Genomic DNA, 121,896 nt, shown 5'->3' on the forward strand with positions numbered 1-121,896 from the left:
CAGTACCAACACTGGAACTGTGAATCATGGCCAGTACCAACACTGGAACTGTGTGTCATGGTCAGTACCACCACTGGAACTGTGTGTCATGGCCAGTACCACCACTGGAACTGTGTCTCATGGCCAGTACCACGACTGGAACTGTGTGTCATGGCCAGTACCACCCCTGGACCTGTATCATGGTCATTACCACCACTGTAACATGGCCAGTACCACCACTGTAACTATGTGTCATGGCCTGTACCACCACTGGAACTGTGTATCATGGCCAGTACCACCACTGGAACTATGTGTCATGGCCTGTACCACCACCGGAACTGTGTATCATGGCCAGTACCACCACTGGAACTGTGTGTCATGGCCAGTACCACCCCTGGAACTGTTTATCATGGCCAGTACCACCACTGGAACTGTGTATCATGGCCAGTACCACCACTGGAACTGTGTGTCATGGCCAGTACCAACACTGTAATATGGCCAGTACCACCACTGGAACTGTGTGTCATGGCCAGTACCACCACTGGAACTGTGTCATGTCCAACTGTGTGTCACCCCTGGAACTGTGTATCATGGCCAGTACCACCACTGGAACTATGTGTCATGGCCTGTACCACCACTGGAACTGTGTATCATGGCCAGTACCACCACTGGAACTGTGTGTCTTGGCCAGTACCACCACTGGAACTGTGTATCATGGCCAGTACCACCACTGGAACTGTGTGTCATGGCCAGTACCACCACTGGAACTGTGTGTCATGGGCAGTACCACCCCTGGAACTGTGTCATGGCCAGTAACACCCCTGGAACTGTGTGTCATGGCCATTACCAACACTGGAACTGTGTGTCATGGCCAGTACCACCACTGGAACTGTGTCTCATGGCCAGTACCACCCCTGGAACTCTGTATCATGGCCAGTACCACCCCTGGAACTGTGTGTCATGGCCAGTACCAACACTGGAACTGTGTGTCATGGCCAGTACCACCACTGGAACTGTGTATCATGACCAGTACCAACACTGGAACTGTGAATCATGGCCAGTACCAACACTGGAACTGTGTGTCATGGTCAGTACCACCACTGGAACTGTGTGTCATGGCCAGTACCACCACTGGAACTGTGTCTCATGGCCAGTACCACGACTGGAACTGTGTGTCATGGCCAGTACCACCCCTGGACCTGTATCATGGTCATTACCACCACTGTAACATGGCCAGTACCACCACTGTAACTATGTTTCATGGCCTGTACCACCACTGGAACTGTGTATCATGGCCAGTACCACCACTGGAACTATGTGTCATGGCCTGTACCACCACTGGAACTGTGTATCATGGCCAGTACCACCACTGTAACATGGCCAGTACCACCACTGTAACTATGTGTCATGGCCTGTACCACCACTGGAACTGTGTGTCATGGCCAGTACCACCACTGGAACTGTGTCATGTCCAACTGTGTGTCACCCCTGGAACTGTGTATCATGGCCAGTACCACCACTGGAACTATGTGTCATGGCCTGTACCACCACTGGAACTGTGTATCATGGCCAGTACCACCACTGAAACTGTGTGTCTTGGCCAGTACCACCACTGGAACTGTGTATCATGGCCAGTACCACCACTGAAACTGTGTGTCTTGGCCAGTACCACCACTGGAACTGTGTATCATGGCCAGTACCACCACTGGAACTGTGTGTCAAGGCCAGTACCACCCCTGGAACTGTGTGTCATGGCCAGTACCACAATTGGAACTGTGTGTCATGGCCAGTACCACAACTGGAACTGTGTCTCATGGCCAGTACCAACACTGGAACTGTGAATCATGGCCAGTACCAACACTGGAACTGTGTGTCATGGTCAGTACCACCACTGGAACTGTGTGTCAAGGCCAGTACCACCCCTGGAACTGTGTGTTATGGCCAGTACCACAACTGGAACTGTGTGTCATGGCCAGTACCACCACTGGAACTGTGTATCATGGCCAGTACCACCACTGGAACTGTGTGTTATGGCCAGTACCACAACTGGAACTGTGTGTCATGGCCAGTACCACCACTGGAACTGTGTCATGTCCAACTGTGTGTCACCCCTGGAACTGTGTATCATGGCCAGTACCACCACTGGAACTATGTGTCATGGCCTGTACCACCACTGGAACTGTGTATCATGGCCAGTACCACCACTGGAACTGTGTGTTATGGCCAGTAACACCACTGGAAATGTGTATCATGGCCAGTACCACCACTGGAACTGTGTGTCATGGCCAGTATCAACACTGTAATATGGCCAGTACCACCACTGGAACTGTGTATCATGGCCAGTACCAACACTGGATCTGTGTGTCATGGCCAGTACCACCCTTGGAACTGTGTATCATGGCCAGTACCACCACTGGAACTGTGTATCATGGCCAGTACCACCACTGGAACTGTGTGTCATGGCCAGTACCAACACTGTAACATGGCCAGTTCCACCACTGTAACATGGCCATTTCCACCACTGTAACTGTATCATGGCCAGTACCAACACTGTAACATGGCCAGTACCAACACCGTAACATGCCACTGGAACTGTGTCATGGCCAGTACCACCACTGGAACTGTGTATCATGGCCAGTACCACCACTGGAACTGTGTCATGTCCAGTACCACCCCTGGAACTGTGTGTCATGGTAATTACCAAAACTGGAACTGTATCCTGGCCAGTACCACCACTGTAACATGGCCAGTACCACCACTGTAACTGTATCATGGTAATTACCACCACTGGAACTGTATCATGGTCATTACCACCACTGTAACTGTATCATGGTCATTACCACCACTGTAACATTGCCAGTACCACCACTGTAACTGTATCATGGCCAATACCACCACTGGAACTGTGTCATGGCCAGTACCACCACTGGAACTGTGTATCATGGCCAATACCACCACTGGAACTGTGTATCATGTCCAATACCACCCTGGAACTGTGTGTCATGGCCAGTACCACGCCTGGAACTGTGTGTCATGGCCATTACCAACACTGGAACTGTGTGTCATGGCCAGTACCACCACTGGAACTGTGTCTCATGGCCAGTACCACCCCTGGAACTCTGTATCATGGCCAGTACCACCCCTGGAACTGTGTGTCATGGCCAGTACCAACACTGGAACTGTATGTCATGGCCAGTACCACCACTGGAACTGTGTATCATGACCAGTACCAACACTGGAACTATGTGTCATGGCCTGTACCACCACTGGAACTGTGTATCATGGCCAGTACCACCACTGGAACTGTGTGTTATGGCCAGTACCACCACTGGAAATGTGTATCATGGCCAGTACCACCACTGGAACTGTGTGTCATGGCCAGTATCAACACTGTAATATGGCCAGTACCACCACTGGAACTGTGTATCATGGCCAGTTCCAACACTGGATCTGTGTGTCATGGCCAGTACCACCCTTGGAACTGTGTATCATGGCCAGTACCACCACTGGAACTGTGTATCATGGCCAGTACCACCACTGGAACTGTGTGTCATGGCCAGTACCAACACTGTAACATGGCCAGTACCACCACTGTAACATGGCCATTTCCACCACTGTAACTGTATCATGGCCAGTACCAACACTGTAACATGGCCAGTACCAACACCGTAACATGCCACTGGAACTGTGTCATGGCCAGTACCACCACTGGAACTGTGTATCATGGCCAGTACCACCACTGGAACTGTGTCATGTCCAGTACCACCCCTGGAACTGTGTGTCATGGTAATTACCAAAACTGGATCTGTATCCTGGCCAGTACCACCACTGTAACATGGCCAGTACCACCACTGTAACTGTATCATGGTAATTACCACCACTGGAACTGTATCATGGTCATTACCACCACTGTAACTGTATCATGGTCATTACCACCACTGTAACATTGCCAGTACCACCACTGTAACTGTATCATGGTCATTACCACCACTGTAACTGTATCATGGCCAATACCACCACTGGAACTGTGTCATGGCCAGTACCACCACTGGAACTGTGTATCATGTCCAATACCACCCTGGAACTGTGTGTCATGGCCAGTACCACGCCTGGAACTGTGTGTCATGGCCATTACCAACACTGGAACTGTGTGTCATGGCCAGTACCACCACTGGAACTGTGTCTCATGGCCAGTACCACCCCTGGAACTCTGTATCATGGCCAGTACCACCCCTGGAACTGTGTGTCATGGCCAGTACCAACACTGGAACTGTGTGTCATGGCCAATACCACCACTGGAACTGTGTATCATGACCAGTACCAACACTGGAACTGTGAATCATGGCCAGTACCAACACTGGAACTGTGTGTCATGGTCAGTACCACCACTGGAACTGTGTGTCATGGCCAGTACCACCACTGGAACTGTGTCTCATGGCCAGTACCACGACTGGAACTGTGTGTCATGGCCAGTACCACCCCTGGACCTGTATCATGGTCATTACCACCACTGTAACATGGCCAGTACCACCACTGTAACTATGTGTCATGGCCTGTACCACCACTGGAACTGTGTATCATGGCCAGTACCACCACTGGAACTATGTGTCATGGCCTGTACCACCACTGGAACTGTGTATCATGGCCAGTACCACCACTGGAACTGTGTGTCATGGCCAGTACCACCACTGGAACTGTGTATCATGGCCAGTACCACCACTGGAACTGTGTGTCATGGCCAGTACCACCCCTGGAACTGTGTATCATGGCCAGTACCACCACTGGAACTATGTGTCATGGCCTGTACCACCACTGGAACTGTGTATCATGGCCAGTACCACCACTGAAACTGTGTGTCTTGGCCAGTACCACCACTGGAACTGTGTATCATGGCCAGTACCACCACTGGAACTGTGTGTCATGGCCAGTACCACCCCTGGAACTGTGTGTCATGGCCAGTACCACAACTGGAACTGTGTGTCATGGCCAGTACCACAACTGGAACTGTGTCTCATGGCCAGTACCACCACTGGAACTGTGTGTCATGGCCAGTACCACCCCTGGAACTGTGTGTTATGGCCAGTACCACAACTGGAACTGTGTGTCATGGCCAGTACCACCACTGGAACTGTGTATCATGGCCAGTACCACCACTGGAACTGTGTGTCATGGCCAGTGCCAACACTGGAACTGTGTGTCATGGCCAGTACCACCACTGGAACTGTGTATCATGACCAGTACCAACACTAGAACTATGTGTCATGGCCTGTACCACCACTGTAACTGTGTATCATGGCCAGTACCACCACTGGAACTGTGTGTTATGGCCAGTACCACCACTGGAAATGTGTATCATGGCCAGTACCACCACTGGAACTGTGTGTCATGGCCAGTATCAACACTGTAATATGGCCAGTACCACCACTGGAACTGTGTATCATGGCCAGTACCAACACTGGATCTGTGTGTCATGGCCAGTACCACCCTTGGAACTGTGTATCATGGCCAGTACCACCACTGGAACTGTGTATCATGGCCAGTACCACCACTGGAACTGTGTGTCATGGCCAGTACCAACACTGTAACATGGCCAGTACCACCACTGTAACATGGCCATTTCCACCACTGTAACTGTATCATGGTCAGTACCAACACTGTAACATGGCCAGTACCAACACCGTAACATGCCACTGGAACTGTGTCATGGCCAGTACCACCACTGGAACTGTGTATCATGGCCAGTACCACCACTGGAACTGTGTCATGTCCAGTACCACCCCTGGAACTGTGTGTCATGGTAATTACCAAAACTGGAACTGTATCCTGGCCAGTACCACCACTGTAAAATGGCCAGTACCACCACTGTAACTGTATCATGGTAATTACCACCACTGGAACTGTATCATGGTCATTACCACCACTGTAACTGTATCATGGTCATTACCACCACTGTAACATTGCCAGTACCACCACTGTAACTGTATCATGGTCATTACCACCACTGTAACTGTATCATGGCCAATACCACCACTGGAACTGTGTCATGGCCAGTACCACCACTGGAACTGTGTATCATGGCCAATACCACCACTGGAACTGTGTATCATGTCCAATACCACCCTGGAACTGTGTGTCATGGCCAGTACCAACACTGGAACTGTGTGTCATGGCCAGTACCACCACTGGAACTGTGTCTCATGGCCAGTACCACCCCTGGAACTCTGTATCATGGCCAGTACCACCCCTGGAACTGTGTGTCATGGCCAGTACCAACACTGGAACTGTGTGTCATGGCCAGTACCACCACTGGAACTGTGTATCATGACCAGTACCAACACTGGAACTGTGAATCATGGCCAGTACCAACACTGGAACTGTGTGTCATGGTCAGTACCACCACTGGAACTGTGTGTCATGGCCAGTACCACCACTGGAACTGTGTCTCATGGCCAGTACCACGACTGGAACTGTGTGTCATGGCCAGTACCACCCCTGGACCTGTATCATGGTCATTACCACCACTGTAACATGGCCAGTACCACCACTGTAACTATGTGTCATGGCCTGTACCACCACTGGAACTGTGTATCATGGCCAGTACCACCACTGGAACTATGTGTCATGGCCTGTACCACCACTGGAACTGTGTATCATGGCCAGTACCACCACTGGAACTGTGTGTCATGGCCAGTACCACCACTGGAACTGTGTATCATGGCCAGTACCACCACTGGAACTGTGTGTCATGGCCAGTACCACCCCTGGAACTGTGTATCATGGCCAGTACCACCACTGTAACATGGCCAGTACCACCACTGTAACTGTATCATGGTAATTACCACCACTGGAACTGTATCATGGTCATTACCACCACTGTAACTGTATCATGGTCATTACCACCACTGTAACATTGCCAGTACCACCACTGTAACTGTATCATGGTCATTACCACCACTGGAACTGTATCATGGCCAATACCACCACTGGAACTGTGTCATGGCCAGTACCACCACTGGAACTGTGTATCATGTCCAATACCACCCTGGAACTGTGTGTCATGGCCAGTACCACGCCTGGAACTGTGTGTCATGGCCATTACCAACACTGGAACTGTGTGTCATGGCCAGTACCACCACTGGAACTGTGTCTCATGGCCAGTACCACCCCTGGAACTCTGTATCATGGCCAGTACCACCCCTGGAACTGTGTGTCATGGCCAGTACCAACACTGGAACTGTGTGTCATGGCCAGTACCACCACTGGAACTGTGTATCATGACCAGTACCAACACTGGAACTGTGAATCATGGCCAGTACCAACACTGGAACTGTGTGTCATGGTCAGTACCACCACTGGAACTGTGTGTCATGGCCAGTACCACCACTGGAACTGTGTCTCATGGCCAGTACCACGACTGGAACTGTGTGTCATGGCCAGTACCACCCCTGGACCTGTATCATGGTCATTACCACCACTGTAACATGGCCAGTACCACCACTGTAACTATGTGTCATGGCCTGTACCACCACTGGAACTGTGTATCATGGCCAGTACCACCACTGGAACTATGTGTCATGGCCTGTACCACCACTGGAACTGTGTATCATGGCCAGTACCACCACTGGAACTGTGTGTCATGGCCAGTACCACCACTGGAACTGTGTATCATGGCCAGTACCACCACTGGAACTGTGTGTCATGGCCAGTACCACCCCTGGAACTGTGTATCATGGTCAGTACCACCACTGGAACTATGTGTCATGGCCTGTACCACCACTGGAACTGTGTATCATGGCCAGTACCACCACTGAAACTGTGTGTCTTGGCCAGTACCACCACTGGAACTGTGTATCATGGCCAGTACCACCACTGGAACTGTGTGTCATGGCCAGTACCACCCCTGGAACTGTGTGTCATGGCCAGTACCACAACTGGAACTGTGTGTCATGGCCAGTACCACAACTGGAACTGTGTCTCATGGCCAGTACCACCACTGGAACTGTGTGTCATGGCCAGTACCACCCCTGGAACTGTGTGTTATGGCCAGTACCACAACTGGAACTGTGTGTCATGGCCAGTACCACCACTGGAACTGTGTATCATGGCCAGTACCACCACTGGAACTGTGTGTCATGGCCAGTGCCAACACTGGAACTGTGTGTCATGGCCAGTACCACCACTGGAACTGTGTATCATGACCAGTACCAACACTAGAACTATGTGTCATGGCCTGTACCACCACTGTAACTGTGTATCATGGCCAGTACCACCACTGGAACTGTGTGTTATGGCCAGTACCACCACTGGAAATGTGTATCATGGCCAGTACCACCACTGGAACTGTGTGTCATGGCCAGTATCAACACTGTAATATGGCCAGTACCACCACTGGAACTGTGTATCATGGCCAGTACCAACACTGGATCTGTGTGTCATGGCCAGTACCACCCTTGGAACTGTGTATCATGGCCAGTACCACCACTGGAACTGTGTATCATGGCCAGTACCACCACTGGAACTGTGTGTCATGGCCAGTACCAACACTGTAACATGGCCAGTACCACCACTGTAACATGGCCATTTCCACCACTGTAACTGTATCATGGTCAGTACCAACACTGTAACATGGCCAGTACCAACACCGTAACATGCCACTGGAACTGTGTCATGGCCAGTACCACCACTGGAACTGTGTATCATGGCCAGTACCACCACTGGAACTGTGTCATGTCCAGTACCACCCCTGGAACTGTGTGTCATGGTAATTACCAAAACTGGAACTGTATCCTGGCCAGTACCACCACTGTAACATGGCCAGTACCACCACTGTAACTGTATCATGGTAATTACCACCACTGGAACTGTATCATGGTCATTACCACCACTGTAACTGTATCATGGTCATTACCACCACTGTAACATTGCCAGTACCACCACTGTAACTGTATCATGGTCATTACCACCACTGTAACTGTATCATGGCCAATACCACCACTGGAACTGTGTCATGGCCAGTACCACCACTGGAACTGTGTATCATGGCCAATACCACCACTGGAACTGTGTATCATGTCCAATACCACCCTGGAACTGTGTGTCATGGCCAGTACCACGCCTGGAACTGTGTGTCATGGCCATTACCAACACTGGAACTGTGTGTCATGGCCAGTACCACCACTGGAACTGTGTCTCATGGCCAGTACCACCCCTGGAACTCTGTATCATGGCCAGTACCACCCCTGGAACTGTGTGTCATGGCCAGTACCAACACTGGAACTGTGTGTCATGGCCAGTACCACCACTGGAACTGTGTATCATGACCAGTACCAACACTGGAACTGTGAATCATGGCCAGTACCAACACTGGAACTGTGTGTCATGGTCAGTACCACCACTGGAACTGTGTGTCATGGCCAGTACCACCACTGGAACTGTGTCTCATGGCCAGTACCACGACTGGAACTGTGTGTCATGGCCAGTACCACCCCTGGACCTGTATCATGGTCATTACCACCACTGTAACATGGCCAGTACCACCACTGTAACTATGTGTCATGGCCTGTACCACCACTGGAACTGTGTATCATGGCCAGTACCACCACTGGAACTATGTGTCATGGCCTGTACCACCACTGGAACTGTGTATCATGGCCAGTACCACCACTGGAACTGTGTGTCATGGCCAGTACCACCACTGGAACTGTGTATCATGGCCAGTACCACCACTGGAACTGTGTGTCATGGCCAGTACCACCCCTGGAACTGTGTATCATGGCCAGTACCACCACTGGAACTATGTGTCATGGCCTGTACCACCACTGGAACTGTGTATCATGGCCAGTACCACCACTGAAACTGTGTGTCTTGGCCAGTACCACCACTGGAACTGTGTATCATGGCCAGTACCACCACTGGAACTGTGTGTCATGGCCAGTACCACCCCTGGAACTGTGTGTCATGGCCAGTACCACAACTGGAACTGTGTGTCATGGCCAGTACCACAACTGGAACTGTGTCTCATGGCCAGTACCACCACTGGAACTGTGTGTCATGGCCAGTACCACCCCTGGAACTGTGTGTTATGGCCAGTACCACAACTGGAACTGTGTGTCATGGCCAGTACCACCACTGGAACTGTGTATCATGGCCAGTACCACCACTGGAACTGTGTGTTATGGCCAGTACCACAACTGGAACTGTGTGTCATGGCCAGTACCACCACTGGAACTGTGTCATGTCCAACTGTGTGTCACCCCTGGAACTGTGTATCATGGCCAGTACCACCACTGGAACTATGTGTCATGGCCTGTACCACCACTGGAACTGTGTATCATGGCCAGTACCACCACTGGAACTGTGTGTCATGGCCAGTATCAACACTGTAATATGGCCAGTACCACCACTGGAACTGTGTATCATGGCCAGTACCAACACTGGATCTGTGTGTCATGGCCAGTACCACCCTTGGAACTGTGTATCATGGCCAGTACCACCACTGGAACTGTGTATCATGGCCAGTACCACCACTGGAACTGTGTGTCATGGCCAGTACCAACACTGTAACATGGCCAGTACCACCACTGTAACATGGCCATTACCACCACTGTAACTGTATCATGGCCAGTACCAACACTGTAACATGGCCAGAACCAACACCGTAACATGCCACTGGAACTGTGTCATGGCCAGTACCACCACTGGAACTGTGTATCATGGCCAGTACCACCACTGGAACTGTGTCATGTCCAGTACCACCCCTGGAACTGTGTGTCATGGTAATTACCAAAACTGGAACTGTATCCTGGCCAGTACCACCACTGTAACATGGCCAGTACCACCACTGTAACTGTATCATGGTAATTACCACCACTGGAACTGTATCATGGTCATTACCACCACTGTAACTGTATCATGGTCATTACCACCACTGTAACATTGCCAGTACCACCACTGTAACTGTATCATGGTCATTACCACCACTGTAACTGTATCATGGCCAATACCAACACTGGAACTGTGTCATGGCCAGTACCACCACTGGAACTGTGTATCATGGCCAATACCACCACTGGAACTGTGTATCATGTCCAATACCACCCTGGAACTGTGTGTCATGGCCAGTACCACGCCTGGAACTGGGTGTCATGGCCAGTACCAACACTGGAACTGTGTATCATGGCCAGTACCACCACTGGAACTGTGTGTCATGGCCAGTACCAACACTGTAATATGGCCAGTACCAACACTGCATCATGGCCAGTACCAACACTGTAACATGGTCAGTACCACCACTGTAACATGGCCAGTACCACCACTGTAACTGTATCATGGTAATTACCACCACTGGAACTGTATCATGGTCATTACCACCACTGTAACTGTATCATGGCCAGTACCAACACTGTAACATGGCCAGTACCAACACCGTAACATGGCCAGTACCAACACCGTAACATGGCCACTGGAACTGTGTCATGGCCAGTACCACCACTGGAACTGTGTATCATGGCCAGTACCACCACTGGAACTGTGTCGTGTCCAGTACCACCCCTGGAACTGTGTGTCATGATAATTACCACCACTGGAACTGTATCCTGGCCAGTACCACCACTGCAACATGTCCAGTACCACCACTGTAACTGTATCATGGTAATTACCACCACTGTAACTGTATCATGGTCCTTACCACCACTGTAACATTGCCAGTACCACCACTGTAACTGTGTATCATGGCCAGTACCACCACTGGAACTGTGTGTTATGGCCAGTACCACCACTGGAACTGTGTGTCATGGCCAGTACCACCACTGGAACTGTGTCATTTCCAACTGTGTGTCACCCCTGGAACTGTGTATCATGGCCAGTACCACCCCTGGAACTGTGTATCATGGCCAGTACCACCACTGGAACTGTGTATCATGGCCAGTACCACCACTGGAACTGTGCGTCATGGCCAGTACCAACACTGTAACATGGCCAGTACCACCACTGTAACATGGCCAGTACCACCACTGTAACTGCATCATGGTAATTACCACCACTGGAACTTTATCATGGTCATTACCACCACTGTAACTGTATCATGGCCAGTACCACCACTGTAACATGGCCAGTACCAACACCGTAACATGCCACTGGAACTGTGTCATGGCCAGTACCACCACTGGAACTGTGTATCATGGCCAGTACCACCACTGGAACTGTGTCATTTCCAGTACCACCCCTGGAACTGTGTGTCATGGTAATTACCAAAACTGGAACTGTATCCTGGCCAGTACCACCACTGTAACATGGCCAGTACCACCACTGTAACTGTATCATGGTAATTACCACCACTGGAACTGTATCATGGTCATTACCACCACTGTAACTGTATCATGGTCATTACCACCACTGTAACATTGCCAGTACCACCACTGTAACTGTATCATGGTCATTACCACCACTGTAACTGTATCATGGCCAATACCACCACTGGAACTGTGTCATGGCCAGTACCACCACTGGAACTGTGTATCATGGCCAGTACCACCACTGGAACTGTGTATCATTTCCAGTACCACCCCTGGAACTGTGTGTCATGGCCAGTACCACGCCTGGAACTGGGTGTCATGGCCAGTACCAACACTGGAACTGTGTATCATGGCCAGTACCACCACTGGAACTGTGTGTCATGGCCAGTACCAACACTGTAATATGGCCAGTACCAACACTGCATCATGGCCAGTACCAACACTGTAACATGGTCACTACCACCACTGTAACATGGCCAGTACTACCACTGTAACTGTATCATGGTAATTACCACCACTGGAACTGTATCATGGTCATTACCACCACTGTAACTGTATCATGGCCAGTACCAACACTGTAACATGGCCAGTACCAACACCGTAACATGGCCAGTACCAACACCGTAACATGGCCACTGGAACTGTGTCATGGCCAGTACCACCACTGGAACTGTGTATCATGGCCAGTACCACCACTGGAACTGTGTCGTGTCCAGGACCACCCCTGGAACTGTGTGTCATGGTAATTACCACCACTGGAACTGTATCCTGGCCAGTACCACCACTGCAACATGGCCAGTACCACCACTGTAACTGTATCATGGTAATTACCACCACTGGAACTGTATCATGGTCATTACCACCACTGTAACTGTATCATGGTCCTTACCACCACTGTAACATTGCCAGTACCACCACTGTAACTGTATCATGGTCATTACCACCACTGTAACTGTTTCATGGCCAGTACCACCACTGGAACTGTGTCATGGCCAGTACCACCACTGGAACTGTGTATCATGGCCAGTACCACCACTGGAACTGTGTCATGTCCAGTACCACCCCTGGAACTGTGTATCATGGTAATTACCAACACTGGAACTGTATCATGGTCATTACCACCACTGTAACATTGCCAGTACCACCACTGGAACTGTGGCATGTCCAGTACCACCCCTGGAACTGTGTGTCATGGCCAGTACCACGCCTGGAACTGTGTGTCATGGCCAGTACCACCACTGGAACTGTGTGTCATGGCCAGTACCACCCCTGGAACTGTGTGTCATGGCCAGTACCAACACTGGAACTGTGTATCATGGCCAGTACCACCACTGGAACTGTGTGTCATGGCCAGTACCACCACTGGAACTGTGTGTCGTGGCCAGTACCACCCCTGGAACTGTGTGTCATGGCCAGTACCACCCCTGGAACTGTGTGTCATGGCCAGTACCACGCCTGGAACTGTGTGTCATGGCCAGTACCACCACTGGAACTGTGTATCATGGCCAGTACCACCACTGGAACTGTGTATCATGGCCAGTACCACCACTGGAACTGTGTGTCATGGCCAGTACCACCACTGGAACTGTGTGTCATGGCCAGTACCACCCCTGGAACTGTGTGTCATGGCCAGTACCAACACTGGAACTGTGTATCATGGCCAGTACCACCACTGGAACTGTGTGTCATGGCCAGTACCACCACTGGAACTGTGTGTCATGGCCAGTACCACCCCTGGAACTGTGTGTCATGGCCAGTACCACTCCTGGAACTGTGTGTCATGGCCAGTACCACGCCTGGAACTGTGTGTCATGGCCAGTACCACCACTGGAACTGTGTATCATGGCCAGTACCACCACTGGAACTGTGTGTCATGGCCAGTACCACCACTGGAAATGTGTGTCATGGCCAGTACCACCCCTGGAACTGTGTATCATGGCCAGTACCACCACTGGAACTGTGTATCATGGCCAGTACCACCAGTGGAACTGTGTGTCATGGCCAGTACCACCACTGGAACTGTGTGTCATGGCCAGTACCACCACTGGAACTGTGTGTCATGGCCAGTACCACCCTGGAACTGTATCATGGCCAGTACCACCAATGGAACTGTGTGTCATGGCCAGTACCACCACTGGAACTGTGTGTCATGGCCAGTACCACCCTGGAACTGTATCATGGCCAGTACCACCACTGGAACTGTGTGTCATGGCCTGTACCACCCCTGGACCAGTATCATGGTCATTACCACCACTGTAACATGGCCAGTACCACCACTGTAACTGTGTATCATGGCCAGTACCACCACTGGAACTGTGTGTTATGGCCAGTACCAACACTGCAACATGGCCAGTACTACCACTGTAACTGTATCATGGCCAAAACACTGGATTTTTTGGATAGCCTTCTTGCTTGTCTTCCGACGAGTTGGTCGGTCTGATTCAGAGTTCTCCGGTTTTGTTTTCTGATACGCCTACACGTATAAACTTAATATAAACAAGATTGACATTTGGGATGCTGACCCCATCTGTAGAGTTTCTTCAGAGAAATAGAGTTGTCTGGATGCTGAGATCAGGTACATGCTGGAGAATGAAATTGCAGGGTCTTCTTTCTCCAGCTGGGCTTCTCCCTGTATGTTGGTCAGTAAACCGGATGGGACAAATAGATTTTGTACAGACTACCATTTCTTCTTGAAAACCCTGAGCAATACAGGGCCAAAAATAACCATGTAGCAACCTTCCTCTAACCTCCCTCCCTCAACTCTCCAAACTGGGATCACTTGATCATGGACGTCACTCACTCACGCGCCCACCCGCTCCACTCTCCTTAGTTTCCTTAGTTTCCATAATCAAAATTATCTGGACTAGTCCTGTCTCTAATCTTCAAATGCAAGCTTTATGGTAAATGATTGGCAGAGTTAAAGAATTCTCACATTGAGCAATGATCGTCTCCTATGAAGAGCGAGCTCCTTTGAAATGCCTTGCATCACCCTCCCCGTTAACCAAGAACATTTTTCACTCTTCAACAGTGTCACAGAACCAGATTAATTTCCTCTTCCTCAGAAGGAGAACTGCGTTGATCAGGTCGGAGCAGTGAAGTTTGTGAGCAAGTTTGACCTGTTAAAGGGCTGTTGGCAGGGGCCACTGACATGTAGGGCACAACATCTCTGCCTTTAATACACCCTCCAGTCTGTACAGATATTCGGTTATGGGTTTCGGCCTGCATAATATACCTGCTACTTTTCAAGCTCTGTATGTGCAAGTTTGTCTCCAGTAGTGGTTTATGCAGATACTGGTGGACACGCCTTTTCTCATGTTCGTTGTACCATAAAGCTTGCAAATTACCAAAAGTCCCACAATACAGGAAGCTTCTTGTGCTGATACGGTGTTGCTGTTCCGCTGGCGACAGCCCAGCCCTGCCTAGTTGCATGGGCTCAGGAAACAGTGACTCAGTGACTCTTGAGGAAGGTCGGGGAATCTCGGGTGCTCTCGGCAACGGGACCGTCGTGGACTTCCGGGATGACTCGAGGCGAGGTGGAATCCCTGGACGTGCGAGTAAAATCGAATTTCCTCTCCATCCGACATTCCCGCAATCGCCCATTGATGCGGATGGTCAAAGCGATAAGGGAGTCAAAAATCCGTGGGTAACTCCCGAGCAGCAAGCTCGTACTTAAGGAACATATCAAACAGTGCTTCCTTGTTCCACGCACTCTCCGCTGCCAACGTACAGAAATCCACTGCATAGTCGGCCACAGTGCGGGCGTCCTGCAGGAGCTGGATTAGCTTCCGGGCAGCTTCTCTCCCGGAAAACGGGGCATCAAAAACTTTCCTCACCTCTCCCACACACATGGCCGGCTGCTGTTCCCAAACAGCGGTAGCACAGGTGAGAGCCCTTCCGGACATCAGCGTGATTAGATAGGCTATTTTGGAGCAATCCGAGGGGAAGGAGGAGGGCTGAAGCTTGATAATGAGGGCACACTGAGCTAAAAATGTCCGACAGATGCTTGGCTCTCCATTGAAGCATTCCAGAGGAGGTAACCGGGGCTCCTGGGAGGGTGGAGAGGCCGGTGGGGTGGCGCTGCTAACCGCCGAGATGCTGTGGGGCGGTGGGGTAACCACCGTGGCAGGCTGCCCCCCAAACGACCTGTGGAATTGCTCCAGCAGCATGTCCAACGCCCAGTCATGGTGCTCAGCCAACGTTTGGACCCCCTCCATCAGCCCACAATGGAATCCCTCATACCTACCAATGGAGGCTCCTTGAGAGGAGATGGCATTGCGCAGCTGGCCCGGGTTTTCTGGGTCAGTCATGGCCAGTTCATACTATCTGGTATGAAGGGAAGACCCAGATGCAGACCACGTTGAATAAACAATAGTTTAATGTTCCAAACAGGGGCAGGCAATAGTCAGGTCAAGGCAAGCATGGGTCAGGAAACCCGAGATGGGGCAATGGTACCAGATGGCAGGCAAGCTCAGGGTGAGGAAACGGCAGAGTGGTCAGCATTTATGGGAACTCCTTCAAGACTGTTGGAAAGGCATTCCAGGTGAAGCTGGTTGAGCAAATGCCAAGAGTGTGCAAAGCTGTTATCAAGGCAAAGGGAGACTACTTTGAAGAATTTAAAATCTGAAATCTATTTAGATTTGTTTAACACTTTTTTGGTTACTACATGATTCCATATGTGTTATTTCATAGTTTTGATGTTTTCACTATTATTCTACAATATTACTTGTACAAAAGACTTCACACAGTGTTTTTTTTCTCTCTGCTCTTGTTTTCCTTAACATGATGTTGGTGGGCAGAGCTGGGAGGGTCGTCAGCGAAATGGGACACACCTAGGCTCAGGTGTGTCCCAGGGATAAATACACCTTCCCTCATACATCAGACACACGTTTCTATGTGTTCATTTGTTTTGCCACCTCAACACCCCTCATTTTCACCATCTATGCACACATCCATTCACTTACACTACTGATATTCCGTTATCTCCGTGTTGTCTCCCTTTTTGTAACAGGCTACGAGCCGGTTCGTAACCGTGTGTGAATAAACGTCTTATTCTGCAGTGAAAGATTGTTGGAATCGCAGAATTCCTTGCTGACCCACACTGTGAACGCTCCACTGTCCTCGTGTGTCCCTCCCTATTCCTTCACCCATGTTTGCCTGTTGATTGACTCGTGAGTGGCCCTGTGTTATCGAGGTAGGAAGAGACTAACCAATCCTCCACCACTTCAGTGGGCAGCCAAGTAGAACCACGCTCTACTAGACCCACCAAAACCCATCTAAAGACCACTTACACCCTGCTCAGCACACTAACCTAACACTAACCTTAACATAAAGAGAGGGATGGGGAGAATGACTTTAATAGACTGAGGTAGCTGCTGTAGCGTGCCATGGAGGCTAGTAGAATCAAATCCCCTTGTTCCTTCAGGTCTGGCAGCATGGTTTAACCTTTGACTCTGGCGATATGCACTCCAATAATTACGTCTCGTAAAAATACGGTATGTAAATAAAAGACTAGCTTCGACTGGATGGAGGTGGAGAATATTCCTTCCTGTCTCATTGTCTATCTACTTCCCTCTAGTCTTCTTCCTTCCTACACTCACCTGGTGGGAGGGAAAGGCCTAGATTCTAGAAGTGTAACTGGTTTATACCTGCATGCAGCCTAAATTACTCCTATATGAAGGGAAAGTATGTATGCCTTGGTCTCCAAATCTCATTTGGCATTTGGAGGCTGAATCACACCAGGGAAGAGAGGCACAGAGGGGAAGAGGAGGAGAGGAAAAAAGGGGGGATAAGGAGAGAGCCATGGAAAGAGAGAGAAAAAGACGAATTGTGAAAATTGAGTGGAAATTGATCAAGATTAAATAGAGAGAGAGATGGAGGAAACTGGATATTGCATACTAACTGTAGATGAACTGGGGAAGAGGGGAATGGAAATAAGGTTTCAGGAAAAAGAGTTTCAGGGACAGATGCTTTGAGCAGAATGAATCCAGAGAGTAAACAGAGGGATATAGAAAAAAGATAGAGAGTAGTTGTTGGAGGGATGAAGGAAGAGAGAGAGACTAAAGGGAAAGAGCGAGGGAAGGAGAAGAGAGAGAGACCAGAGGGAAAGAGAGAGGGGAGGAGAAGAGCGAGAGACTAGAGGGAAAGAGAGAGGGAAGGAGAAGAGAGAGAGACTAGAGGGAAAGAGAGAGGGGAGGAGAAGAGAGAGAGACTAGAGGGAAAGAGAGAGGGGAGGAGGAGAGAGAGAGACTAGAGGGAAAGAGAAAGGGAAGGAGAAGAGAGAGAGACTAGAGGGAAAGCGACAGGGAAGGAGAAGAGAGAGAGAGACTAGAGGGAAAGAGAGAGGGGAAGGAGGAGAGAGAGAGACTAGAGGGAAAGAGAAAGGGAAGGAGAAGAGAGAGAGACTAGAGGGAAAGCGACAGGGAAGGAGAAGAGAGAGAGAGACTAGAGGGATAGAGACGGGGAAGGAGAAGAGAGAGAGACTAGAGGGAAAGAGAGAGGGGAGGAGAAGAGAGAGAGACTAGAGGGAAAGAGAGAGGGGAAGGAGAAGAGAGAGAGACTAGAGGGAAAGAGAAAGGGAAGGAGAAGAGAGAGAGACTAGAGGGAAAGCGACAGGGAAGGAGAAGAGAGAGAGACTAGAGGGAAAGCGACAGGGAAGGAGAGGAGAGAGAGACTAGAGGGAAAGAGAAAGGGAAGGAGAAGAGAGAGAGACTAGAGGGAAAGCGACAGGGAAGGAGAAGAGAGAGAGACTAGAGGGAAAGAGAAAGGGAAGGAGAAGAGAGAGAGACTAGAGGGAAAGCGACAGGGAAGGAGACGAGAGAGAGACTAGAGGGAAAGAGAAAGGGAAGGAGAAGAGAGAGAGACTATAGGGAAAGCGACAGGGAAGGAGAAGAGAGAGAGACTAGAGGGAAAGCAACAGGGAAGGAGAAGAGAGAGAGACTAGAGGGAAAGAGACGGGGAAGGAGAAGAGAGAGAGACTAGAGGGAAAGAGACAAAGAGGGAGAAGAGAGCGACTGATGTAGCAGAGCGAGAAGTAAAAGGTTCCTCTAATACAAGACTGAAAAGATCTGAGCACACAGCCCTGAAGGACACACTGTTAGTGGAGAGAAATTAGGAGAGATGCAGAGAGTTGAAAGAGGGGCAGAGAGGAGGAGAACAAATTCCAATGGTCCTTACTTTCTCTGTTCCTACTGTGACTGATTCAATCTGTATCGCCTCCTCTCCATTTGGTCCTGATGGAACCACAGACCACAAAAGGTTGTTGTGGTGTTTGTCGGTCCTCCTCTCCTTCCATCCCTCCTTCCCCTCCTATCCCCTCCTATATCCCTTACCCACTGCACTACCTCTTCTCTGTACATCCCTCCCTCCCGTAACAGGACAGGGCTTGGTTGGCCTGGTGCCCAGCTGGCTGCCTGGCTGAGACAAACAGCCCAGTCTGGCTGGAACTGGGGATGGAGGGAGGGATGGAGGCAGAGAGGGATAGAGGGAGGGAGGGGTCCTAGGGTGTGAGGAAGCGTGCTGGGGCATTGATTTGCTATTCCAATGATCCCTGCTTACAGTTAATTACACTTGGCCGTACTCAGGCTTAAGTGTGTATCAATAATCACCCAGATTTGCCAGATAATGTATTGTCCACATAACAAAGTTACCAAGCCTCTGTCTGCTCCCCCAAAACATCAACAATAAAACAGGAATAAAAGTGCAGTGTATTACGACTGGATGAGAAGTTCCATCGTGTAGAGCTGTTTTTGCCACTTGAGTTGAAGGCACAGTGACATACTTAACAGTTAGTTCTAGTGATGACCTTGGGGGAAGAAAATACCTGTTGATGCAGAATTTTTGTATTTTCTTTTTCTTACTTTCCAGAATTTCCCTTTTCTCCTTTGAGTGTCTCACTTTATTTTTCATTTGTATAGTTTCTCCTCCGTTTGCCAGCCCCTCAATTTAGGGTGGGCGTTCTTTCTTTACGTCTTTCACAAGTGAATGTAGAGTAAGAACTGTCAGACCAAGCACACATAGCTACAAAACATTGTAATGTTTGTGTGAATATTCAAGAGAGAAGTGAGCTGCGTTTGGCAGGTAAGCAATGGGGACTCAAGCCGTAGTGCTAATGTGAGTGTAATCTTCTCTACACAGCACTATATATCATACAGCCTGTGTGTTTGTGAATAGTCCCCTATGGAGCAAGAGGCAGAGATTAGAGCAGGAGAGGCATGTTTAACACAATGAGACACAGAGACAGCGGCCAGACACACACACACACACACACAAACAAACACACACACAAACACACACGTACACACACACACACACACATACACACACATACACAAACACAAACACAGACACACACATTAACACACACACACACAGCACTTTATCAGTCTGGATGATGCCAGCCGAGCAGCAGGGGAAAACGGCAGCAAAGGAGAGAGAGAAAAGGAGAGGAGGAGAGGAGAGGAGGAGAAGAGGAGAGGAGCAAAGGAGGAGAAGAGGAGAGAAGGAGAGCATGGGGTGCCAGGGTAATTGCTTTGGCAACTGCGCCTGTAATCGTAGTAAAAGCTGCCTCTGGATCCTCATTTGAAAATGCAGAAAGGAGCACGATCAAAAGAGGGATGAAGGGGTGAGGTAGAAGTGGAGAAGAGGACGAGGGGAGAGAGGGGACAGAAACAGGTAAGGGGTGAGGTAGAAGTGGAGAAGAGGAGGGGGAGAGAGAGGGGACAGAAACAGGTAAGGGGTGAGGTAGAAGTGGAGAAGAGGAGGGGGAGAGAGAGGGGACAGAAACAGGTCAGGGGTGAGGTAGAAGTGGAGAAGAGGAGGGGGAGAGAGAGGGGACAGAAACAGGTAAGGGGTGAGGTAGAAGTGGAGAAGAGGAGGGGGAGAGAGAGGTGACAGAAAGAGGTCAGGGGTGAGGTAGAAGTGGAGAAGAGGAGGGGGAGAGAGAGGGGACAGAAACAGGTAAGGGGTGAGGTAGAAGTGGAGAATAAGAGGAGGGGAGAGAGGGGGGACAGAAACAGGTAAGGGGTGAGGTAGAGGTGGAGAATAAGAGGAGGGGGAGAGAGAGGGGACAGAAACAGGTCAGGGGTGAGGTAGAAGTGGAGAATAAGAGGAGGGGGAGAGAGAGGGGACAGAAACAGGTAATGGGTGAGGTAGAGGGGGAGAATAAGAGGAGGGGGAGAGAGAGGGGACAGAAACAGGTAATGGGTGAGGTAGAGGTGGAGAATAAGAGGAGGGGAGATAGAGGGGACAGAAACAGGTAATGGGTGAGGTAGAGGGGGAGAATAAGAGGAGGGGGAGATAGGGGGGACAGAAACAGGGAGAAAGTGGGAAAACAAGATAGGAGAAAGATACGGATGAGAAAAGGTGCAAAAGACAACAGGAAGATGGATGAGTGAACCTAAACGACGTCAGTAGGCAATTAATTAACAGCGTGTGATGTGACATGTGTCTGTGTGTGTGTGTGTGTGTGTGTGTGTGTCTGTGTGTGTGTGTGTGTGTGTGTGTGTGTCTGTGTGTGTGTGTGTGTGTCTGTGTGTGTGTGTGTTAACAGATAGAGGTGTGTTTGTGTCTGGTGATAATCAACCTCTCCTCGTGTCAGAGACCAGCAACACTAATCACGTACAACACTAACTCATGGAAAGATACAGAGAGGAAGCTAGCGGGGGAATTCCTACAACCTGATATCCTAGTACGCTAAACAATAAACAAAGATCAAAGTAAATTGGTTCTCCTTGAGGAAATAGTTCTGTCAGCAAAGGAAGGGTTTTCATTCCCGTCTGTATTATTCCCATGTCAGAACTGTTGAGGGGATGACTATGAATGTCTTGTCCCTGTAACCTGATAATAGACCCCCCTCCTCTGACCCCATCTATTGTCTTTGACTGAGACATTAAGTCACAGTTTGATGATTAATATAATGCAGGGGCACAACTTTGGTTTTAGAGGTGTTATTATCCAGTCGGATAAACACTCCAAACAGCATACCCGACTGCTCGGAGGTGTCCACATGGTACTAAAGCACATCGTTGCCTTATTCTGTATCACATTCCCCCCATCCCCGGTGAAAGTTGTGCCCTTTATATAATGAGTCTGCAGCTCTAAATAGATTTATTAATGGCATTGATTTGATAGGAGGTCGCTCTGGGGCGCCAGGGTAGCCTAGTGGTTAGAGCGTTGGACTAGTAACCGGAAAGTTGCAAGTTCAAATCCCCAAGCTGACAAGGTACAAATCTGTCGTTAACCCACTGTCATTGAAAGGCCGTCAATGAAAATAAGAATTTGTAAAATAAATTTAAAATCTTGGGCCTCCCGGGTGGCGCTGTGCCACCAGAAATTCTGGGTTCGAGCCCATGGGGCGACTCCCATTTGGCCCAGCATCGTCCGGGTAAGGGAGGGTTTGGCCTTGTCTCTTCGCGCACTAGCGACTCCTGTGGCTAGTGCGCCCGAGTCCGTACAGGAGTTGCAGCGATGAGACTGTAACTACTACCAATTGGATACCATGAAATTGGGGAGATAAAAGGGGTAAATAAATAAAAAATCTTACAGGTTGTTCAATAGCTGCGGTAAGTGAACCCTCAGCATGGCGACACCCTACAGTTCCATGTAGGTATTTCAAGGTCGACATCGTTCTCTCAACAAAAACACAGCTAAGATTAAATAGGGAAAAACTACATTTAAAAAGTCCTAAACAGAAATTTAAACACACAATCCTAGACAGCTTTTCTCTCTGGAGGCTCACATGAGCTCCCCAAACCAAGACTGCTCTGAAGTGAGTTAGCTCAGAACACAGCCTACCACAGAGGGAACAAAATCAAGTAAATGACTGAATAATTGAATGGCCAAATGAAACTGCCTGTGCTCTAGAGCGGATCGATGGCCGCCGCTCGCCGTTTGGTATTCACAGACGCTCCCCTACCCTCCCCTACCCTCCCCTGTTCTCCCCTCCCCCGTCGAGACTGGGACTATTCTCAAGCTGATGGAGCGGGATGGCGGGAACCAACCATAACCCACGACGCACAGTCACTTCTCCCCCGTTGTTGCGTCACTTTGCTGTTCCATCACCATTCCTTACTATCTCAACCTCTCCATCCTCCCTCCCACTTCTCCCCCTCCTTCTCACTCCTCCTCCCCCTCCATCCCACTCCTTCTCCTCCTTCCTCTCTCTCACTCCTTTGCCTCCTCCTCCTCCTCCTGCCTCCCTCTCACTCCATCTCCTCTTCCCTCCACCCCTCCTCCTCCCTCTCACTCCATCTCCTCCTCCCTCTCACTCCTTCTCTTTCTCCCTCCTTCTCTTTCTCCTCCTCCTCCCTCTCACTCCATCTCCTCTTCCCTCCACCCCTCCTCCTCCCTCTCACTCCTTCTCTTTCTCCTCCTCCTCCCTCTCACTGCATCTCCTCTTCCCTCCACTCCTTCTCCTCCCTATCACTTTTCCTCCTCTCTCCCACTCCTCCTCGTCCCCCGTCCACTCCTCCTCCTCCCTCCTATTTATTCTCCTCCTCCTCCCTCTCAATAACTTGCCTCCTCCCACTCCCCCTCCTCCTTCTCCCTCCTCCCTCTCCTTCTTCTCCTTCTTCTCCTCCCCCTCCTCCCTCCTGCCTCCCACTCCTTCTCCTACTCCTCCTCCCTCCCTCCCTCTCATTCTTCTCCTCCTCCCTCCCATTCATTTGCCTTATCCTCCTCCCCCCTCCCACTCCTTCTCCTTCTCCTCCTCCCTCCCACTCCTTCTCCTCTTCCTTCTCCTTCCACTCCTTCTCCTCCTCCTCCCTCCCACTCTTCCCTCCCACTCCTCATCATTCTTCTCATCCTTCTCCTCCTCAGTTCCATTAGCCCCATCTCTATGACGTTCCGAGCTAGCGATTCCTGGGGGAATGTTAGTTTTTCCTAAATAAAGGTGGGGAGCGGCAGCGATTGATCTCTGAGAGGCTTATGGTAGCAATGGCTGGACGGGCTATGAGGTTGAACAAACCTCTGAAAGGAACTAACAGGTGAGATACTAAAGGAGGGAGTATAGGAAGAGAGGAAGAAAGGAGGAGTGGAAGAGAGGAGGAGGGGAGAATGAGAGTGAGTTTAGATTTTCCCTTGACTGTGAGTGTAAATGCTGTCAGTCTTCATAACTATTCTCATATATCTACTAGAGGCGTCTGTATGCCTGGGTCCTCTGCATAACAAGTATAATCAGTACTGTATCTCCCCAGCCTACTGCTAGGCTATCACTACATATATCTCATGCTCTGTTTTATGTTTGTCTATTGTCCACACATCACTATGATCGTGTGTGTGTGTGTGTGTGTGTGTGTGTGTGTGTGTGTGTGTGTGTGTGTGTGTGTGTGTGTGTGTGTGTGTGTGTGTGTGTGTGTGTGTGTGTGTGTGTGTGTGTGTATGTGTGTGTGTGTGTGTGTGTGTGTGCGTGTGTGTGTGTGTGTGAGTGTGCGTGCGTGCGTGCGTGCGTGCGTGTGTGTGTCAGTCAGTCAGTCAGTCAGTCATACCAGTATGTCTCCGGTTCAGTGTGTTAGGGTGTAAGGGTATTAGTGAGCATGTATCATGTGTAGTCATGTGTAGGCTTACCTGTGAGAGGGACCCTGTTTCCATGTACACTGAAAAAAATAAAGGTTCTTAAATGGTTATTCCTCGGCCCTTAAGGTTCCTTGGAGAACTATTGCCCAATAAAGAACCTTTGAGTTAAGTGTGGGGTTCTTGACGGTCTTCAGAATTCTAAAAGGTTCTTGAAATGTATGGAAGCCTGCACATGTGCCCCTTTCATAGCACACAGCAAATTGGCCAGTGTTAAATAGTGTTTATTTTTCAGTGTAAGATTTATAGTGTTGATTCAAGAGGTAAATTAACACTCAGTGGTGTAAAGCAATGGTGTCAAACTCATTCCATGGAGTCAATTGTCTTACAGTTGATGTCGGAATTTTATATACACTTAGGTTGGAGTCATTAAAACTCGTTTTTCAACCACTTTACAAATTTCTTGTTAACAAACTATAGTTTTGGAAAGTCAGTTAGGACATCTACTTTGTGCATGACACATGTCCTTTTTCCAATAATTGTTTACAGATTATTTCACTTATAATTCACTGTATCACAATTCCAGTGGGTCAGAAGTTTACATACACTTAAGTTGACTGTGCCTTTAAACAGCTTGGAAAATTCCAGAAAATGATGTCATGGCTTTAGAAGCTTCTGACATCATTTGAGTCAATTGGAGGTGTACCTGTGGATGTATTTGAGGCCTACCTTCAAACACAGTGCCTCTTTGCTTGACATCATGAGATAATCAAAAGAAATCAGCCAAGACCTCAGAAAAAAATTGAAGACCTCCACAAGTCTGGTTCTTCCTTGGGAGCAATTTACAAACACCTGAAGGTACCACGTTCACCTGTACAAACAATAGTACGCAAGTATAAACACCATGGGACCACGCAGCCATCAAACCACTCAGTAAGGAGACGCGTTCTGTCTCCTAGAGAGGAACGTACTTTGGTGTGAAAAGTGCAAATCAATCCCAGAACAACAGCAAAGGACCTTGTGAAGATGCTGGAGGAAACAGGTATCCACAATAAAACAAATCCTATATCGACATAACCTAAAAGGCCACTCAGCAAGGAAGAAGCCACTGCTCCAAAACCACCATAAAAAAGCCAGACTACGGTTTGCAACTGCACATGGGGACAAAGATCGTACTTTTTTGAGAAATGTCCTCTGGTCTGATGAAACAAAAATATAACTGTTTTTCCATAATGACCCTCGTTATGTTTGGAGGAAAAAGGGGGAGGCTTGCAAGCCGAAGAACACCATCCCAGCCGTGAAGCACGGGGGTGGCAGCATCATGTTGTGGAGGTGCTTTGCTGCAGGAGGGACTGGTGCACTTCACAAAATAGATGGCTTCATGAGGCTGGAAAATGATGTGGATATATTGATTCAACATCTCAAGACATCAGTCAGGAAGTTAAAGCTTGGTCGCAAATGGGTCTTCCAAATGGACAATGACCCCAAGCATTTTTCCAAAGTTGTGGCAAAATGGCTTAAGGACAACAAAGTCAATGTATTGGAGTGGCCATCACAAAGCCCTGACCCCATCCTATAGAAAATTTGTGGGCAGAACTGAAAAAGCGTGTGCGAGCCAGGAGGCCTACAAACCTGACTTAGTTACACCAGCTCTGTCAGGAGGCTACCCGAAATGTTTGACCCAAGTTAAAAAATGTAACTTCAATGCTACCAAACACTAGTTGAGTGTATGTAAACGTCTGACCCACTGAGAATTTGATGAATGAAATAAAAGCTGAAATAAATCAATCTCTCTACTATTATTCTGCCATTTCACATTCTTATAACGAAGTGGTGATCCTAACTGACCAAAACAGGGAATTTTCACTAGGATTAAATGTCAGGAATTGTGAAAAACTGAGTTAAAATGTATTTGTCTAAGGTGTGTGTAACTACTAACATTTTAATGACAACATATTCACTTAGGATCTCACTTGGTAAAAGCCACAGGACTGAAATTGAATGAATGCAACAACCATGTCTCTGTCACCCACAAACACAGTTATAGGTGGTACTGGTAACAAAAATGCACCCTATTTATGCAAATAAAACTTAAAACCCTACAGCAGGGCTATTCAATTCCGGTCTGGAGCGCCAAAACATTTCTGGGTTTGGAAGAACCATTTATGGTTCTTCAGAGACACTAAAATGGTTCCCGTATGGCATCGCTCTCAATAACCTTATGTGGTTCCAACTTGCACCTTTATTTTTAAGAATTATATGAAAGAGAAAGAGTTATATGTATATCAATAATGGGTAGACCCCTCTCCCTTTCTGTCTCAGCAGGATGTAAGCTATGGGCCCCTATCCCTCTCTGTGTCTTTCAGTGAGACAGAAAGTAGGCTGGGGGCCCAGGCCCCTGAGTGTCTGTGTCCTAATTGCTGTTCTGGCGATCCAGTGAGGAGGGCCAGCCAGTACCGAGGGGAGGGCTGCTCCTTTACCACACTGATTTATTGGACAATTTCACAGCAGTGTCCGCAGTAATGGGACAGGATAAATGGCTGACCCCTCTCTGACTGAGATAACTCCAGGGGAAGAGGAGAGCATGCTGGCCTGCCTCCCCGCTTGGTGTGTGTGTGTGGCAACTTTTCTTCCCTACTCTGTCTATATAACCCCCCACTAATTCTCCATCTCTCCTTTCTTTATCCCTCCCCCACTATCCTATCATGACCAATTTGCTCCCTCCCCATGTCATCCTCTCTATCTTCCTCTCTCTATCACTCCATGTGTGTCTTTCTTTCACTCTCCACAGTCCACTATCACTCGGTATTTATCTATTTTCTCCATCCTGTCGGTCCTTTCTTTCTCTCCCCCTTCTCTCCCCCCTGCTGCACACCCCTTTATTCAACCCTTCCTCCTGGGCGTGTGCGTGAGTGTGTGTGTGCATGTGTGGGGTGATCCCAAGCCTTTTATGGCTTGACCTGTATGGGGGCAGGTAGATTGCAGGTTGCACTACACATTTCCATATCTGTCTGTTCTCTGTCCATCTGTCCTATGCTCTGCTGTGAACAGGCGATGTCTGGCCGCCTCTCAACAGGTCTTTCACTCTGTGTGAACAGGCGATGTCTGGCCGCCTCTCAACGGGTCTTTCACTCTGTGTGAACAGGCGATGTCTTGCTGCCTCTCAGCAGGTCCTTCACTCTGTGTGAACAGGCGATGTCTGGCCGCCTCTCAACGGGTCCTTCACTCTGTGTGAACAGGCGATGTCTTGCTGCCTCTCAGCAGGTCCTTCACTCTGTGTGAACAGGCGATGTCTGGCCGCCTCTCAACGGGTCCTTCACTCTGTGTGAACAGGCGATGTCTGGCCGCCTCTCAACGGGTCCTTCACTCTGTGTGAACAGGCGATGTCTGGCCGCCTCTCAACGGGTCCTTCACTCTTTGTGAACAGGCGATGTCTGGCAGACTCTCAACGGCTCCTTCACTCTGTGTGAACAGGCGATGTCTGGCCACCTCTCAACGGGTCCTTCACTCTGTGTGAACAGGCAATATTTGGCCATCTCCCAACGGGCATTTACACTTGGGGTAGTGAAGTGCAGTCTGAGAGGACGGAAACATGCTCTCACTCCTTATCTCCCTCTCTTCATCCCCACCCCTCTCTCTCTCTCTCTGTTTTCATTTACCTCTCATTTTCTCCCTCCCTCCTCTCTCCTACTCTCTCTCTTTTCCTCACTTCATCTCCCTCTCTTTCTCTCCCTTTAGCCTCTCTCCCCATCTCCTCCCCTTCCCTCTCTCTGTCTTTTGGCCCAGTGGTTAATGGAAATCAAATGGCATCTCCCGTGGCGTGCGTCAGACTAGCGGGCCGTGAGTGAGGGGCGGTGGGTAGGGGAGTGCCTGTCTGCTTGTGTCTCCAACATGGGACGCCCACGGCAACAGATGACCCATCACTGCAGAGACAGAGCCATGGCAACACATCTTATTAGACCAACAGGGACCATCTGACAGAACTATTAGTGTAGGAATGACAGGGTAAGGCCCGTTCTGAGCTCTTTATCTGTTGTGACTCCAACATGGAGGACTGCTGTTCTAAGGAAGTGGTTGTCATGCTGTGGGAACTGGGATGGTTTGGCACTGACTTAACCTACTTAAACTTATTTTACAGTCAACAACCTTATTGTACTAAATTATTAGAGGCCAAATGAGATAATAGATACTGTGTTAAAGTTAGGATATATTGATATGTGTAAAGGATGTGACTTTAGAGAGGGGGGTTCAACAATGATGATAACTTGTGGTAATTTTTTGAAAAACTCCTCTGGCCTCTTCCAGTATCTAACCTTTGTCCCTCCTCCCCAGTACCCCCCAGTCCACACTGCATCTGCCAGCCTTACAAAGCCACGCAAATATCCCACACATCACGTGTCTCTGCATGGGGACCAGCAGATAGCTGCTTATCTACATCACGTGTCTCTGTATGGGGACCAGCAGATATCTGCTTATCTACATCACGTGTCTCTGTATGGGGACCAGCAGATAGCTGCTTATCTACATCACGTGTCTCTGTATGGGGACCAGCAGATAGCTGCTTATCTACATCACGTGTCTCTGTATGGGGACCAGCAGATAGCTGCTTATCTACATCACGTGTCTCTGTATGGGGACCAGCAGATAGCTGCTTATCTACATCACGTGTCTCTGCATGGGGACCAGCAGATAGCTGCTTATCTACATCACGTGTCTCTGCATGGGGACCAGCAGATAGCTGCTTATCTACATCACGTGTCTCTGTATGGGGACCAGCAGATAGCTGCTTATCTACATCACGTGTCTCTGCATGGGGACCAGCAGATAGCTGCTTATCTACATCACGTGTCTCTGCATGGGGACCAGCAGATAGCTGCTTATCTACATCACGTGTCTCTGTATGGGGACCAGCAGATATCTGCTTATCTACATCACGTGTCTCTGTATGGGGACCAGCAGATAGCTGCTTATCTACATCACGTGTCTCTGTATGGGGACCAGCAGATAGCTGCTTATCTACATCACGTGTCTCTGCATAGGGACCAGCAGATATCTGCTTATCTACATCACGTGTCTCTGTATGGGGACCAGCAGATAGCTGCTTATCTACATCACGTGTCTCTGCATGGGGACCAGCAGATAGCTGCTTATCTTCACATTTGTGTAAGGAGCTGAAGTCTCCTCTCCCAAAGTGACCAGGAAGGAAATACACTCTGGCCAGGATAAACCTTCTCCTTCTATCCTTCTCTCTATCCCTCCTTCTCTCTATCCCTCCATCTATCTATCCCTCCCTCCCTCCCGACAGCCTAATTGTTGTTAAGGACCTGCTAGTGCTCAGCAATCTGCTGGAACTAAAGGAGCTCCTCCCCAACCCACTGCCCCCTTTAACACGCCTGGAGTCTGACTACTGCTGCTGGTCATACACACACATGCTGCACACACATGCTGCACACACTAGCGCAAAATAACACATCATTAAAATGCTGATATATAAGCATGAAATCAAATATCCTGTTCTCCTGAAATCAAATCTGTTATATACATGTCTTTCATAAGGCTTGGTTTCCTCCATAGTGGACGGTAATGAGAGACAGCAGAGGAGACCCATGGTCAGGTCCCATGATGACATCACACCACTCTCTGATCTTGGCACACACCCATACGCACAACACACACACACACACACACACACACACACACACACACACACACACACACACACACACACACACACACACACACACACACACACACACACACACACACACACACACACACTCCCAGAACACACAAACACGCACCTACATGCAGACACACACAGACATCCAGACACACACGTTTGTTTTAACCTTAACCCCAAACCCTATACCCAACCCTAACCCTAACCCCTAACCCTAATTTTAACCCTAAACCTATCCCCTAAGCCTAAAATAGCCTTTTTCCTTGTGAGGACCGGTGAAATGTCCCCATTTGTTCTGAATTTTCCTTATTTTAACATCCTTGTAGGGTCCCCACAAGGATAGTAAAACCAAAAAAACACACACACAAACACACGTTTGATTACAAATACTGTATAAACAGCCATGAGGATCCCATGTTAACATTAATCAGTGTTTGATATTCGCAATACCTTAAGTCATACGGTGGGGCAAAAAAGTATTTAGTCAGCCACCAATTGTGCAAGTTCTCCCACTTAAAAAGATGAGAGAGGCCTGTAATTTTCATAATAGGTACACTTCAACTATGACAGACAAACTGAGAAAAAAAATCCAGAAAATCACATTGTAGGATTTTTTATGAATTTATTTGCAAATTATGGTGGAAAATAAGTATTTGGTCAATAACAAAAGTTTATCTCAATACTTTATTATATACCCTTTGTTGGCAATGACAGAGGTCAAATGTTTTCTGTAAGTCTTCACAAGGTTTTCACACATTGTTGCTGGTGTTTTGGCCCATTCCTCCATGCAGCAGTGATGTTTTGGGGCTGTTGCTGGGCAACACAGACTTTCAACTCCCTCCAAAGATTTTCTATGGGATTGAGATCTGGAGACTGGCTAGGCCACTCCAGGACCTTGAAATGCTTCTTACGAAGCCACTCCTTCGTTGCCCGGGCGGTGTGTTTGGGATCATTATCATGCTGAAAGACCCAGCCCCATTTCATCTTCAATGTCCTTGCTGATGGAAGGAGGTTTTCACTAAAAATCTCACGATACATGGCCCCATTCATTCTTTCCGTTACACAGATCAGTCGTCCTGGTCCCTTTGCAGAAAAACAGCCCCAAAGCATGATGTTTTCCACCCCCATGCTTCACATTACGTATGGTGTTCTTTGGATGCAACTCAGCATTCTTTGTCCTCCAAACACGACGAGTTGAGTTTTTACCAAAAAGTTATATTTTGGTTTCATCTGACTATATGACATTCTCCCAATCTTCTTCTGGATCATCCAAATGCTCTCTAGCAAACTTCAGACGGGCCTGGACATGTACTGGCTTAAGCAGGGGGACACGTCTGGCACTGCAGGATTTGAGTCCCTGGCGGCATAGTGTGTTACTGATGGTAGGCTTTGTTACTTTGGTCCCAGCTCTCTGCAGGTCATTCACTAGGTGAATGGTTCTGGGATTTTTGCTCATCGTTCTTGTGATCATTTTGACCCCACGGGGTGAGATCTTGCGTGGAGCCTCAGATCGAGGGAGATTATCAGTGGTCTTGTAGCTCCATTTTCACTCAAAGCTCCATTTTTATGGAACGGTCTGCCTACCCATGTCAGAGACGCAAACTCGGTCTCAACCTTTAAGTCTCTACTGAAGACTCATCTCTTCAGTGGGTCATATGATTGAGTGTAGTCTGGCCCAGGAGTGGGAGGGTGAACGGAAAGGCTCTGGAGCAACGAACCACCCTTGCTGTCTCTGCCTGGCCGGTTCCCCTCTTTCCACTGGGATTCTCTGCCTCTAACCCTATTACAGGGGCTGAGTCACTGGCTTTACTGGGGCTCTCTCATGCCGTCCCTGGAGGAGGTGCGTCACCTGAGTGGGTTGAGTCACTGATGTGGTCATCCTGTCTGGGTTGGCGCCCCCCCCCCCCCCCCCTTAAGTTGTGCCGTGGCGGAGGTCTTTGTGGGCTATACTCAGCCTTGTCTCAGGATGGTAAGTTGGTGGTTGAAGATATCCCTCTAGTGGTGTGGGGGCTGTGCTTTGGCAAAGTGGGTGGGGTTATATCCTTCCTGTTTGGCCCTGTCCGGGGGTGTCCTCGGAGTGGGCCACAGTGTCTCCTGACCCCTCCTGTCTCAGCCTCCAGTATTTATGCTGCAGTAGTTTATGTGTCGGGGGGCTAGGGTCAGTTTGTTATATCTGGAGTACTTCTCCTGTCCTATTCGGTGTCCTGTGTGAATCTAAGTGTGCGTTCTCTAATTCTCTCCTTCTCTCTTTCTCTCTCTCGGAGGACCTGAGCCCTAGGACCATGCCCCAGGACTACCTGACATGATGACTCCTTGCTGTCCCCAGTCCACCTGGCTGTGCTGCTGCTCCAGTTTCAACTGTTCTGCCTTATTATTATTCGACCATGCTGATCATTTATGAACATTTGAACATCTTGGCCATGTTCTGTTATAATCTCCACCCGGCACAGCCAGAAGAGGACTGGCCATCCCACATATGCTCTCTCTAATTCTCTCTTTCTTTCTCTCTCTCGGAGGACCTGAGCCCTAGGACCATGCCCCAGGAATACCTGACATGATGACTCCTTGCTGTCCCCAGTCCACCTGACTGTGCTGCTGCTCCAGTTTCAACTATTCTGCCTTATTATTATTCGACCATGCTGGTCATTTATGAACATTTGAACATCTTGACCATGTTTTGTTATAATCTCCACCCGGCACAGCCAGAAGAGGACTGGCCACCCCACATAGCCTGGTTCCTCTCTAGGTTTCTTCCTAGGTTTTGGCCTTTCTAGGGAGTTTTTCCTAGCCACCGTGCTTCTTCACCTGCATTGCTTGCTGTTTGGGGTTTTAGGCTGGGTTTCTGTACAGCACTTTGAGATATCAGCTGATGTACGAAGGGCTATATAAAATAAATTTGATTTTTTTTATTTTTTTTTTGTATGTCTTCCATTTCCTAATAATTGCTCCCACAGTTGATTTCTTCAAACCAAGCTGCTTACCTATTGCAGATTCAGTCTTCCCAGGCTGGTGCAGGTTTACAATTTTGTTTCTGGTATCCTTTGACAGCTCTTTGGTCTTGGCCATAGTGGAGTTTGGAGTGTGACTGTTTGAGGTTGTGGACAGGTGTCTTTTATACTGATAACAAGTCCAAACAGGTGCCATTAATACAGGTAACGAGTGGAGGACAGAGGAGCCTCTCAAAGAAGAAGTTACAGGCCTGTGAGAACCAGAAATCTTGCTTGTTTGTAGGTGACCAAATACTTATTTTCCACCATAATTTGCAAATAAATTCATAAAAAATCCTACAATGTGATTTTCTGGATTTTTTTTCTCATTTTGTCTGTCATAGTTGAAGTGTACCTATGATGAAAATTACAGGCCTCTCTCATATTTTTAAGTGGTAGAACTTGCACAATTGGTGGCTGACTAAATACTTTTTTGCCCCACTGTATGTGTGTGTGTTCATCTGGAGTCAATCAAGTCCATACATTCTCTCCACTGACAAACTACTACAGAAGCGATGTGAGCTTGAGTGATGTACTTACTTTAGCAGACAGCCTTTTACAGGTCTGGTTTCGTTCTACTCACACGCTCTCACGCACACACAGCAGGATGTGCGAGCTTAAACTACAGAATGGATTTCAGTGTTTCTAGTGTTTTATCTCAGCAGGAGTGGAGAGCTGAGGTAAGATGGCCTAACATGTCTCTCAGTGTTACCACCTTAAAGACCTGACCAAACCAAGGCCAGCAGCCAAATCAATTACAGACATGACCAAACCAAGGCCAGCAGCCAGATCAATTACAGACCTGACCAAACCAAGGCCAGCAGCCAAATCAATTACAGACCTGACCAAACAAAGGCCAGCAGCCAAATCAATTACAGACCTGACCAAACCAAGGCCAGCAAATCAAATCAAACCAAATCAATTACAGACAGGACCAAACCAAGTCCAACTACCAAATCAATTACAGACCTGAACAAACCAAGGCCAGCAGCCAAATCAATTACAGACCTGACCAAACCAAGGCCAGCAGCCAAATCAATTACAGACCTGACCAAACCAAGGCCAGCAAATCAAATCAAACCAAATCAATTACAGACAGGACCAAACCAAGTCCAACTACCAAATCAATTACAGACCTGAACAAACCAAGGCCAGCAGCCAAATCAATTACAGACCTGACCAAACCAAGGCCAGCAGCCAAATCAATTACAGACAGGACCAAACCAAGGCCAGCAGCCAAATCAAGTATAGTACTCTGTACAACAATACAAGTTACTGTACTCATTTCAATTCTACCGTGGACTATTGTGAAACAGTAGCATTCAGATGTTCTCAGGCTCTGAAGCCCTCTTTAATGCTTGTTAATTAATGAGAGATTGTGTGAAAGAGAGAGAGAGAGAGAGCTGCCAATGGCTTACCTAATGGCATTGATTGACATCAACACTGATTAGAGAAAAGCACCAGTAATTGTTATAACGTCATAAATTATGGATACCATTATGACATCACAAACAAGTAAGAATCCGTCATGGATACCATTATGACATCACAACGGATATCAAGATGACAACACAGATGTAGGAACAACCAGCATAGTCACCATTATCAAACTGTTGACAATCGTGACCGCTATTATCATGACATCATATTATATGACTCACACTTCACTCAGTCACACACATTGTCACAGCTGATGGCTAAGCAGAATATCAATCAACCAATTAAGGGCATGTAGCCATGATCCTAGTTCTCTAATAGAACCAAAGCCCTTCCTGCAGGTTTCAGCTTTCATCCTTTTTTACTCTGTTCTGACTTTCATTTTTCCCCTTTTCTCTCTCCTTTCTCTTCTCTCCAGACTCTGGCACAAAGCTCAAGCCAACAAATCATTTTTTATTTATGCTTTTAGCACATGCAAAAATAGGTATTGGATTCCTTTAAGACGGGGCAGGAACCAACGTTTAAAAACAGTCTTATCCTTCCAACAACCTTCACTCAATTAGATTCCCTATAAAAAACATTGCCAATGGTGCCTAAAGAGCCATCTCTCTTGTATGCACACACACTGTCTCTCTACCACTCCCATCCTCACACTCACTCACACACACACTGTCTCTCTACCACTCCCATCCTAATACTCACTCACACACACACTGTCTCTCTACCACTCCCATCCTCATACTCACTCACACACACACTGTCTCTCTACCACTCACACTCACTCACACACACATGGTCTCTCCACTACTCCCATCCTCATACTCACTCACACACACACTTTCTCTCTACCACTCCCATCCTCATACTCACTCACACACACACTGTCTCTCTACCACTCCCATCCTCACACTCACTCACACACACACTGTCTCTCTACCACTCACACTCACTCACACAAACACTGTCTCTCTACCACTCCCATCCTCACACTCACTCACACACACACTGTCTCTCTACCACTCACACTCACTCACACACACACGGTCTCTCTACCACTCCCACCCTCACACTCACTCACACACACACGGTCTCTCTACCACTCCCATCCTCACACTCACTCACACACACACTGTCTCTCTACCACTCCCATCCTCACACTCACTCACACACACACTGTCTCTCTACCACTCCCATCCTCACAGTCACTCACACACACACTGTCTCTCTACCACTCCCATCCTCACACTCACTCACACACACACTGTCTCTCTACCACTCCCATCCTCACACTCACTCACACACACATGGTCTCTCTACCACTCCCATCCTCACACTCACTCACACACACACTGTCTCTCTACCACTCCCATCCTCACACTCACTCACACACACACACACTGTCTCTCTACCACTCCCATCCTCACACTCACTCACACACACACTGTCTCTCTACCACTCACACTCACTCACACAAACACTGTCTCTCTACCACTCCCATCCTCACACTCACTCACACACACACTGTCTCTCTACCACTCACACTCACTCACACAAACACTGTCTCTCTACCACTCCCATCCTCACACTCACTCACACACACGGTCTCTCTACCACTCCCATCCTCATACTCACTCACACACACACTGTCTCTCTACCACTCCCATCCTCATACTCACTCACACACACACTGTCTCTCTACCACTCCCATCCTCACACTCACTCACACACACACACACTGTCTCTCTACCACTCCCATCCTCATACTCACTCACACACACACGGTCTCTCTACCACTCCCATCCTCACACTCACTCACACACACACACACTGTCTCTCTACCACTCCCATCCTCACATTCCCTCACACACACACACTCTCATCCTCACATTCCCTCACACTCACACACACACACACACTCCCATCCTCACACTCACTCACACACACACTGTCTCTCTACCACTCCCATCCTCACACTCACTCACACACACTGTCTCTCTACCACTCCCATCCTCATACTCACTCACACACACACTGTCTCTCTACCACTCCCATCCTCATACTCACTCACACACACACTGTCTCTCTACCACTCCCATCCTCATACTCACTCACACACACACTGTCTCTCTACCACTCACACTCACTCACACACACATGGTCTCTCCACTACTCCCATCCTCATACTCACTCACACACACACTTTCTCTCTACCACTCCCATCCTCATACTCACTCACACACACACTGTCTCTCTACCACTCCCATCCTCACACTCACTCACACACACACTGTCTCTCTACCACTACCATCCTCACATTCCCTCACACACATGCTCTCTCTTTCTCAAGCGTTCAACCACCACACCTTCAAACACACAGACACACACGCACAGAGGATATGGGCCAGATGCAAGGCTTGGATCAGAGACAATGTGATGCACTTAACACAGTGGGACCAGGCTGTCTTCTGCCCCTGATGTCAGTGGAGCTGTCCACACTTGAACACACACATCACAACTGACCTCATTGGCTAGTCCTGCACTCTCAATCAATGAAAGAGTGATTAAGAGCTGAGAGCCAACCACACAGCACAACTGGCTCCAAAGCTGCATATGTCCACCAATCACAAAATCACTTGAAAAGCAAAGTGATAAGCCCGCTGGAAAGCTTTTTACAATTGTTGAAATGTTAAGTATGCTGTAGGTTGGGCATGTGAATAATACTTTGTTGATAGTAAGGTGTTCAGTAACGAGGAACCACCTACATCATCAATCCACTAAATTCCCCTTTCTTTCTCTCTCCATCACTTACCTACTCCCCCCCACCCATTTGCTAATTTGTCCTTCTACATCTGTTTTACCCATTCCATCTTCCCTAAACCTCATGCTCCCCTCTATCTTGCTTCTTCTTGAAACCAACTCTCGTCTTCCTGTAGCCTAATAGTTTAAATGGATCGGATCTCTTTCTCTCCCTCTCTCCATCTTTCAAAGTTCCGATAGATTAACCTTCACTTCATCTATCTCCTTCTCTCTCCCTCCACTCTCTCTTCCTCTCTTTCATAGTTCAGATGGAGCTAGCTATTGTTCACTGTGGAGTCTGAGGCCGATAAATCGTGTCCATAAAACACACAAGGGAGAGAACATACTCAGTCACTTACTCACAGAAAAATACATAACACGTTGGGTAAGTCACACGCACACAAACAAAATGCCCCTATTCATGAGCGTAAGTAAGTAAGTAAGTAAGTAAGTAAGTAAGTAAGTAAGTAAGTGTGCGTGCGTGCGTGCGTGCGTGCGTGCGTGCGTGTGTGCGTGTGTGTGTGTGTGTAATAGAGATTTTAGTTTCCTCTTCGCCATGTCTGCCTTTTTATTAATCATCTATGAAGATCAGGGACAATGATTCAGTACTCTATGAATGGACTAACAAGATCAGGGACAATGATTCAGTACTCTATGAATGGACTAACAAGATCAGGGACAATGATTCAGTACTCTATGAATGGACTAACAAGATCAGGGACAATGATTCAGTACTCTTATGAATGGACTAACAAGATCAGGGACAATGATTCAGTACTCTATGAATGGACTAACAAGATCAGGGACAATGATTCAGTACTCTATGAATGGACTAATACGATCAGGGACAATGATTCAGTACTCTATGAATGGACTAACAAGATCAGGGACAATGATTCAGTACTCTATGAATGGACTAACAAGATCAGGGACAATGATTCAGTACTCTTATGAATGGACTAACAAGATCAGGGACAATGATTCAGTACTCTATGAATGGACTAACAAGATCAGGGACAATGATTCAGTACTCTATGAATGGACTAATACGATCAGGGACAATGATTCAGTACTCTATGAATGGACTAACAAGATCAGGGACAATGATTCAGTACTCTATGAATGGACTAACAAGATCAGGGACAATGATTCAGTACTCTATGAATGGACTAACAAGATCAGGGACAATGATTCAGTACTCTATGAATGGACTAACAAGATCAGGGACAATGATTCAGTACTCTATGAATGGACTAACAAGATCAGGGACAATGATTCAGTACTCTATGAATGGACTAACAAGATCAGGGACAATGATTCAGTACTCTATGAATGGACTAACAAGATCAGGGACAATGATTCAGTACTCTATGAATGGACTAACAAGATCAGGGACAATGATTCAGTACTCTATGAATGGACTAACAAGATCAGGGACAATGATTCAGTACTCTATGAATGGACTAACAAGATCAGGGACAATGATTCAGTACTCTATGAATGGACTAACAAGATCAGGGACAATGATTCAGTACTCTATGTATGGACTAACAAGATCAGGGACAATGATTCAGTACTCTATGAATGGACTAACAAGATCAGGGACAATGATTCAGTACTCTATGAATGGACTCTATGAATGCCTCTTTTCTAACTAGCTGTGATTCATTTCTCTAACATGGATGTCAGGCATCAGGCAACATTCAGACAGCATGAGACCAACTCTTCACCAGGAAACATGAGCACTGACAAACACAGCAACAGCAACATCAACAAAGACATAATCTGTAACTGCAGTAATGCTCCGGTCGTTGGATCCCTAACTGTGCTCCTATGTGTTTGTTTGTGTGTGTGGGTGTGTGTGTGCACATGTGCACTTGTACGTGAAGTGCGTGCATGTGGGTGGGTGCATGTGCTTGTACGCACACAGGGTTTTGGTGTGTGTGTGTGTGCGTACAGGGACTATGGGGGGCAGGATAAGGGAAGCGGAAGGCTGGCTGTGGGCCAGGGTACCTAGGAGGAAAACATTGGGCTTATCAGAACAAGCACATGGCCCCAGCTCTACTCCCCTCACTCACTGTCAAAGCTGCCATGCCCATACACTACCCTCTGAAAGAGAGGGTGAGGGAGAGTAGGGTGGAGGGGGAGGATGAAGGGATAAGGGGTCAGAGAGAGGAGGATGGAGGGGAGAGATAGAGGAGGAGAGCAGGAAGGGGGGGTGGAGGTAGAGCCAGAGAGATAGAGGGAGAAGGAAGAAGGATGGAGGACAGAGAAAGAGAAGAGGGGGAGGTATGGATGGATAGAGAGATGGAGAAAATAGAAAGATAGAGGGAGAAATGGAAAAGGGCATATAGAAAGGGGGGAAGGGAAACTAAATGAAAGAGAAGTTGAGTTAGAGAAAATATGAACAGCAAAAGAGAAAAACAAAAGGAGAGGAACAAAATAAAAAGTCCTTCAGTCTGTGAAAGAGTTTGTGAAAGGATGAGGTGACTACAAAGACCAAAAGCATCAAGGAGAGAAATAATAAGTGAATGAGAGAGAGAGAGAAAGTGTGAATAAGTGATGAGAGGTCAGGGTTGGTAATGTGTGGTGTAGGGAGTGTCAGCATGTTTCTGTCTAATGAGAAGCCAGGTCAGTGGAGTGTGGAGGTCAGCATGAACTTCCCTAGAGGAGCTTGGACTCTGTGTCACCATATTACCTTGCTAATCACTCAGTCTCCATCTCAACTGTCAGAGAGCGAGGGAGGGAGGGAGTATCTGTATGTGTGTGTGTGTGTGTGTATGTGCATTTGTGGATATGCGTGCATGCGTGTGTGTGCGTTCCTGTGCGTACAACCTCGCGTGTATCCTCTGAAGTGGTGTGTATAAATGAGTCAAGCCTGTTTGTTTATGTGAGCTCAGCCATTGTAAATATTCTGTCTAGATGAGAACAGCTGTCCCAGTCTAACAGATGAAGTCTAGCCAGAGCCACAAACCCAATCTCCAATATTTATACCTGTTCATTTGCAAGTCCCCACGCAGGTAGCTGCTGTTACTATAGCGACCACCGAAGAGGAGAGTTTGGATTTCTAATGTCAACTGTCAGTCGGATAAAGGTACTACAGGGAGGCTGGTGGTGTCCATATCTATAGCTGTAAAGATACAGTGACCAACACCTCACTAGGCACAGATGTCAGCTCTACATCTAGTTTTATGTACATTTGGTTGAGTAGTCAGCTAATGTGAATTCAATGTGAAATCCACAAAAAATGTTACCTTGTCATCAGATTTAGTTTAAAAGTTGGGAGAAAAAATGTTACCTTGTCATCAGATTTAGTTTAAAAGTTGGGAGAAAAAATGTTACCTTGTCATCGGATTTAGTTTAAAAGTTGGGAGAAAAAATGTTACCTTGTCATCGGATTTAGTTTAAAAGTTGGGAGAAAAAATGTTACCTTGTCATCGGATTTAGTTTAAAAGTTGGGAGAAAAAATGTTACCTTGTCATCGGATTTAGTTTAAAAGTTGAGAGAAAAAATGTTACCTTGTCATCGGATTTAGTTTAAAAGTTGAGAGAAAAAATGTTACCTTGTCATCGGATTTAGTTTAAAAGTTGAGAGAAAAAATGTTACCTTGTCATCGGATTTAGTTTAAAAGTTGGGAGAAAAAATGACGAAATGCCCTTACGTTGATGACTTTTATCAAAAACAATCATTTTTCCACATTGATTCAACGTCATCACACAGAAGTTTGGGGTTGAAATAACGTGGAAATAACATTGAGAGACACTGTCAGTCGAGGAGCACGTGCAGGTGAAACGTTTAATAAAACAACAAACACGAAACAAGACAACATAACAATGGCGAAATTGAATGAACACAGGAAAAATACGGACTGAGGAAGGAACCCAAGGGAGTGACAGATGAAGGAGAGGTAATCAGGAAGGTAATGAAGTCCAGGTGAGTATCATGATGATCTGCAGGTGTGCGTAATGATGGATCCCAGGACCGGTGGGTAGTATTCCCGGCGACGTCGAACGCCAGAGGGTTAGGGTTAGGGTTAGAGTGGGAGTACACGTGACACAGTGGGATAGTGACCCAAAATAGTTTTTTAGATGTTGTGTGGATGTTTGGGTGGTTGAAACAATGGGCTGGGATCCCTTGCAGGTCGAAGGGGAAAGGGTGGCAGAGAGGAAAAACAGAGCGGAGAGAGGGAAGAGAAGGGTCCTGAGATGGCTGCTATAAACATAAAGGTTGCTTTCATCAACATTCATTCTGTCTCCTAGACATGAACGTACTGGTGCAAAAAAGGTTTCTTTCATCAAGATGAGTTACAGCCTCATGAGGCTAGACCAACTTTAATCTTATATTCACTCACTCCATCCTCCTCTCTTCCTCTCCTCTCTCTCTTTCTAACTTCCTGCTATGTAGAAAAAACATTTTATTAACTCTTTTTACTCTCTCCCACCCACCCCCTACCTCTCTTTTTTCCCCCATCTCTCTGTTTCCCTATTTCACCTCTCTCTCCCTCTCTCCATATCCCCTCTCTCCTGCCGCCCTCTCACCCTCCCCCTACTCCCTCCCTCTCCCCAGTGTGTCTGGTTTTATGAGGCCTGGGGATATGAGGTGGGCTGATCCTTGATGGCTTCACCATGTGTGAGTGGGCTATAAATCTAGCATCACTAGCCTCTCCACTAGTCAATAGAAGCCCAGGCAAAAACATCCTCACAGGTAACCACATACGCCCTGAGGGATACAGACTGAGAGGGAGAGAGGGATGGAAGGAGGGGGAGAGGGGTAAAAAGAGAGAGGGGTTTAGGGGTACAGCTAAGGGAGTGTATGTTTCTTAAACCCCCCTCACACACAGCTCCATCCAGATCAGTCCCAGAGCAGTGATCCTGTGGTCAGTTAGGGGCTGTGGTAGTAGACGGAGTATCACCGTTCACCAGCAGGGGGCCTCGGCTGTCACTCTGACAGGACCTCAGGGGACCCCAGGAGGGACAGCCAGGCCAGAGAAAGACATAACTGAACACACACTCCAGCCCCCCCCCCCCCCCCCCCCCCCCTCACACACACACACACACACCTCTGTTTGTGATCTTTGTCAATGCCACGCCTCAACAGATTCAATCAGTGGGGAGCCTTTGTTTGTCCTCCTTTCTGCCATTTTATTTCTCTTTCCCCTGCCGGAGCCAAGTCACTTCAGTCTGAATGTTCATAATTCTGACTGTGGAAAAAAACCACGGCAACAACACACAGAGACAGGCCTGGGAGTCACGGCAACAACACAAAGAGACAGGCCTGGGACTCACGGCAACAACACAAAGAGACAGGCCTGGGAGTCACGGCAACAACACAAAGAGACAGGCCTGGGACTCACGGCAACAACACACAGAGACAGGCCTGGGACTCACGGCAACAACACAAAGAGACAGGCCTGGGACTCACGGCAACAACACAAAGAGACAGGCCTGGGACTCACGGCAACAACACAAAGAGACAGGCCTGGGACTCACGGCAACAACACAAAGAGACGGCAACAACACAAAGAGACAGGCCTGGGACTCACGGCAACAACACACAGAGACAGGCCTGGGAGTCACGGCAACAACACAAAGAGACAGGCCTGGGACTCACGGCAACAACACAAAGAGACAGGCCTGGGACTCACGGCAACAACACAAAGAGACAGGCCTGGGACTCACGGCAACAACACAAAGAGACAGGCCTGGGACTCACGGCAACAACACAAAGAGACAGGCCTGGGACTCACGGCAACAACACAAAGAGACAGGCCTGGGACTCACGGCAACAACACAAAGAGACAGGCCTGGGACTCACGGCAACAACACACAGAGACAGGCCTGGGACTCACGTCAACAACACACAGAGACAGGCCTGGGAAACTACCAGATTATGGTTATATGTGGGTGAAACAAGAGTGTGTGTGTGTGTGTGTGTGTGTGTGTGTGTGTGTGTGTGTCCAGGAGGAAATGAGTGTGTGAGTTACAGTGTGTTGTTTGTGTGTTGGTCCAGGTGACAGAGTGTGTGTGTTTGTGTGTGTGTGTGTGTGTGTCCAGGAGGAAATGAGTGTGTGAGTTACAGTGTGTTGTTTGTGTGTGTGTGTGTGTGTGTCCAGGAGGAAATGAGTGTGTGAGTTACAGTGTGTTGTTTGTGTGTTGGTCCAGGTGACAGAGTGTGTGTGTGTGTGTGTGTGTGTGTGTGTGTGTGTGTGTGTGTGTGTGTGTGTGTGTGTGTGTGTGTGTGTGTGTGTGTGTGTGTGTGTGTCCAGGAGGAAATGAGTGTGTGAGTTACAGTGTGTTGTTTGTGTGTTGGTCCAGGTGACAGAGTGGGTGACTTGCAGTGTCTCTGTGCTCAGATTGGACTGGCCCTGAGATTCATACACAACCTCCTCAACCTCCTCAACCTCCTCTCTATGTCTTCAATACACACACACATATACACACACATATACACACTGCTGAAGTCTGGATACCTTAACAATGCCCCAACTCACTGTCATAAACACTAACAAATGTCAGGAAGAATCCGTTTATTACAATTGATGAGGTAACCCATACCCCAAAAGTTGTACTAACAGATACAACGAGAGAGAAAAGTTGTCACTCTCTACACTGGTATGCCATTAAAATGTAATTCAACCTGACATACATTTTTCCCCAGAATGGTTTTGAATGACAAGAGCCAGAGTCTCTTAAAAGTCATACATTTTTAATGTTGGGATGTGCCTTACAATGAACAGGCCTGTGTTCATGGAGTATGAACCTGTCTTTATCTGTTTCCAAGGTGATGTTTACAATGAGACACATATGGGGAATCCTTCAGAGTCTGACCAAACAGCTTTATTACTAAAATCCCCAAAGTCCACTTAGGACCACGTCTCCCTCTCTCTTGCGCTTTCTCTTTCATTCTCTGACTGTCTATTCTCTCCCCCTCTCTTCTCTCGCTCTCTTTTCTACTTGTCGCTTTTTCTCTCTACCTGTTTGTCTTTATCTCCATCTCTCTTCTGTCTCTGCCTCCCTCTGTCTCTCTCACATAAAGTATGCTGTGCTCTGCTGACTTTTATATGACAGTGGCATTTTCTGCTGGGGGCTAAAGAACAACACACAGAGCAGTTAAAGTGTCAGCAGCCATCTCTCTCTCTCTCTCTCTACTCCTTTCTCTCTCTCTCTTTCTCCAGTAATACCCCTAAACCACACTTGACTACACCACTACTACTTAAGTAGGTTTTTTGGAGTATCTGTACTCTACTATTTCTATTTTTGACAACTTTTACTTTTACTTCATTACATTTCTAATGAAAATAATGTACTTTCTACATTTTTCCTGACACACAAAAGTACTCTTAAATGTGGAATGCTTAGCAGGACAGGAACATTGTTCAATTCATGCACTTAAAGAGAAATTACCTGGTCATCCCTACTTCCTCTGATCTGGCAGACTCACTAAACACAAATGCTTTGTTTGTACATGATGTATGAGTGTTGAAGTGTGTCCCTGGCTATCCCTCAATTAATTCAACAACAAAATTGTGCCGTCTGGTTTGCTTAATATAAGGAATTTGAAATTATTTCTACTTTTACTTTTGATACTTATGTATATTTAAGCAATTACATTTGCTTTTAATACTTAAGTATATTTAAAACCAAATACTTTTAGACTTTTACTCAAGTAGTATTTTACTGGATGACTTTCACTTTTACTTGAGTCATTTTATATGAAGGTATCTTTACTTTTACTACAGTATGACAATTGGGTGCTTTTTCCACAACTGCTAACACTCAGCTACCAGTCCCTCTAACCAAGACATTACCATACCAGTCCTTCTCAACCATACTCAACTGCAATCAATGACTCGGAACCATGTTGAAGCACACGCTGATTGTCATTGAACCACTCTGGACCAGAAGTGGTCAAACAGAGCTTAAGAGCGTAGCAGGGGAGTGATGTCTCCCTGACTCACAGACATGAGTGCGGTTGGCGGGTGGTAGGTAACAGTCCATTTACCGTCCAGCCAGCCATTCCTTCTGCACCAGTGGGCCTGAAAACTTACTCATGCACTCTCTCATGATGATCTAATTACCAACGCTCTAACCAACAACAACAAAACACACACAATTAAGATGCTCACTCTTCTGTGTCCCATTTTTCTTTCTTTCTCTAAACCTGTGATCTCTGGTTCCCGTAGATGTTGAAAAGTTGGTGCCTGTGTGTTTGTTCCCACGGCGATAAAAGACTCACCTGGGAGAAGAAAAGAGAAAAAACACAATCACATTACATAGGAGTGGTCATGACATCTGGGCTGCTTAAAGATGGAGGGAGGAGAGGGGAAGGAAAAGACAGGAAGAGGGAGAAGGAGGAGAGGGGAAGGTAAAGACAGGAAGAAGGAGAAGGAGGAGAGGGGAAGGTAAAGACAGGAAGAGGGAGAAGGAGGAGAGGGGAAGGTAAAGACAGGAAGAGGGAGAAGGAGGAGAGGGGAAGGTAAAGACAGGAAGAGGGAGAAGGAGGAGAGGGGAAGGTAAAGACAGGAAGAGGGAGAAGGAGGAGAAGGGAAGGTAAAGACAGGAAGAGGGAGAAGGAGAAGAGGGGAAGGTAAAGACAGGAAGAGGGAGAAGGAGGTGAGGGGAATGAAAAGAGAGGAAGAGGGAGAAGGAGAGAGAAGAGAAAAAGGGGAAGAAGCATTAAAGAAAATATTAGGAAAAAATCAGAGATGAAGATGGAAGATGGCTGCTGAGTGGCGCAGAGGTCTAAGGCGCTGCATCTCAGTGCTAGAGGCTTCACTACAGACCCTGGTTCGATTCCAGGCTGTATCACAACCAGCCGTGATTTGGAGTCCCATAGGGCAGCGCACAATTGGCCCCGCGTTAAATAAAGGTTAATGGAAATGAAGAGGTGAAGAGAAGGAAGTTGATAGAATAATAGAAGGTGAGAAAGAGAAGATAATAAATTAGGGAAATAGAGATGGTTGTACATGGAGAGAGAGATGTTGAGAAGAGGGGGATAGTTAGGGAAAGGAGGGCAGTTAGGCAAAGGAGGAGAGTGGAAAGGACTTTTAGGGGCACTATACTAATGCAAGCGCAGACACGCACCCATGCACACACACATACACACACACACACAGTTTGGTACCATAACCCCCCATGGGTCTAACCATATGTTTACACAGCCTGGTCCAATTACAGTGAATTAATATATGAAATCTGCCAACCTCATAACTACATTCATTTCCCTGCTTCCTTCCTCGTCTGTCTTCCACAGGACAGACAAGGCTTTCAGACAGACAGCCTGAACCCAATCAACAAGGAAAGCCTGCAATCATTCTCTCTCTCACACTCTCTCAGCTCAAACTATTTACACAATTTGTGAGCAATTTGAGCAGAACCTAGCAGAGACCCGAGTCACCCAACATAGCAGTTAACTGCTAGGTATGGAATAGGACCTTACGCAAGAACACTGCATGAAACATCACACAGGAAAGGACTAGAGGAGTCACGCCCCATTTAATCTGAGGCATCTCTGTATATATTTCATTGAAATGCCCCTCAATTTCATCCACTTGTATGATGGAAATACATCAGATGTAGCTTTTGTTCCGTCACATGGAATGAATAGCAGACAGCAGGACATTCAGCCACTAGAGATCCCTTCAAACACATGAAGCCTCTAATGCCTGGGGTCATGATGGCATGGCACAGCTAGACAACTCACACCACAGCAACAACACACAGTGGATTCAGATATGAACTCTACAGCACCTTTAAAACTCAGTGTGAGTTGTTATTGTTGTTTAGTGTTGGTCAGGGGGTGAGGAGGCGGGCGGGCAGGCGGGCAGGCAGGCGGGCAGGAAGATGACGAGTGGCTCCTCTTTGTGGTAATAACACCCTGCAAGCTCTTTATCTCCCCAGAGCAAACAGCCCAATCAATATGCAATGTGTGTGTGTGTGTCTGTGTGTGAGTGAGAGACAGACAGAGAGAAAAAAAGAGATAGAAAGAGATAGAAAGTTGTTGGGATGAGTCCTTGAGTCAGACAGAAAAATCAACTATTTCCTGTCTCATAAAGACTGCTGTTGACAATTTGACATTGGCCAGACATTCAACTGTTTGTCTGCGTGTATTAACAGCAGGTCATCCTTTTCCCAGACTATAAAGTGCCCCAGACACAAAGAAGAGCCAGAGAACACAGGTGTGTGACGCTCTACCTGATCTGAGCACATTAACACACACAACTCTCAGAGCTCCCACTAACATCGGACTACACACTCACACAGTGCTTTTAAGTCAGCCTACTGTAATGGAATAGAGAAGAGAGAAGCCATGATGTCACTGGGAAGTAACTGATTATGTCATATAGAAGATAATGGTGATGTCACAGAGGAGTTAGGAGTCATAGTGGTGATGTCATAGAGGACCTAGAAGTGATGTCACAGGGAAGATAGCTAAAACTTCATAGGGGAGTTAGTTGTGATGATGTCACAGGCATGATTGCCATGATATCATAGAGGAGCTAGCAGTGATGTCACAGTGCAGATGTGCTCATAGGCGCAATTTCCGACATAGGAAATGCCTTTCCTATGCAATTCTCAGTAGTTGGTATTCAGACTTACCTTATGGTGGTGCATAACGGGCTGTGCAGACATGGTTCCCTTGCAGTGGCGTTTTAGGGCGGCATCTTGCCGGGGGCTGCATGGGGCGCCCGCACAAAACAAACAAAAAAATACTAACATTCCGAATGGTGACATTTACACGATCGGTTTTCTATCGCTCATTTGCACATCACATGAATGATATCATGTCACCGTGTGGGACTGTGGCTCAATTAACCTTGTCAGAGTGGGCGCCCTGATTCTAGTTTGTGAGCTAGGCAGGCAACTGCCTGGGAAGGTCTCCCACTCAGAAGTATGAGATGGGGAGGGGGGCGGGGGTAGGTTGACCTCAGGTCTCCCCACTGGAAGCCCGAGGTAGGAGGAGCGGGGGAATCTATCAAATAGCGCACCTCTAACTTTGTACAGTACTAATGTAATTAGTAATGCAATTAGTTGTGCAATTTCATTTGTGTGTTTCTTGTTTGAAGTGCATTAGTGTAATAATCAGGTTCTCTTCTTTAAAAGTGTGTTATTCTATTTGTGTATTTGTGTGATATAGGTTTTGTGCAGTCTAGTTTGATTTGTGTGTTTTATGTTAGCAATAGGGTAATTTTATTTGTCTTCATATACCACAATTTGTTTCTATTTGTCTTTCTTACTTATTTTTCATATTTAAGAGTCTTATTTTTGTATATATTTTTATATTTATATAGTTTAAAATGTTATGATTATTTATTTGTGTTGTTCCAAATGTCGGAAGGGGGGGTTCGCCCAGGGAGCCATACAAGCTAGAACCGCCACTGTTCCTTTGTGTGGGCTGAATACATTTGATTCAACTGAAAACCCTCCCCTTGCTGGCCAACACATTTTTTCTGGGTTGTCATTCAATAGGGTTTTCAGTACATTTATCTTAAGCCACCCATTTAAATATGGTGTAGAATTAGAATTCTGTCGACAGATTCACTAGAATAGGGATCAATAAAAATAAAAAATCTAAACATATGCATATTCGTCTTTGTTTCAGCACCAACTGGTATCTTAAAAAATGGTTCCCATTCCCCCTGATTAGTAATTGTATATACAGTTGAAGTCGTAAGTTTACATACACTTAGGTGGGAGTCATTAAAACTCATTTTTCACCCACTCCACAAATTTCTTGTTAACAAACTATAATTTTGGCCAGTCGTTTAGGACATGCACTACTTTGTGCATGACAAACCATTTTTCCAACAATTGTTAACAGACAGATTATTTCACTTATAATTCACTGTATCACAATTCCAGTGGGTCAGAAGTTTACATACACTAAGTTGACTGTGCCTTTTAACAGCTTGATGAATGACGTCATGGCTTTACAAGCTTCTGATAAGCTAATTGATATATTTGAGTCAATTGGGGGTGTACCTGTGGATGTATTTCAAGGCCTACATTCAAACTCATGGGAACATCAAAAGAAATCAGCCAATACCACAGAAAAAAAATTGTAGACCTCCACAAGTCTGGTTCATCCTTGGGAGCAATTTCCAAACGCCTGAAGGTTCCACGTTCATCTGTACAAACAATAGTACGCAAGTATAAACACCATGGGACCATGCAGCTGTCATACCGCTCAGGAAGGAGACGTCTTCTGTCTCCTAGACATGAACGTACTTTGGTGCAAAAAGTGCAAATCAATCCCAGAACAACAGCAAAGGACCTTGTGAAGATGCTGGAGGAAACAGGTACAAAAGTATTTATATCCACAGTAAAACGAGTCCTGAAAGGCCACTCAGCAAGGACGCAGCCACTGCTCCAAAACCCCCATACAAATCCAGACTACGGTTTGCAACAGCACATGGGGACAAAGATCATACTTTTTGGAGAAATGTCCTCTGGTCTGATGAAACAAAAATATAACTGTTTGGCCATAATGACCATCATTATGTTTGGAGGAAAAAGGGGGAGGCTTGCAAGCCAAAGAACACCATCCCAACCGTGAAGCACGGGGCTGGCAGCATCATGATGTGGGGGTGCTTTGCTGCAGTAGGGACTGGTGCACTTCACAAAATAGATGGCATCATGAGTTAGGAAAACTACGTGGATATATTGATGGAACATCTCAAGACATCAGTTAAAGCTTGGTCGCAAATGGTCTTCCAAATGGACAATAACCCCAAGCACACTTCCAAATTTGAGTCAAAATGGCTTAAGGACAACAAAGTCAAGGTATTTGAGTGGCCATCACAAAACCTTGACCTCAATCCTATAGGAAATGTGTGGGCAGAACTAAAAAAGCATGTAAGAGCAAGGAGGCCTACAAACCTGACTCAAAGAAATAAAAACTGTAATAAATCACTCGCTACTATTATAGTGACATTTCACATTCTTAAAATAAAGTGGTGATCCTAATTGCCCTAAAACAGGGAATTTTCACTAGGATTAAATGTCAGGAATTGTGAAAAACTGAGTTTAAATGTATTTGTCTAAGGTGTACGTAAACTTCAGACTTCAAATGTATGTGGCCTCTGTTCAGCATTGTTTGGTCGGTTAATGTTCCCATGTCCGTTGGTCTTGTGCGTTGTGGTTTCGGCTTTCGTGCTGCTTGTATTGTGTACTCGTTATTACCTGTCTCATCCCGTGTAATGTTCTGCACTTGTTAATACAGGTCTTGTCCTGTGTGTTGTTATTACGGGTCTCATCCTGTGTATTGTTAATACAGGTCTTGTCCTGTGTGTTGTTATTACGGGTCTCATCCCGTGTAATGTTCTGCACTTGTTAATACGGGTCTTGTCCTGTGTTTTGTTATTACGGGTCTCATCCCGTGTAATGTTCTGCACTTGTTAATACAGGTCTTGTCCTGTGTGTTGTTATTACGGGTCTCATCCCGTGTAATGTTCTGCACTTGTTAATACAGGTCTTGTCCTGTGTGTTGTTATTACCGGTCTCATCCCGTGTAATGTTCTGCACTTGTTAATACAGGTCTTGTCCTGTGTGTTGTTATTACCTGTCTCATCCCGTGTAATGTTCTGCACTTGTTAATACAGGTCTTGTCCTGTGTGTTGTTATTACCTGTCTCATCCCGTGTAATGTTCTGCACTTGTTAATACAGGTCTTGTCCTGTGTGTTGTTATTACGGGTCTCATCCCGTGTATTGTTATTATGGGTCTCATCCTGTGTGTTGTTATTACGGGTCTCATCCCGTGTAATGTTCTGCACTTGTTAATACAGGTCTCATCCTGTGTGTTGTTATTATGGGTCTCATCCTGTGTGTTGTTATTACCTGTCTCATCCCGTGTAATGTTCTGCACTTGTTAATACAGGTCTCATCCTGTGTGTTGTTATTACGGGTCTCATCCCGTGTAATGTTCTGCACTTGTTAATACAGGTCTTGTCCTGTGTATTGTTATTACGGGTCTCATCCCGTGTAATGTTCTGCACTTGTTAATACAGGTCTTGTCCTGTGTATTGTTATTACGGGTCTCATCCCGTGTAATGTTCTGCACTTGTTAATACGGGTCTTGTCCTGTGTGTTGTTATTACGGGACTCATCCCGTGTAATGTTCTGCACTTGTTAATACGGGTCTTGTCCTGTGTGTTGTTATTACGGGTCTCATCCCGTGTAATGTTCTGCACTTGTTAATACGGGTCTCATCCTGTGTGTTGTTATTACCTGTCTCATCCCGTGTAATGTTCTGCACTTGTTAATACAGGTCTTGTCCTGTGTGTTGTTATTACGGGTCTCATCCCGTGTATTGTTATTATGGGTCTCATCCTGTGTGTTGTTATTACGGGTCTCATCCCGTGTAATGTTCTGCACTTGTTAATACAGGTCTTGTCCTGTGTGTTGTTATTACGGGTCTCATCCCGTGTAATGTTCTGCACTTGTTAATACGGGTCTTGTCCTGTGTGTTGTTATTACGGGTCTCATCCCGTGTAATGTTCTGCACTTGTTAATACAGGTCTTGTCCTGTGTGTTGTTATTACGGGTCTCATCCCGTGTAATGTTCTGCACTTGTTAATACGGGTCTCATCCCGTGTATTGTTATTATGGGTCTCATCCTGTGTGTTGTTATTACGGGTCTCATCCCGTGTAATGTTCTGCACTTGTTAATACAGGTCTTGTCCTGTGTGTTGTTAGTACGGGTCTCATCCCGTGTAATGTTCTGCACTTGTTAATACGGGTCTTGTCCTGTGTGTTGTTATTACCTGTCTCATCCCGTGTAATGTTCTGCACTTGTTAATACAGGTCTTGTCCTGTGTGTTGTTATTACGGGTCTCATCCCGTGTAATGTTCTGCACTTGTTAATACAGGTCTTGTCCTGTGTGTTGTTATTACGGGTCTCATCCCGTGTAATGTTCTGCACTTGTTAATACGGGTCTTGTCCTGTGTGTTGTTATTACGGGTCTCATCCCGTGTAATGTTCTGCACTTGTTAATACAGGTCTTGTCCTGTGTGTTGTTATTACGGGTCTCATCCCGTGTAATGTTCTGCACTTGTTAATACGGGTCTTGTCCTGTGTGTTGTTATTACGGGTCTCATCCCGTGTAATGTTCTGCACTTGTTAATACAGGTCTTGTCCTGTGTGTTGTTATTACGGGTCTCATCCCGTGTAATGTTCTGCACTTGTTAATACGGGTCTCGTCCTGTGTATTGTTATTACGGGTCTCATCCTGTGTGTTGTTATTACGGGTCTCATCCCGTGTAATGTTCTGCACTTGTTAATACGGGTCTTGTCCTGTGTATTGTTATTACGGGTCTCATCCTGTGTGTTGTTATTATGGGTCTCATCCTGTGTATTGTTATTACGGGTCTCATCCTGTGTGTTGTTATTATGGGTCTCATCCCGTGTAATGTTCTGCACTTGTTAATACGGGTCTCATCCTGTGTGTTGTTATTACCTGTCTCATCCCGTGTAATGTTCTGCACTTGTTAATACAGGTCTTGTCCTGTGTGTTGTTATTACGGGTCTCATCCCGTGTATTGTTATTATGGGTCTCATCCTGTGTGTTGTTATTACGGGTCTCATCCCGTGTAATGTTCTGCACTTGTTAATACAGGTCTTGTCCTGTGTGTTGTTATTACGGGTCTCATCCCGTGTAATGTTCTGCACTTGTTAATACGGGTCTTGTCCTGTGTGTTGTTATTACGGGTCTCATCCCGTGTAATGTTCTGCACTTGTTAATACGGGTCTCATCCCGTGTATTGTTATTATGGGTCTCATCCTGTGTGTTGTTATTACGGGTCTCATCCCGTGTAATGTTCTGCACTTGTTAATACGGGTCTTGTCCTGTGTGTTGTTAGTACGGGTCTCATCCCGTGTAATGTTCTGCACTTGTTAATACAGGTCTTGTCCTGTGTGTTGTTATTACGGGTCTCATCCCGTGTAATGTTCTGCACTTGTTAATACGGGTCTTGTCCTGTGTGTTGTTATTACGGGTCTCATCCCGTGTAATGTTCTGCACTTGTTAATACAGGTCTTGTCCTGTGTGTTGTTATTACGGGTCTCATCCCGTGTAATGTTCTGCACTTGTTAATACAGGTCTTGTCCTGTGTGTTGTTATTACGGGTCTCATCCCGTGTAATGTTCTGCACTTGTTAATACGGGTCTTGTCCTGTGTGTTGTTATTACGGGTCTCATCCCGTGTAATGTTCTGCACTTGTTAATACAGGTCTTGTCCTGTGTGTTGTTATTACGGGTCTCATCCCGTGTAATGTTCTGCACTTGTTAATACGGGTCTTGTCCTGTGTGTTGTTATTACGGGTCTCATCCCGTGTAATGTTCTGCACTTGTTAATACGGGTCTTGTCCTGTGTGTTGTTATTACGGGTCTCATCCCGTGTAATGTTCTGCACTTGTTAATACGGGTCTCGTCCTGTGTATTGTTATTACGGGTCTCATCCTGTGTGTTGTTATTACGGGTCTCATCCCGTGTAATGTTCTGCACTTGTTAATACGGGTCTTGTCCTGTGTATTGTTATTACGGGTCTCATCCTGTGTGTTGTTATTATGGGTCTCATCCTGTGTATTGTTATTACGGGTCTCATCCTGTGTGTTGTTATTATGGGTCTCATCCCGTGTAATGTTCTGCACTTGTTAATACGGGTCTCGTCCTGTGTATTGTTATTACAGGTCTCGTCCTGTGTATTATTATTACGGGTCTCGTCCTGTGTGTTGTTATTACGGGTCTCATCCTGTGTATTGTTATTATGGGTCTCATCCTGTGTGTTGTTATTACGGGTCTCATCCCGTGTAATGTTCTGCACTTGTTAATACGGGTCTTGTCCTGTGTGTTGTTATTACGGGTCTCGTCCTGTGTATTGTTATTATGGGTCTCATCCTGTGTGTTGTTATTACGGGTCTCATCCTGTGTGTTGTTATTACGGGTCTCATCCTGTGTGTTGTTAATACGGGTCTCATCATGTGTATTGTTATTACGGGTCTTGTCCTGTGTGTTGTTATTACGGGTCTCATCCTGTGTATTGTTATTATGGGTCTCATCCTGTGTGTTGTTATTACGGGTCTCATCCTGTGTGTTGTTATTACGGGTCTCATCCTGTGTGTTGTTATTACGGGTCTCATCCCGTGTAATGTTCTGCACTTGTTAATACGGGTCTTGTCCTGTGTGTTGTTATTACGGGTCTCGTCCTGTGTATTGTTATTATGGGTCTCATCCTGTGTGTTGTTATTACGGGTCTCATCCTGTGTGTTGTTATTACGGGTCTCATCCTGTGTGTTGTTAATACGGGTCTCATCATGTGTATTGTTATTACGGGTCTTGTCCTGTGTGTTGTTATTACGGGTCTCATCCTGTGTATTGTTATTATGGGTCTCATCCTGTGTGTTGTTATTACGGGTCTCATCCTGTGTGTTGTTATTACGGGTCTCATCCTGTGTGTTGTTATTACGGGTCTCATCCTGTGTATTGTTATTACGGGTCTCATCCCGTGTAATGTTCTGCACTTGTTAATGCGGCTCTCGTCCTGTGTGTTGTTATTACGGGTCTCATCCCGTGTAATGTTCTGCACTTGTTAATGCGGCTCTCGTCCTGTGTGTTGTTAATACGGGTCTCATCATGTGTATTGTTATTACGGGTCTTGTCCTGTGTGTTGTTATTACGGGTCTCGTCCTGTGTGTTGTTATTACAGGTCTCGTCCTGTGTATTATTATTACGGGTCTCATCCTGTGTGTTGTTATTACGGGTCTCATCCTGTGTGTTGTTATTACGGGTCTCATCCTGTGTATTGTTATTACGGGTCTCATCCCGTGTAATGTTCTGCACTTGTTAATGCGGCTCTCGTCCTGTGTGTTGTTATTACGGGTCTCATCCCGTGTAATGTTCTGCACTTGTTAATGCGGCTCTCGTCCTGTGTGTTGTTATTACGGGTCTCATCATGTGTATTGTTATTTCGGGTCTCATCATGTGTATTGTTATTACGGGTCTCGTCATGTGTGTTGTTATTACGGGTCTCATTCTGTGTGTTGTTATTACGGGTCTCATCCTGTGTGTTGTTATTATGGGTCTCATCCTGTGTATTGTTATTACGGGTCTCATCATGTGTATTGTATCACGGGTCTCATATTAGAGGTTTAACCTCTCTCTTTTGTTTGGGTTACATTCCTGTGTTTATGTATTTAAGGTTTGTTTTTGGGCTTCGTCCCCGTGCCTTTCATGGCATGTACTTTTGGGTAGAGTATTAAATTCCGCAATTGCAAATTTCTGCGCCTGTCTCCAATCATTTATACAACATGACAATGAATAAAAAACAGCGTTTTGATTCATCCTGAAAGTTGTCATGTTCAAGTATAATCCATAAAATATTGGAATGTGGAAAAAAAGAGTACAATAAGGGTTGAACAATAGTCCTATAAATCTCCTCTATTTATGGAACTGTATGACAACGGCCCAGTCGTCATGAGCCGTGCACCAGGCTCCAGGGTTAACCTGCTACATGTGGTCTGAGTTTCATGATGATTCAAATAGGCTACATCTCCCAAATGATTGTAAAACATTAACCTAACTTGATCCAGTAATGCTAGCGACCCTCAGGAACAACTTTACAGATGGGACAAAGGAAGGAAATGTAAACGGAATGGAATGATGCAAAATGTAAGAGACAAATTGAAGAAAACAAACACTAAGTGACAGTTGTAAATGTATGTGGGTATTGGTGACTGTGGCTCCCGAAGGTGGCTAATATTTAACATGATACAAATTGTAAAAGAAAACGGAGAAAAGCCCAGGCATATAAGCAGAACATTCTAAAGCACATACATCAACTAGGCAGGTTCAGCCCTACAGAAGCCTATAGTTTGGGTCTCCAAATTTCATCCAGGCAAATTGAGGGCACACAAATAACATTTGCAATAATGGCACAGCTATTTATAGCCTACTAAACTGTGGAAAAGGAGCCGCAATGACTGGTTTCCCATTTGTCTTGAGGGATCATAAGGAAAAATCATCTAAAACAATTGCTATGTGTATTTACAATCCACTTCTCCAAAAATATTATTCATTTAGTCTCTTATCAAAAGCTCTAAGCAATTTATTCATTGCAGTGCATGGAGAATGCTATGGGAAAAAATAAAGTAGATGCCTTTTCCACTTGGAACCGGCATCTTCGCTCAACCTTAATTATGGTTTCCTTAGAATGAAGGTGGTGGAATTATGAGGGAATTAAGTCAAGGTCAGTAGACACACCTTCATTTGTTAGATCTCCATCCGAACGAATTGTGAGCAGGTGAATATCATGCTATTCTCATTCTCAGTGCCAATTTTAGCATGTAAATCTTGGTGGGGCAAAAAAAAAAAAAAAATGGGGAGATACATGCCAGCAAAGCCACTACACAACACAACCCTGCACTACACTACACTAAACAATACATTAATTGGACTATAACGTTGACAAACGGTGCCCACAAACTGTTAGGGTCTACATAAAGCTGTCCCAACAGCAGTCCCAAAATCTTACCATTGTTACACCTGGCTGTCAGAAAAGCCTTGTCTGGCAGCGAAACAGTTCATTCAGCCTCAATTACTGCCTTTAAAAAACACATATCTGATATGGCTGACTTGCTTAAACAAATGTGGTTCCTACTGACAATTGATATGTACAAACTTTGGCATAAGGGGACGTCGAGCGGATAAGAGGCAATCTGTAATTTCAATTAAGACATTAATGAGCGAGCTAGGACAGAGGTAGTGAATATAACTATTTGTTCAGCACTTTTGAAAATGTACAGCTACGGAATTCAGAACATGGGCCATTCTTACCGTATTCTCCCTGTACACCAAGTCAGAAGCGTAGGATAAATAAAGGGGGCATATAAGCAGACAATGAAAGCTCTTACAATATTTGATGATGACATTTCTCTAAAACAGGCTATAGGCTATATGTGCACCACCAAGTCAGAACAGTAGGCTAAAATATGAGGGGAAAAGGGACCAAATTATTAGGGTGAGGAACAAGGGCTACAAACAGCTTACTACACAACATACACTTAGTATTTATTACCTTCTTAGCAAATGTATACATATTTCCCTGGCATATTACATAATTTATGCAGCAGCATACAATACATTTTTGGACTAACCTTGTTGTGCTGTGCTCACTTGAACAGGAAGATGGCACAGAGGTCCTTCATGGGCAAATTTTGTCATCAAACTTTGTCATCAAAGTCTGGCATTCTCTGGATTTATGGTGCTTTCAAGACATCTGGGAACTCTGAAAAAAACAAGGTCTAATTATGATGTCAGTGATCTTCAGGTCAGAGCTCTAGAAAGAGGCCAGAGTTCCCTACTTGGAATTCCAAGTTGTATGACCATTTTATTCCAAGTTCCCAGTTGTTTTGAACTCAATGAAGTCTGTGATTTCCAAGTTTCCAGTTGTTTTGAAAATGGCTGGATTGACAGCATGGCCAATGTTGAATCTTAATCATTTTAAGATAGGAAAAGAGACCCTTAAATGCAGACTTGGACCACACATCCACTCCACTGAATAGCAGGCTAGTGATTGCTTTGAAATGCTTGCAGTTAGCCACTGATTCCTTCCAAATCACTCATTGTTGAATTTGAGATTTCCAGCTTGTTGTGTAATGTTTATGTCCAATGGCCGATGAGCACTGATACGTTTTATCTATAATTTATCTTCATATGACAAGGATTAAAAAGGATTTGCCAGTAGATTGTTGACTTGATTCATGATGATGACAGCTAGCTAAGATTTTGAAAGTGTGATGTTGACATGATCAGTCCAGTCAAAGCTACTGTAGATATAACTTGATTTGACATCACTTAATCTGTGGCCAATGACCTTGAGCCTTCTTGGATGGGCACTTCTAATGTAACTATGGCAGCACCCAAGAGGCTTGAATGTTCAATGTCTCCCGTAGATTTTGCGGTGACGCAGTGTCCCCAAGAGTGACAGAACACTGAGCCAATCACAGCGCAATTAGAGAACATTACCAACCCCTACGCTCTATATTTCCCGCTGGCTGCCCCACCACCACAGAAAGCACTGAGCTAGGCTGAAACACCTACATTTTGGAGCTGCCTTACTCAAGAAAGTGAAAAAGAGACCATGTTTGTAGGCGGCTTTATTAACTCAGTTATTATACATTTTTACATTGTTTGCAAACTGATTAATGTAGTATTAATGGCAAAATTATATTTTGCTTAAGGGGGCTCAAAACAGGTGATGGGTCGCCACTGCTCATTCTTAAATTAAATGTCAGAATACGCATAGAGATAAAAGTAGATAAAAAGGGAATTACTGTATGTTCCCTTTACGTGCGCTTAACTCGGGTTGTAATAGACCCCATATTGCTGCCTGCTGTTTCATCACTGTAGAGCCTGCCATGTCATTACAGAGAACCCTACAGAAATGTTAAAACTAGTAACCTGCTCAACTTGAAGCTTTGATTCAATCTTTCCCATCAACCCAGGAATTTATCTTCGAGACGTCATTTTTCCGATGACAGAGGTTCCGAATTCTGATTCAATTTGAAAATGTAGTTGCATTGAGGGTGAGATTAGAGCAGAATGACATTTCCAGCAAGATTGACTGTGTAAGGGGCACTGGAATCTGAGAGACAGATGTAGCAGGATAGAGGAGGGAATACAGTATGTCCCAACCCCAATCTCATATCCAAAGTCTCTCGATCTGAAACACACTTACACACACAACGATCTCCCCGATACAAATACATACAAAGTCCCTACTGTATATCCGTTGTTCACATAGTTGAAGGGTTAACTTTATCAGAAACTGTAATTGAATCTTCCACAGTACTTTAATCATCCTTCCTGATATAAGTTTGAGATGACCAGGGGTGCAACTTACAGCGGGGACATGCTCCCCCCACATTCTGAAATTGCATTTTTGTCCCACACAGTTTTATCATTGGAATGTGATGCAAAAAGAGGCTCGTATGCTTTAGGACTATGCGGATGCTTCCGAGCGGTGGGGTAGGATGTTTGGAGTGTTCATCTGACTGGATAAAAAAATATATATATATATAATAATAATTATGTCGAACCCACTTCTAAAACCAAAGGTGTGCCCCTGGAGATGACAGTAGAAGTGTTTGACAGTTCAAGCCATTGAAGGCACAGCCTCCATCATTACCACAAGAAAGCCAGCTCATGGGGCATCATGGGATGTTGGCTCTTTCAAAATACTGTACTGTACCATACTGGGGCTTTTCCATTCACTGCCTTATGTGTCATACTACTATATATAGCTCTACCTTACATATACATTTGTGTCCCTCTCAAACACTCACACACAGAAACAAATCTCTCCTCCATTACTCATCCTGCCTAGTGTCAGTGTGACTAAGTCCCAGTGGTGGAAAAAGTACCCAATTGTCATACTTGAGTAAAGGTAAAGATACCTTAATAGAAAGTGACTCATGTAAAAGTCACTTAAAACTACTTGAGTAAAAGTATTTGGTTTTAAATATACTTAAGTTTCAAAAGTAAATGTAATCGCTAAAATATACTTAATTACTAAAAGTAAAAGTATAAATCATTTCACATTCCTTATATTAAGCAAACCAGGCAGCACGATTTTCTTGTTTTAATTTACGGATAGCCTGGGGCACACTCCAACACTCAGACATAATTTACAAAGAAAGCATTTGTGTTTAGTGAGTCTGCCAAAAAAGAGGCAGTAGGGATGACCAGGGATTTTCTCTTTAAGTGCGTGAATTGAACAATTTTCCTGTCCTGCTAAGCATTCCAAATGTAACAAGTACTTTTGGGTGATAGGGAACATTTATGGAGCAGAAAGTTGTTATTTTCTTTAGGAATGTAGTGAAGTAAAAGTTGTCGAAAATATGAATAGTAAAGTACAGATACCCCAAAAACCTACCTAAGTAGTACTTTTAAGTATTTTTATTTAAGTACTTTACACCACTGCCAAGTCCCAAGTCCAGAGTCCCTTCCCTCCTTCTGATGACTCAGACAATCTGAATCTCATGTAAAATGAACCCAATTAAACAATAAGCATTCTGATATAATTTATACCCTGGAAGAAGAGACAGGAGAGAGACATAGGAGAGATAGTAGAGAGAAAAGAGAAAGACGGAGAGAGAAGAGGGAGAGGAGAGAGAGTTCTGATCAGATGAGAGTGGCCATGTAAAGTGATCAGAGGCAAATGTATAGTGTGTCCCTGTGGTGTGCCCACTTGTCAGGGGTCTAATGTACACTAGGGGCACTGCAACACCCCCACACATAGCCAGGACCATAATCACACACGGGGGACACATCCCCTGTCTCTTCTGGCTGCACTCTTTCCCCTCTCCCTCATTCCTACTATCACAGAGCAAAAGGATTTATCATGTTAGGTTAGAAAACTGTCAGAGGATATTGAGGCTCTCTGATCATACAAACACATTACACACTTCCTCTGACCTTCTCAGGGCAAATAGAGAAATCTTACACCAAATAGCATGTCTTCTACAGCATTTTCGAAGTGTGGCTCTTTACCTCAATGACAAATGTTCAGCTCCATTTTCTGACCAGATATTGGTTATGTTGGGTTATTTTTCAAATCTCTCCCTTACTCGCGATATGGAATCCATTTATTTTATTCTTGCCAGCTAGGGGACAGGGCAATTTGGCTGGCTGGAAATGTCTGTCTAGACTGGAGCCTCCCCAGCTCTCCATCCAAGTCTAGTTTATTTGAGAAACACAGCATATTTGACACAAGGCCTAAACCTGCAAGACACATTAACTAATTAACCTTGACACACCCAGAGCTTACCATAGACAGGGCCATAACCAGGGTTTAACCTTTGTGTTGTCTTAAGGGTCAAAAATGACCCACCACTATGTTAAACAGCAGAGAAAACCCCCTAAATTAGTTTTTTTTTCAACTTAAAATTTGATGAATTTTCCTAGTGACCCCAACATTAGAAAAAGTGAAAAATCACTTTGTTCATATTTCCATGAAAGCTGTACACCACCAGAGTTAAAAAAAAATTTTTTATTTTTTTTATTTATTTCACCTTTATTTAACCAGGTAGGCTAGTTGAGAACAAGTTCTCATTTACAACTGCGACCTGGCCAAGATAACGCATAGCAGTGTGAACAGACAACAACACAGAGTTACACATGGAGTAAACAATAAACAAGTCAATAACACAGTAGAAAAAAATAAGAAAAGAGTCTATATACATTGTGTGCAAAAGGCATGAGGAGGTAGGCGAATAATTACAATTTTGCAGATTAACACTGGAGTGATAAATGATCAGATGGTCATGTGCAGGTAGAGATACTGGTGTGCAAAAGAGCAGAAAAGTAAATAAATAAAAAAAGTATGGGGATGAGGTAGGTAAATTGGGTGGGCTATTTACCGATGGACTATGTACAGCTGCAGCGATCGGTTAGCTGCTCAGATAGCAGATGTTTAAAGTTGGTGAGGGAGATAAAAGTCTCCAACTTCAGCAATTTTTGCAATTCGTTCCAGTCACAGGCAGCAGAGAACTGGAAGGAAAGGCGGCCAAATGAGGTGTTGGCTTTAGGGATGATCAGTGAGATACACCTGCTGGAGCACATGCAACGATGGGGGGGGGGGTTGCCATCGTGACCAGTGAACTGAGATATGGCGGAGCTTAACCTAGCATGGACTTATAGATGACCTGGAGCCAGTGGGTCTGGAGACGAATATGTAGCGAGGGCCAGCCGACTAGAGAACACAGGTCGCAGTGGTGGGTGGTATAAGGTGCTTTAGTAACAAAACGGATGGCACTGTGATAAACTGCATCCAGTTTGCTGAGTAGAGTATTGGAAGCTATTTTGTAGAGTACAAAGACACACACACACACACACACACACACACACACACACACACACACACACACACACACACACACACACACACACACACACACACAATGAGAAATTGAGATTGTGTGCTACTGATTGAACTCAGACAAAACTAAAATGTTATTGTGCATGTGCAGCATCTCCCCTCCATGACCCCACACATGACTCTTCACAGACAAAATAAAAACAATTTCAGACAAAATAAAGAGTTCTTGAAAGCATTGTTTTCTAATGGGGAGTGCAGTCAGAGGCTATAAAGGTGCTGCAGATGACAGTCCCACCAGTTCTCTCTTTGCTGATGCCATGAGTGCACGTTTCAGTGCCCAACAGGTCGTAGATCTGTTTTTTTCAGATATCCAGGAGGAACCAGAGAACAATGATATCAAATCAAATCAAATTTTATTGGTCACATACACATGGTTAGCAGATGTTAATGCGAGTGTAGCGAAGTGCTTGTGCTTCTAGTTCCGACAATGCAGTAATATCTAACAAGTAATCTAAGAATTTCACAACAACTACCTTATACACACACAAGTGTAAAGGAATGAATAAGAATATGTACATATAAATATATGGGTGAGCGATGGCCCGAACGGCATAGGCAAGATGCAGTAGATGGTATAGAGTACAGTATATACATATGAGAGGAGTAATGTAGGGTATGTAAACATTATATAAAGTGGCATTGTTTAAAGTGACTAGTGATACATGTATTACATCCAATTTTGTATTGTTAAAGTGGCTAGAGATTTGAGTCAGTATGTTGGCAGCAGCCACTCAATGTTAGTGATGGCTGTTTAACAGTCTGATGGTCTTGAGATAGAAGCTGTTTTTCAGTCTCTCGGTCCCAACTTTGATGCACCTGTACTGACATCGCCTTCTGGATGATAACGGGGTAAACAGGCAGTGGCTCGGGTGGTTGTTGTCCTTGATGATCTTTATGACCTTCCTGTGACATCTGGTGGTATATGTGTCCTGGAGGGCAGGTAGTTTTGCCCCCGGTGATGCGTTGTGCAGACCTCACTACCCTCTGGAGAGCCTTACTCTCTGGAGAGGAGGAGGTCTCTGAAGAAGAAGTTGGGGAAGAATACAACACAGAGCACGATGCATCATCTTCAGATGAAGAATAAATCCCCTAAGCTGAGAGACATTTTTGTCAAAGCACAGCAAAATCACCAGGGCAGGATGGCAGCACATATGTCATGGGGATGACGCAAGGGCCCACAAGACATGCAGTTGCTCCTGCCCAGAACATCGCCTCAACATTCTACATGTTCATCACACCAGCCGTCGAAAAAATCATCCTGGAGATGACAAATATGGAGGTTTCCGTAAATATGGAGACAACTGGAAAAGGATGGATGAGATTGACCTGCGTGCCTACATAGGGCTGCTAATCTTAGCAGGTGTGTATAGATATTGAGGTAGTCTCTGTTGTCTCTGGGATGTAGAGTGGATGGGTGATTTTCCGTGCCACTATGCCACTGAAAGTCTTCCACACTTTCTCAAGAACGCTACGATTTGATAACCGTGAGTCAAGACCTGCAAGACGTGTGAGAGACAAACTGGAGGACATAAGAGAGGTCTGGGAGAAGTGGGTGGACCCATAAGAGAGGTCTGGGAGCAGTGGGTGGAGCGTCTGCAATACCTCTACAACCCTGGGCCTGAACTAACAGTGGATGAGCAACTGGTTCCATTCAGAGGTACATTTTTATTTTCATATCTGTTAATGTAAGTGATTTTCACTGTTCATTTTATTATGAATTGTTGTAATATCATTGATTTATGTGATTGTTTTCTGTGACACTGATACTAATTACTGATGGTAATCTCTATTGTCAAAAGGTCTTTGTCCTTTCCAGCAGTATATGCCCAGCAAGCCAGCAAAGTATGGCATCAAGATATGGGTGGCCTGTGACGCACAATCCAGCTACGCTTGGAAGATGCAAGTCTATACAGGGAAGCCAACCAGTGGAGAACCAGGGGATGCTGGCTGGGCTTGATGTGACAGATGGACCACCACTCTAGTTTCTTACCTCCCAAAGAGGAACAAGAATGTGGTCCTCCTGAGCACACTGCACAAAAAGGCTGAGATCAGTGATCGTGAGGACAGGAAGCCAGCCATTATCCTGGACTACAACCACAACAAAGGAGGCGTGGACAACCTGGACAAGGTGATTGGAATTTACAGCTGCAGGGGGATGACTGCTCGCTGGCCCCTGGTCATCTTCCAAAACATCATTGATATGTCCTCATACAATGCCTTCGTGATATGGAACAAGATGAACCCTACCTGGATGCCTGACAAGCAGAACAAGAGGGTGTTCCTGGAGCAGCTGGGAAAGGCACTTGTAACCCCACACATTCAAAGAATGGAGCACCTCCCCCGCACTGCAGCCTTTGCAGCGCTTGTGAAAGCTGTTCAGGGGGCTGAATCTTGTACTGATCCACCTGAGGCTGCAGCTGGGGCAGGCAAGAGGAGATGCCAATTCTGACCCCAAAGGAGGACTGTAAAGACAAATACTGTGTGCTGCACATGTGAGAAATACATCTGCAAAGTCTATGCACACACACTTGCATACTGTCCTACATGTACTAATTAGAGTTGATTGATTTATGTTCTTCATATTTTTGTTTTGTCTTTATCTTATTTTGTTGTTTATACACCTTGCGGGTGGGGGCTATGGTTAAAAAAATGGGAGAAGACTAGTATTTTGTAGTTGAATTCCTCATTGTACAGTATATAAGAATATATCACTGTTGCCCAAAGTTCAAGACTGTTACTGTTTCCCTTCAATAAAATGCATTCAAAACTACTTTCTGCACATTTCTGCTACTTTCTTAGGTTATACAAATACCATCTCTTGCTAAAAAACCTAAAAGTACCTATAGCAATAATAACAATAATAAACCTAACTGCAAATCAGCTGCTTTATTTTAGTGGTTTAGTGAAGGCGTGTCATTTTTTACCCTTGGGACAAGAGGAGTATACAGAATGTTAAGACTACACAAGGGTTAAGTTAAAATGATTCCGACTGACACGTAGCATCAGCGACTGAGCAGTCAGTTGTATCACTGCATTGCATAAAATCAATCAACTCTTTATATCGATATCTATATTCTCAATTGCATAGCGTTCATAGACTCGTATCTCCCTCACTAACTTTAAGCACCAGCTGTCAGAGCAGCTCACAGATCATTGCACCTGTACATAGCCCAGCTGTAAACAGCCCATCCAACTACCTCATCTCCATACTGTTATTTATTTTTTGGGTCCTTTGCATACCAGTATTTCTACTTGCACATTCATCTTCTGCACATCAATCGCTCCAGTGTTTAAATTGCTAAATTGTAATTATTTCACCACTATGGCCTATTTATTGCCTTTCCTCCCTTATTTGCACACACTCTACATAGATTCTCCCCCCCCCCCCATTATGTTATTGACTGTATGTTTGTTTATTCCATGTGTAACTCTGTTTGTCACACTGCTTTGCTTTATCTTGGCCAGGTGGCAGTTGTAAATGAGAACTTGTTCTCAACTAGCCTACCTGGTTAAATAAATAATATATATAAGCATTACTAATCAAGCACCACACAAACGGATATCGATGGAGCACACAGATCATCATATTACATTTATTATTAGAATATTACTTACGATTCTGTATTATCAGTGATGTAGTGATAAAAAAAGTTTGGTAATGGTTAAACTTAAGAGCGTAAAGCACCAAACAAAAACGTATGACATTTTTTTACACCTCGTTTGCGATTGTGATGCTGGTTGGATGAACTGCCAAGTAATTTAAAAAAACATGGTTTTAAAATGAACATGAATTTATCTGGCAGCAGCCCTAGTGGACTTTTCCACAGTCAGCATGCCAATTGCACTCCCTGAAAACTTCAGACATCTGTAGCATTGTGTTGATTGACAAAACTGCACATTTTAGAGAGGCCTTTTATTATCCCCAGCACAAGGTGCACCCGTGTAATGATCATGCTGTTTAATCAACTTCTTGATATGCCACAGGTGTCAGGTGGGTGTATTATCTAGGCAAAGGAGAAACGCTCACTAACAGACAGACATTTAGTTTATTATCATACATTTTTGTTGTTGTGCGAATAACATTTCTGGGATATTTAATTTCAGCTCATGAAACCAACACTTTACATGTTGCACTTATATTTTTGTTTAGTATACTTAAACCTGAACATTGACACAATCAACATTTCAACTAGGTTTAGATAAATTGCTGGCATAATGACAGTGAAATGAAAAAAAGACAATACACAGAACTTATACAAAACAGCTTCTTTATTCAATTACAACATACACACTTTAAAATATGATTTGGATGGTGCTTTTAGAATGTCATTTTTTCTTTAATTTAAAATAGTGTCGATGTACCAGTATGTGTTCACCCCAAAAAGTCATTGAGCTGCGTAGGACCTGTCATATACCAGCATTCTTTGCATAGGAGTGTAGTGTCCAATTGAAGGGCTTCATAGAGATGAAATAGATCTATATAGAATAGATATCCTTTCAGTAAACATCCATGGGATTCCATGTAGACTAGCGTTGGACTAGAGTAGGTCCAGGAAACAACTGGTCCTAAAGCTGACATGAGGAGTGTGCAATGTATAGTCTTCTACACTCAGGCACACAAGGGCACTTTGGCATTCTGATCACTTCAGTCAGTCATAACGATACAAAGGAAAATATTTCTAAAAGGGAAAACAGATCAAGAGCACCCAAATACATTTCTTTAATTCATTTTTATTGTTGTTTCTATAAATAGATAGTCCCATTAAACAGATTGATAGATTTTCATATTTGAACTGAAAATGTTTAAAAGGTCACATGTTTCTTATCTTGTAGATAAACTACAAAAGTGCTTACAGAAAAGAAAATATTTAGCTGAGCTCCAATGACTTGGCAGAGTGTCAGACTTCAGTCCCCTTGAAGGAGTAAAATCAATATATTATTTATGATTTACTTTTTGGCCATTGCAACCCTTCCATATTCATAAGGAGGATGGGGCTGTATTTTAGTACAGCTTTGAGGAAGGTAAGTGGATCCTTGGCCTTTGTCTAAGTACCAGTTCCACCTGCAGCAATTTGGTAAGGGGTTGAAATAAGGGTTTAATCAGGGGTTAGCTGGTGAAAGTTTAGGGTTAGAGGTCAGTGGTGAGGACAGGTGTAACCCCGTGTATAAGCAGGGTAGGACCCAGATCCTTGGTGAGCAATTCCAGCTGGCGCAGGTAGGCCGTGTAGCGGCGCGTGTCAGCTGGGGGGCGGGGTAAATACAGGAAACGCACAGCCGGAGGGGGGTGGGCCTGCTCCAGGATCAACCTATTAACTGCCGACAGATACTCATCCGACAGCCTTGTGGCGTTGCTAGGGAAGCTATTCACATAGTCGTCGTCTCCTTCCTCCTCCTCAAACAACCCCTTCTTTCCCAGCCCCTCCTCCTCTCTCCGTGATTGGCGAGAGGGCCTCCGCTTGCCCGCCTCACCCTGCCTCTGCCAATGTAGCGCCACCTGCTGGTCCCAGGGCACCGTGTACACGTTGGCTTTGATCCTCAGCTCCTTTAGCAGCTGACCCAGCTTCCCTTCAGAGCCCCGCAGGCTCCGCCCTTCCTCCACACACAGAAAGAGGCGGAGTCTAGCATGGCGCCAGGCGCGGACCATGTTGAGGACGCAGGCCAGCTGGAGCAGGAAGAGGGAGCAGGTATCTACGTAGCTGGAGCTGTCTGGTCTCAGCAGGTTGACGGGCCACACGTCCACGTACAGAGCACCCTTCCCTGGGGACGAGGAGATGGTCGAGGCCCGGTCGAACTGGTGGAAGTAGCGGGCTAGCACTACATTCTTCATCATCTTCATGGCGTCTGCGATTACCGCCACGTATTCTTGGGGTCCCATGACTTTTCCGTTTTCTCCGTTGCCCTCCTCCTTGGCATCAATGGACGCGCGAAGGGCAGGAAAGTGGTAGGGCGGGCGTTCGTCCTCGGGGTCCTGAGTGGGGACGGTGGCATCTGCGAGGGCGGGGTCAGTGAGTTTGTCTTTGGGGGTGCAGTCATCATAGAAACCCAGGACCAAGGTGTTGGGCCTCATGCCACCTAGAGAGACAAAGGGATGGAAAGAGGGAGATGATGAGATGAGTCAATGGGTATGATAGTAAAAAAAGGTGTATGAGTGACAGTTGGGCCAGTTACAGCTAATAGAGAACATGGTATCAGAGTAGTGAATATAATCATTGACCTAGGCCAGAGATGAAGAGTAGATGTTGGACTCCATGCCGTACTGAGTCAGCCAAGGTGAGGTTGACAAATGCCTTGATGTTGAGGTGGTCCACCAGAGACAACCATGAGTCATAACGACACTGGAGAGGGTCGGACGGTAATGTGTCTGAGAGAGAGGGGGGGACAAAGAGCGAGAGACAAACAAAACATCAATATCTATGCAAAAATTTTGGCCAGGGACCATTATCTGCCAAGTCCTCTTAGAGAATAAGAGATGACCTGATGTATAGTGACCTGATTTGGCAGTGTGCCACAGAACAACATAAGCTCCAGACAGAAGAGACACACGAGAGAGAAGCCCCACCCTCTTCAACATATATATCAACGAATTGGCGAGGGAACTAGTCTGCAGCACATGGCCTCACCCTACTAGAATCTTAAGTCAAACGTCTACTATTTGCTGATGATCAGATGTTTCTGTCACCAACCAAGGAGGGCCTACAATCTTCTGCACAGATTTAGCCAGGCCTGCGCCCTGACATTAAATCTGAGTAAGACAAAAATAATGGTGTTCCAAAAAAGGTCAAGTCGCCAGGACCACAAATACAAATTCCATCTGGACACCGTTGCCCTAGAGCACACAAAAACCATACATACCTCAACATCAGTGCCACAGGTAACTTCCACAAAGCTGTAAACGAGCTGAGAGACAAGGGCATTCTATGCCATCAAAAGGAACATAAATTCGACATACCAATTAGAATCTACCAAAAAAAATACCTGAATCAGTTTACTTTATGGTTGTGAGGTCTGGGGTCTGCTCACCAACCAATAATTCACAAAACGGGACAAACACCATTGAGACTCTGCATGCAGAATTCTGCAAAAATATCCTCCGTGTACAACGTAAAACACCAAATAATGCATGCAGAGCAGAATTAGACAGATACCCACTAATTATCAAAATCCAGAAAAGACACGTTCAATTCTACAACCACCTAAAAGGAAGCGATTCCCAAACCTTCCATAACAAAGCCATCACCTACAGAGAGATGAACCTGGAGAAGAGACCCTGAAGCAAGCTGGTCCTGGGGCTCTGTTCACAAACACAGACAGACCACACAGAGCCCTAGGACAGCACAGCAACACAATTAGACCCAACCAAATCATGAGAAAACAAAAAGAGAATTATTTGACACATTGGAAAGAATTTATACAAATTTTAAAACCGCAAACTTCTCTCAAGAGAAGACAGGCTATGTGCACACTGCCCACAAAATGAGGTGGAAACTGAGCTGCACTTCCTAACCTCCTGCCAAATGTATGACCATATGAAAGACACATATTTCCCTCCGATTAATGAGATCCACAAAGAATTCAAAAACAAACCCAATTTTGATAAACTTCCATATCTACATGAGATTTGAAATGTCTACTCTTTTGGAACTTTGTGAGTGTAATGTTTACTATACATTTTTATTGTTTATTATCTACAGTTGAGGTTGGAAGTTTACATACACTTAGGTTGGAGTCATTAAAACTACTTTTTCAAATTTCTTGTTAACAAACTATAGTTATAGCAAGGCGGTTAGGACATCTACTTTGTGCATGACAAACCATTTTTCCAACAATTGGTTTACAGACAGATTATTTCACTTATAATTCAGTGTATCACAATTCCAGTGGGTCAGAAGTTTGCATACACTAAGTTGACTGTGCCTTTAAACAGCTTGGAACATTTCAGAAAATGTCATGGCTTTAGAAGCTTCTGATAGGCTAATTGACATAATTTGAGTCAATTGGAGGTGTACCAATTGGATGTATTTCAAGGCCTACCTTCAAACTCAGTGCCTCTTTACTTGACATCATGGGAAAATCAAAATAAATCAGCTAAGACCTCAGAAAAAAAATTGTAGACCTCCACAAGTCTGGGTCATCCTTGGGAGCAATTTCCAAATGCCTGAAGGTACCACATTCATCTGTACAAACAATAGTACGCAAGTATAAACACCATGGGACCACGCAGCTGTCATAACGCTCAGCAAGGAGACCCGTTCAGTCTCCTAGAAATGAAAGTACTTTGGTGCAAAAAGGGAAAATCAATCCCAGAACAACAGCAAAGGACCTTGTGAAGATGCTGGAGGAAACGTAAAAGTATCTATATCCACAGTAAAACGAGTCCTATATCGACATAACCTGAGAGGCCGCTCAGCAAGGAAGAAGCCACTGCTCCAAAACCACTATTAAAAAAGCCAGACTATGGTTTGCAACAGCACATGAGGACAAAGATCGTACTTTTTGGAGAAATGTCCTCTGGTCTGACGAAACAAACATATAACTGTTTGGCCATAATGACCATTGTTGTGTTTGGAGGAAAAAGGGGGAGGCTTGCAAGCCAAAGAACAACTGTGAAGCACGGGGCTGGCAGCATCATATTGTGGGGGTGCTTTGCTGCAGTAGGGACTGGTGCACCTCACAAAATAGATGGCATCATGAGTTAGGAAAATTATGTGGATATATTGAAGCAAAATCTCAGGACATCAGTTAAAGTTAAAGCTTGGTCGCAAATGGATCTTCCAAATGGACAATGACCCAAGCATACTTACAAAGTTGTGGCAAAATGGCTTAAGGACAACAAAGTCAAGGTATTGGAGTGGCCATCACAAAGCCCTGGCCTCAATCCTATAGAAATTTTGTGGGCAGAACTGAAAAAGCATGTGCGAGCAAGGAGGCCAACAAACCTGACTCAGTTACACCAGTTCTGTCAGGAGGAATGGGCCAAAATTCACCTAACTTATTGTGGGAAGTTTGTGGAAGGCTACCCTAAACATTTGACCCAAGTTAAACAATTTAAAGGCAATGCTACCAAATACTAATTGAGTGTATGTAAACTTCTGACCCATTGGGAATGTGATGAAAGAAATAAATCTAAATCACTCTATACTATTATTGTGACATTTCACATTCTTAAAATAAAGTGGTGATCCTAACTGACCTAAAACAGGGGATTTTTACTAGGATTAAATGTCAGGAATTGTGAAAAACTGAGTTTAAATGTATTTGGCTAAGGTGTATGTAAACTTCTGACTTCAACTGTATTTCACTTGCTTTGGCAATGTTAACATACGTTTACCATGCCAATAAAGCCCTTGAATTGAATTGAGAGACACAGAGGCTGGGCTTGTCAATACTGGAGGAGCTCGGTCACCACTGAAAGCCTTGTCAAGATAAAAAAAAGAAAGAAAAAAAGACACTATACCAGAGAACAGTCTGATCAAAGGACACCATATAGCACCACACACCTACACTACAGAGAACAGTCTGATCACAGGACACCATATAGCACCACACACCTACACTACAGAGAACAGCCTGATCACAGGACACCATATAGCACCGCACACCTACACTACAGAGAACAGTCTGATCACAGGACACCATATAGCACCACACACCTACACTACAGAGAACAGCCTGATCACAGGACACCATATAGCACCACACACCTACACTACAGAGAACAGTCTGATCACAGGACACCATATAGCACCACACACCTACACTACAGAGAACTTCCTGATCACAGGACACCATATAGCACCACACACCTACACTACAGAGAACAGTCTGATCACAGGACACCATATAGCACCACACACCTACACTACAGAGAACAGTCTGATCACAGGACACCATATAGCACCACACACCTACACTACAGAGAACAGTCTGATCACAGGACACCATATAGCACCACACACCTACACTACAGAGAACAGTCTGATCAAAGGACACCATATAGCACCACACACCTACACTACAGAGAACAGTCTGATCACAGGACACCATATAGCACCACACACCTACACTACAGAGAACAGTCTGATCACAGGACACCATATAGCACCACACACCTACACTACAGAGAACAGCCTGATCACAGGACACCATATAGCACCACACACCTACACTACAGAGAACAGTCTGATCAAAGGACACCATATAGCACCACACACCTACACTACAGAGAACAGTCTGATCACAGGACACCATATAGCACCACACACCTACACTACAGAGAACAGTCTGATCACAGGACACCATATAGCACCACACACCTACACTACAAAGAACAGCCTGATCACAGGACACCATATAGCACCACACACCTACACTACAGAGAACAGCCTGATCACAGGACACCATATAGCACCACACACCTACACTACAGAGAACAGCCTGATCACAGGACACCATATAGCACCACACACCTACACTACAGAGAACAGCCTGATCACAGGACACCATATGGCACCATACACCTACACTACAGAGAACAGTCTGATCACAGGACACCATATAGCACCACACACCTACACTACAGAGAACAGTCTGATCAAAGGACACCATATAGCACCACACACCTACACTACAGAGAACAGCCTGATCACAGGACACCATATAGCACCACACACCTACACTACAGAGAACAGTCTGATCAAAGGACACCATATAGCACCACACACCTACACTACAGAGAACAGTCTGATCACAGGACACCATATAGCACCACACACCTACACTACAGAGAACAGTCTGATCACAGGACACCATATAGCACCACACACCTACACTACAGAGAACAGTCTGATCACAGGACACCATATAGCACCACACACCTACACTACAGAGAACAGTCTGATCACAGGACACCATATAGCACCACACACCTACACTACAGAGAACAGCCTGATCACAGGACACCATATAGCACCACACACCTACACTACAGAGAACAGTCTGATCACAGGACACCATATAGCACCACACACCTACACTACAGAGAACTTCCTGATCACAGGACACCATATAGCACCACACACCTACACTACAGAGAACAGTCTGATCACAGGACACCATATAGCACCACACACCTACACTACAGAGAACAGTCTGATCACAGGACACCATATAGCACCACACACCTACACTACAGAGAACAGTCTGATCACAGGACACCATATAGCACCACACACCTACACTACAGAGAACAGTCTGATCACAGGACACCATATAGCACCACACACCTACACTACAGAGAACAGTCTGATCACAGGACACCATATAGCACCACACACCTACACTACAGAGAACAGTCTGATCACAGGACACCATATAGCACCACACACCTACACTACAGAGAACAGTCTGATCACAGGACACCATATAGCACCACACACCTACACTACAGAGAACAGTCTGATCACAGGACACCATATAGCACCACACACCTACACTACAGAGAACAGCCTGATCACAGGACACCATATAGCACCACACACCTACACTACAGAGAACAGTCTGATCAAAGGACACCATATAGCACCACACACCTACACTACAGAGAACAGTCTGATCACAGGACACCATATAGCACCACACACCTACACTACAGAGAACAGTCTGATCACAGGACACCATATAGCACCACACACCTACACTACAAAGAACAGCCTGATCACAGGACACCATATAGCACCACACACCTACACTACAGAGAACAGCCTGATCACAGGACACCATATAGCACCACACACCTACACTACAGAGAACAGCCTGATCACAGGACACCATATAGCACCACACACCTACACTACAGAGAACAGCCTGATCACAGGACACCATATGGCACCATACACCTACACTACAGAGAACAGTCTGATCACAGGACACCATATAGCACCACACACCTACACTACAGAGAACAGTCTGATCAAAGGACACCATATAGCACCACACACCTACACTACAGAGAACAGCCTGATCACAGGACACCATATAGCACCACACACCTACACTACAGAGAACAGCCTGATCACAGGACACCATATAGCACCACACACCTACACTACAGAGAACAGTCTGATCAAAGGACACCATATAGCACCACACACCTACACTACAGAGAACAGTCTGATCACAGGACACCATATAGCACCACACACCTACACTACAGAGAACAGTCTGATCACAGGACACCATATAGCACCACACACCTACACTACAGAGAACAGTCTGATCACAGGACACCATATAGCACCACACACCTACACTACAGAGAACAGTCTGATCACAGGACACCATATAGCACCACACACCTACACTACAGAGAACAGTGATCACAGGACACCATATAGCACCACACACCTACACTACAGAGAACAGTCTGATCACAGGACACCATATAGCACCACACACCTACACTACAGAGAACAGTCTGATCACAGGACACCATATAGCACCACACACCTACACTACAGAGAACAGTCTGATCACAGGACACCATATAGCACCACACACCTACACTACAGAGAACAGTCTGATCACAGGACACCATATAGCACCACACACCTACACTACAGAGAACAGTCTGATCACAGGACACCATATAGCACCACACACCTACACTACAGAGAACAGTCTGATCAAAGGACACCATATAGCACCACACACCTACACTACAGAGAACAGTCTGATCACAGGACACCATATAGCACCACACACCTACACTACAGAGAACAGCCTGATCACCAGAGAACAGCCTGATCACCAGAGAACAGCCTGATCACAGGACACCATATAGCACGACACACCTACACTACAGAACAGCCTGAACACCAGAGACCATATAGCACTACACACCTACACTACAGAGAACAGCCTGATCACAGAACACCATATAGCACTACACACACACTAAGTGGCCAGTTTATTAGGTACACCCATCCAGTACCAGTTCTGACCCCGCCCCCTCTATGCATCCAGAACAGTCAGATTTTTTGGGGGCATGGAAACGTTGCTCAATTGGTATCAAGGGACCTGACCGAGGGACATGACCTGTGCCAGGAAAACATTCCCCACACACCACCAGCCTGTACTGTTGACAGCAGACATGGGATGGGGCCATGGACTCATGCTACTTACGTCAAATCCTGACTCTGACATCAGCATGATGCAACAGGAACCGAGATTCGTTGGACCAGGTAATGTTTTCCACTCCTCAATTGTCCTGTCTTGGGGATGGCGTGCCCACTGGAGGCGCTCCTTCTTGTTTTTAGCTGATAGGAGTGGAGCCCGGTGTGACAAGGACCGACAAGTTATGAATACCGAGATACAGTTCAGCAGTGGTTCCCAAACTGTGCGGGCGCGACGGGTCGGTGCAGGATGTTCTCCAATGCTGGAAGGGGGTCCTGAATGAAAAAGTTTGGGTACCCCTGGCGCACACCACCGGTGTACTGTGTCGTTGTTTTCCTGTTTGTGGCCCGCCTGTTACCTGTTATTCTTGCCATTCTCCTTCGACCTCATCAGGGAGCTGTTTTCGCCGACAGGACTGCCGTCTGACTAGATGTTTTTGTTTGTTGCACCATTCTCGGTAAACCCTAGACACGGATGTGGGTGAAAAGCCCAGGAGGCCGGACGTTTCTGAGATACTGGAACAAGAGCCTGACAGCGACTCACTGTCTGTAGGAGCGGACTATTTTCGTGAACGAGGTGGTGTATCTAATAAACTTCACACTGGTAAGCAGCCTGGCTTACCACACATATAACTTTAGTTACTGTACTAGCCAAGTCAGAGACATACTTCTTCAAACATTGGTTTGACATACAACTCAGTCGAACAATTCCCCTAGACATTCACCAAGAAGCCTGAACTGAAATAGATGAGTGGGAGGTATTCAGCCACTCTTGGGGAAGGATTCTTTATTCTGGAAAAGACAACATCTCCGTGTGTCCTCTTACCCAGGTCTCCCAGCTGTACATGTCCCAGGACATAGAGACCACTCTTCTTGATGTCGTTGATGAAGGTGATGAGACCTACACTGCTACGGGGGTTAGATACCATCAGCAACACCTGGGGTCTCCAGAACTTCACATGGTCCTTACGCACGTCCAACATCAACAGGTACTTACGCACCTGGAGGGAGAGAAAGAGAGACAGGTTACAACAGAGCTATATACTGTATTCTCTATAGCAGTGGTTCCCAACCGTTTTGGGTTAAATGTACCACCAACTGAATTTTGCTCTGCCAGAAGGAGTACCCCCTCATTTTGGTCTCATGAGCCTTCTCAATTACCCCATGGATAGGCCAAGTACTCCCGGGGGTCCTAGTACCCATGCTTGGTAACCACTGCTCTATACTGCACACACAATAGTTATCAGGACTGGATGACTGGAATGCTAAGTGGTAACAACACACAGACGCAGAATCTTAATTTGACCTATAGTCACAGCAAAATACTTTTAGTCTGGTAGTTAGGCTATTAGCCGTAGGCTACATGAAAGGTGCAATACTGTTAAGATAACCATGTGTTAGTGTGGGCTTTCAGTGAATTTATTTAAATCACAAAGCTCCTCTGCATTTCCTTCGGCACAGTAAAATTCTCAGCAACAAAAGACTGATCAAATGAAGATCCTACATGTGTAGAGTACATTGGTTGCCAAGGCATGTTGCTACTACTGTAGTGGCCAGATGATTTGGCAAACTCCCCAGTTGTTCATTGCTATTCCATACATGTTCATGTCATTTACATTATGTATGGTACAACAACAAACCACAGAGGAGTTGGCTAAATCACAGATCTGGTTACTACAGGCAACTAGAAAAATGGTGTATATCGCTAAAGTTTGACACTCTGAATAAAACCATTCCTTCACTCTTCTCTGACACACACGTTCTTGTGCATCCCCCACACCAAGCTCCCCGTCTGCAGAGTGTCTGTGTGGTCTAGTCAGGATTCTGCCAATGCAGAAACAAATTGGATCCACAATCAGAATCCCATTAAGACATGAGCCTGTAGCAGAGACTGCAGACTAGGGAGTGTGTGGTGGTCATGAAGAGATAGATGTCATTAAGGAAAGGGAGTACCGCCGACCTCCAGCCATATTCTCATTACATAAGATCACAGAGCTGTAATTATATCTATAGTACTAATGTTGAAACATTCCTGGAACATAAACCTGCCTCTCCTATATTCATTCCTGTTACCTAGCCAACCATACAGATAATTAGCAAATACTAGGTCCAAATGGCAGATATTCAAGATAATGGGACTATTAAAATCCTCTGAAAACATTGTTCCTTCCACCCTTCCTTGGAGTGATCACTGAAGGGGCATGGCTGGATATGCGAAAGATGTGTAGTCGATACTAGGTTTCCTTAAGATCAATGATTACTTTACAGGAGACAGGATACTAAGATAAGTATTTTAATAACTAATCACTATGATAAAAAGTACTGAAACCATGCTTATGACCAGACAACCTCATCTGAATAATTAGTGTGTGAATGCATGTTTATGTGAGAGTGTGTGCATGTTTGTGTTTACATACTGCTAATGATGAGAAAGCTAAACACTCATAATAACACAATCATTATCATCATAATCATCATTATCAAAGTTTCTGCTAAACAGAGAAAGGTCCTGGAGTCAATGTGCTTCTGCCTCCTCCACTCATCTACTGCTCCATCTCTCCATCACGCCGTCTCTCTCCATCACCCTCTCTCCTGATCCATCTCGATCTTCTGATCCATCACTTCTATTCTCAATCACTCCTCTCCATTACCCTCTTCCATTGCATTTCCAACTTGTATTATTTTAGCAATCTATAAACTTAATTTCTATCACTCCTTCAATACTATCAGCTTGCATCTCCTTGGCTGGATCACATGAATCCCTTCTTCGTCTTTCCTCAATGTCACCCAGTTGGCACCGATCCATACTGAGCACTGCCGAAACATGCACCCTCGTAATCCCCAGACACACGCACACACGCACGTTAGTTTAATCTAAGTGGGCCAGTCTCTCTGCGTTCCCCTCGTTTCCCTCTCTCCCTGGGGACTGGGGGATGGGGAGGAGAGGAGGGAGCAGTGGAGGAGAAAGGCTCAATAAGTTAAGTGGCTGTAATAATGCTCCTGGAGCAGCCTAGCTTTTGACAGGCTCCTGGCACCTTACTGCCCTGGCAACCGTCCCCTTGGCAACGGTCCCTCCTAGCAACACTACCCCCCTCCTTGAAAATATGGTGTGCAGAGCAAAAGGCTTGTAAAATAGAGGACAAATGCACAAACACTTCTGGATAAGAGGCTTGGACGGTATACCGTATATACACACACACCTTATACCAGGGTATTTCCAAATAGCCATGGGATGGTTTTTCAATACCGTCAAAACTATTTCTTTGAAGTTTTTCAATAAATTGTCATATTTGTAGCTACTTAAGTAAATACCCATAGTCAACTTGTGCAATACGTTAGGAGATAAAGCAAATTGCGTTCTTAAATTTCACCTGGCACATTATTCTACATTATGAAGCTTACCATAGTTGAGCAACTTGTTTGTAAATAACAACGGGTGAAAGAGGGAGCAGGTGACTGAGGTGAGTAGAGCTGTGTATTGACAAGGGTTGCATTTTATATTCAAAGTCATGACAACAGAAGAGCAACGCTATTTGGCTGGCAGTCACACAAGGAGCTTACAATGAAAAAGCAAGGTCTTTTTTGCAAAAATTATGCATGGCCATCATATTTCTAATGTTTATCATAGAAAGAATGTAGCCAGCTGCATTTCCTATGTTTTAAAGTTAATCTAGAATTTTACTGGAGAAAAGTAGGCTGGTTACACTGAGAAAAGTGCCAGAGAAAAGTAGCTCCACATCAGTCAGAGCGCTGTCTGCTGATACTGCAACAGAAACACAAAATTAGTCTGATGAAGAGCAGAAATTACAACAAGAAGCATTTTAGACCTGCGTTTACAAAACGCAGCCAAAATACACAATTTCTTATGCATTTTATATTGTTTTCCTGTATGAACTAATTCTGCATTAATGCGACCCTCAACTTTAATTTGCTAGACATCTAAGTAAGAGGCTGAATTAATAAGGCGACAGGGGATCATATTGTGTTAGCTTTCTGCCATGTTTGAGAAGTCAAAGCCCTTTGGATGAGTTCTGTACAACTGCCACAGTTATCTTGATTCTCTGGCGTTTTTTTTCCTTCTCTCTTCTCAGCCAGTCTGCTCCTCCCCCTCCCTAAAGTCAGAGCAAGCAGGCCCGTTGCCCTAGTGAATCCAGACTCCACACATGTACGGATGCTGCACTAGCGACAGCACCGTTGTTGTTCCTTCAGAGAACGATGCATAACAAATGGGTTCATTTGCACAACGTTGCTCATTCACAATCGCTCCTATATATGTTTAACTTTGAGCTAGATTGCCTGTCTTTGCGATTCATTTATTTTAGTTTGCGCTCGTTAACATACAGTACTTATCTAGCAGCTTGAAATTCGCTATTAATTATGCAAATTTTGTTAGCATTCTGGTAATAGACGCCCAATGGGCTTTTATGCGGTTTTGTGTACTAAACCGGTAATACCGTAAATCCCGAGATGAGAAGTACAGTATAACTTTTATTTTTTTTATTTGACCTTTATTTAACTAGGCAAGTCAGGTTAAGAACAAATTCTTATTTTCAATGACGGCCTAGGAACACTAGGTTAACTGCCTGTTCAGGGGCAGAACGACAGATTTGAACCTTGTCAGCTCGGGGGTTTGAACTTGCAACCTTTCGGTTACTAGTCCAACGCTCTAACCACTAGGTTACCCTGCCGCCCCGATCTGGACACCGCTCAACCCTACTGGATGACATCATAATGTTCTGCAGACTGATGTAGCTGAGGAAGTGAATGTGGCGCAGAAGTGTGTGTGTGTGTGTACACACTGTACTGTGTACCTGGTGGAAGATGAGAGCCTGGCTGATATAGCCCCAGCTGCTGGTAGGGCTGAGGTAGTGGATGAGCAGCAGTAGAAGCAGCATGAAGGCGATGGAGGCTGAGGCATAGATAGAGTTGATCAGGAACATCATAACAGCACAGCCCACGATGCCCAGCACACAGGTGTGCCACGTGAAGTAACGGAACGTGGGCCTGGAGGGAGAGGGGAGAGGGTTTACACACACACACACACACACACGTAAATGCATTTGCTTTTAGAGATGCAAATTATCTTAATTTCTCTCTCGCTTTCCCACTCTCGCTCACGTGAGCATTCTAAGTGAATGTAAAGCTCTATTTAAGCATGATAAACAACTGGAGGCGAGGCAGTATATAGAAAGTGATGGGGTTATTTATCTGCTGTGTTTTTGTGAGCAGTCTTAATGACTAACTGCATCTATAGAAAAGGTGTACAGTTTGTGTGTAGTGTCCATGCACGTGTGTGTGTTAATGTGTGTGAGTTTGAGCGAGAGTAAATTAGTGTGTGTTAGTTCATGTGTGAGTGAGTGCCATTCAGAGGGTGAATGGGCAAGACAAAATATTTAAATGCCTATGAACGGGGTATGGCAGTAGCTGCCAGTTTGACACCGGTTTGAGTGTGTCAAGAACAGCAACGCTGCTGGGTTTCACGCAACAGTTTTCTGTGTGTATCAAGAACAGTCCACCAACCAAGTGACATCCAGCCAACTTAACAACTTTGGGAAACATTGGAGTCAACATGGGCCAGCATCCCTGTGGAAAGCTTTCGACAGTAAAGCCCATGTCTCAATGAATTGAGGCTGTTCTAAGGGTAAAATGGGGTGCAACTCAATGTTTTATGCATCACTGCTGTAGATATTCTTAGTTTAGCGTGTGTAAATTCCCCTGGTGTACATACACTCAGCAAAAAAAGAATCGTCCTCTCACTGTCAACTGTGTTTATTTCAGAAAACTTAACATGTGTAAATATTTGTATGAACATAAGATTCAACAACTGAGAAATAAACTGAACAGGTTCCACAGACATGTGACTAACAGAAACGAGCAGTATGGCTGGTGGCATCGTCATGCTGGAGGGTCATGTCAGGATGAGCCTGCAGGAAGGGTACCATATGAGGGAGGAGGATGTCTTCCCAGTAACACACAGCGTTGAGATTGCCTGCATGACAACAAGCTCAGTCCGATGACGCTGTGACACACTGCATGATGGACCCTCCACCTCCAAATCGATCCTGCTCCAGAGTACAGGCCTCAGTGTAAAGCTCATTCCTTTGACGATAAACGCAAATCCGACCATCACCCCTGGTGAGACAAAACCGAGACTCGTCAGTGAAGAGCACTTTTTGCCAGTCCTGTCTGGTCCAGCGACGGTGGGTTTGTGCCCATGGGTGATGTTGTTGCCAGTGATGTCTGGTGAGGACCTGCCTTACAACAGACCTACAAAGCCCTCAGTCCAGCCTCTCAGCCTATTTCGTACAGTCTGAGCACTGATGGAGGGATTGTGTATTCCTGGTGTAACTCTGGCAGTTGTTGTGCAGGTGTTACACATGGTCTGCCACTATGAGGACGATCAGCTGTCCATCCTGTCTCCCTGTAGCGTTGTCTTAGACATCTCACAGTACAGACATCGCAATTTATTGCCCTGGCCACATCTGCAGTCCTCATGCAGCATGACCAAGGCACATTCACGCAGATGAGCAGGGACCATCTATCTTTTGGTGTTTTTCAGAATCTGTAGAAATGAAAACTTAGGACACTAAAGAGGCCTGTGACCTTAATTGCGTACTCTCTGTAAGCGGTTAGTGTCTTAACAACCGTTCCACAGGTGCATGTTCATGAATTGTTTATGGTTCATTGAACCATCATGCGAAACAGTGGCTAAACCCTTTACAATGAAGATCTGTGATGTTATTTAGATTTTTACAAATTATCTTTGAAAGACAGGGTCCTGAAAAGGGGACGTTTCTTTTTTTTGCTGAATTTATGTATGGATAGCATTTTGATACTGCTATTTGGGTTGTTAATTGGATTTGTCTGCCATTCTTGATTTATTTTCTTACATTCTAGGTGTTTGACATTTGACTGCATTGTTAGGAGCTTGTAACATAAGCATTTCGCTGCATCGCTATAAACACCTGTTGAACTGTGTACACGACCAATAAACTTCGATTTGACTTGATAAAGGTCAGCCATTTGTCAGGGAGTTGGTCAACCATGGTGTGATAACATAGTTGAAAATAATGAATTGAATTGATCTGCACTGTGTTTGTTAGCTAGCCAACCAGTTTTAAAGGACTGCCAATATTATGCCAACATTCCATTCAAACAATGCAGTCAATCCACAGCCATACACCGGTTGAAATCAGCTAATGATAGGATTTAGACAAGTTGTAAATGCAACATTTACTGTTCTTGTATCGTGTAATAGCACTCACAGCTTTCCAAGAAAACAAACATTGAGGGCTCCATTTCAACAAGCCTATCACAATGGTAAATCTAAGCGCAGGAAACAGTGTTATGGTTTCAGGGGTGGCAGAAATATTTTTGCCATTTTCACCAACTGCCTTGTTCAGGGGCAGAACGACTAACTGTAAAGTTAGTTTGTTAAATGGCTTAGAGAAATGAAACAAAATGTAGACCCATTTCAACCCATCTGCAGTCCACATTGTTCTAAGTAATTGCATGGCTTCAGTAGCATTCACACTGAAACAGAGGCTAGGCCTACTGTACATTCAGTAGCATTCACACTGAAACAGAGGCTAGGCCTACTGTACATTCAGAGTATGGACATGCCAAACATTGTCAATAAGCAAGATTAAATTCATTATTGATAAGGCCTAAAAAGACAACATATAAAACACATTTTAAACAAAACAACTTGTTTTAAATTGCCGATGTCAGACTTACAGGCACCACAATTGCTCCCCGCTGGCATAGAATGTTAAAACAACGCAGACTATGGAGGGTTTTCACAGTAGCTGGACAAAGATCCAATATAGAGAAAGAGAGAACTGTTTTATGAACAAAATCTGAACCATTTTACAATCAGATCGCATTCAAACATCTCCAGAAGTTGCATTGCATGAGCACCACATATGTTGTAACCGTAAAACCAGAAAGGTGAATCATTCTAATAAGATTGGTTGTAATAAAGAAAAAAATATGTTTTTTTTATAAACAATAAATGTAAGATGTAATGACATCATAAAAATGGCCAGCATAAAAAATACATTGCTGTTGAACCAGCCGTTGTTATATAGGCCTACGAGAGGGCTTGGGTTGTGAACATATGAAATGGAAAATAAGCTATTGTTACAGGTTACTTCTAAAGACGACGTTCACAGAGGTTCTCATCTGTCGTTTCAGGATGGGCATGGACACGTAATCTACATCATGGACTGGGTTTTACGTTTGTCCAATACCTGACCTGAATGGACAGATTGATGTGGGCCTGCCAAAAACGCATAGATAAAGGAATGTCTGCACACTGTTTAACTCCTCTCAAATGTTATATTTTAATAAAGGGTCTGTGATTAAGATTTATTTCCAAGCGATCTCAGGAACCAAACCCTTTATCGACAGTCTTGACTACTTGGCAATTGCATTGGGTAAGACAAAAAAAAGCATTTATTGAGAGGGGATGCTATGCCAAATAAAGCGAAATAAGAAAAACAAGATGTTTTTATGTTAATAAATACAAACTATACAGGCACCAAAAGCACATTAGGCTACTCTTGTTCCATATGTGCAGTGTGCGTCACGACTGGATAGGCCGTGACGGAGTTTCTGCTGTCAAAATTCATGATATAACCAACTGCGTTCCCGCTAAAACCAGGTATTGGTTGGTCTTAAAAATCCATATCAGCGCTGCCTGAAATCAGCACTTTGGATCATGTTTTTAAGGACACATTTCCACGCCACCCAAGCGAGCTGAGCGCAAACGAGCTGATATAAGAACCTGCCGTTAGGGCTGGAAAATGCCAGTGCGCCAGTTTTTACATGACGAAATTGCAAACTAACCTGCGTATGACAACTAGCGCCACCTTAACGCCAGCCAGGAATAGAGCCCCGAGACATTTACGGTCCGTTTACATACATTTTAAGAGGCTATTTATACAGAACATCTGTATAAAACCCGTATAAATAATTATATGACAATATTTTAGGTTGACAATTGTATTACACCATTTCTGTATATTCGGAAAGTATTCAGACCCGTTGATTTTTCCTCACCATTCTACACACACAACCCCATAAAGACAAAGCAAAAAAACTATAAATAAAAAAATAAATACCTTACTTACATAAGTATTCAGACCCTTTGCTATGAGACTCGAAATTGAACTCAGGTGCATCCTGTTTCCACAGATCATCCTTGAGATGTTTCTACAACTTGGAGTCCACCTATGGTAAATTCAATTGATTGGGCATGATTTGGAAAGGCACACACACTGTCTATATAAAAAAGGTCCCACTGTTGATAGTACATGTCAGAGCAAAAACCAAGCCATGAGGTCAAAGGAATTGTCCATAGAGCTCCAAGACAGAATTGCATCTAGGCACAGATCTGGGGAAGGGTACATTTCTGCAGCATTGAAGGTCCCCAAGAACACAGTGGCCTCCATCATTCTTATATGGAAGAAGTTTGGATCCACCAAGACTCTTCCTAGATCTGTCCGCCTGGCCAAACTGAGCAATCGGGGTAGAAGAGCCTTGGTCAAGGAGGTGACCAAGAACCCGATGATCACTCTGAAAGAGCTCCTGAGTTCCTCTCTGGAGATGGGAGAACCTTCCAGAAGGACAACCATCTCTGCAGCACTCCACCAATCAGGCCTTTATGGTAGAGTGACCAGACGGAAGCCATTCCTCAGTAAAAAAGCACGACAGCCCGCCTGGTCTTACCCAAAAGGCACCTAAAGACTCAGACCATGAGAAACAAGATTCTCTGGTCTGATGAAACCAAGATTGAACTCCTAGGCTTGAATACCAAGCATCCCTTCTGGAGGAAACATGGCGCCATCCCTACGGTGAAGCAAAGTGGTGGCAGCATCATGCTGTGGGGATGTTTTTCAGCGTCAAGGACTGGGAGACTAGTCAGGAGAGGGAAAGATGAACAGAGCAAAGTACAGTGAAAACCTGCTCCAGAGTGCTCAGGAACTCAGACTCTGTGAAGGTTCACCTTCCAACAGGACAACGACCCTAAGCACACAGCCAAGACAATGCAGGAGTGGTGTCAGGACAAGTCTCAATGTCCTTGAGTGGTCGAACCAGAGCCCGGACTTGAACATCTCTGGAGAGACCTGAAAATAGCTGTGCAGCAACGCTCCCCATCCAACCTGATCAGGGGTAGGAGTAGCCAGGTGGAAAGCATGGCCAGCAGTAGAAAAATGCTTATTGAAATGTTCAATTATGGTGGATTTATCATTGGTGACAGTGTTTCCTATCTTCAGTGCAGTGGGCAGCTGGGAGGAGGTGTTCTTATTCTCCATGGACTTTACAGTGTCCCAGAACTTTTGAGTTAGTATTGGAGGAAGCAAATTTCTGCTTGAAAAAGCTAGCCTTGGCTTTTCTAACTGCCTGTGTATAATGGTTTCTAGCTTCCCTGAACAGCTGCATATCACGGGGGCTATTCGATGCTAATGCAGAACGCCATAGGATGTTTTTGTGTTGGTTAAGGGTAGTCAGGTCTGGGGAGAACCAAGGGCTATATCTGTTCCTGGTTCTAAATTTCTTGAATGGGGCATGTTTATTTATTTTATTTAGACGTTCTAGACGACCAATTCTTATTGCTTTTAGCCGAACCCTTATTCTACTCCTCCTATGTTCCTCTGGCGATGTAGAGGTGAATCCAGGCCCTGCAGTGCCTAGCTCCACTCCTATTCCCCAGGCGCTCTCTTTTGACGACTTCTGTAACCGTAATAGCCTTGGTTTCATGCATGTTAACATTAGAAGCCTCCTCCCTAAGTTTGTTCTATTCACTGCTTTAGCACACTCTGCCAACCCGGATGTTCTAGCTGTGTCTGAATCCTGGCTTAGGAAGACCACCAAAAATTCAGACATTTTAATTCCAAACTACAACATTTTCAGACAAGATAGAACTGCCAAAGGGGGCGGTGTTGCAATCTACTGCAAAGATAGCCTGCAGAGTTCTGTCCTACTATCCAGGTCTGTACCCAAACAATTTGAACTTCTACTTTTAAAAATCCACCTCTCTAAAAACAAGTCTCTCACCGTTGCCGCCTGCTATAGACCACCCTCTGCCCCCAGCTGTGCTCTGGACACCATATGTGAACTGATTGCCCCCCATCTATCTTCAGAGCTCGTGCTGCTAGGCGACCTAAACTGGAACATGCTTAACACCCCAGCCATCCTACAATCTAAACTTGATGCCCTCAATCTCACACAAATTATTAATGAACCTACCAGGTACCTCCCCAAAGCCTTAAACACGGGCACCCTCATAGATATCATCCTAACCAACTTCCCCTCTAAATACACCTCTGCTGTCTTCAACCAAGATCTCAGCGATCACTGCCTCATTGCCTGCATCCATAATGGGTCAGCGGTCAAACGACCTCTCATCACTGTAAAACGCTCCCTGAAACACTTCAGCGAGCAGGCCTTTCTAATCGACCTGGCCGGGGTATCCTGGAAGGATATTGACCTCATCCCATCAGTAGAGGATGACTGGATATTTTTTTTAAATGCCTTCCTAACCATCTTAAATAAACATGCCCCATTCAAGAAATTTAGAACCAGGAACAGATATAGCCCTTGGTTCTCCCCAGACCTGACTGCCCTTAACCAACACAAAAACATCCTATGGCGTTCTGCATTAGCATCGAACAGCCCCCGTGATATGCAGCTGTTCAGGGAAGCTAGAAACCATTATACACAGGCAGTTAGAAAAGCCAAGGCTAGCTTTTTCAAGCAGAAATGTGCTTCTTGCAACACTAACTCAAAAAAGTTCTGGGACACTGTAAAGTCCATGGAGAATAAGAACACCTCCTCCCAGCTGCCCACTGCACTGAAGATAGGAAACACTGTCACCACTGATAAATCCACCATAATTTAACATTTCAATAAGCATTTTTCTACTGCTGGCCATGCTTTCCACCTGGCTACTCCTACCCCTGTCAACAGCACTGCACCCCCAACAGCAACTCGCCCAAGCCTTCCCCATTTCTCCTTCTCCCAAATCCATTCAGCTGATGTTCTGAAAGAGCTGCAAAATCTGGACCCCTACAAATCAGCCGGGCTAGACAATCTGGACACTTTCTTTCTAAAATTATCTGCCGAAATTGTTGCCACCCCTATTACTAGCCTGTTCAACCTCTCTTTCGTGTCGTCTGAGATTCCCAAAGATTGGAAAGCAGCTGCGGTCATCCCCCTCTTCAAAGGGGGGACACTCTTGACCCAAACTGCTACAGACCTATATCTATCCTACCGTGCCTTTCTAAGGTCTTCGAAAGCCAAGTCAACAAACAGATTACCGACCATTTCGAATCTCACCATACCTTCTCTGCTATGCAATCTGGTTTCAGAGCTGGTCATGGGTGCACCTTAGCCACGCTCAAGGTCCTAAACGATATCTTAACCGCCATCGATAAGCAACATTACTGTGCAGCCGTATTCATTGATCTGGCCAAGGCTTTCGACTCTGTCAATCACCACATCCTCATCGGCAGACTCAACAGCCTTGGTTTCTCAAATGATTGCCTCGCCTGGTTCACCAACTACTTCTCTGATAGAGTTCAGTGTGTCAAATCGGAGGGTCTGTTGTCCGGACCTCTGGCAGTCTCTATGGGGGTGCCACAGGGTTCAATTCTTGGACCGACTCTCTTCTCTGTATACATCAATGAGGTCGCTCTTGCTGCTGGTGAGTCACTGATCCACCTCTACGCAGACGACACCATTCTGTATACTTCCGGCCCTTCTTTGGACACTGTTAACAACCCTCCAGGCAAACTTCAATGCCATACAACTCTCCTTCCGTGGCCTCCAATTGCTCTTAAATACAAGTAAAACTAAATGCATGCTCTTCAACCGATCACTACCTGCACCTACCCGCCTGTCCAACATCCCTACTCTGGACGGCTCTGACTTAGAATACGTGGACAACTACAAATACTTAGGTGTCTGGTTAGACTGTAAACTCTCCTTCCAGACCAATATCAAACATCTCCAATCCAAAGTTAAATCTAGAATTGGCTTCCTATTTCGCAACAAAGCATCCTTCACTCATGCTGCCAAACATACCCTTGTAAAACTGACCATCCTACCAATCCTCGACTTTGGCGATGTCATTTACAAAATAGCCTCCAATACCCTACTCAACAAATTGGATGCAGTCTATCACAGTGCAATCCGTTTTGTCACCAAAGCCCCATATACTACCCACCATTGCGACCTGTACGCTCTCGTTGGCTGGCCCTCGCTTCATACTCGTCGCCAAACCCACTTGCTCCATGTCATCTACAAGACCCTGCTAGGTAAAGTCCCCCCTTATCTCAGCTCGCTGGTCACCATAGCATCTCCCACCTGTAGCACACGCTCCAGCAGGTATATCTCTCTAGTCACCCCCAAAACCAATTATTTCTTTGGCCGCCTCTCTTTCCAGTTCTCTGCTGCCAATGACTGGAACGAACTACAAAAATCTCTGAAACTGGAAACACTTATCTCCCTCACTAGCTTTAAGCACCAACTGTCAGAGCAGCTCACAGATTACTGCACCTGTACATAGCCCACCTATAATTTAGCCCAAACAACTACCTCTTTCCCAACTGTATTTAATTTATTTATTTAGCTCCTTTGTACCCCATTATTTTTATTTCTACTTTGCACATTCTTCCATTGCAAAACTACCATTCCAGTGTTTTACTTGCTATATTGTATTTACCTTGCCACCATGGCCTTTTTTGCCTTTACCTCCCTTCTCACCTCATTTGCTCACATTGTATATAGACTTGTTTATACTGTATTATTGACTGTATGTTTGTTTTACTCCATGTGTAACTCTGTGTCGTTGTATCTGTCGAACTGCTTTGCTTTATCTTGGCCAGGTCGCAATTGTAAATGAGAACTTGTTCTCAACTTGCCTACCTGGTTAAATAAAGGTAAAATAAAAATTAAAAATAAATAAAATAAAATGTAAGATGGTTAGGAAGGCATTTTTAAAAAAATATCCAGGCATCCTCTAGGGATGAGATCAATATCTTTCCAGGATACCCCGGCCAGGTCGATTAGAAAGGCCTGCTCGTTGAAGTGTTTCAGGGAGCGTTTTACAGTGATGAGTGGAGGTCATTTGACTGCTGACCCATTGCGGATGCAGGCAATGAGGCAGTGATCGCTGAGATCTTGGTTGAAGACAGCAGAGGTGTATTTAGAGGGGAAGTTGGTTAGGATGATATCTATGAGGGTGCCCGTGTTTGCTCGACGAGCAGGCGTCCACATACTTATGGTAGTGGATCACATGCCTTACTTGTATTTTCCACCATAAATAAAATCAGGATTATGCCTCTACCACCATTCATTCCGATTAGACTGGTTTGGATTTCTCCCTGACCAATATGTCTGCCATTTTCATCCCATTCTGGAACTGAGGGTTTTTGACATATATCCTATTAATTTACTAGAGGGGCTATGTTTGAGTGAGTGAGTATATATATATATATATATATATATATATATATATATATATATATATATATATATATATATATATATATATATATATATATATATATATACACACATACACACACATACACAGTGCCTTGCGAAAGTATTCGGCCCCCTTGAACTTTGCGAACTTTTGCCACATTTCAGGCTTCAAACATAAAGATATAAAACTGTATTTTTTTTGTGAAGAATCAACAACAAGTGGGACACAATCATGAAGTGGAACGACATTTATTGGATATTTCAAACTTTAACAAATCAAAAACTGAAAAATTGGGTGTGCAAAATTATTCAGCCCCCTTAAGTTAATACTTTGTAGCGCCACCTTTTGCTGCGATTACAGCTGTAAGTCGCTTGGGGTTTGTCTCTATCAGTTTTGCACATCGAGAGACTGACATTTTTTCCCATTCCTCCTTGCAAAACAGCTCGAGCTCAGTGAGGTTGGATGGAGAGCATTTGTGAACAGCAGTTTTCAGTTCTTTCCACAGATTCTCGATTGGATTCAGGTCTGGACTTTGACTTGGCCTGGATATGTTTATTTTTGAACCATTCCATTGTAGATTTTGCTTTATGTTTTGGATCATTGTCTTGTTGGAAGACAAATCTCCGTCCCAGTCTCAGGTCTTTTGCAGACTCCATCAGGTTTTCTTCCAGAATGGTCCTGTTTTTGGCTCCATCCATCTTCCCATCAATTTTAACCATCTTCCCTGTCCCTGCTGAAGAAAAGCAGGCCCAAACCATGATGCTGCCACCACCATGTTTGACAGTGGGGATGGTGTGTTCAGCTGTGTTGCTTTTACGCCAAACATAACATTTTGCATTGTTGCCAAAAAGTTCAATTTTGGTTTCATCTGACCAGAGCACCTTCTTCCACATGTTTGGTGTGTCTCCCAGGTGGCTTGTGGCAAACTTTAAACACTTTTTATGGATATCTTTAAGAAATGGCTTTCTTCTTGCCACTCTTCCATAAAGGCCAGATTTGTGCAATATACGACTGATTGTGGTCCTATGGACAGAGTCTCCCACCTCAGCTGTAGATCTCTGCAGTTCATCCAGAGTGATCATGGGCCTCTTGGCTGCATCTCTGATCAGTCTTCTCCTTGTATGAGCTGAAAGTTTAGAGGGACGGCCAGGTCTTGGTAGATTTGCAGTGGTCTGATACTCCTTCCATTTCAATATTATCGCTTGCACAGTGCTCCTTGGGATGTTTAAAGCTTGGGAAATCTTTTTGTATCCAAATCCGGCTTTAAACTTCTTCACAACAGTATCTCGGACCTGCCTGGTGTGTTCCTTGTTCTTCATGATGCTCTCTGCGCTTTTAACGGACCTCTGAGACTATCACAGTGCAGGTGCATTTATACGGAGCCTTGATTACACACAGGTGGATTGTATTTATCATCATTAGTCATTTAGGTCAACATTGGATCATTCAGAGATCCTCACTGAACTTCTGGAGAGAGTTTGCTGCACTGAAAGTAAAGGGGCTGAATAATTTTGCACGCCCAATTTTTCAGTTTTTGATTTGTTAAAAAAGTTTGAAATATCCAATAAATGTCGTTCCACTTCATGATTGTGTCCCACTTGTTGTTGATTCTTCACAAAAAAAAATACAGTTTTATATCTTTATGTTTGAAGCCTGAAATGTGGAAAAAGGTCAAGGGGGCCGAATACTTTCGCAAGGCACTGTATATATATATATAGTGCTTACAGAAAGTCTATACCCCCTGACTTTTTTCAACATTTTGTTGCTTAACAAAGTGGGATTGAAAGAGATTAATGGATTTTTTTGTCATCAATTTACAAAATACTCCATAATGTCAAATGTCAAAGTGAAAAGAAAATTCTACACATTTTTAGTAATTAACAAAAATGTCATAACTAAAATAGTCATTGCATAAGTAATCACCCTCCTTGTTTAGGCAAGCCTAAGTTAGTTCAGGAGTCAAATTTGGCTGAACTAATCACATAAAGTGATATGGACTCACTGTGTGAAATAATAGGGGATGACATGATTTGAATGACTACCTCTTCCTCTGTCCCCCATGCAGTTAAGTATTGAATTTCAAGCACAGATTCAACTACAAAGACCAGGGAGTTTTTCAAATGCCTAAAAGGAGGGCAGTGACTGGTAGATATGCAACAATAAGAAATTAGACATTGCATTTACAGTGGGGCAAAAAAGTATTTAGTCAGCCACTAATTGTGCAAGTTCTCCCACTTAAAAAGATGAGAGGCATTGAAGATGAAACGTGGCTGGGTCTTTCAGCATGACAATGATCCCAAACACACCGCCCGGGCAACGAAGGAGTGGCTTCGTAAGAAGCATTTCAAGGTCCTGGAGAGGCCTAGCCAGTCTCCAGATCTCAACCCCATAGAAAATCTTTGGAGGGAGTTGAAAGTCCGTGTTGCCCAGCAACAGCCCCAAAACATCACTGCTCTAGAGGAGATCTGCATGGAGGAATGGTCCAAAATACCAGCAACAGTGTGTGGAAACCTTGTGAAGACTTACAGAAAACGTTTGACCCGTCATTGCCAACAAAGGGTATATAACAAAGTATTGAGATAAACTTTTGTTATTGACCAAATACTTATTTTACACCATAATTTGCAAATAAATTCATTACAAATCTTACAATGTGATTTTCTGGATTTTTTTTCTCATTTTGTCTGTCATAGTTGAAGTGTACCTATGATGACAATTACAGGCCTCATCTTTTTATGTAGATCGTTAAAATATACAATTAAAAAAAAATGTATTCCCACTTTGTAATACAATCAAATGTGAAAAAGTCCAAGGGAGGTGTGTGTGTGTCAGTGTGTGTGATGCGTCTGAGCTCCCCCATATGGGCAGGTGCAGAAAAGGTAGGGTCATTGATCACGTAGTGACCCTAATCTCCTGCAATAACATCTTCAGCAGATAAACAGCTATTAAGGATAGCTACTGTCATTTCCATCCAAATGAACAGGCCCGGGCCCAGCTGGGAGCGCTAGGCTACGCTAAAAGACAGCTTCATTAACAGAGTGGAACGCACCCGAGCACTAAATGCTTCATAGCCCACTAAAACGTGATGGGGAGAGAGATAAAGAAAGACTGGCGCAGTCGTTACCCTTCTCTTCTTTTCCGTTCTCTCCATCACTAGAGTGAAATGCTCTTCTTTTCCCCTACTATTTGCTCTAACTTTCTCTCCCCACTTTCCATTTGTTTTATTGCCAATTTCACATAATTTGTCACCCCAATGTCTTACTTCTCAATCTTAACCCCCCCTTCCTCCTCTCACAATCCCTCTTCTATCCACTCCTCTCTTACTCTCCCTCCCCGACAGTGTTATTGTTTTAAAAGCTCACCCTGCCCGTGCTCCCTCTCCACCTCCCTTTATTTTGCTCTTTGTAATCCCTCTCTCATTAGTGTCAGTGTATCGCTGGCACTCCCCATGTCTCCCCCTTCTTCCCACCTCCCTCCTTGCCCGCAACCCAATCATTTCCCAATGACTGATGTCACTTTGCTGACATCAGCGAAAAAAAAAAAAGAAAAAAAAAAGTGTCCACCATCAAGTACTTAGGGAGAGAGAGAGGGGACCCGGCAGCCAGCCAAAAGACACGTCATGATTAGAGAGGACACAACTGCTACTGCCAACCATCACCTTAAAACAACCCCCGCTCTGCAAACACACACTCAAGTGCACTCAAAGCTGGCAGATCTAGAAGTACGTCAGTGAGTGCTCATTCAGACATTACGTCAGTCATATCATTCAGAAGGGTCTCTCACTGTAATTAGAGTAACCTTCACAAAATGTACGCTAAGAGTGACAGAATACAGTCAGACTCACTGCATGTGTAGTTAATAACAGAGCCTGGGCTTCAAGTCTTACCCAAAAACCTAGCCTGTGTGTGTCTAAGCCAGTCAGCCCGGTCCTCTAAACCCAGTAGTCAGTCCCATCAGTAGTGAACATACTGCCCCAGAGGAGCGCTCTGGAAAACTGGAGCCAGTCACTGATGAAGCTGCAGCCAACCCCTTTACACACACATTCAGAAAGATGAAGAGGAGTGTTGGACACAGTGGACACATTTACGGGACACCGTTTTTTAATTAAAAAAGATTCACACCCCTATACACAATATTCTTTGACACACACACAGACACACTTAACAAGCAGACAGCTCTTCCGCTACATCATAATTCAGCAATCCCCTCCCCTTCCCATCAGCTAAACAACCGTGTGCCAAATTTAGGGGAAAGGAAATATTTCTGCTAAATTAGTTATGCTAATTACAGAGCAGTTCTCAGGGGAGAGCAGCGCTAAATGGCTTTAAATGATTTTCGCCTGGAAAGAGGTGCAGGGAACACAATCAACAACAACAAAAAACAACAACACCCAGAACCCGCCCTGCAACAACAGCAGCAGCAACATGCTAAGATAATTAAGGAAGTGCACCACAGCAGCTAGCCAACCACGTGCCTTATCAGCCCTCAGCTGAACCCCATCGGCCAATAGGGAGGGCGATAAGGAGAGAGGGAAAAGTTTGGGTAACATACATACACATATAAATAAAACTTTTCTAACTTTATATACCCTTGACACATGGACAAGCACAGATATGGACAGAGAAGTACAGTGCGGTAGGAACTTCTAGAGATATTTTTCATTAAGGAGAAACTGTGTTGTGATATACGTGTCCAAACACCAACCCAATCACACATCATTAACAGCATACATTAGAGCTGCACGACATGATTATCTAGGTACTCTTAGCTCTAAGACTAACTGAAATGTGCTGCCTGCTTGAGTGAAAGGAGGTGGGTCTTGGTGTGTGTTTGCGCAGTGGATATTGCATGTCTATATCGTAACTTCAATTAAAATGTGATTAATTGTGATTACATCAACATTTGAGGATTCACAGTATTCAACACACACACTTATTTTCAGTCCTTCTCAGATGTGCAGCTGGGAGCTGTGGCCAGTTTGTCTTAATTAGCACGTGGCCACAACACCCAGCTGGTGAACACTGTGGAACACTAACTCTCCACACCATCCAACCATCAGATAGAGAGAGCATGGCATCCTCTCTTCTTCAAAGAAGTAATGAGACCTAATGTAGCCTAAGCTACTGAAAATAGGCATTTTACACAATGAAATCATGACAGGAGAGTTTGATTCATATTAAAATAGATGTGTTCAGACAGACTACTTTAGGAAACTTACTGAAGGGACATACCGTATAGGCCTATAGAGATAATCAGCCAACTCACACACCAGTAAAGCACCTGTCAATCAAAGCCACCAGCAAATATTTCTCCTTTCCTGAAAACATATTAAAAAACCTTGGCCTACCTTTCCAGAAGTAGGCTATAAGATAATGAATTGACAAGGAAAGTATGAAGCGGACAGCTATGCTGTAGTGTGAACACGAAATTGGCCATCATCAAAATAGCAACAAATACACACGTCCTCCGCCTATTCATCAGCGACGCTGATCAGAGGGGGGGTGTTGGAAATACTTTTTACTGTGAGGAACTATTATAATTTGAATGGATGTAAAACAAACTAAAAAAAAAAGGACTTTGTTGACGAAAAGCTGGGCACTAAATAATAAGTTCATAAGATAGTGTAAGTGCAATTCCTCAAGAATATCTTAAGATTTAATGATTTTCTTACAAATATCTTCTTACGAATCATCTTAAGAAGTTTGCTGCTAGGCAATAAATTTAGCTAGCTAGCAAATCGGGTACTTCTGCGCGCACACACACACAAAGCTCCGTCAACATTAATAGGACAAAGAAACTAGACACATGCTCAATGCTCAGAGTGCGTAAATGATAGTATGATAAACCAAAAATGTGTTTCTCATAAGTGTAGCAGGTTGTGAAATCTGCAAATAGCTCTGGCTGGGCCACTCAAGGATATTCAGAGACTTGTTCCAAAGCCACTCCTGCTTTGTCTTGGCTGTGTGCTTAGTGTCTTGTCCTGTTACGTGAACTTTTGCCCCAGTCGGAGGTCCTGAGCACTCCGGAGCAGGTTTTCATCAAGGATCTCTGTACTTTGCTCTGTTCATCTTTCCCTCGTTCCTGACTAGTCTCCCAGTCCCTGCATCTGAAAAACATCCATATACTGCCACCACGCTTCACTGTAGGGATGGTGCCAGGTTTCCTCCAGATGTGACGCTTGGCAATCAGGCCAAGGAGTTCAATCTTGGTTTCATCAGACCAGAGAATCTTGTTTCTCATTGTCTGAGTCCTTTAGGTGCCTTTTGGCAAACTCCAAGAGTGCTATCATGTGCCATTTACTGAGGAGTGGCTTCCGTCTGGCTACTCTACCATAAAGGCCTGATTGGTAGAGTGCTGCAGAGATGGTTGTCCTTCTGGTAGGTTCTCCCTTATCCACAGAGGAACTCCAGAGCTCTGTCAGAGTGACCATCAGTTTCTTGGTCACCTCCCTGACCAAGGCCCTTCTCCCCCGATTGATCAGTTTGGCCAGGCAGCCAGCTCTTCTTAGAGTATTGGTGGTTCCAAACTTTTTCCATTTAAGAATGATGGAGGCCACTGTGTTCTTGGGGACCTTCAATACTGCAGAAATCTTTTGGTACCCTTCCCAGATCTGTGTCTTGACACAATCCTGTCTCGGAGCTCTATGGAAAATTCCTTTATCCTCATGGCTTGGCACTGTCAACTGTGGGACCTTATAGACGGGTGTGTGCTTTTCCAAATCATGTCCAATCAATTGAATTTAGTTGTAGAAACATCTCAAGGATGATCAATATAAACAGGATGCACCTGAGCTCAATTTCAAGTCTCATAGCAAAGGGTCGGAATACTTATGTAAATGTGATATCAGTTAAATTTTTTAATACATTTGCAAAAATGTCTAAAAACCAGTTTTTGCTTCGTCATTACGGGGTAGTGTGTATAGATTGATGAGGAAAAAAACTATTTAAATCAATTTTAGAATAAGGCTGTAAAGTAACAAAATGTGGAAAAGGTCAAGGGGCCTGAATACTTTCTGAGCGCACTGTACACACACACACAAAACGCTGTCCCTCCCACACAAATCCAAACACTGCATATGCCACAGGAGCCTGCTAAGGGGAGAACAGCTCATAATAATGGCTGGAATGGCACAAATGGAATTGCATCAATCACCTGGAAACCCATGTGTGCTGTATTTGATACCATTTCACTCATCCGGCTCCAGTCATTACCATGAGCCCGTCCTCCCCAATTAAAAGGTGCCACCAACAACCCCCCCCCCCCCCCCCCCCCCCCCCACACACACACACACACACACACTTGCTGCTGCTACTCTGCTCTTTATAATAAGAATAAGAATATCCATCATGATACCTAGTCACTTTACCCTGCCTTCATGTACATATCTACCTCAAAATACCTTGTACACCTGCACATTGATCTGGTACCTGTACATAGCACCATTCTTCTGTACTTTATGTTATTCCTCACGTTAATTACCATTTCATTTTCTATTATTATTTCTTAACTCTGCATCGTTGGGAAATGTTCTTAAGCAAGCATTCCACTGTAAAGTCTACACCAGTTTTATTTGGCGCATGTGATAAATACAGTGACTTAGTACCTGAAGTTAGGAGCCGAGGCCCACTCCAGAGCCAGACAGGCCAGGTCCACAGCTGCATAGACCAGCAGGAAGAAGATAGTTACAATGCTGGCGATGGTGTTCAACTTCCCTGTGAACAACACCAACTATAGATGGAGAAAAGAGAAGAGTAAAACTGTGATTAATGTTTCATTGACGGGAGAGAGAAAAAGGACAGAGGGAAGGAATAGTTTCTCCTCTGACCTCCCCAATGCTAAGTCAGTCTCCTTAGTTGACCCCGAGAAGCTCTTTTACAAAAGCAATAATTAGCTATTAACTGAGCCCTCAGCCACAGGCCAGCATGGGCAAATTATGGGCCTGCCAGTGCACCACTCAATCATCTGTGTGTGTGAGATCAGGTCATTCGTCTTCATGCTGCATGCCCAGTCCATGTAACGTGTACATGATACTGCAACATTTCCCCATATTTTTTCTACTCACCCCTTGCTCCCCCATCCATTGCTCCCTTTCTCTCGTCTGAGATTGTTTAACATGGAGTGAGATTAGATTATCATTCGTGTCATCAGTGTATCATTGAAATGGCTGAGAGCGAAAGAGAGAGCGTGCGAGGGATAGAAAGAAGGCCAGGACTAGTGACTCAATGAGCTCTGATACAGGCTAACGATTTCCTCTAATTACTCCCCCACTCCAGCAGAGAAACAGAGCGAGGGATGAGAGAGGAAGAGAAAGACAAGCCATTTAGCCTTTCTCACATCTTGAAGAGTATCTGACTAGCCAATCATTAACAGAGCTCTCTCCTCTTTGCATCTTTACCCTCCCATCTCTTGCCTCCACTCTCACCCCTGGTCTCCCTTTCTGGTTAAGTCTTGGCCATTTCTCAGTAATCTCAAATGACTTCCCTTTCTCCTCTACTCTCTCAATCTATCTTTCCTTCATCTGACCTGATCAGATTATTGAGCATGTGAAATTAGACCTAATCTATCCTCTGTGTCTCACCTATACTAGGAACCAGGATAGGAGGACAGACACCCAGGAGTTCCCAATGTTTTACCTGTACTAGGAACCAAGATAGGAGGACAGACACCCAGGAGTTCCCATTGTCTTACCTGTACTAGGAACCAAGATAGGAGGACAGACACCCAGGGGTTCCCATTGCCAGATGTCTTCTTAGCTGGAGACAACACCGTGCCTGCAGAGAGCGAGAGCATATGTGAGAGCAAGAGGGAGGTCGAGAAGGAGCAAAACGGAGGGGATTAAAGTTAAGGACCACATTTCACAGTTAACACATGAAATTAATTAAATTAGGAGACTTTCAACTCAAATCAATGCAGCCAAGAACAGGGGATGGAGAGAGAGGGAGGAAATAAAAGGAGAGTATAGGAGAGAGGAAGGAAAGGTAAAAGATGGAAGACAAAGCAGATAGTTTTAAACTGGGTGAGATGAGGTGTGTATATGTGTGTTACACTATATTAGCCAGTGGGTGTAGGAGAGTGACAAGGTGATGCCGTATGCAGAAGGTTTGAATGACACACACATAAGAACTTCATTTGAAGTTAGACACCTTTAATCAAACAGTCAACTAGGCAAAGAAAACAAAAAAAAAAACAACAAAAATCTATTTTTAACCCCTGAAAAGCATTGCTAGCAATCCAGAGCTGAGTCAGTCAGTTTGGTTCAGTATGGTTTTGAGTCATCTCCCCTGCTCCAGCTGCCCACTACACGGGAACCTTGCTTAATATCGCTATTCATCTCCCCTATCCACACACAACGCCAGTGAAAGGGGAGACAGAAGAAGCTATAAAGAAAAATAATGAGGGAGAGAACAAGAGAGAAGAGGACATGGGTGTACCCACCAAACAGGTCGTCCCGTGCCAGAGCGTAGAGGATGCGAGAGGCCCCTATCAGGTTACTCATGGCAGCAGACATGGTGGAGGAGTACACACCAACGGTCACCAACGGGTTCCACACATTAATGTCCCGCAGGAAACTGTAGTCCCTCTGGAGGAGAATACTGAGAGAGAAAATCTGATTATTATACACAATTCAAATTAAACACGTGTTACCTATGAAGAGTGAATGGTAACACGCAAACAAACATCAACATGAATAGGTGCAAGAGGAAAGGGGTGAGACAGTGGGTGAAAGAAAGACCGATGTTCCGACTTTATTTGCTGTGTGTCATCTTAATACTTGAATAAGAGATGGAGAGAAAAATCAGAGAAAATGGACACCCCTCTCTGATTGTGCCCTGCCTCACTCCACCCCTTTCCCACACAATGGAGCTGTAGAAATCAGAATCAGTAAAGCAAGTCTGCTCCTCTCCCCACCGCTCTTCACTCTCACCATATCTCCCTCAACCACTATTTCCTTCTTCTCAACCTACCGCCCCTCCCCCCCCATTTCACCAGGTCTTTCTACCCCTCTTTCAATCTCTCTCGCTCCCCCTCTCCGCCCACCCCAGTGTCCCTTCTCTCCGTCCCCTTCTCCCTCTCCGCCCACCCCAGTGTCCCTTCTCTCCGTCCCCTTCTCCGCCCACCCCAGTGTCCCTTCTCTCCGTCCCCTTCTCCCTCTCCGCCCACCCCAGTGTCCCTTCTCTCCGTCCCCTTCTCCCTCTCCGCCCACCCCAGTGTCCCTTCTCTCCGTCCCCTTCTCCCTCTCCGTCCACCCCAGTGTCCCTTCTCTCCGTCCACCCCAGTGTCCCTTCTCTCCGTCCACCCCAGTGTCCCTTCTCTCCGTCCACCCCAGTGTCCCTTCTCTCCGTCCACCCCAGTGTCCCTTCTCTCCGTCCACCCCAGTGTCCCTTCTCTCCGTCCACCCCAGTGTCCCTTCTCTCCGTCCACCCCAGTGTCCCTTCTCTCCGTCCCCTTCTCCCTCTCCGCCCACCCGTGTCCCTTCTCTCCGTCCCCTTCTCCCTCTCCGCCCACCCGTGTCCCTTCTCTCCGTCCCCTTCTCCCTCTCCGTCCACCCCAGTGTCCCTTCTCTCCGTCCACCCCAGTGTCCCTTCTCTCCGTCCACCCCAGTGTCCCTTCTCTCCGTCCACCCCAGTGTCCCTTTTCTCCATCCACCCCAGTGTCCCTTCTCTCCGTCCCCTTCTCCCTCTCCGCCCACCCGTGTCCCTTCTCTCCGTCCCCTTCTCCCTCTCCGCCCACCCGTGTCCCTTCTCTCCGTCCCCTTCTCCCTCTCCGCCCACCCGTGTCCCTTCTCTCCGTCCCCTTCTCCCTCTCCGCCCACCCGTGTCCCTTCTCTCGCTCCCCTTCTCCCTCTCCGCCCACCCGTGTCCCTTCTCTCGCTCCCCGCCCAAGTATCTATTCTCTCCGTCCCCCTCTCTGCCCACTACTGTGTCCATTCTCCCTCACTCTCCACTGTAATTAAGACTCCCGTCACGTTCTTTCAGGTCATCTGGTTTTAATACTTATCATCATGGCCCTATTAAATATTGTTCCGTCCAGCCACACATCTGAACACCATTTTTTCACACTGAAACCCAGATAGAGCCACACACGATAAATTAATATCTCCCCCGAAAATTAGGAAATGCCAATGATTGGTTTGTGCGTGTTAGTTGATGTGTGTGTGCGATTGTTCGTCTGTTATGAGTCGGGTGCCGCAGTAAAATGTTTATGAGCCATTGCTTTAATCAGGCTCTCTGACATATGCTTAATAGTGATTCACTTTCAACGGTCCTTTCCACAAGAAACACACACACAGACACACACAGAATAGCACCCATTTAGTGTATGCTCGTGTGTTGGTTGGATCATTGAAGTGACTGTTGTGTGTGTGTGTGTAATGGAGCTGGTCTGTGCTATGGCCTTGTTATTAATCCTTGTGACGTGTGGCAGGTGCAGTATAAATCTGAACGGGCTTGACATTTTCAACTCTGCACTCCAAAACAAAGCCATCATAAAGAGGTGACAGCCATGCAGAGAGAACAGAGGAGAGAATAAGTGCATTTGTGTGTGTTCATGCACAGTTGGGCACTTTCATATGGTCATTTTTATTAACATGTCTGTGTAGGCTATGCATTTGTAGAAGCATGTGTGTATACGATTGTTTTTGAGTGTGTTAGTGTGTTCGTCCTGGTGTCCCCTCCATCCCATAATGTAGATTATTGATCGGATCATGAAGCTGGAATGAGCTCTGCCATGGAAATAAAGAACAGAACGAAGTAAAGCACCTGACAGAAGAAAATAGGTTTTTTTAAGAGGGGAATGCAGTTAAATGAGTGAAAGAGCCTGGAGAGATTGGACGCTCATTCTCATTCCACACCTCATCTGCTCTTTCCCTCATTTGTTGATCCCCTCAATCATACTCTTATTTGTTTATTCATACATTCATGTTCTTTTGCCATTTCTTTAATTTTTTTAAATTACGCTTCAGAACCAACTACAGAGGGGAGGCAAGCAGAGAGGGCCATACAGAGAGAGGGCCATACAGAGAGAGGGCCATACAGAGAGAGGGCCATACAGAGAGAGGGCCATACAGAGAGAGGGCCATACAGAGAAACAGAGCAAGAGCGAGAATGTGTGATGGTTAAGTGCTCCCTGGGGGCTAGGCTGTGGCTGAGGAGTATAAAATGGGATCAATAGCTAACAAGGCCTGCAGAGCTCCTCTCCCTCTCTCATTCACTCACTACCACTCTCATTCTGTCTCTACTTCACCCCTCTCCTATTCTCTGGCTACATTCTCCTTCCTGATACTATGTTTATGTGGTTTAGTTATGAGGGTCTCCATTAGCTGTTGCTCATGCAGCAGCTACTCTTCCTGGGGTCCACAGGATTACAGAGGACATGGGCAACATAAGAACCTTATCCATCTCTCTACCTGTGGGATGGCAGTGACAGGACCAGTTGTAGTAAGGGTAGGAGGGTGAAGTCCACCAGCAGACAAGACCGCTTTCACCACGGTACTGCCATGGAAAGAGAGACAGAGAGGGAACAAGAGATACAGAGAGATCTCTGTGGTGGAGAGACAGCAAGCAAATAATGTGAGGATGGACAGAGAGAGCTAAGGACAGGCACTCTGCAGTGGGGTGATTGCAAGGGAACAGAGGTATGAGAGAGGGAGAGCAGACAGACTGAGAATGTTGGACTTGTTGCCTCACAATGTCTGGACAAGAGACTAGTAGCGAGTGTGCGTGTGTGTGTGGGGGGGGGGGGGGGGGCATGAGAGAGACAGTACAACATTCTCTCACACACTAATAAAAGCCATATGGGGGGCTAAAAAGCAGAAGAAAAAGCAAAAGAGATAGCAGAGACTTGCGGGACTACACAGCTTCCACACACAAACCAGGCTGCATGTTGGAGATAGCAGAGCCTTGTGGGACTACACAGCTTCCCACACACACACCAGGCTGCATGTTGGAGATAGCAGAGCCTTGTGGGACTACACAGCTTCCACACACAAACCAGGCTGCATGTTGGAGATAGCAGAGACTTGCGGGACTACACAGCTTCCCACACACACACCAGGCTGCATGTTGGCGATTGCAGAGCCTTGTGGGACTACACAGCTTCCCCACACACACCAGGCTGCATGTTGGAGATAGCAGAGACTTGCGGGACTACACAGCTTCCCACACACACCAGGCTGCATGTTGGCGATTGCAGAGCCTTGTGGGACAGCACAGCTTCCCCACACACACCAGGCTGCATGTTGGCGATTGCAGAGCCTTGTGGGACTACCCAGCTTCCCACACACACCAGGCTGCATGTTGGCGATTGCAGAGCCTTGTGGGACTACACAGCTTCCCCACACACACCAGGCTGCATGTTGGCGATTGCAGAGCCTTGTGGGACAGCACAGCTTCCCCACACACACCAGGCTGCATGTTGGCGATTGCAGAGCCTTGTGGGACAGCACAGCTTCCCCACACACACCAGGCTGCATGTTGGCGATTGCAGAGCCTTGTGGGACAGCACAGCTTCCCCACACACACCAGGCTGCATGTTGGCGATTGCAGAGCCTTGTGGGACAGCACAGCTTCCACAAACAGGCTGCATGAAGGAGATAGCAGAACAAAATGAATACATTTATTTAATTATTTAGTCAGTAATAAATACATAAGCTTCAATAGCAGGATGGGATTAGCCAACAGGTCACTGACACACAATACACACAGGTGCACACACACACACCAAAGACACTCAACCAGAGACACAAACATTCACCACACACACACTACAATGCCACTCATCCATAGAGGAGATAGAGATACACAAACACGCTGCAGTTAGTCATATACAAATACACACCAAAGGACACTCCTTCAGGAAATGAACACACCCACCCACCCTCTCTCTTCACTTACCCAGAGAAAGAGAACGACAGTAAGATACACACAGATCAGTCGGGTCCCTAACCAAGATACACACACGGTAAGCTAAGTGTATATTGGGGGATTGGGCAGGACTTGGCTGTGAGGGGTTGGAGAGTTGGCAGTGTCACCACTGGCTACCCTGTCACACAGGGTTAACACACTCCTCATCTCTTGGAACTCGACCTTCCTCCTCCATCATCATATTTTACATTGGGCTCCTATACGCTTCTCAGAACCATCTAGAACACATACACACTCTGTAAATATGCACCTGTAACCTATTCAGGTATGCATCAGGTGTCACTCTCCCAAAAGGAAACACTACTGTAGATCTGAAAACCCATTCTTAATCTCCCTGACTTCCACTTTAAGTGAACACAATGCCTTTACCAAGAACGCAGAATAACTAGCTGAAGAGGAGAGCAATTCATTTTGGCTTTATTCAAAGGTTATACCGTTTCTGTATCAGTAAGGCCTAGGCAGCCCAATTCTGATCTTTTTCCAACTAATTGGTCTTTAGACCAATCAGATAAGAAAAAAATCTGATGTGAAAAGATTGATGTGATCGGTAAAAAGATCAATTCGTGGGAAAAAGATCAGAATTGGGCTGCCTGGGTAAATGCAGCCTAAGAAACCTCGACCTCATGTTAGAGTCTGAAACAGCTCCTCATCTTGTGAGATGGTGTGACCGCCACCTGTTGGATATTTCAGGATACTGCTACCATGTTAATCAATTTCTGACTAACAAAAGGAGAATAACATCTAACTCAAAAAGCTTCTAGTTGTTCCTCTTCAGTGAGAATCACTGACCCAGACCGTCATCGGCCTTCAACTGCTTTCCCGTCAACGATGTGTTGTTGCTATGGCAATGCTTGGCGACGATGGGGGTGTTTGGCATTTAGCAATGTCTCGATGTGACATTGACTGATGGCTTTAATACACATTCTTCCTATTTAATCTCAGTAATCTATTTAGTCTGTCTCTTAATGACATGAACCGGGACGGTGGTGACAGGTTTACTTTAAAAGTTAATATCAGAAATAAGATAAAAGTTTTTAGTTTGGTGACAGATGCACTAGCGACATGGGTTTTTCCTGAAAAGTGACTTGAATAGGAAAAACTTTGGGCCCTTTTTTGGATCCTACAACTGACAGCCACATGTTACTTTCAACAACAAAAAACATGGCATATTGTTGATAGACATAACCTGTGACCTCCCTTGTGACAAAGGCGTAACTGTTTCGTAATGTAAATCGGCATTTATGAAGTTTACCTCTAGTCAAGGATGTTATACAGCCCTTCTGGTGAATGAGGTTATAATCAATGTGGAATTCCCTGACCAGAAATAAAAAGTTTATGTTTCCAGTAACAGGCAAGATGAAATGGTGCTTTACCCCTGGTCAAGTTGCCATTATCCTCTTCAACGCGTCACCATACTCTATGTACTACTGGAGGAGCAGTCAGCGGGTTTTCACATGTGCAGTAACTACTAAGACAGTTCAGGATAAGGTTTAGATATGGTTGAGACACCATCAAGTACTATAAAAGGACCTTGGAGGCAGTATCATTCATAAACCCTGTACATTTCCTCCATTCAGTTGAACTACCTAAGACCAATAAAGTCACACTCCACTGCATGCCAGGCCCTGTCCAACATAAAGAAAGCAACACTAAACCACAGCAGATAAGGACACAGATAGATAACAACCTGACTGAACCTACTGGAGAAATGAATGCATTCTTATTGTCCTTTGGTTCATATCCATATCGAAATATACTCTGAATTTCCTCAAAAGTGTAAAAACGTACATGTGCCTCTACGAGTCCTGAATGCCACTTCCCTCATGATCTAGATTGTGTAGAAATCAACCACCTAGGATATCATGATCCGATGGGTCTCATCAACTACTACATTATCCATCCCTGAACACATTTACATGCACACAGTATTCCAGATAGTAGCACATATCCTGCTTGAGGTCTTATTTGGGATAAGCTGTTTACATGCACTTGTGATATCCCTGAACCCATGAATATTCCTCATTTAAGTTCATATGGGTTAAATGGAATAGTAAGTGAAATGTAGACACTATCTGTAGGTCTATAACCTCTCACATGTAGAGTAATATAATATTAACTCTGTATAATTATGCATTTCTTGTAGCAGGCCAAAAATTATAACAAATGTTAATTGTGTCTTGAGAACAGGAGTTGAGAAATAGGATTTCTGTCTTTCAGCATCTCTTGAGAAAATGTGAATGTACGTGCAAGTTATCTTTTGCGCTTATGCAAAGCAGACAGTATTTCAACCGGATAAAATATACACCCAAGACGAACTGAAGTCTTATCAGAAACAGTTTCTTTTTCTCAGTTTTTCATTTCCATAAAACCAGTCAAACTGATGACATTTGGACATCATTCCACTGTTCTGGAGTTATTGCATTTTCTCCCCGGTCCCTAAATGAAACAGACAACTTTACCATGTTAACTGGATTATACTGCATATCGATGAAAGACATTCTGGTGAGCAATACTTATTTTGGTCTTCTGGGCAACCAGTTATGACAGAAGAGAAGCTATAGTTGACAAATGGCGTACCAAGTGCTGAAAATGATATAAGCAGAAACGTATCTAAATTAGGGGTGAAAGTAAGCTATACCGTCCAGTAGACTATGGTGTATCAGCAAAATACATTCTTATGGAATTATGGTGGATGGAACTGTGCAGGTATAGCCTACTTTTTAAGTCATTTGTTTGATAATCAGATGAAAAAAAGAATAATCACAACACCCATGATACGTGAAACTAAGCCTGCGCAGACAGCAAAAAAACAGTAAACGGGATAAGATATTTACATGCCACAGTATCCCATCTAAGATCAGCATATCCCAGGCATCTTCTCCGGGTTTCTCATAACCAGGATATAAGAGTTTTTTGGGGTTATTGTAAAAGGGATATGATGTTGAACTCAAAAAACTAAATACTTGAGTAACCCGAATAACGAGATATTGGTGGGCATGTAAACATGGCCAATGAGTTAGTATATTTCTAGCTGCTAATGTCTGATCTACTCTTATTTCCTCATTCCACTTCTCGTTTCTATTTGTGGTGTAAAATGTCACATGACTTTTTCCACGTAACTCGACTATGAATGCCCCTGGACACAAACGTTTTGTTATTCTATCCTTGTGTGGACCTAAAATTGATTTCCATTCAAAATACACATTTTCCCTAACCTCTTACCCTAATTGTAACCTGAACCCTAAAACCTAAGCTTCAAATAGCCTTTGTTCTCATGGGGATGTAGGAAATGTCCCCATGAGGGAAGATTATTCTTGTTTTACTATCCTTGTGGGGACTTTAGGTCTTTAGATAGAAGAACCAACCCACCCACACTTCATGGGAACAGGGTCTCATTGCCTCCATTGAAGCAGCCCTCTCGTGAGGTCATGTGATTAGCAGGTGGTGCCAATTTGAAAAGGTGAATGGTCAATTTCACACTCAAACACACACTAAGATAAGCCTACAACGACCACTAACCACTGTTTCAAATGAAAACATTAATGACTACAACCACACACAATTACAACCACATCAATTTCAGGAGGGGAAACGGTAAAACAGGCAGAGGGGAGGACACGGAGGAGTATAATTTATGGCTGTATTGATTTCCAATGCTCCTTTATGGTCCTTTTATGTCAGTTTAGCACTTTGGCAACACTTGCTTTAGTGCCACATCAATACTGCACACTGGCACTGAGCTAGAGACGGAAGTGTGAGTGAGAGAACGTGTGTGAGTAGGAGAGAGAATGAATTGTAAATGTGAGTCGTTCATTCAGTGCAAATTTGAGACGAGTTTGAATTGGATCGGGTGTGCGCACCTGTATGTGAACATACAGTGCACTCGGAAAGTATTCAGACCCCTCGACATTTTCCACAGTTACGTTAAAGCCTTATTCTAAAATGGATTCAATAAAAACATTTCCTCATTAATCTATACAATACCCCATAATGACAAAGTGAAAAAAGGGTTTTAGAAATATTTGCAAATTCATAGAAATATTTGCAAATTCATAAAAATATCAAACAGAAATACCTTATTTACATAAGTATTCACACCCTTTGCTATGAGACTCGAAATGGATCTCAGGTGCATCCTGCTTCCATTAATCATCCTTGAGATGTTTCCACAACTTGGAGTCTACCTGTCAGTGGTGTAAAGTACTTTAGTAAAATAATAATTCATTTGATTTTTGGGGTATTGTTGACTACATTCCTAAAGAAAATGTACTTTTTACTCCATACACTTTCCCTGACACCCAAAAGTATTCATTACATTTTAAAAATGGTTAGCATGACAGAAAAATGGTCTAATTCACACAATTATCAAGAGAACATCCCTCGTCATCCCTACTGCCTCTGATCGACTCACTAAACACGTTTCATTTGTTAATGATGTCGGCGTTGGAGTGTGCCCCTGGGTATGTGTAAATTTAAAAAAGAAAAAAAAAGAAAATGGTGCCACCTGGTTTGCTTCATATAAGGAATTTGAAAAAATGTATACCTTACTTTTAACTTCAGATACTTAAGTATATTTTAGCGATTACATTTACTTTTGATACTTAAGTATATTTAAAACCAAATACTTTTACTCAAGTAGTATTTTACTGGGTGACTTTTACTTGAGACCTTTTCGATTAAGGTATCTTTACTTTGATGCAGACCTTTGGAATATCTACACCTTCACAATATATCCAGTATTTATTTTAGACAGGTCTAAAGAAACATGATATGAAGAAAATGTAGTCTATTTCAGAAAAACAGAATAGCATACTCGGAGTTGTCCTTATGTCCTGATCTGGCAATGCAAAATGTCTTTAGTCGACAAGTTCATTTAGCTGACAAGATTTGCTTAGAATTCCGAGGCATTATTTTATAGTATGACGAATACAATGGAACAGATTAAAATAGACTGGAGGAAGTGAGCACATGCGGTTATTTTGTGTTGAGCGGTTAACAAAGAAATAGGTATTCCTTTATGCTTAATTTAGAGTTATGTAATGTAACTTTAGTTGTTCGAACAAATGTTGGGCTATAGGTTTTGATTTTATACATTGTAAGGCTGCATGACGCGACTAATGATGATTTGAAAGAAGTTGCTTGAAAGGCATAAGCTCTGCTTAGTTTTTTTTGTGCAGGCTGTACACTACATCAGTCACGCATTCACAATTTGATGCCTAGAATTTCATGGCGGCATCCCCTTTGTGTGGCCGTTATGCACCTTAAATCCATGCCTTTTGCTGCCAGTGGCCGTTACGCGCTTCTCCCCGAGTGATGCTCCATCACGTGATTGGGTCTTTGTCACAGGCTACAAGTGAAGAGACATCGGGGACGCAACTACATTTGTCCTTATCCAATTCCCAGGTGCATATTGAAGCGATTGGAAGAACTGTCCACATTTACTGTCAGCCAACAATACGAGTAGGCCTAACTAACATCAAAAACACTAGCCTGTCAATCTACTATCCCCCATGAAACTCAGGCTTCTTATGTATGCCGGTTAGCCTCTACAACCTTTGTAAAGCAGATTAATGTGATTAATTTTAAGAAGTTATTTGGCCACTTTAGTTGTGATACAAACCTTATAAAAAACATATAGGCCCATGGGCTAGGCTACATGAGGTGTGCGACTACCATTTTAAAAAAGTCACAAAAAAAAAGAGCATTGTTTCTTATGCTGGGCATCATTCCCAAGATACATAATTCACAAGTGATAGGATAATATGGTCACTATTCTTAATTGAATCTTGTCTTTACATATACTAAATAATATATGTGTGAAATTTGACTTAGAATGGAACATTATCATGCACCTGTATTGACACAGGGTCAGCGGGGAAAAATACATGTCATCTACAGTGCCTTGCAAAAGTATTCATGCCCCTTGGCATTTTTCCAATTTTGTTGCATTACAACCTGTAATTTAAATTGATTTTTATTTGGATTTCATGTAATGGACATACACAAAATAGTCCAGATTGGTGAAATGAAATGTTTCAAGAAATTATACAAAATAAAAAACGGAAAAGCGGTGCGTCTGGTATTCACCCCCTTTGTGTTGAGTCACCAATCTGGGGAAGGGTACCAAAACATTTCTGAAGCATTGAAGGTCCCCAAGAACATGGTGGCCTCAGTCATTCCTAATGGAAGTAGTTTGGAACCACCAAGACTCTTCCTAGAGCTGGCCGTTTGGACAAACTGAGCAATTGGGGATGAAGGGCCTTGGTCAAGGAGGTGACCGAGAACCCGATGGTTGCTCTTTCCTAGTTCCTCTGTGGAGATGGGAGAACCTTCCAGAAGGACAACCATCTCTGCAACACTCCGCCCATCAGGCCTTTATGGTAGAGTAGCCAGACGGAAGCCACTCAGCTAAAGGCACATGACAGCCAGCTTGGAGTTTGCCAAAAGGCACCTAAAGGAATCTCAGACCATGACAAACAAGATTCTCTGGTCTGATGAAACCAAGACTGAACTCTTTGGCCTGAATGCCAAGCGTCATGACTGGAGGAAATCTGGCACCATCCCTACGGTGAAGCATGGTAGTGGCAGCATCATGCTGTGGGGATGTTTTTCAGCAGTAGGGGCTGGGAGACTAGTCAAGATCGAGGGAAAGATGAACAGAGAAAAGTACAAGAGATCCTTGATGAAAACCAGAGCGCTCAGGACCTCAGACTGGGGCAAAGGTTCACCTTCCAACAGGACAACGACCCTACACACACACAGTGGCGTCGGGACAAGTCTCTGAATGTCCTTCAGTGGCCCAGCCAGAGCCTGGAATTGAACCCAATCTAAAAATCTCTGGAGACCTGAAAATAGCTGTGCAGTGACGCTCCCCATTCAACCAGACAGAGCTTGAGAGGTTCTACAGAGAAGAATGGGAGAAACTCCCCAAACACAGGTGTGCCAAGCTTGTAGCGTCATACCGAAGTAATGGGTCTGAATACTTATGTAAATGTGATCTTTTTTTATTTTTAATACATTTGCACACAAAAACAACTATTTTTTGCTTTGCCATTATGGGGTATATTGTGTAGATTAATGAGGGGGAAAAAATATTGAATCTGTTTAAGGCTGTAAATTTAAGGCTGTATTGTAACAAAATGCTGAAGAAGTCAAGGGGTCTGAATACTTAAGTAAATGTGATCTTTTTTTATTTTTAATACATTTGCACACAAAAACAACTATTTTTTGCTTTGCCATTATGGGGTATATTGTGTAGATTAATGAGGGGGAAAAAATATTGAATCTGTTTAAGGCTGTAAATTTAAGGCTGTATTGTAACAAAATGCTGAAGTCAAGGGGTCTGAATACTTTCCGAATGCACTGTACGTGTTACAGGTGTGTTCATCTACATAGATTATGCCCAAACTTGTGTGTGTGTGTGTGTGTGTGTGTGTGAGACTGACCGGTCACAGGAGCAGGCCACCATCAGACTGAGGAGGTTGTAGATTATGAAGGTGAAGATGACAGCTGTGATGGTTCCTCGAGGTATGGAGTAGCTAGGGTTCTTCAGGTCACCTGGGACACAGCACAACACCAGGTCAGACACACACGTCTCTGATCCCTTGGATAACTCTTCCCTTTGAAAAATGAGCAGCTAAATAGAAATCCCATCTCTCCACCCATTGATCAAACATCCATTTCTTACCTGACATGTTGGATCCAGCCATGATGCCTGTGCACCCGTTAAACATGACAGCAAACACCGTAGCAAAGGACATCATGGTTCCTGTTGTGTAGTCCACAGCATAGTCAGCTAGGGAAGGGGCGGGGGGGGCGGATTTAGAAATGAATTCAATCAGCTCCATGTCCGAATCCACCCCAAATTCAGATATTTAACAAAATAAATGGAATTGATGAACATGCCTCTTGGAATTCAAAAAGTACAAAAATGCCATCTCTCGCCATTGCTGGTTCAAGTATAGTTTGTGTTACATATGACTTTTAACCCACTTCTCATTGGAGGGTAAGCTTTACAATGGCAAAGAAAGTGTCATTTTGTTGACAACAGGGTCTTTGAAGGGGCTGTGTGTGTGTGTGTGTGTGCCAGTGTGACTGAGTTATGGCGATTAGCAGAGTAATCATGTGGTTGATTTCCACACTGAAAATAAATCCCTCAGCTCAGTGAGGTTGGTATGTTATGGTGGAAATGGGGAGCCAAAGGATATTTATGATACCCACTAATTACAACCCTGGTAAACACTCAGCAAAACAAGAGGCTTAAACCTATAATTGGTGTATGTGTGTCTAAGATAATAAACAAGTAAATTCTGCCAACATAAAGTATGCATAACTGTCATTACTAGCCTGTTCAACCTCTCTTTCGTATCGTCTAAGATCCCTAAAGATTGGAAAGCTGCCGCGGTCATCCCCCTCTTCAAAGGGGGAGACACTCTTGACTCAAATTGTTACAGACCTATATCTATCCTACCCTGCCTTTCTAAAGTCTTTGAAAGCCAAGTTAACGACAGATCACCGACCATTTCGAATCCCACCACACCTTCTCCGGTATGCAATCTAGTTTCCGAACTGGTCATGGGTGCACCTCAGTCACGCTCAAGGTCCTAAACTATATCATAACCGCCATCGATAAAAGACAGTTTTCATCGACCTGGCCAAGGCTCAAGACTCTGTCAATCACAGCATTCTTATCAGCAGACTCAATAGCCTTTGTTTCTCAAATGATTGCCTCGTCTGGTTCACCAACTACTTCTCAGAGTTCAGTGTGTCAAATCGGAGGGCCTGTTGTCCGGACCTCTGGCAGTCTATGGGGGTGCCACAGGGTTCAATTCTCGGGCTGACTCTTTTCATATCAATGATGTCGCTCTTGCTGCTGGTGATTCTCTGATCCACCTTTACGCAGACAACACTATTCTGTATACATCTGGCCCTTCTTTGGACACTGTGTTAAACCTCCAAACGAGCGTCAATGCCATACAACACTCCTTCCGTGGCCTCCAACTGCTCTTACATGCAAGTAAAACTAAATGCATGCTCTGCAACCGATCGCTACCCTCACCCGCCCGCCCAGCATCACTACTCTGGACGGTTCTGACTCCCCTCGTTGTCTGATTAGACTGTAAACTTTCATTCTCCAATCCAAAATTAAATCTAGAATCAGGTTCCTACTTCACAACAAAGCATCCCTCACTCATGCTATAAAAACATACCCTCGTAAAACTGACTATCCTACCGATCCTTGACTTCGGCAATGTAATTTACAAAATAACCTCCAACACTCTACTCAGCAATGTAGTCTATCACAGTGCCATCCGTTTTGTCACTAAAGCTCCATACACTACCCACCACTGCGACCTGTATGCTCTCTTTGGCTGGCCCTCGCTACATATCCGTCGCCAAACCCACTGGCTCCAGGTCATCGATAAGTCTTTGCTAGGTAAAGCCCCACCTCATCTCAGCTCACGGGTCACCCTAGCAACACCCACCCATAGCACGCGCTCCAGCAGGTACATTTCACTGGTCGTCCCCAAAGCCAACACCTCCTTTCCTTCCGGTTCTCTGCTGCCAATGACTGGAACAAATTGCAAAAGTCACTGAAGCTGGAGACTTACATCTCCCTCACTATCTATAAGCATCAGCTTTCAGAGCAGCTTACCAATCCCTGCACTTGTACAAAGCCCATCTGTAAACAGCCTACCCAACTACTTCATCCCCATATTATTTTTTTGTTGTTGCTCTTTTGCACACCAGTATCTCTATCCCATTTGTAACTCTGTTGTTTTTGTCGCACTGATTGCTTTATCTTGGCCAGGTCGCAATTGTAAATGAGAACTTGTTCTCAACTGGCATACTTGGTTAAATAAAGGTCAAATAAAAAAAAATTAAAAACATGAGACATCACTCACATTGCTTATGCTTGTACCATCTAAACTGCTGCGAAATATACATTCCATAAACCAAAAATATTGTATTACCAGCTGCTTGAAGCTGGTGTACAAAACCGAAAGCAAAAGACGAATGAAACTTAATGGGAAGCATATAAATAACGCACATCTACTGCTTCTTAGACTTGCTTTCAATGCAAATGACAGATCTATAACATATTTCTATTTGAATTTGGTAGGGGCACACAAAAAGTTACACATTGCAGCTTAAATCAAGTGCAATTCTATTTAGAATGACACATACATTAAGCACACACATTTATATTGGTGCACAACACACATACACACACTACTACAGACAGACCCCCTTTCTCACCATCCAGGTTGCCCAGGAGTGTGTTCAGTTTAAAGCCGGTGAAGTTGGCCATGGTCGGCGGCTGTGGCCCCGTGCCGTTGAGGATGGGTGGAGCGGCGGGCAGGAGGATGGTGCGCGGGCGCACAGCGAAGAAGCTGATAAAGATGGTGGCCAGCACCAGCATGACCACCAGGAAGATGATGAAGGAGGCTTTGGCGTAGATCTCTGCCCCCACCAGACACACAAGCAAGCAGAGGAGGAGGATGCCGGTGGCATAGAGCAATGACCACCAATACCCCGCTGGCAACACCTGGAGGGAACCCGCTGGGCTCACCCCATCTGGAGAGGGAGAGGAGAGATGGGGGTGAGAAGAGGAGGTGAGGTAAGTGAGAGGGTTAGCAGGTTAAAAGGTGAGGCAGTTGATGAGAAGATGAGGGGGTTGATGAGAAGATGAGGGGGTGAAGGAATGAGGTGATAGTTGAAACAGACCATGAAAAGGTCAAAGGGTTATAATCCAATTCCATTTAAATTGTTCAGTTTGATTCAATAAGCTTTACAAATGGGCATGACATGCATGAGTAGACATTGTCAAAGCAGATTAGTTTTAGATCAAATACAATATACTAAAAAAGTAGTCTGTCAATATAAACAGAGCACAGGTTGGTATTTATTGGGATGACTCATGTACTGGAGGCAGCTCTGCAGGGTTGTCACTAGCTGGCACAGCAAAAAGTAATACAATCAGATTTTAAACCTAACCTTAACCACAATGGCAACCTTATGCCTAAGCCTTACCTTTATTAAGATCAAAAAGTTATTTGTTTTCATAAATGTATACAATAATTGCCCATTTCGAATTTGCCGCTGGCCCATCTAATGGAAATCACCCAGCTCTGCCTCCAGGACAAGATTCACCCGAATAAACATTGACCCGCAAACAGAGCAGGAAGAGGTAGAGAGTATGGCTGTATACCTTCTGGAAGCCCGAAGGTTGCTACTATGGCCTCGACGAGACCCAGGATATAGAGGGCACTGCTACACACATTAGCCAGGAAGAACATGACACCTAGACTGCCCCCAAACTCTGGCCCCAACGCACGACTTATCATGTCTGGGGGAGGAGGGGGTTAAGGCTGGGATACACAGGAGTTAAGAGTGAGTGCCAATATGTGAGAGAAAGAGTGTGTTTGTGGACACTATAATGAAGTGAAGGCCTTTAAAATGTGCATGTCATCAGGCACTGAAAGAAATAGACCCAGGCACAGACACTCATTCCCATCCTCCTCTCACACACTCACAATGTGTCTTACAGATAAAGTGAAAACAATACCAGCCATTCACTGACCCACACACAAATATCTATACGTTGAGGAATACAATGCTACATTAATGAAACTGAAAGAGCACTGTAAGGTGGAGTGTGTATGTACAGCTAATGGGCCTGAAATGACATGTCTATACATCTATCATATAGAGCTGTGTGTGTATTGCTGAGGAGGATACAGTAGGCCCCTCCTGCATCCAGAGCTCCATTGGTTGAGATGGCACACACAGACAGCACGGTCATACTGATGATGAAGTAGGCCACTAAGAACATGGCTATGGCCTGATACAGCCCACACTGGCCCACCACAAAACCTGACGGGAGAGGAGAGAACACAAGGACCACACTATGGTTTAACATTTCAAATTCAAATCATCTCAAAGTCTAACAGGAACTGGTTTTGGTGGTTTAACAACTATCTTACAGCAAGTTGGAACTTGGAATGTACAGCAATTGTCAACAAGAACATGCAGTAGGGAATACTCAATGGCTTTCACCTTCACTATACAGTTGAGACAGTAGTTTGACCCTCCTCCCCATGCGAAGTTACACAATCATGTCATTATTAATCAAAACACCATGCCAAGGCATCCAGTTATGTTTAAGAAATGTTTTTCAATGTCACACACAGTAAAATCAGTTTAGACTGACAACAGCCTATGGCAAAATACCAAACTTCTACAATGCTACCACTTCCTTGCAACATTCAACAATAGGTCAAAATGCAGAACAAGTTACTTTATGCTTTTAACCAAAACAGAAGTCATCCAATTCACTGTACACCACTCCTATGCATTGAAACAGAAGTCATCCAATTCACTGTACACCACTCCTATGCATTGAAACAGAAGTCATCCAATTCACTGTACACCACTCCTATGCATTGAAACAGAAGTGCCATATTGTTCCATATAAGGTATAATGCAGTGCTTATGTTATGTGGAATGGCATTCTTGTCTCTCAAACTTGTGGCTGTTCAACGTTTGCGTGTCTACACCACAGCAGCTGAGGTATCACGAGACGGGGCAAAACAGAGGGTGGAACACACCAAGGCAAGAGAGAACACTCACAGACAGACCACTGTACTTACTGTGAGAATCTGATAGAATAAAACACCTCTGAACAAAGAAAACAGATGAGACATTGAGGAATGGGGACTGTGTTTGTAAACATATCTTCAGATTATTTGCGAATACACTATGGATACGGATGTCATTATTGCCGTCAGAGATATTGGACCTCGAGCTCTGCATCATGTGAATGTGATTAACGGCTCCAGACTGAAGTTATAGCGCCAGTAAATAATCCATTTCTTGCAAGAACTACATTTTACTCCATATTGTTAGTCCACTTGAAACTACTATATTCCTCCACTAAGAAAATTGTTGTCGTACATATTTACACATTTATCATCATGACTATGACCCCATAACAGTCCATTCCCAATCTGTCCCAGGATGCACTCACTACAGTAGGCTCTATCCGTTAACCTACTTTTATCGCTGCAACTCTCAGGAGTTCATACCCTTGTACTGTAACACACCAAGGGACTTGAGTGGCAAAAGGGTAATTCCACCAAGTGTTTGATTTCAACCAAATTTTTTAATTCTGTCATAAAGAGCACTTTCAACACGTTCCCATCTCTAAAAACAAAAATGACTATAGTAAGTGCCAAATAAAGTTACAGGGTTAACGGTTTTATCTTAAATCATCCATAAATCCCCGTGTGACAGAGGGGATGGAAGCTTGTTGTGTGCATCAGGGAGGTGCAATTAAATGCAAGCTTAACAAGTTTTTATTTGATTTTTTATGTCTAACCTGTCCATCTATGACTATCAGGGTTGACGTGCTCTGCCCGACCATCACAAAACACCAGAAAATGGCCAATGAGAGTAGAACCAGGTAAACTGCTTTACACTATTTAAAAAGCAATATGTTCAACATAATAAAACGAGAGTTCAATTCACGTAACAAGATTTACCTTAAAATGAGGGACAGATGTAAATAAATCACTACCGAATAAAAAATAAATGCGTTTCCATCGCATTTTCAACTCTACTGATGGTGTTCAAAAAATGTAAAATAATAATAATAATATAGCGAGTGTGCCATCTTCGGTTTTTGCACGTGTGTTCTAGCCAACAGCACAGCGCAAGTATAGCCTACACGATGCGGTTATTATTGACAAAATATATTATTTTGTCAAATGGCAGCCAAGTGTCGATGATCATGTCACCAGATTAAGCCCCTCGATATTTATTGGAAATTAATATTAAGCTCATCACATTGCATTTTCACCACCCTGCGAAGTTCATCGTAATTTATTTTATTTGTATTCTAAGAAACTGCATGCCTTTCCGATGAGTTTAACTCGTCATCGCGTGACTCCCAAGTTTACTTCGATTTGATGCTTATTATCGCAATATTTGCGAATAAAATCGTTTCCACCTAGATCTTGCACAATTCATTTTACCGAAACAAAAATATCCCACCTTGTCTAACGTATTTTGTTTTGTCGACGTTTGCAAAGTTTGCCGAAACGTGTTTCCACCAGGCCTGTCATTACATTGTTCATTCAAGAATGTTGAATGAAATTATATTTTAACGTAAAAACATAATTGTATTTAACATTCTGGCTTGTAGGCGTCGTGAGAGTTACTAGTAACTTTCCAGATTCCAACGCTAATTTCTGCCCGATGTAGAATTCAATGCAATTCAACGTCGGGTTTCCAGGCAACAACTGACTCAATAAATAACAGTAGGCTATAACGTTACTCACCAATTCGTAGGAAGACCACCACGCTGAACATCGACAGCAAGGTGGGTATCACCACACCAAAGAATGTGGAGAGCTTTTTGGGCCGGCTGTGGTGCGCCGACTTCCGTCTGGAAAAAGCCGGGGACTGCTCCACAGCCTCCCTGGGAAGACACGGCTGATGCTCCCCCGACTGCTCATTGACACTTGTGGAGAGGCGATAGTGCAGGAGTGGTGTCCTCTCCGACATGGCAAAGCTGCTGTTGGCTACTACGACTAACCAGAACTTAAAAACACCCTATCACCAATTGTGTCGTCTTTTTCAATAAACTATTCTAGAGTTCACTCTCAAACATTGAAGCAAAAATCAGTGCGCATGACTTTACTACGACATTGTTTTCTCAAATCATGTAAACAGACGCTGAACAACATTGGCACGCACCAATCGTTACAATCTGAATGCTAATCAATATAGTTTGCCTACCTCGACATTAGAAATACAGTTTCTCCCCGTGTGGCCTAACCCCACTCGAAATAAGAGAAAACACTATATTGTAGTGGGCCTACATAACAAATCACACATTATCGTAAAAGTTGCCCGTCGCATTTGTTGGCACTTTCCAACAATCCGTGACCATTGTGAAGCTAGTGCCATTTAGGTCACGTAATCATACAGCAAATGTTCAAAATAAAAGTCCCCCCTCAAGTAACCTAACACAGCAGGGGTAAAATAAAGACCTGAGCGGAGTTCCCACGTTTTCAGTGGAAGGGAACCTAGGTTGAAGATACTGTATCCCTAAAAACCGAATGCATCCAGTTGTTACCATCGCCAGAACAACCGAATGCGTCCAGTTGTGGCCTACACCGTTAAGGGTGAGTTTAAAGTTGCTTAAACATACAATTATTGAAAATACAAACAATATATTATTGAAATTAAATAACAAACATTGATTTACGGGATTATTTTTTTATTATAATGTAAAAAAACGAAAAAAAACAATAACAACACAATACCGACAACAGTAAATGTTTTTTAACTACGATCAACTCATGACAGAACAGGATTTTAAAGTTTTGAAGTGAACATTTTCACATTGACCCTGTCTATGGGTAACTTTGGATGGGGCCACAGTGACCCCCGACCCCGCTTATCTCAGTCCCCAGTATCTATGCTGCAATAGCCTATGTGCCAGGTTATTATCTGGTGTACTGTAATCTTAGGCATGCTCTCTAGGACGACGCCTGATGTTCTACTGTTCTGCCTGCAGCTGAAGACCCCTGACCTAATTTACCAGGTGTGCTACCTTGTCCCGGACCTGCTGTTTCGACCCTCTTTCTTTCTTTCTTTCTTTCTTTCTCTCTCTCTCTCTCTCTCTCTCTCTCTCTCTCGCTCTCTCTCTCTCTCTCTACCTCTCTCTCTACACCTCTCTCTACACCTCTCTCTCTCTCTCTCTCTCTCTCTCTCTCTCTCTCTACCTCTCTCTCTCTACACCTCTCTCTACACCTCTCTCTCTCTCTCTCTAAATCTCTCTCTCTACCTCTCTCTCTCTACCTCTCTCTCTCTACACCTCTCTCTACACATCTCTCTACACATCTCTCTCTCTCTCTCTCTCTCTCTCTCTCTCTCTCTCTACCTCTCTCTCTCTCTCTCTCTCTCTCTCTCTCTCTCTCTCTCTACCTCTACCTCTACCTCTGAATGCATGGCTATGAAAAGCCAACTGACATTGACTCCAGAGGTTTTGAACTGTTGCACCCTCTAAATAGTTTTCATTATAGCTCTACACATCAAATTTATACTGTATCATTTAAACTATAGAAGTTGTCAGCCCTGTACATCTGCTTGCTATTGTATTTTGGAATCCTCAGACCCTCTACTAATGGGATCTTGTGTCATGCCATGAAGATTTGTGTCATTAGGGTATTTTTTAGAGCGCTGTAAATAAGGTCTCTATTAATAATGATAATTTTAAACTTATGCGGTCAATCTTCATGGTATGACACTGGATCTTATTAGTAGAGGGTCTGAGTATACTAAAATACCTACGTTTATTTGTGACAACTTCTCTAGTTTAAAGGGTGGAGTAGAAATTAGATGTGGATAGCTATAATGAAAAAACGTTTTGCTAATAAGTGAAAGCAGGTCAACTAACAAAAAAGTATCTAATGCAGTTAATCTTCCTGGTATGACAAACTGTCCACTTAGGAAGCAACACTGATTGACAATACATGTAACATGCTGTTGTGCAAATGGAATAGACAACAAGTGGAAATTATAGGCAATTAGCAAGACGCCCCCAATAAAGGAGTGGTTCTGCAGGTGGTGACCACAGACCACTTCTCAGTTCCTATGCTTCCTGGCTGATGTTTTGGTCACTTTTGAATGCTGGCGGTGCTTTCACTCTAGTGGTAGCATGAGACGGAGTCTACAACCCACACAAGTGGCTCAGGTAGTGCAGCTCATCCAGGATGACACATCAATGCGAGCTGTGGCAAGAAGGTTTGCTGTGTCTGTCAGCGCAGTGTCCAGAGCATGGAGGCGCTACCAGGAGACAGGCCAGTACATCAGGAGACGTGGAGGAGGCCGTAGGAGGGCAACAACCCAGCAGCAGGACCGCTACCTCCGCCTTTGTGCAAGGAGGAGCAGGAGGAGCACTGCCAGAGTCCTGCAAAATTACTTCCAGCAGGCCACAAATGTGCATGTGTCTGCTCAAACGGTCAGAAACAGACTCCATGAGGGTGGTATGAGGGCCCGACGTACACAGGTGGGGGTTGTGCTTACAGCCCAACACCGTGCAGGATGTTTGGCATTTGCCAGAGAAGACCAAGATTGGCAAATTCGTCACTGGCTCCCTGTGCTCTTCACAGATGAAGGTTCACACTGAGCACGTGACAGACGTGACAGAGTCTGGAGACGCCGTGGAGAACGTTCTGCTGCCTGCAACATCCTCCAGCATGACCGGTTTGGCGGTGGGTCAGTCATGGTGTGGGGTGGCATTTCTTTGGGGGGCCGCACAGCCCTCCATGTGCTCGCCAGAGGTAGCCTGACTGCCATTAGGTACCGAGAGGAGATCCTCAGACCCCTTGTGAGACCATATGCTGGTGCGGTTGGCCCTGGGTTCCTCCTAATGCAAGACAATGCTGGACCTCATGTGGCTGGAGTGTGTCAGCAGTTCCTGCAAGAGGAAGGCATTGATGCTATGGACTGGCCCGCCCATTCCCCAGACCTGAATCCAATTGAGCACATCTGGGACATCATGTCCCGCTCCATCCACCAACGCCACTGTGTTGCACCACAGACTGTCCAGGAGTTGGTGGATGCTTTAGTCCAGGTCTGGGAGGAGATCCCTCAGGAGACCATCCGCCACCTCATCAGGAGCATGCC

General features: G+C 45.0%; 1 protein-coding gene across 1 annotated transcript; it reads right to left on the bottom strand.

Moving 5' to 3' along the window:
- Positions 1 to 66,862: 66,862 nt before the first annotated feature.
- Positions 66,863 to 119,296, bottom strand: LOC110504088 (solute carrier family 12 member 9). The gene is made up of 13 exons (XM_021582912.2): positions 118,539 to 119,296; positions 115,939 to 116,073; positions 115,409 to 115,546; positions 114,457 to 114,774; positions 111,884 to 111,991; positions 111,642 to 111,753; positions 99,710 to 99,867; positions 98,963 to 99,045; positions 97,878 to 98,002; positions 80,592 to 80,784; positions 76,607 to 76,781; positions 68,826 to 68,972; positions 66,863 to 68,683 (listed from the first exon to the last, which is right to left on the bottom strand). The coding sequence occupies exons 1-13, from the start codon at positions 118,762 to 118,764 to the stop codon at positions 67,740 to 67,742; spliced, it is 2,862 nt and encodes a 953-aa protein (XP_021438587.2). The 5' UTR covers positions 118,765 to 119,296; the 3' UTR covers positions 66,863 to 67,739.
- Positions 119,297 to 121,896: the final 2,600 nt, after the last annotated feature.

Source organism: Oncorhynchus mykiss, chromosome 24 (genome assembly GCF_013265735.2).
Source record: "Oncorhynchus mykiss isolate Arlee chromosome 24, USDA_OmykA_1.1, whole genome shotgun sequence".
Classification (NCBI taxonomy): Eukaryota; Metazoa; Chordata; class Actinopteri; order Salmoniformes; family Salmonidae; genus Oncorhynchus; species Oncorhynchus mykiss.

Bases quoted from the DNA above. Each gene is read 5' to 3' on its own strand.
- LOC110504088 (XM_021582912.2), bottom strand. From the start codon at position 118,764: ATGTCGGAGAGGACACCACTCCTGCACTATCGCCTCTCCACAAGTGTC. The intron at 116,074-118,538 runs GTGAGTAACGTT...CTCTCCCGTCAG, and splicing joins GGTGGTCTTCCTACGAATTG to GTTTTGTGGTGGGCCAGTGT. The intron at 80,785-97,877 runs GTACTAAGTCAC...CTCTCCCTCCAG, and splicing joins GCCTCGGCTCCTAACTTCAG to GCCCACGTTCCGTTACTTCA.